The sequence below is a fragment of the Peromyscus leucopus genome, chromosome 7 (genome assembly GCF_004664715.2).
Source record: "Peromyscus leucopus breed LL Stock chromosome 7, UCI_PerLeu_2.1, whole genome shotgun sequence".
Taxonomy (NCBI): Eukaryota; Metazoa; Chordata; class Mammalia; order Rodentia; family Cricetidae; genus Peromyscus; species Peromyscus leucopus.
The window spans coordinates 47,329,348-47,473,526 of NC_051069.1; the positions used below are offsets into that span (position 1 = coordinate 47,329,348).

At 42.4% G+C, this 144,179-nt stretch overlaps 1 protein-coding gene across 2 annotated transcripts; it reads left to right on the plus strand.

Moving 5' to 3' along the window:
• Positions 1-3,208: 3,208 nt before the first annotated feature.
• Dpy19l1 (dpy-19 like C-mannosyltransferase 1) lies at positions 3,209-100,177 on the plus strand. Of its 2 annotated transcripts, XM_028872565.2 has the most exons (23): positions 3,209-3,500; positions 20,166-20,190; positions 20,797-20,884; positions 23,952-24,089; positions 27,369-27,489; positions 28,127-28,220; positions 43,844-43,901; positions 56,275-56,366; positions 59,933-60,032; positions 62,842-62,919; positions 72,639-72,725; positions 74,464-74,523; positions 75,031-75,111; positions 81,575-81,676; positions 83,648-83,719; positions 85,607-85,656; positions 89,442-89,466; positions 90,776-90,895; positions 92,106-92,280; positions 92,943-93,042; positions 94,073-94,198; positions 97,465-97,654; positions 98,941-100,177. In XM_028872565.2, exons 1-22 carry the CDS (start codon positions 3,209-3,211, stop codon positions 97,619-97,621), a joined length of 2,241 nt encoding a protein of 746 aa, XP_028728398.1. In that variant the 3' UTR covers positions 97,622-97,654; positions 98,941-100,177. The 2 variants fall into 2 exon arrangements, with proteins under 2 accessions (XP_028728398.1, XP_028728397.1); XM_028872564.2 differs by having other exon boundaries at positions 97,465-100,177.
• The last annotated feature ends 44,002 nt before the right edge of the window (positions 100,178-144,179 follow it).

Consider the following 144,179-nt stretch of genomic DNA (forward strand, 5'->3'; position numbering starts at 1 on the left):
CAGTAGGAATTGTCTTTCTGGTATGTCATTAAAGCATAGAAGGGAAGCATAGTAAAGAACTGCAATATGAATGCTTAATTTAAATTCATTATAACCTTGTATTGATTCATAGGATCATGCACATATTATTTTATATTAATAGAATGTAGCTTTCAGTTTGAGTTTTTTTTTTTGGGGGGGGGTTGCTGTTCTTTAAATAGCCACCACCTTGCAGCAGGCACTGGTTTAAGGATACTGAGATGAATGAACTGTATTCTGGCTTTTCTGGATTTTATGAAGATTAAATAGAGGCTGGCATATCTCTGAAGACGCCATGTTCAGTGTATTACCTTCCCTGTGTGAAACATCCTCCCTTGGGGGGGGCAGGGCAGCAGGAGTGGTCTGATATTTTGTCTAGGCTTAATGATTCATGAAATGGACACTATCTTGTACAGTAAGGGAGCCACAGTTCAGATCTGAGAAGCTTGACAGCCAAAGAATTGAGGACCATTGAAGTCTAGGGCAGCCCTTAATCCCTTGCCTCAGCATATCCTGGACTGTCAGCTGAAGTCTCTGGTCAGGCAAAGCATTCTCCTCTTCCTTATCATTATCCAGGGCTCTGGACACTTAACAACTGCTTTGCCCAAGTCCCTTTGAACCTTCAGAGAGCAACATATAATTGCTAGAAACTCTACCCCTTCTTCCTTTTCCTTCCTTCCTTCCTTCCTTTCCTTCCTTCCTTCCTTCCTTTCTTTCATTCAAGTTTTGAAAACCTGACAAACTTGTCAGATAGGTATTTTTATTCTCCTTATCACAGGAAGGGACAACTGAGTTCAAAAAGTGAAGGGCATGAATAGGAGAGTCATGCCAGGCACAGAAGCAGGAACTTTGACCCAGTTCTAGAACGATCACTTTGCAATTTTTTTTTTTTTTTTTTTTTTGACAGAGCATTGCTATGCAGCACAGGGTGGCTCCAAACCTGAGATTCATTTGCTTCACCTCACCCCAAAGTATGTACCACATTGCAAGTATGTACCACAGTGCCTGTTAAAATGTTTAAACCAAAACCAAAACCAAAGCCAAGCAAAACCCCCAATTGCTCACATACTGCCTTTGTTCAGGGTTGCTCATCACAGAAGAGGAACTAAGATCTGCCCCAGACCTACATAGTCCCCCCTTCAAATCAGTGGAGCAAATTTTCAGCCAAGTTCTGAGTTCGGGTCCTTGATGCAGTTCAAGAGGAGTAGGAAAAAGATTTGGTTTCTTCCAGAAACTCAAACCATGTGGAGAAGGTACAAGAGCTAGGGCCATCTTGTTATGGATGATTGTTCGATTATGCTGTATCCTGCACTCATTCACTCATTTACTCAACAAGAAAGTCATCTGATAGACTGGTACCAGCTAAAGGGAAGTTGGTTTTTGTTTGTTTTTTTCTTCCCTGCAAGTTCCCTTACAGAGCCCAGTATTCTTAGGAAGCAAGAACACAGACACTTTTTTCTTTTTGTATACATTTTATTTGGTTTTCTTACAATATATTTTGATCACCCCTTCCAGAACCTACCTACCCACCTAATTTTCTTCCCCTACTCCCTTAAAACAAAAGCACAAAAATGGAAATTAGAACAAAAGACCAGTATGACAAAAAAAAAAAAAAGCCAAAACATTTTGAAACAAAAATTTCATAAAAACATAACCATAGAGTTTGTTTTCTGTTGACCAACTACTCCTGGGTATGAGGCCTGCCCTGGAGTAGCTGATAAACCCAGTGACACTCCATTGGAGAAACTGGTTGAGAGGCAGTCCTTAACCGAGAGACAAGCAATCCAATACCATATCTCCATGTGTTTCCTAATTAACAAATTATGCTAATGATGACTTTATTGTTGTCTTTGGCGGACACTGGGTAAAGTTTCTTTTAATGTGGTGGTGATAAACTCATTTTCAACCCCAGAAATTACACCAGATTGACCGGATATCTTGTTTCACAACACAAGCCTTCTGTACGGCACTGTCAATCATGTTTTACAGAAGTGTCTTAAACAGTTGTTCCTTGTTTCAATACATATTTTAATATTCAAACTCAGGAAACTTACGAAGTGTAATACAGCGCTAAGTCCTTGCACAAAATCCATTCTTTTTGCCTGAGTTAATGAATTCTGATATTAATAAAGTCGTGAGCAAGAGAAGTCACAGCCACCTGAAACTCCTGTAATTACAATGGAGAAAACCGGAACCATGTGACTTGATTTCCAAAATCCAGACTTCTTGGAACAAGCTCACTTGGGTAGGAGCCAAAAAATCAGTCTCTCCTCTGCATTTCTCCAAGGCTTTGTGCAAAGAGCGCTGGGGTGGAGGCAAGGAAGATTAACTTGGGGGTATATTCGGTCTTTTCTTTCCTTTTTTCCTTTAAACTTTCCCTGGGTTTCTTCATTTACCCCTACACTTGGCTATGAGGAGATTCGTTTTCAAGTCTTGCATCTTAGCAGTTTCCATACTTTCTAGTAAGGAAGATAGGATGCAGCAGGGAAAAGTAACATGTTGATAACCCTTGCTGACAGCTCCTTTTCATTTATGCCTTTAGTTGGGGTTCCTATCTAGGCTTTTCAGTTCACACTCCGCTCCAACCCATCGGACACTATTTCAATACTCAGTCCGGCCCGGTCCTCCGTGAACCAGAAAGCTTGCTGCTTGGAACAGCGAGGCCACACTTTACCCCGTTAGTTTCACGCACAAGCCTAACGCACAGAACTCCGGAGCTCACGCCCAGAGACCTTGCGTGGCCACCCGGTTCCCTCCACGCGCGACCCAGAGCCACGCAGTCTCAGAGCCCGACCGCTTGCCCCCGAGGGCGCACGGCCGCTTCCGGGAGGTCGTCCACGCCGCTCCCCCGGCCGCTGGTCCCGCCCCGCTTGCAGCCCGCGCGTGCGCGCTTGCCGGCCCGCACGCGCCTGGGCGCGCGCGCTGGAGGGGCGGGGCCGCGCCGCTCGCAGGTTGTCCCCGCCCCCGGCCCGCGGCGTTCCGCTGTCGCCGTGGCAACCCGAGAGCGGCAACGGCGGAGGCGCGCGAGTCCGGCGCCGCCTCCCGGCCGCCCAGCAGTAGGCAGCGGCCGCCCGGCCCGCGCTGTCCCCGCCTCCCGGCCCGCCCTCGCCGGCCGGAGTGAGCGACCGCCAGTCCGCGGATCCCGGCTCCTGTCCGGGCGCGCGCAGCTAGCGGGCGCGACTATGCTAAGATGGTCCTGCAGGCGCGGAGCAAACACCGGGACGCGGCTTCCAGGCCGCCCCGGCCGGCCCGCGCATCACCGCCGCCAGTGAGCGGGGCATCCGAGGTGGGCGCCGGGGAGCCGGGGCCGGAGCGCGCGCCGCCGTCGCCGGGGCGCAGAGGCGCGGCGGGCAGGAAGGGGCCCCGCGCGGAGACCGCTGCGCCCGCCCCGGACGGCCTCGCGGGCCGCCTGGCGGCCGGGCTGCGCTGGGCGCTGGGCCTGCGGCGCGGGCGCGGCCGGACCTGGAGCACGCTGCTGCTAGGTGAGCCAGTTAGCAGCCCTCTCCGACTTTTCCCGGGACGCTCCTGCCTCCTCCCTGCTCCTCCCGCTCCTTCCGGGGGCCCAGCTCCGCTCACCCTCCGCCCCGCTGTCCGCCCGGGCTTTTAAAAACATGGCCCGGAGATCATGAGCTGCTGGGCTGGCGGCGGGCGGGCTGGTCCGCGCGGAGGAGACCGGGCTAAAGCCTGCAGCGACAGTCCATGCACTCTTTGCCTCTGGCGTGGCCGCTATCTCGGAGGATGACTTGTTTAGGGATGGGAGCGATTCCTGTAGCTCGAAACACTCAGGTTCTTGTCTTAGAAAGTTGCCAAACTTATAATTAAATTTTAGCGTGCTTTTTTCCTTCTTGGCCACAAACACTGAGGATGGCACTTCGTGGTTCTGTCACTTTCCAGGTTGTGTTGTGTTTTGGATGCTCCCTGCTGGCGTCTCTCTTCCTTCTGTCCATGCACCAAATGGATGGGTTGTAACTGTCTAAAAGAAATAAAGTTGAAGCCTTCACGTGTGGACCGCATTCTGGGTTCGTTTTCTGATTGACTTCGTCCGATAGGGCAAGTTTATAGAAGTTTGGATTAGCAGGCCTAATTTTTTCCAAGTCTCTCATTAAGATCCTATAATGCTTTTGCCACAGTAGGCTTTGCCTATTGAATTATTTAGTTCCTGGTGATATTTTGTTACTATCTTTTCACTGTTCCTTAGTTGATCTTTAAGTGTTTGGGGGTGCTTCGAGCCTTGGAATTTGGAGTTAGATGGACCATACAGCAAAATCAGTCATCCTGTGGGGATAACCTCTTAGTCACTGAAAGCGAGGCATGATTTTGTGTTTGTGGGTGCAAGAAGGCTGGCACTGTTACAAAGATATTTTCTCTTTTTATAGTTGGGCCAGGATTAGGCAAATTCATTATTTTCGTCATGCCTCCCTTCAGTAGCTAGCTTGAGAACCTGGCTGGTGTACAGGTTAAATTCACCTTGGGGAGGCAGCGTGGTACAGTGGATGAGGTTGAAGGCATTCAGAGCTAGTGCACAGAGCTTGAGTTTGGTTTATGTCTCACTTTGAGGGCCTTCTCTGTTACGTGGATAGCCCATGCCCTACTTACTCAGGGATGTCCTGAGGAGCAAAACTAAAAATTCGGTGGGCGATGCAGGTTTGTGTCTAAATCACTTAGCAGCATCAGTTCCTATTATAAAAGCAAGTGCATAATCCTGATTTCCAATCCCATGACAGAATAGATCTCCAGCTTTCATGAATGGCTAGGATAAACAACAATTGAAGTGAAGTAGTGGATGGATTGTTTTTATTTCAAGGAGAGACAATAATAGATTTTAAGTGAGACAATAATAGATTTTAAATGATACTGCTTTTTTTCATATTTTACAGTGAGTTTCCTTTGGGTTTTCTTACATTGAATGGCTTTCATTTGGATTTAGTAATGCCCTTGCAGAAATAGTTTGTGCAGTATAGCATTTCTCTTGATTTGCTCTTTTGACATTGTAAGTGGAAGCATGATGAACCACAGTCTTAGGTTTTCCCTGGACAGAGGTCACCAGGCATGTGGAGTTTGGAGGGATACCACAGTCTTTGTCCTCTTGGTTGAACATCTGCAGTGAGGCCACACAGCACCTGGAGAGAACGACCTGGTGTGCTTGGTTCAGTTCTGGCCCTGTACCCTCAAGACTACTGCTCAAGTAGTAGTGATTCCTTTCTTGAACCATGTTGCCAAAGCATCAGGAAGGCTGTCATCGGGCAGAGGGATTCCAGCCATTTCTGTGTCTTCACAAGCTGCTTCATTTGACTTTACCTTCCCAGAGTGGGTGGACTTTGTATTTCAGTGTGGAACTTTAAAATGGCTCCTTTGTCTTCCGTGTTGAGAGGCATTGCATATCACTTGTTGCTTGAATTAACTGCAGTTGCTCGGCTTTATCAGCTACATATTGGGCTATGACAAAGTAGCTTTATTCCTGTTTAAGAATAAATATCATATTGGGCTATGACGAAGTAGCTTTATTACTCTTTAAGAATAAATAGGCCGGGCGGTGGTGGCACACGCCTTTAATCCCAGCACTTGGGAGGCAGAGCCAGGCGGATCTCTGTGAGTTCGAGGCCAGCCTGGGCTACCAAGTGAGTTCCAGGAAAGGCACAAAGCTACACAGAGAAACCCTGTCTCGAAAAAACCAAAAAAAAAAAAAAAAAAAAAAAAAAAAGAATAAATATTCTTCACTTGAAGCTCCATGATAGTGGCACACGTTAGAACTGGTTAGTTTTTCTTCATGTGTGCTGGGCACTGATAAACCACTTAACAAGGTTGTCCTCTCCACTGTTGAGCAGTGGTGACCTTTTAGTATGAATGTATGCTTTTCTTTTATATATTGATGTTACTACTTATTCACTGGTGACAAAGAGGTCTTGAAATGTTTATTTCTGGGAGTTTCAATCTGGTTGCTCCCAGCTACGGGAGGCAGTGGGGGAGGGAGAACTTGAAACTATTTTTCAAACTTTCCTGACCACAGTAAATAATATACATTGCTTCTAAAGTGCTCCCACCTTGGAGAGTGCACCCTAGTACATAGATGTGTCTGCATAGATTTCCATGTTCAGGCAGGAAGCATTAGTAATTGAGTTGTTTTCAGAGCCATTAATAGGTTTGAGAAACCTACAAAGTCTGTTAAGCCATTGAGGTACACTGAACAGTGGGAATGTATTCATCGGTGTGAGGTGAGGCTTGGAGAACCAAGGCTTTGTCAGGAGGTGTGTGTGCTCAGCGGTGCCGAGAGAGCCAAGGGCACCGGAGAGGAGCTACACAGTCTTTCCACACTCCAGCTTGTAGTGCCTTCCACTGTCAGATCTGCTGAAGCAACTGTAGCCTGGGGTCAAGGCAGAGAGGTGGAGAGTGGACACTAATTAGCAAAGACCAGTCAGTACTGCCTTTCAGTAAGCCCCCACCCCTTTCCCTTTGTGCTGGTTGATCCCAGCTGTCAATTTGACACTGCTTTAGAATTACCTGGGAAGAGAGTGTTAGGAATTATCTAGATCTGGTTGGCCAGTAGAGGATTATCTTGGCTGTTGACTGAGGTAAGAAGACCCAGCCAGTTGTGGGCTGTACCATTCCATGCCTAGGCAGGTATCCTGAACAGTCTAAGAGCGGAGACAGCTGGTGAGAACAAGCAAGCAAAGATGAATCTGTGTGTTTGTTCTCTCTCTTCTCCCGACTATGAGCGTGGCACTTTCCCTTCTTGAGTTGACTGCTCTGTAGTAATGGGCTGTAGCCTGGGATCTGAAGTCACGTGGACCTCTCCCTCCCCTGTGCTGCTGTTTGTCAGGATATTTTATGATAGCAAGAGAACTGAACAAGGACTTCCTTACTGTCTCCTGCCTTTCTTTCCATGCCTGCTTCAAACTCCTTCGGTTTCTGAGCCACATATTTAGCTTTTTGACATTGGTTTGGGCCTGTGTAAGATGAGAGAGCTGGATTAGAACAGTGACTCTTTTGTGGTTTTTTTTTTTTTGTTGTTGTTGTTGTTTTTGTTTTTGGTTGTTTGTTTTTGGAGACAGGGTCTCTGTGTAGCTTTGGTGCCTGTCCTGGATCTCGCTCTGTAGACCAGGCTGGCCTCCGACTCACAGAGACCTGCCTGGTTCTGCCTCCCGAGTGCTGGGATTAAAGGTGTGCACCACTACCGCCCAGCTTAGAACAGAGGTTCTTAACCTGAGCTACACACTGGCAGTATCAGAAAACTTGAAACATCCCATGAACCACACATTAGACCACTTAATTGTGTGTCTAGGCCTGGGAATATGGCAGTGGGGAAGCACACTGGAGGAAGTGGATTTTAAATGCTGGGGATTGAGTCCAGGGCTTCATGCATGCCAGCTAAGGCCTGCACAACCACTGAGCTTTCTAGAAGCAGATTGGCAACTTTGGGAAATGGAATTCCTTCATGGCTGCAGCCTACAGAAACTGTAAATGTATATCCCTACTTTTATTTGATTTTTTTTTCATTTATTTACTCTGTGTGTGTGTGTGTGTGTGTGTGTGTGTGTGTGTGTGTAGGCACATACATATGCATGTGCTTGTGCATGTACATGTGCCACAGTGTTTGTATGTTAGAGGAAAACTTTCAGTAATTATTTCTTTCCTACTGAGTGGGTACCTGGGCCAGAGCTCAGGTTGGCAGGCCCGGCGGTAGGCACCTTAACCCACTCAGCCTTCTACTCTGCTCCACCCACTTCCTTGACATGGTCACATGAACTATCCAATTGCTACAGTTTCTCTTAATCTCTATAGTGTCTTCAGAACTGGATCTGTCAGTTGCCACTGCTGATACAGCTACAGCCTCAGAGTCACCTGTATCTTGACCTTTATCAAAAGAAGGAAGAAAGCTGTGGTCATGGGAGAGGGCTCTGGTTCAGGGGTGGAAGTGAGAAATATTCCTATTGAACATGCATACCCAACATGGCTTATGAGAGCCTGGGACTAGCCAGGACATGGAGGAAGCCCGTGAAGGCAGAGTTGAGTCTGGGTACTGGGAACTGGGGTGGACAAGCAGGGGGTGAGGTGGTGGAAGCTGACCTGCATTGGAAGCCTGTTCCTACTCTCCTCCAACGCCTCCCATTATTTCCTTATCTTTAAGATGGGGATGGTAGATGCTTTGGTTAGAGTACACAACTAAGTGAGATAATACATGCAAAATAGTACATCTGGTTCCTTTGTATTCCCCGATTTGAATGCCTGCTGTGCCAGGTGCATCCTGGGAAGAAGATGGACAAGAAACCTTTACTGCCTACCGCTGTGGAGTTGGCATTCTGGAAGTAAGAATAAGTGACTAGTTAGTTACACCTTGTAGTAAGTGCATTGGAGGAAAGGAAAGGGTTTCTGTGTTGGGGAACATGAAGCAAAATGAAGAAAGGAGATCCCAAAGCGGGGGAATATCCACTTTAGTAAAGCCAAGAAGGCTTTGGGAGGCGGCCTTGTAGTTGACCTTCGCCAGAGGGTGGAGAAGCGGTGGCATCTGTCTCAGCTGAGCCTGTGAGAGTTGTGTGGAGGAAGAGAGGATGGGTTCTTGATGCAGCCAAGGGCACGGGGAGGAAGGAGCAGGTCTCACCCTATGAGGGGGGAACGGTTTGGCCTGCGGACCAGATGTGGAATAGGAGTGAGTTTATTTCTGTTGCAGTGGGAAGCCCCTGAGGAGTGTTGAGCAAGACAGGCCCATGCTTACATTTTAATTCTGAGAAATCTGTGCTTGGAAAACAAAGCAGGCCCTACCCCCAAGGTGGGTCTTGTCCAGGGCCCACAAGAGTCATTGGCTGCGGAGATGGCAGGAGGGAGTAGATTTCAGCTGGATTTTTTTTTTTTTTTTTTTTTTTTTTTTTTGTGGTAAAAACTGGGGTGAATTGGCCTTGGTGTGAGGGGAAGCAGGGAGGTCTTCCTGGAGAAGACAAGGAGACTATACAGATGAGGACCAGGGCAGGTTTGATGGAGAAGGTCAAGGATTGTATCTGAACACACGACTTGTGAGGTGTTTGTGGGTATCCAGTTTGAAATGTCAGGTTGATGGTAGGACAAAAGAACAGTTGTGAGTGGAATAGAAAATGGTAAGTTTTCAGCAAACAGGTGGTTTTCAGCATCAGGGTAAGTGACTTCCTATTCCACAAATAGCATCTTACGCTGGGGGAGGGGTCTCTTGCCCTGCCCTGTTTTGTACGCAATGCTGCAGATGCACTCATTTAACAGTAGACTGGGGTCTGACCATGGCATCATAACTATTGTATTTACGAAGGGGGATCTGAGGTACATCAGAGCTTAGTAACTTAACTTATGCAAGGTCACCCCTGGAATTTTTAAGGTTAGGATTTGAACCCAAGGCCCATGTCTTCTGACTTCATGTTCTTAGTTGCTATGCAGTGTTTCATCCAGTGAGCCTGTAGCAAGAGGACAGTTGGAGCCTCGCAGCAGCAGCTAGTTCTGAGAAACTGCAGCAGTTTCCTAGTAACATGTGTTTCTCCTGTTGTTTGAATCTTAGATGGTCTTTTGATAAAAAACCCAGAGCCAGATATCAGGGTGAAAGCTGAAAGATCAGAGAAGCAGAACAGCCAGCTACTAGTTCTTACCTCTACAAAATCCTCAGCCTAAAGAGAGTGAGTTCCTGTTTCCTCATGCCTTATATACCTTTCTCTACCCTGACGTATTACCTCCTGGGATTAAAGGCATGTGCTTCCCAAGCAAAGGCATGAGATCTCAAGTGGTGGGGTTAAAGGTGTGTGCTACCACTGCCCGACCTCTATGTCTAATCTAGTGGCTGGCTAGCTGCTGATCCTCAGGCAAGTTTATTAGGGTACACAATACATCACCACCTCCCTTGTTTCTTTCTTCAGAAGGAGGGAAAAGGGATCTGATTGACAGATACCGGGATGAAGACTGGGAAGCAGGCAGGGTAGAGGGTGGTCTGTGACCGTAGAGAAGCTGAAGGGCCAAGTCCAGGGAGCGTTGTCCCCGTGCTGATCTCAGGCAAGAGCTTGGACCCAGCCAAGCAAGCAGCTGTGACTGTGTGCTATGTTAATTACCAGAATCCCATCAAAGCCAGAGAAAAAGTCAGAAATTTGGGGTTTTGAAACCATTTTCCTACTTTCTAAACTAGGCTTCTGGTTAATTCTTAAGAATATTTATAATCACCTAAATATGCGTTATTATTAAAAAGGTGCTCTAAATAGGAAAGTCTCTGGGAATAAAGCGCTCGTGAGCACAGAAACTGCATACAGTCAGCTTATTCCAGTTCTTGTCAGTATAAGGCTGTGTTATTTATTTGTGATTTATTTTTTTGCCAATAGTAGGACATCAATACTGGAAGTAGATGGAATTTTAATTACACACACACACACACACACACACTCTTAGCTCTTGCTAAAGTCTAGTCATTTAAAGCCTTATCCTGCTAGATTGTATTAATCCTTAATGCATGTAAAGGTGTATTAATGTCTCTTGTAAGTTTAATTAATGACATTTGCATTTCATAGACTACAAAGCTTACTATTTACATATTTGGTTATAAATCTATGTTGGGGGCTCATCTTTTGCCACTAGCTATAATTTACCATTAGGACATTTCTAAGAAAGAATTTGTTAGTTTTCTTTAGTCCTTCATTCCATCTCTTACTAGTAATCAAAACTAGTAACAATTACATCCATTTCAAGATCCCCACCTTTAATCCCATGAAGAAATCACTCCTCTGTGGGTGATCTTTTATAATGCAATCAAGAGTCATTTAGTAAGAGTATATTTTTAAAGTAGAATTAATTTTGAGCTACATCAGTATACAACAGTTGTGGAACGTGCTTTAAAAATACTTTTTATTTTCTCAGCATTATCATGACTGAATGAAAAAAGACATAGAAGGAGGACGTGGCTGCTCCTAAGAGGTTGAGGTTTTTTATTATAGTTGTGAGGGAGAATACAGGCAGAGGCAGAGGCGTCTGGGAGAGTCCACGGTGGACCTGACCAACACACTAGACCTGGCTATTTGAGAAGAGGGAGGAAAGAGAGAGAGAGAAGGGGACCAGGAGCAGTGGCCAAGAGGGCAAGAGGCCAAAAGGTAAATAAAATAGGGGCTCATAATAAAATGGCTGGGTTATATAAGGAGAGCAGCTGGGGAAGTGTAGCCCAGCCCCTGGGCTGGAGAGTTCACGGTAGGAGATGGGATATACCAGCCAGGATTTTATAACAATTCACATCTGCCCAGTTATGTGACTGCCCCGCCCTCATTCCCACTCTTCATAGTAATCGTGGCTCTGGCTTTGTTAACATGCTTACACAAGCCTCGTTGGGCTCCGTTGTTTTACGAGTTAAATGCTGTTTTTGGAAGACCTTGCTTTTCCATTCCTCACCCATCTTTAATATCTACAGAAATGTCCTAAGTATGTATAACTTAAATGTTACTGTTGAGGATTTTACCCATAGGGACATCATTCTTGAGTTCCCTGCATGTGCTTTGGGCTTGAAACTAATTATTTGTTAGTCATGTTGAACAAATTGTAAGGGTTCAGATCTGAAGGCTTATACAACAGTCAAATGCACATCCGTGGGAAGAGAACCTCACATGTCCTGAGTCCTGTCAATTCTTTAGAGAGGACAGAAGTTTCTCTTTCCGCTCATTCTGAGAATCATTCTGGTTCTGTACCCTCAGGTCTCTTCATGTGCCCCCATTTTCATTTTGACTTCATAATTAATTTTTTAAAAATGAATAAATTCTGAATTTAAAAAATCATAGTTGGTTGTTTGGCAGTGCTATTAAGTAAGATAGTTAATAAGTGTCATGATTTCTGAATCATTTAAGTTAAAAGATAAGCTAGATCTTGTGATACCCGGGGCAGTTTGCAATTGGAAGGGGTTTCATTATCGTAACATTAGAGTGGCTTATCAGAAAATAAGCTTGTTAAAAACTACTAAAGACTCACAGTCTTTCTGCTTCCTCCTCCCCTGTGATCCGTGAGCCTTAGGTGAAGGACTTGTGTTGTAGATGTATGTTTCACTTGGCTCTGGGCACCAGCCACATGGTCACTTGATAATCTGCATTTGATTAGTTGTGATTTTCTGTAATGGTTTCCATCTGTTGCAAGGAAACATTTCTTTGATGAGGGGTGAGGACTACTTTTACCTTTGGGTGTAAGAATAACTAGTTAGAATATAGTTAGGGATTATGCTGATATAGTAAACGATGGTTGTAGGTTCTCCTTCCAGATCCACGACTTTGCTAGCCTTGGGAAGTTGGCTGGGTTTCTAGTTCCAGATGGCTTCTTCCTCTTGTTGAGAGGGGCTGACGTCCAGTTAGCTGTTGTTTACCACTGAGACATCTGTGCCACTATTGCCCTCTAGGTATCGCTGTTGTGCCACGCTGGTCATTGTTTTCGTTCAGAGGCATCATAGCTGAATATGACTATTGGTTGCTTTCCTCTCTTGGAAGCTTGCATGGTGCCTTTGATACCATGAAAGCTAGTCTTGAGGGAGGAAGCTTTCAGCTCAGAAGCATTTGGATTCTCCAGGTCTTGTGTCAGTGCTTACCATCATATCATACAAGTAACTTTCTGTGGACCTAGAAGGTTGTATTTATATATTTAGGTGTGTGTGTGTGTGTGTGTGTGTGTATTTCTCACACCATGCTTGTCTTTGTGTCTCTTCCTGTATTGAAGAGACCTGGGTTCCACACTTTCCCTACTGATTCATCCAGGTTTTATGATTCCCCTCTGTGTGCTCAGAAGCACATTATTTGGTTGTATACTTTATTTATTTATTCTTAAAACAGTAAAATGCGTTGTGTTTTGCAATGAGAAGGAAGTAACTTTATGGAAATTATCAATGCCGGTCCTGTTTGATTTGGAAATATTTGTGTTCACTTAAGGCTAAGACTTTTAAAGGAAGATGGAATTCACTACCTATAAACACGTCTTGTGTAATTATGAATTGCCTACTCTAGTATTTGTACATCAATTCATATTTGAAGTATATGCAAGCCGACTTTGTACGCTTTCTGTTTAGAATCCTGGTCATGCTGTCTGGGGTGGTGGCGTATACTTTCTGTGCTCTGTTGTTTCATATATTCACTTTCAAACACAACCTTTTGTCTTTGACACTGTTGAGATTTCTAAGGCATTTCTCTGTATGTCACTTATGTGTTCAGTGTTTTCATGTCTGAACCTGGAGTCAGGGAAACCTGAGCTCTCTTGCGGGGTTTGCTGGATCCTTGCTACATGAGACCTTGGGTCTTTTGGGGAAATAAAAGCCACAAATTCTTTAGATGGACTCCTAGATCACTTTTTGCTGATGAGCAGACATTAGATACTATCATTATAATTAAGAGTGTCTAAGTTTTTTTCTCAGCTTTTGTCAATTTTCCCTCAATGCTAAATGGATTAGAAGACTGGAATTAACCAAAGTCACTCCTCAGCTGCACCACTGTGACTTCCGGATCTTCCTAGAAGTGGCTTCTTTAAATCAGATTATGAATTTTAAAAGCAGTTTTGCTTCTCATTTTGAGACTTAATGTCTTTATTAGTAAATTGAGCTTGTGCCTTCTTTTCCTATTTAAGATAGAACATTCCCCCCAGCCCCAAAGAGGGAACAAATGAAATGGATCAAACCTATCAAGGCTTTGAAGTTGTGGAACAGGAAGATAAAAATGAAAATAGAAAATAGGCAGAAAATCACTGTTGCATTTCATTTCAGAGAGTGTGAAGTCCTGTGCTAGTGGGAACCGCTGTGGGTCATACATTAAGCGCTGCGAGCTGAGATAACCCAACACCTCCCCACCCCATTCCATACTCTCTGCAAATGGGACTCAGCGGCTAAATCAGTGATGTCTTAGAAAACGTCGGTGTTCCTTCTTAGCAAGGTGTAGCTAGAGTTTTCCTGCCTTGCCCACAGTCAGGACAAATCTTTGTCACCCGCCAGTCCCACAGCCGCTCAGACCCAACCAAGTAAACACAGAGACTTCTATTGCTTACAAACTGTATGGCCATGGCAGGCTTCTTGCTAATTGTTCTTATATCTTAAATTAACCCATTTCCACAAATCTATACCTTGCCACGTGGCTCGTGGCTTACCGGTATCTTTTCATGTTGCTTGTCAGGGTGGCGGGTCTAGCTACAGCAAGGGCTTTCTTAGAAGAAGGGAGTTTGAATTTTAACTCTTTTCCTTTCTTATTTCTTATTTGTGGCCACCAAGTTTTAACCGTTTCTCACTCAGAGTTACCTTTTGAATTTGTATTTCCATGTTCCCAATCCCTCTTTGTCACCACTCTCCAGGCCTCCGAATCTTACCTGAATGCATTGTCACCCTGGTCTTGTCCCTGGATTTGCTATCATAACTACCACTTCTCAAAGTGTGGACTCTGTGAATCACTTGAGGGTTTGTTAATAATGTATGCCTTGGAGTCCCTGTACCTGTTGAATGAAGATCTTTGCAGAGAGAGCTGGGCCCAAGAATGCTGCAGTGTGGTGATGCGCTCCTCCCGTGGCTGTGCTCCAAGGCCACCTAGTAATGTGGAAGGCTGCCAGGGAATGATAGTGAGCTGTCTGTGTCTACCTCTGGCTTCTTAAATGTTGATTGTTGGCTGGGAGGCATGGTTATGGCCTGAGATTGAGCATATCCACCTAGCTGCCAGGTAATAATAAATCAGTGCTGGCCTCTAGCACATGTGGGGTGCTAAGGGACCCGAGTACTCACAGTCAACCTTATAAAGAGCACTTAGTTTTTGCCCCAGGCATTCTGTGACAATCAGCCTTGATCAGACTGTCATAGTTCCTTGTTTGAATGGGAAGTGTCTCCCCTAAGCTTATTGTGGAACACTTCTTCCCTATTGGCGGCTGTGGGAGATTGCATTTTCCTCAGGAGGTGGGTCTAGCGAGAGGAAAATGGGTCATTGTGGGATGGGCCTTGAGGTTTCATAGCTCCCACAGCAGCCAGGTTCCAGTGGGCTCTCTCTACCTCTAGATGCGTCATGTAATTAGCTGTCACTGTCCCAGCTTCCCACTGTGGAGAGCATCACCTCAGACCATAAACCAACATAAATGCTTCCTTCCTCAGCTTGTTCCTCCATACATTTAATCACAGTGGTGAGAAAGGAACTAAATGTGTACAGTAGAAATTCCTAGAAATTCAGACGGATGACTCTTGGGCTAGTAATGTATATAGGACTAGTTAATAAAACTAACTAGTTTTATTTAGTGATTTAGCTGTTTTATTTATTTATATTATTTAATGTAGCTATTTTATTTTAATAAAGATGTCTAATTTTATTTAGTTCTATTGGGGATTTGAGTACAATGCCAGGGTTTGGAGCACTGTGAGTCTATGCTGCTGTGTTCTGCTTTCTCAAACACTCGTTTGTTCTCTGTGTTAGCTATCTCAGTCCTTCTTACATCATGACGCATACAGAGGGTGAGAGCATCGTACTCTACAGTGAACTGAATGTACATTCTCTTCAAAGCCCTGATAGTTTATCAGGAGGTGATTGTCCTAAGGGATTCCAGCTCCTTTCCTTTTGGCTCACTGGTGTGGAAGTTCTGGTTGTTCTACACTCCTGATGTTCTTAGGGTACAGGGAGAGTGACCCACTGCACATGTAACAAGCAAGAACTCAGTAGATGTTAATGCATTGCCATTATTTATTCCCATGCCATTGGCACTGGTGATGAGGATTCTTTTGTCATGTTGGATCCAAGTCCACATCTAGCTTGATTGTATTTGTCTTCTGGCTGTCTACTGTAAGACCACACTGTTAAGACTCAAATCCAGGACAAATGGCTAACTGAGGTGCCTGTTAACACATCCAAGTGATGCTGGTCCTCAGGCTGCAGCATCACAGGTACCCATTACAGAGTTACCCTGGCTGCCATACCCTGGCCCCTACCCCAAACCTCTCCAGCCTTTGAGCTTCACCCAGTTTCCTTTATAACCTAGACATTTTGGCTACCTGTCCTCTTGGCTCCTGGTTCCTCATTTGGTCTCTTGGTTACCATATACTCTTTGGTCTTGCCCCACCCCACTGCCCAGTCTTTTCTCCTGGTCTGGTTCAGTGTAGACTCTTCCAGATGCCTCTGGCTGTTTTCTCTCTCATATCTACAATAAAACCTTCTCCTCAATCATGCCTAGGAGACTCATGTCCTCATTTTTCATTCACACACCAAGCAATATGCATGTCTTGACCTTCTTTCCAGGGTCCTCCTTTAATAAGCTGTTTTAAGAAGTCACTGATGCACCTTCTTAGATTTCTATCATTCTTAGTCTTCATTAGTAGGTCCGCTTGAGTGCTTAATGTGTTCACTCCTTCTGGGAACCTAAATCTTATCCCTTGAAAATTTTATCCCCGAGGACCAGGTACTTGCTAATTATTTCTCAAGTGTTGTTCTTGGTTTCTTGGATGTGTTTTGCACATCTACAAGGCTTTTAGACATTTGTTGTCTCTGAAGCATTCGTAGCCTAAAAGACCTGCTTTCCTTAAATTTGGGTCCTAAGGAGTATGTTTTTATTAGCTTAGGACCCAGAAACTAGGTTTTGTTTTCTAAGTGCTATAGCTACAACAGTGGGAGCACACTGCACACACACACACACACACACACACACACACACACACACACACACGTACGTACGTACGTACGTACATGTACACTCACAGGCAGAGGGAGTGGTTTGACTTTGAAGGATAGATACAAAAGCCCAGTCATTTAAGCTCCTAGTGTTTTAGGAGGTGGTTGTTCAGTACAATCAGAGTGAAGGGTGTGTGGTGGGGATTGACTGGGAATAGTCAGGAGTATGTGTTATGGAATATTACTTTGACTATGTAAAGATGTGTTATATTTGTTTATGTTGTGGAATATTACTTTAACTAAGCCAAGATGTGTTAATTTATTTATGCTGTATTTATCAGTGTAAAGATGTGTTGCATTTGTTTATGCCTCATTTGTTTAATTATATAAAGATTAAGGCACCTAATTGGTCTAATAAAAAGCTGAATAGCCAATAGCTGGACAGAAAAGGGATAGGTGGGGCTGGCAGGCAGAGAGAATAAGTAGGAGAAGAAGAGACAGGGGATCAGAGAGAAGAGGAGAGAATGAGAAAAAATAAGAGGGAGATAGATGTCTGGGGCCAGCCAGGTGGCCACCAGCCAGTTAGATAAGGAGTAGGACATACAGAATGAAAGAAAGGTAAAGATCTCCGAGGGAAAACATAGATGAAGAGAAACAGGTTAATAGAAGTTACAAGAGCTAGCCAGAAATGAGCATAAGCTAAGGCTGAGCATTTGTAACCAATATCAAGTCTCCATGTCATGATTGGAGAGTGGTTGGTGGTCCAAAAGGAAGCCTGCTACCTCTATTCTGTATGTTTAGTGGTTTAATTATTATGTGGCGAGGGGACTTTTTTTTGGGGGGGTGTCTAGGCCTTGCCAGCTTGTCGGGGAGGCTGGAGGTGTGGGAGGAGGGAGGAGAGGAATAGTTGATTGGTGTGTAAAATGAATGTAAAAATTTTCTTAATAAAAAAAAAAAAAGAAAAGAAAGCCTGGTACAAGTATGGGCCCCGTCATGGGAGCCATGTGTGGAAGTCATGGGTTTTCAAGGAGTGGGTGAGGTGCTTAGATCTGTACATTCAGAACCTGGCTTCATGCTCCAGGATGCTTGTTGGTGTAGCATAGGGAGGCCATTTACAGAAGATTTCCATCTCTACAGAGAAGTGAAGGCGCGAGAGTGGACCCTTAAACTATAAGAAGTGGCTGGTATTAGAAATGGTCAATAAATAACTTGTCACAGTTCATTCAGAAACCTTGTCTAGATGGTTGTAGGAATGCCTTTAACCTTGTAATGCCAGTTTGTCATTTGAGGAGTAATGAGACCAGCATGCTTTCATTAACTTCAGGAATAGGCTGTGTTGAAGTGGATTTAGTATACATTTTTTCATGTGTGTATTGTTACAAGATATGCTCATCAAATGGGAAGGGAGCTCTGCTGTGTGGAAGGAGATCCAGGGGCCTCTGGGGAAAGACCTTTAGGGCCCAGCTTTTAATCTGTAGATTTGGGGGAAGGGGATGTAGTAGAGCCATCCCATTTAGAGCTGACCCCGCCATAGTCTGTTATTTTCTGCATGTTGGCCAGTGTGGGTCCAGACATTAATCACTATCTGCTGTAAAAAGGAGCTTCCCTGATGAGGGTTGAGAGATGTACTAATTTATGAGTATAAAGATAACTTGAGAGGCATTTTATTACTCTGTTCATTTAGCAGAATAATAGTAGTATGTTTTTCCCCAGGGCCTATTACCTGGCTAACTGCAGGTTCTTGGCCCAGTTATTTTCTTGTGGATCAGTCTTTAAATCCGATCAGAAAGTGATTGATTACCCCCATAACATTTGTGCCGCTCCTTCACCAGTGGCATGTCTTGCCAGGGCAGTAATTACTGTAGCTTGCTTACAGGGTTCACAGCTGGGTAAGACTGTTGATTATGTAGCATGCACAGCACCGTCCAGCACTATGAAAGCTAGCCAGTAGGCTGAAGCTTTCCGGTCAGTCCCAGCTTGGTCTATCCACGCCCTGTGTGTGACTCAGTATATCTTTAGTGCTTAGGCCTTTCCATCACCAGTATAACCAAGAGCAATGCAGTGAACTGTAATGTCTTGGGAGCATCAGCTTGAAAAGAAGTAACTCATACCTGGCACATGCTGCCAGACCCCTTCCCACCAGTCCTTGGCCTCTTGAGCTGTGGTTGGAATGAGGAGTCAGCATCGGGCAGAAGAGATGTCACTTTGGTAGGAGCTCCTTGGTTGCTGAGAGGATAAAATGTCCAGTGGCTTGTTTCTCACACCTGTGGCTGGCCCAGGAAGCTGAGGCAAGCTCAGGGCAGCGGGATCCTGGGTACCTTGCTCACTGATGTGGCAGAAAATCCCGAGGTTTGGCCCTTAGCTGCCTCCACTGAGCTGTCTAATTTTCAGAGAGTACATGGAGAAAAGATTGCGTATAGGTGTGTGTCTAACGAAAGGTTCAATTTAGCTTCTTTGTTTCAAGGACAGGATTTGGGATAGTTCATACCCTCCCCTCACACTTAGTTATACAGAGTAATTTCTGACTCATTGGAGTCCCAGCTGTGTACTCAGGATAACAAGTATCTTCAGGAACTTTGTTCTAACCTCTCATCTGCAGGAGAGTTACATCCTATGGTTCTTAGCTGGAGTCTAGCGGCAAGGAGAGACTTGGTTTTGTTTGTATTGTTTCCCCTCTGATCCCTAAGACTGAAGATACAGTGTAACATGGAATCTGGTGCAGATTCCTTAGTCATCAGGAGTTAATGTAAGATGCCAGTGTCTGAGCTTGGATGTGGGCAGTATGGATGCTTCCCGCCAGATAAGGAGGGCTTTCAAAACCATCATGGTAGGGAAGGGGGGGGGGGGGGGGGGGGGGGGGGGGGGGGGGGGGGGCCCTCTGCAATTGCCTTTCCTTGACCTTCTTTGAATTTCTTTTTTATTTGAAAATTTTTTAGTTTTTTTTTTTTTTTAAATAAAAACTCAGTTACTGAAAACACAAAAAAGGTTCTGCTTGTTTAAGTAGAAAGAAGTAGAATATCTTTTTGTTAGACCCCCCCTACACACACACACACACACACACACACACACACACACACACACACAAGCGGGCCTTACTGTGAACATTCATCACCAAGGTAGTAAAAAGGCTGTGATGATACTTTGTGTATTTCACTTGTAACAGTGGCCCACCAGTCAGCCTGGCTCTTTGTCCTAAGGCACCCTTACCTACTGATCCGTTCCCCTGCAGTCTTTTGTAATAGTTTCCATCCATGGGTTCCTGTACAGTATCTGGCAATAGTAGGGCCTCCCACACTGCTGAGTGAGTGAAGGAATGAAGGAAAACTGTAGCTACAGCCTGAGCTGTCCACTGGTGTTGTGGTTAGCTGCAGTGCTTCTTGGGAAGGCTCAGTAATCTCTCCGGACTCTAAGCCTGCTTGAGTCTTCTCACAGCTCAGGCACTGTAAGTTTATCCTGGGAGTATTTGTGTGGGTTCACAGCCGTCTGGCCCTGACTCTGCTGGGTCTCACTTGAAGTGCTTATCTGTAAGGAGAAGGTGTTTATGCTAAAATAGTAATGTAACTTTCTTTCTTCTTTCAGCTTCCTTTGCAGCCCTGTTGCACTGGTAAGATTGTTTTTCTTCAATGATATGTATTATGTAAATGTTTATAACTTACCAAAGCTATCCTCCATGTATTTAAAAGAATAATTTCTATATCATAAAGATGAATGTATCTTATTTATACCACAATACTCTGAAAGATTAATTTAATTGATAAGTCAGGATCAGAATAATAAAACTTTTATATAAAAATATTCATTATTAAAGAGGCTATATTTGATACTGTAATTTGCTTAACATTAATATCGTGTGCATGTTGAGTGTTAGATTGATGTTTTTAATCTTCTGGATGGAGCGTTGTATGAATTTTGTGAACTAGGCAGTTTCTGAATGGTACCCAATGGCACATTCAGTGTGATCTATATTTTTATAGTATATCACTTAAAATATCGTTATAGTTCATTTTAATGTTAAAATCTAATTGGAATGTGTTTTCTTATGGAGAGGAATTTTAGTAGAATTGTAAAAACCTGGTAGAAAACAAATATAAATACAATCGTTTTTGAGTCTTACTGCAAACTGTCTATATAATCTGTAGGCCTTCCCTCTTTGCTTTTGGAGTAATTTTACAGCTGCACACTGTTGACTTTGTTCTTTTAATGTTTCCAGGAGCCACATAACGCACCTTTTTGAAAATGATCGGCATTTTTCTCACCTCTCAACCCTGGAAAGGGAGATGGCTTTCCGCACCGAAATGGTTCGTTTTGTGTGTGTGTGTGTGTGTGTGTGTGTGTGTGTGTGTGTGTGTGTGTGTATAGTATTTCATTGTAGTATTTTGGGACTCTAAATATTTTAAAGTTTTTTAGCATGAAAAGTTTCAACAAGACATTCCCAAGTAAAAGGAGTAGACAGTTCTCCCTACTCATCTTATAGCATCCATGACAGAGAACCCATAGTCATCCATACTTTCTTGCCCATCTCTGTTTAAAGGGAATTACAGTTGCTCTGTGCTAGCACATTCAGAGTTCCTCAGAGGACTTTCTGTCGTTAGCAGTTTCTTAGCATCATCAAATATAGATTGGTGTTTGAATGAACTGATTGGCACTTACCAGCAGCTGTTGTTCTGAACTGTCTGCATTTGTATTGACCTGCTGTATTGCTGAATCCTAGAATCTCTAAATCCCTTTCTGTTTCATTTTTCTGCCATTTATCTATTGAGAAACCAGAACACACACAGACACAGACATACAGACACAGACACAGACACACACAGACACACACAGACACACACACACACACACACACACACGTACGCATGTATGTACGCACGTGTGCACACACGCACATCGTATACATATATGTGTGTGTGTGTGTGTGTGTGTATGTGTGTGTGTGTGTGTGTTTAAGTAGAAATTGTCCACTGTAACTCATGTTCTCACTGTGTTCCTGCTTCCTGGGTTTTTGAAGGCTGATGGAAGATGTGACTCTCTTTCTGTGAGGTACTTCCAGGTGGTGCTGGGCCCTTTTTATTGTAGTGTCCTCACTGAGTCCTTCTCAGAGCCCAGCCATCCTTGTAGTTAACTCATTTTGTTAGAATAGACAAGCTCATTATTTTCCTCCACAGTTAACTTGTAACTCTGTAAAGAATTTTCCTACTTCGTGGCTCCAATTTCTTTCTGAGGTTTACTTCGTGGTGGAAATACAGGAAAAATGATCAATTCTTTTATTTACCATATTTTTTCATAAAAACAAATTGATTGTCACATCTTCTAGTTAGAGTCCGTAGACTGATTGGAACGTATTTTGTAACCTTTGGTGCCTGGAGCTGGCCAGTCTGTTGCAGTTGGCTGTCCTGTCTCTCAGTGTGACCTCACTAGTGTTTCCTTGGTGTCCAGGACTTGTTTACTTTGGGGTGCTGCATGACTGTTTCTACCCAGGGCTGGCAGCAGCCAGTTTTCCAGGGAGCCCCAGTCCTTTTCAGTTGCAGACAGTTAGATACCAGGAGGTCTGTGCTGCTGGTGTTCATTGCTACTTTTTGGTGAGCAGCGTTAGCAAACATTGTTTGTTTACAAAACAGTAAGTCCTGAGTTTATATTAAGATTCTAAAATTAAAGTTTAGGTTTGATCTGTTTTCCTTGATATGTAATTTGTTTTAATATGAGACTTAATTTCAAATTACTTATTTAATAGGATAAAAATGTCAAACTCTTACTAGAAATATAATTATTAAAAAAAAAATCCAGAGTTTTCTGGTAGCTTGTCTGTGCTCCACTTAGAATGCCCAGTAGGGTTACTTGGTGTTCTCTTCCAATTTGTTAAATAATTAAAGCCTTTTCTTTATTTTTGTTACTTAAATATTTAAACTTGTATGTTTTATAATTAAATAAAATGCTATATGTTTCTAAAATGAAACTCACAGAGCAGGGTGGATGAAGTAGTTCTGGGACCTGCCAGAGCAGGGTGGATGCAGCAGTCCCTGGCCCTGCCCGAGCAGGGTGGATGCCGCAGTCCCGGCCCCTACCTGACAATGTCCATCCGGTTGGCTGGAAACAGTGGGGATCTGTCTTTGTCAGTTCTGGAGTCTGGAAAGGAGTTCAGCAAGGCGGGCTTCTCCCTGAGGCCGGCTGGGGTTTCTAGGCGTGTGCTGCATCACTCCTCCATGGCCTTCATCCTTCATGTCTGCCTTTCCATGCCTTAAGGCTCTGCTCAGTTTAGAGTCACCTGATCTGCTTTGTCTTTGCTGCAACTTGATTACACCATTAAGGACCCTATTTCCAAAGGAGGTCATGGTCACCTGTTCTGTCCTACAAGAAAGTTTTAGAGACCTTGATAACTTATATAGTAGGAAATGTAAGTTTAGAAAGGATTATGTGTGAACTAGTGCAAGGCAGAATCAACTTCCCCCTCTCGAGACACTGGGTAGTGGGGACGTCACCTTCTGTGTTCAGAGCTTGGCAGTTGCCGCTTCTCTGCTGAAACTGCAGAGAAGGTGGCGTTTGTACTCTGCCCATCCACATCCCTTACGATGCCCCTCAGACTCTTGCCTAAGCCTCATGGACTGTTAGGGGGTTCATTTTAGTTTAATTTATTTATGTTGAGGAGGAGTCTCATGTATCCCTGGCTGGCTCAAACTTCGTAGCTGAGGATGTCCCTCCTGCCCTCATTTATGGGATTGCAGTGTTAGGTGTATGGAGTGGTGGGCATCAAACCCAGAGCCTCCTGCATGATGGGCAGGCACTCGACCAAGTGAACATCTTCCGCCCCACCTCTTCATTTTTGTCTCGTGTGTTAGTTCACCCTTGTTAGAAATCTTTTCAAAGTAGCATGTTATACAAAATGTCCCCATTTCCCTCAAAATACAACCCCCCAAACCCCCACTCTGCCCCCCACCCCAGTGCCAGCTCATTTGTTGAGTTGCTGTGGGGGAAATGATCTGTAAAAATACTGTTTAATAGGAATATGTATAATGTGCTGTCTTTTTAAAAAATCATTTGGATGTTTGAATGTAAATCTGGAGGAAGTAAGATTGATATCATTTTGTGTATTCAATAGACTTTTTATACATGTCATGTGCTGAATTACATATATATATATTAAATTATGAAACTATTTTTTCCACATAATTATTTTAATTAAGATGAAATTCTTCTAAAATATTTTTTACAACCTAAGAATTTATAAGTGACTAGAAGCCTGTGAAATTAATTGTGACTATTACCTGCTTGAGTGCTCAGTTTTCAAAAGCAGTGTATTTTAAATATTTGTAATCTAAGGAGATGAATAACTGCACTTTTTGTTGTAACTGGAGCGAATCCTTCTTTCAGGGGCTGTATTATTCTTACTTCAAGACTATTGTAGAAGCACCCTCATTTTTGAATGGAGTGTGGATGATAATGAATGACAAGCTAACTGAGTACCCACTTGTCATTAACACGTTAAAAAGGTTCAATCTTTACCCGGAGGTAAGTTGTTACTTTTTCAGTTGTGATTTTTCATTAAAAAATGCCTTTAAAAATTAAATGTGATTCTAATGCTTAAGTTCTGATTCACCATACTAAGTTTTATTTCACTTTTTAATAAAAAATATGCACCGTGGGGAAGGAGTTTATTGGGGGGTTTTGAATCTTTGGGAGCTATAATTGTGATTGCATTATTGGAAAGTGAGGGACTGTCTACATTTGGTGAGTTCTTGTCATGTGCCATTTACCAGATAACATCCTTCCTCTGTAGGGTCACATCCTTCCTTCCCTGTGTAGGGTCACATCCTTCCTGTGTAGGGTCACATCCTTCCCTGTGTAGGGTCACATCCTTCCTTCCCTGTGTAGGGTCACATCCTTCCTTCCCTGTGTAGGGTCACATCCCTTCCTTTCCCTGTGTAGGGTCACATCCCTTCCTTTCCCTCTGTAGGGTCACATCCTTCCCTGTGTAGGGTCACATCCCTTCCTTTCCCTCTGTAGGGTCACATCCTTCCCTCTGTAGGGTCACATCCCTTCCTCTGTAGGGTCACATCCCTTCCTCTGTAGGGTCACATCCCTTTCTGTGTAGGGTCACATCCTTCCCTCTGTAGGGTCACATCCTTCCTTCCCTCTGTAGGGTCACATCCCTTTCTCTGTAGGGTTCTTCTTTTAATTGAGAGCATTTTCTTGGGCAGGGCTAGGAGGAAGGTGGGCTCACCCAGCAGCAAGGAAGGAGGACTGTGATATTGGTAACATTTTTGGACTTTCATTGCCCGTTCTGCCTTCATTGGACATACTTCTTAAGCACCTTGTGGACCCTGGGCTAAGAAGCCACTTCCCTTGTGACTTGAAATCAGGATGTCTTGTAAAGACCATGTCTTCCTTTTACCTGCTTAGCACGTGGTACACAATGCTGGCCTGATGGCTGGGCTGTCTGCCTAGGTCTCTGCTCCGCAGCTGTTCTTAGTGGGTCTGCAGTCTTTTTTTCTACTGAGAGGACTTCACTTCTGGATCAATGACTTGGTTGATTATTGAGTAATCATCATGCCTGCCCTCCACAGTTCAGTGTTTTCCCACAAAGTACTACTTTGAGTATTTTCTGTGACTGTATGCAAGTAGACTTTATAAAAATGGGATTACAAGGTGTGTGCAATCTTTTTATGTGTGCATTTTGTCTTTGGGGATATTTATAGTCACCTCTCTGCCACCCCTCTTCCATTGTATCATTTTTAATGGCTGTTTGAGTGATCTACTATTGTCTCCTTTAGCCCATTTTTATGGACATTTTAACTTTTCAAACTTCTGAATATTATAGGTAAAGCTGCAGCAAATGTCCATGAATCTAAATCTTAATCACACACAGCTGCCTTTTTAGGTTCTACTGCTTTGGTTTAACACTACAAGCAAAGGGAACCTGGGGAGGAAAGGGTTTGTGTGGCTTATCTAATGGCCATAGTCCATTGAGAAAAGCCAAAGTAGGAATTCGAGGCAGGAACAGAAGAAGAGACCATGAGAGAATGTGCTTACTGGCTTGCTCCCCATGACCTGCCCAGGAGTGGCACCACCTATGTGGCTGGGCCCTCCCATATCAATCATTGATCAAGAAAATGCCCCCCAGACTTGCTGACAGGCCAGTCTTTTGGAGGCATTTCCTCAATTAAGAATCGTTCTTCCAAGATATGTCTAGATTTGTGTCAAATTGACAGAAAGCACCAGCAAAACATTTATTCATGGTTTTTAAAACTATAATTTGTGGATATAGCCCTCCAGTTCAGGAGAATATGTCTTGTAATGATTTGGAGGCCGTATTGCCTAAAGGCCTTCCACATAGGTTGTAGGGATTGAATTCCTGCCAACAGCAGTTTTGGAAATGTTGATTTGCATCCATGCTGATTTTGATAGACAAGGAAATTATAACTACTTGATGTATTTTATTCATTCATGTATATGTATGCATTTTGGTGCTATGTAACTATCCATTTCTATTTCAAAAAAGAATTAATGTTCATGCCTTCTTGTCTGTTTCTTTTGGGTTTCTTAAAGACTTTTTTAATACATAAGATGTTATTATGACATAATAATAAAATATTTTTCTTTTTAAGCTATGGATACATATTTTTCTATGCAACATCTTATGACCTTGAATCTTTTAACTTACTACTTTTAAAAATGCATGTAAAATATTTATTATTTATATTTCTATTTTTAACTTATGTGGGATTTGTGTTGGTAGGTTTGTAGAATAAGATTGTTTTTCATACTGGTCTTCTATATAACTTAACACTGATGAGAGGCCCATTTTCTCCCCACTGATTTCAAGTAGTGTACATATAGATGACCTGTCCCCTGTGTCTGAATTTGGTGCTCAGTATTGCCTCATTTGAGGTCCTGAAAGTGGACTCTGAACTGGAGATTTGCTTGCCGCAAGTGTGTTAGGGAGTGAGTGCCCTTGGGTTCACCCCTGAACCAGGCTGATGGAGCAGAAGGAGTTATAAACAGGATTGAGCTGTGATAGAGCCTCATCAGAAGCCCCAGGAAACCTTGTGGGCTCGCTGGCGGGGATACCTTTGCAGTTGGGCTCCCTTTGACAAAGGTCCCTGGACCAGCATCAGCTCGGTGGAGTCTGTTGTAGGATGCAGTCTTCCTTGTGTGACCTTGGGCACGGTACTTTCTTCAGCCCAGAGCAGTTCCTTAGAGTTGACAGCTGTCAGCAGCCAACCATCTGGGCAGCTGCTGGGGCTGGGAGTGCCTCTGCCTGGAAGGCAGATCAGCTTGTGTCCACCGCCTCCACTATTCCATGGCTCCATCTGGGGACGCCTCTGCCGGTGCCATGCTGCTTCAGTTATTTTCAGTGGTAGACTTTATGCTCATTAGGATTTTCCCCTTTGATTCTTCCTTTTACTTTTCTAGAATAATTTGAGGTACTGAGGTTTGGAGTAGGATTGTTTTATCTTTATGAATTACTTTGAGATGTGAATTTACATCTTGAAAAATCAGACATAGTATATATATATTTGTTTAGGCCTTTTATGTTCCTTGGTAGAATTTTATATGTTTTAAAAAGGTAAATCTTGCAAGTTTCTTATTTTATTTTTTCTTCCCTGTGTGTCAGCAGTCAAAGACTTGTGAAGAGTCTGTGTGGGAGAGGCTGGGCCTCCTGTGACTAGACAGAGAAGGAGCCAAACAGCTGAAGCATAAAAAGAAAGTTTGACAATTATAAAAATCTCTAAAACACATTTAGTCATGAAAACTAGTTCTTATGATATCTTTATTTTCTTTGAAAAGGTGATCTTAGCCAGCTGGTACCGCATTTATACCAAAATAATGGATTTGATTGGTATACAGACCAAGATATGCTGGACAGTTACCCGAGGAGAAGGACTCAGTCCAATTGAAAGCTGCGAGGGTGAGTTCCAGTCATGTTGTCTAGTTGTCTGTTGAAACGTAATACCCTTTGATCTTAGTGGGGAAATAACAACCATTTCATTGTAGCTCTTGGATTCTTCAAGTCACACATTTGGGCAGGCTGGTTCGCTTCCATGGTAACAGGGTAATCACATGGCTGGAAGAAGTGGGCTGAACCGGAAGCTGTTTTAGTCACATTCGGCCCTTGGGCTGGGGTGGTTCAGGGATCACCTGGGATGTTACATGCCACCTTTCTGTGGACTTCGAGCTTTTTCATAGCAAGGTACTTGCCACAGCGTAGCAATGCTCTTCCCGAGGTAACATCACTGTGGCTGCTGATGCCCTCTTCCAGAGGCTATGGTGCTGCCTCTGCCTTATTCTCCTGCCACCTAACCCAACCCAGCTCACCCACCCGCCACCTCCTTAGCCAGTGCATCAACAGGTTTGCAGCCCTGTTTCAGAGCAGCGTATCTGTAATAGTCTCCTCCTCATTATTCTGCACTCCTGTCCTGTTTTCGTATGGGAACCAAGGAAACCATTTATCTGGCAACCGTTTCACAGTGAGCACAGTTTAATGTAAATCGCTAGACTCATAACATAATTTGTGGCTAGAACATATGTTTTGTTTATTTTTAAAGGATTGGGAGATCCTGCTTGCTTTTATGTTGCTGTAATTTTTATGTTAAATGGACTAATGATGGCATTATTCTTCATCTATGGCACATATTTGAGGTAAGGATATTTCAATATGTGTTTATAAAATATTTCATAATAAAAAGCTTTTAGTTAATAATTATTGATAACTTATTGCTCAGTTTTAATAGTGTTCCTAAAATGTCTATTTGTGATTATAATAGGATTTCTTATTTATCTGATTTCACTGTTAGTATGACAATCACATTTCAGATAGTTTTAGAGGCTTCAATAGAGTGTGGTGGGCATATATGTTAAATGCTAAGATTCATAGGCATGTGATCATATGTAATAGGCATCATTTTCATAAAGCATTAGAAAGCACCACCTATATCAAATGATAATAGCGGCCTCTGCTTTGCTGGTGTTAAAGCAGAAGTGTGCTCTGCACAATTCTGTTTCCTGTCTATCTGTCCTCGCAGTCAGACAGTGTTCCTGCAGCTTAAATAACGATAGTGCTTAAAGGTTTTGTGTTTGCATTTCCCTTTTCAGTTTGATAATATATTGCAATGTGTGTCTCTGTTTGTCTGAACTATTGTATTTCATTTGTGTGTGTGCATATCTGTGGGTGCACATGTATGTAGGGGTGCACATGCATGTGTGTGGATGTCAGAGGAAGATGTTGGATGCCATTTCTTAGGCACTGCCAAACTTTGGAGACTAAGTTCCTTGCCGGAACTTACCAGGTAGGTGAGGCTAGCTGACTGTGAAGCCCCGGGAATCCACCTGTCTCCTCCTCCAGAGAGCCAGGATTACATGCTACGATTATCCATCTTCTTTCATGGGTTCTGGTGATTGAACTCAGGTCCTCATGTTCGCAAGGCGAGCACTTTATGACGAGCCGTCTCCTCAGCCACTTGATCTTGTATGACCTTGAAAAAATCTTAGATGTTTCTTCCTACTGCTTGCTGACTGTCTGTAGTGCAGAACTGCGTGCATACAAATACGATTTTCACTTGGGTTGGTGGAAAAGGCTTGGGGTCCCTTACTGTCCTGTTACCTTCTTTGCATTTTCAGTTACAACTGCTTGAAGACCTGTTTTTAGCTCAGTGTTTGAGTATATAGAAGTTACTTGCCGGGCGGTGGTGGCGCATGCCTTTAATCCCAGCACTCGGGAGGCAGAGGCTGGCGGATCTCTGTGAGTTCGAGGCCAGCCCGGTCTACCAAGTGAGTTCCAGGAAAGGCGCAAAGCTACACAGAGAAACCCTGTCTCGATAAACAAAACAAAACAAAACAAAACAAAAAGTTACTTGATAAATACTTATCAAATGAAGAAGCAACAAGATCAGTTTAAAGGTATTTACATATCCCTTTAAAACACAGACACCGTGACCGTCCTTAGGAGACTAGATCTGAGTAAGCTAAGCGCACTTGGTGTTCCTGCTAGGCCGCACAGTCAGTTCTATGGCTTTTGTCGTCAGGAGCCTTTCTCCCTTTGTAAGAGTCAACGTTCACACTGATTTCTTCCCATGCTTGCTGGAACTGCTGTACGCCAGGTTCTGGCACTAGTGCCACTTGCCCTGGACAACTTCCTTAATCTTTAGCCCTAACCTTTTGTGATAAACAAACACTCTTCTCCATATATGGGCAATCGTGTGCACTTGTTCAGTCAACACCTAAGGTACATGCTGGGTAGCTTTTTTCTTAAGACTGTGGGCTGTGACAAAATGGGAACAGGCAGGGAGGGAGATGAGGATTGGGGCATAATGTGTATCAGTGGAGCAAAGTCTAGAATGCCGAGGTAGAAGAAGTTTGTTCTGATTAAAGGGGCACTTTAGCCCAACCCTGAAGAATAAGAGGATTCGAACAGGTGGAAGTAACAGGAAAACACCCCCAGGTTAGGCAGAAATAGGGCATGTAAGATGTGGAAGCAGACAGCGAGGTGACAGTTCTACCTGAGGGTTCATGTTCTCGAGGGGCTAGGGGGCACCACAAGTTACAGCCGTGGGTGGGCTGGATGATGAAGGTCTTAGTGGGAGGCTGGTTTCAAACTTATTCCAAAGTGAATGGAGTAACTTTGAAGTGTCACAAGCAGTGGGCCATGATTCAAGCTGAGCTGTGTGATCTTAGATGATCCCTACCTGCCATCTTCCCCAGAGGCACACAGTGAACCCCAGCACAGCATCACACTACAGAGCATAACCTATAGGAAGCTTTGAAATCAGTTTTGTAGGTTGGTACTTCATTTTTTTTTTCCCCCAGAGAAGAATATTTTAGGGACTGGGAAAACAGCTCAGTTGGCACAGTGCTTGCTTTTCAAACATGGAGACCTGGGTTTTCACCAGAACCCACACGTATTAGTCATTTTTCTGTTGCTGGTACAAAACACCATGATAAGGCAAGCTATGGAAGAAAGAGTTGACTTTGGCTTATGATTCTAGAGGGCTAAGGGTCTATCCTGGCATGGAGGCATGGTAGCAAATGGTGGGCAGGGCATGAGCAGGAAGCTGAGAGGACAAACTGGAAGTGGGGTGTGAGGCAAAGGTATAAATTCTCAAAGCCCACCTCTAATTCCTCCAGCAAGGCTTTATGATCCCCACACAGTGCCACCACCTGGGGTCCAAGTTCTCAAAGGCCCAAGCCTCTGGGGACATTCTTATCCAAACCACTCTGCCTTTAGGAAACAAAAAGACATGCAGGCAGCTACATCCTAGCACTGGAATGTGGGGAGGCTGAGACAAGTGGATCCTGATGGCCCTTGGCCAGCCAGCTTAGCATCCTCAGCAGTTTCCAGGCTGGTGAGAGACAGGTAAAGAGAAGCAGAAATACCACGACCCCCAGAGGCATGGTAAGCCACCTTCTCCAAAGGCAAGGTTAACTTTGAAATGGAGGAGGGTCTCTGTCACTGTGCTCTAAAGCCTGCTGTTAGGTGAGATGGAGTGGAGTTTCTAGGATGTTTCGTGTCTGCCTTCTCAGGTCTGTGCAGCTTAAAGGTTAATTCCCAGCTTGGCGTATGGGCATCTGGGGTGACAGGCAACGTGAGGTCTACGTTGTGGTTCCACAAACCACAAAGACAGCTGGAAGATGAACATGTACTGGTAATGCAGGCTGTGGTGGAGAATCAAGCTTGGGCGGTACAGAAGAAGTCAAAAGCAGCAAAGCAGGCCGAGCTGAAGCAAGCTGCAGGCCTTGACCCTGGGAGAAGAACAGACCACTGTTCAGACAGATTCAGACAGATTTGGACCCTCTGAATCTAAATTGCTCCCTCACTACCACCTAAAACTGTAATGTAGACATTTGGAGGACTGCAGCTACAGATAGAGAAAGCATTACAGCATAACCCAGCACACCCAGACACAAATATAATATGCTTAGGTTTACTGACACCATTAAAGATGGGATAGTCTAGCATCTACTTTAAACCTGTGTGTGTGTGTGTCTGTGTGTGTGTGTGTGTGTGTGTGTGTGTGTGTGTAAGTGTAAATTCCTTTCTGCAATTTGAAATCCAATGTGCCTTAGAACATAGACTAGAAAGTTCCTCTGTGCATCCCTCCCGTCCCCCATCATTTTTAGTCCTGCCCAAAGGTATCTCTGAATACCTTTGGGTATTGATAGATGGGAAAACCAGCCCAGTTTCTCTGCTCACAGTCTCTATTTAACGCCACCCACACAAAAACTTCTTTGACAAGTCTCCTGTTCACGTGTGCTTTGGCTGGATGGCTGTAAAAGTTCGATGTCCTCGTTCTTGACTCGGTCAGTTTGTCAGAGCTTCTGGTTAAACTCAGGAAACACGTGCCTGTGCTGCTGGGCTGCTATAAAGCCAATTACAAAGGACGGGATGGAGAGACGTGGGGGAGGCATGTGGAAAGCACAGGGCCTCCTTGCTCTCTGATTGTACCACTTTTCATGAACCTTCTTCCTCTGCTTGGCCATTTGGAAGTTTTCTAAACTTCATCTTTTTGTCATTTTGTGGAAGCATTGTCGTGTAGGGAAGATTGAGTGACAGCCGTCAACTTGACCTCAACTTGACCTTTAACCACTTTCCCATGCCTGGGTTTTGGTGGTTGTTAATGAAAACTCCTAAACCCTCAACTCGGCCTTCACTTCCTGTAGCCAGTCCCCGTCCCCAAGCTGTCAGTGAAAAAGGAACCTGTCACTTTGGAGAGTGCAAAGATTTCAGTGTCACGGCATCCTCAACTCCAAGGTCTTCTGCACTTGCCATCCCCACAGAGTTTGGAGCTCTTAGCTTAGTGGCCCAGAGGATGACCCTGGAGTGTGAGACAGGGTCTCACTGGCCTAGGACGTGCTAGTGAGGCGAGGCTGGCTGGTCTAGGGGTCAGCCTGTCTTTGCTTGCCCAGCACTGGCATTACAAGTATAAAGCACCATGCTCAGTTGCGGGCTCTGAGGACAGAGCTCGCTCCTCCTGCTCCAAGTGCTTTTCCAATTAAACCACTCAAGCTGTCTCTGGCTGCTGATTGTACTTCTAAGTGTTGGTGTTAACCGCCACGAAGTACTTTCAGAGTTAACTATGTTTACAGTTTGCTAATGTTTTCTTATTTGAAGGTTAGTTTAATTACTTTTCTAATATTTTGACTGGGATAAAGGTACAGAGTTTTTAAAATCTGAGTTAAGAATAAAGAGGATGCTATAAAAAGTTGTCATAGGAATTTGTCAATATGAATTGTGTTAGGTAGAGAGAAGTAAAATTTAGATTTTTGTCTAACCAACGAAAAATTTGCAGGACAGACTAAGTATATGATACTTTTTCAAATGTACGTTTGTTTTTAAAATAACATGACAATGCAGATATATATTTTCAGAAGCCAGATGACTATTGCTTTTCCTCAGAAGTGGAAGTAGAAGGGAAATAGAAAACAGTGATTGGGGCTGGCTCCCAAATTTGACTTAAGGAGACAAATGAGATATATTTTCCACCATAGCCTATTCACAGTGTAGTCCTTTTCCTGGAAGTCTCAGTATTGCAGTATTTCTCCTAAACACCCCCTTCTAATTACTCTTCAGGCTGTATTGTTAGTTCATGTTCAGTAGGGATCTTGGTATTTCCCCGCTCTAGATTCACAGTACCAGGAGACCATATCTAAGGATAGAGTTTCCTCCATAGTATCGTTTTGGGGAAAATTCATACATGCCCAAGGCATGAACTTCTTTGATTGGTAACTACCAAAAGTATTTGTTGTTGGATTCCAGAGCAGATATCAAGCAGGCAAACAGTTCTTGACAGTGTAGCATGGCTTCACAGTCCTGTGGTTTGGAGTTAACGCTGGTCATTGTGCACTGAAAAGCAGTTGGCCAGTTTATTGTGGAATTACTATCTCCTCTGCAGTGATGCGCTGGTAGATGTTTTACAACTGGCAGTCTGGAAAAATACACAGACACACATAAAATTCATTAAAACTCACCAATGGAAGACATGTACCAATTACAGCATTATTCAGGCAAAGATTTGTTTTCTTTTTGGAATTACTGTGTCAGAAATGCTCTGACTGGTACAAACAAAAGATGGGGTGCAGTGCTGAGACAGAGGCTTAGGAGGTGAAAGGCAGGACTCAAGGGTATTTGGGCCTGACAGCTGAAGATGAGACTTTGAAAGCCCTGTAAACAGGAGGGCATTGATGATCGCTTTCCATTGCTCTCAAGCCAAAGGTTCAGCTTGCAAAGACATTTGTTCTGCTCACAGCTATGGAGGTTCCACCCATGGCAGAGTGGCCACATATAAAAGGCATGGTGGAAGTGGATTATTCTTTATCATATAAGCCTTACTAGAACTTACCACCTTAGGAAGTATTTGTCCAGTGGCATCCATTCTGCATTGGTTCCCATTCTCTCCACATAGTCTGATCATTACTGAGGACTACTTTCAATTGAAGAAACCCATCTTATACTGTGTACCGACTCTTTGTGGTGGTAAGCTATGGTGCCTATGAGACAGTTTAGGCCTATGGTGCCTCTATGAGACAGGTGAGCAGGTTCTTCAGATGAAGCTGGGGTTTCGATAATAGGAAGTAATTTTTCTAAGATCTCCTGAGAGCTATTCTGTTGCAGTGTTGGGATTTGAGTGCAGACAGGGCTTCAGAATGTGTGTTCCACAGTCTTTGTGTAAGCACATTTTAAACATTCTTTCTGCAGAAGTTAAATTGTCTATAGCTTAATTTATTATTTACACATTCTGAGTAATGAAAGAAAAATAACTATCTATTTGATTTTCAAGGAGAGTGGTATTTTATTTTTAAAAAGCTTCACTTAAAGTACTTCAAAGATGAACGGCACACAGAAGGATCTAGACTTTCTGTTTGTTCCCCTACCACCCTTCATAGTTCATTTCCTAAGGTCTCCACAGTCCCAGGACTTTGTGTTCTTACGTCAAGACTTGTACATACCTTTCTGTTTCCATCTGACACCTGTAAGTTGACTGTTTTCAATATTGCCATTTATTGGCATCTATGTTTGCTGTTTCTACACTGTCATGCAGGGGATTTTTATAATCACTTGAGTGGTTTTCTCATTGATTTCTTCTTCTTGGAATCACTATATTGGCTTTTTAACTACAGCAAAAATTGGGGAAAAAAAGGTGACATGCTGTACGCCAGCATCTCTTGACCTGTGGGTCATGACTATTGGAAAACACTTATGTCTCATGGTCTTAGGAACTGAGACACTGCTCAGTAGCAAAATTACAGTTGTGAGGTAGTAATGACAATAAAGCTGTGGTTGAGGGTTCCTAAGGCCATCGGAAATACACATTCTCTAGTGGTTATGGCCAACAGGTTGAGACCTGCTGCTGTATGCAGTGCTTCTGTGGTTCTACAGGTCCCTTGTGACTGTACCTGCCCTGGGTTCATTCTCCCTTTATCACCCAGCTTATGACTCCATAATTTTCCATGATATGGCAATTTGTGTTTGCCTCAATCTATTTTAGGGATAGTTTCTCTCCTAATGGTTTTAAGCCAAAATTAGTCAACATTACTATTTGGGGATATTGGTAGATAGGAATATCTATTTTGATACCATCTGGGGGTATTTTCATGGTTTTGTTCCTCATAGTCATTTGCATGACAAATACCAATTGGCATCCAAATCAGTGTGTCTGTGAAGAACTGACCCGGGTGGATGAATAGCCGGCAATGTAGTCATTACACATTGAGATTCACTGACCTGACCAGAAAGATTTCGGATTTGGCACTTTTTAATTTGGAACATTTGCATAAATGTATAATGTCGTACCTTGGAATGACATCAAAATCTAAAAGTGGATTTCATTGTATTAATAATTGCATATTAATTTGGTTTCCCTGGTTTTCTGTATTCTGGTTACTCCTCTTCAATTTTACAACTGAACTATAAGTTCATATTTTTCACTCTTTATTTCAACCCCTCCGCCCCCACCCAGCCCCCTTTGTTTCTCTTCTGGAACTCCTCCTCCTCTTCTGCTGCTGCTGCTGCTGCCATCTAGACGGACCTTTTCTAGGCTGCCCACAGGGCCGATCCCCAGGCCTCTGTCCCTACCATTCTGAGAATTCTTCCCTCTGGGTTTGTCTTCACCTGGAATTCTGTAGTGGTCTCTTTCTTATGTGTTCCTTTATTTTTGAGAATCACTTTTTCAGGTAGTTCTGAAACATCGAGAAAACTTAGAGATCATTTTAAAATACATATATCTTGCAGATTTGAACACTTCTTGATTTACTTTATTTTTCTCTTGCTGTTTGCCTTGTTACAGAATCCTATTCTTCCTTAGGCATTGAAGTTTGTTTTGCTGTCTTTCTAGCCTCATTGTGTAATACTGTTTCTGGGAAGGTATGAACAATCATCTGTCTGCTCTGCTGGTAGGGACCTGACAGGCTAACCCAGAGGTATCAACAAATCCAATTTGGTAAATCAGGGCGTTTTATTGGGATTTCTTACAGGAGTATGGGTGAGGGGTCACTTAAAGGAGTAGAAATGACTCAAAGACAGATGCATTGCCACAGCCCACCCCAGCACAGGTGACAGCACACAAAGCTGGGAACTTGGAGCTCACTGCACAGTCTGCAGGCACAGTCACAGTCTGCAGGCAGCTCTTTATGTTGGAGAGTGACCTTCCCAGGTCACTCAGCTGATCTGTGCTCCTTCCAGGCAGCTTATCTGAACTGCCTTTTTGGGGAGCTAAGTTTGTGTCTCAGCAGTCCTTACATTTATATATGTTTGGGGAGGTGGGGACCTGATGAATCTGGTCAGTTTCAGGGACTTCCTGAGGTCTTTCAGTTGTTTACTTTCTGGGCTCAATGAGCTTCCCTGCAGGATGAAGCTTCCTTCCAAGATGGAGGTTTTATCTCTCAGGGAATTGCCTCACAGCAGGGATGCCTGCCATCAGTCCCTCTGACTGGTTCCCCCCCCCCAATATGTTCCCATGCATCCATCTTTTTACCTTTATTGTCCAGAAAGTCTTAATGTAGCAGATGAGAGTTCATTCTGTCTGTGGGAACTCTGGACTCTGCATCTTGGACAAATACTGTTTTCATTTGGATGAATATTTTGTCTAGTGGTGTTTCTAAGATGACTTTCTTACCCACTGTTTTCTCCATTTTTCTCAAAGTCCAGTTGTTTGGATATTAGAATTTTTTAAATTAAAAATTTAGGGTTTTCCTCCCTCATTTTCTCTGTTAGGCTTTCTGTCCCTCAGTAAAATTTCAACTTTTTAAAGAATCTGAGTTCGAATTTTCTTCTGGCTCTGTGAGTGTGTGCGCGCCTGTTGTTTCTTAGGTCTAGTCTCCCCCTTTAATTGTAGTTTGCTTTCACACTGAGAGTGACCCCAGTGTGGTGACCCTTAGTGCAGACAGTTCCATTTTAGAATTAGAGTTTTTAGAACCTGAGGTGACAGTGTTTAAGGGAGTCAGACTTTGAGACTAGCAGCCTCGTGAGGCTGGGAAGCTTTCTGTGGAGGAGACCCAGACTCCTTTTATCTGTACATCTTCCCTTATCGGCCCCAGCAGCCTCTACATATGGAGAGAAAGGGGAAAGGAGGAACTTCATTTTTAACCATTTCCTCCTGAGTGTTGTTCTATTAACTTGGCCTATGGAAGTGATACCTGCGTAGTGCTACCCACCCCAGGGAACAGTGATGGAGGAGGGCTGAGTGGATACATGCTCACCCAGGAACTCTCCTATTCCTCTTTTGCCTTCATGTCTTGTACTAAGCTAGCTTTGTGAGAACTGACAGTCTTTTTTTCATGCATTTCTGTCCATTTCTTATCTGCTGAACAAGGTCTCTGGCCACTCTGATCTGTCCCTATTGCTTTCCTCCTCTTAAGGAATATTCATTTTCTTGTGTCTCAGCTCTCCATTGCTTCTTCGTTTTGTAGATGTAATTAGCAGAAAATGCTCTTTCTTGGACTCTGACCCCCGAGTCAGAGCACAGTGTATTCATCTCCAGTCCTTCTGTTAACTTCTCTGGTCACTGCAGGTCAGAGCAGCCCACTTGGTGGCAGAGAAACTTTTAAAATGTGATTTTATTTCGAGATGTGTTACTGAAGGCCCGAGGCCCCAGATCATTCATCTATATATTGCCAATTTGATTTTATGTCCCTCTTTACCTCTGAAATGAATATTCATTACAATCTCCCCACAATCCAATCCCAGGTACTGATCAAAAAATCTATTCTTTTGAAGCTCTTGGTAGAATAAAATATTTCTTTTATTATCTATTTCTTATTTTTCCACTGGTTCCTGTCTATTTTAAGGAAAAGTTAAATTTCTCATGAGAATATATTTACCCAGTTTTATGTGACAATTTCTAATTCTTACCTTAAAACAGGCATTTATTGCTTATCCAGGCAGGATTTGGTAAAATGTGTCTTAAATAGGTTGCGTATTGTACCATCTGAAACCCGGCCAGTTGCAGACTTTTCTGAATGTTCTAGTAACTTGGCCTACTGTCATCTTTAATCCACCCCATTTGGCTTAACAGTTGTATATGAATATTTAAAGTATTTCCCTTTGGTATGCATAAAATGATGAATGTTGTTGTTAGAAAATACTAGCATCTTTTTTTCCCAAATCCTTTCCCTTGTATGTCTGCACTGTCTGAGCAAATGAAAGAAAGACTGTGCCTGACTTTGAGGTGCCTGTGGCCTTCCTCTGTCTGCCCTTGGCTCTGTAGTCTGGTGGACCCTGTCACTTTCCTGAATCCCTGACACTTTCCTCGGCATCCCAAGGCTCTGAGACCTTGCTGGCTTGGCTCCGAGGTGAGACCCTTCTCCCTACAGTTATGGGACGCAGTGGTGCAATCAAGAAAGAGAAGGAAGCCGGGCAGCGAGAGGGCTCAGTGGGCAGAGGCTTGAACTCGGTTTACCACTCTTCTCTGCATCTCCGTCACCTCAGACCCCAAAGCCGCGGTTCACTGATTCCCAGCTGCTCCATCAGCCCTGCCCCTCAACACACTGTCCCGTATACTGCATCCGTGTGCTCATTTCACTTGAGAGTCTGATAGAGACATGGTAGCTGGACCACAGATCTCAGGTGGGGAAGAAGAGGGACGGGGTCTGGCGGTCAAGCAGAGGCCAAGTCTGGTAGCACATTTGAACATGCTGTCATGTTTGGATCTGAAGTTAAGAGAGAAATAGAATGGCAGTGACGTGTTGTTGAGGACAGTGGTGGCCTGTTGCAGTTCATGTATGATGTGCTGTGTGGACGGTGGTGACCTGAGGCACTTCATTAAGTTTAGAGAAAGGAAACAGGCATGGGAGAAGGAGGCCTTGAGGAGGAGAGGGTGGCATCCTGGGCTCGTGCGTGGGTGTGCTATGAGGAAAGAGTGTGCTGCGGAGCTGGGGAGAGTCTTCAGAGAAGCAAACACACAGAGACAAGAGGAAGTCCCTGGGAAGAGGCTGCTGAGGCAGAGCAAGTGGGAGTTCCCTGGTTGGAGGGCACAGTGGAACGGCCTGAATGGGTCCTGAGACTCCACTGACCACATGTTGTTGACAATGAATTGCCTTCTAGGTCTGGGCAAGTGACTAAGGACATTAGTGACATGTCCCACAGCAAGTTTCCAAAACCAGTGACCACCAGCAGCCTTTTGTTTGTGTGCCTTTTATGTGTTTATCCTCAGGTGCCATCTGTGAGTCTCTGCCATGGGCAAGGCTTGGTCTGGTACTAAGTATATGGTTCCTACCATGGTGAGAGGGAGGTTTGCTTAAATGCTGGCGGATAGCTAAATTAAAGGCTTTAACTAGTTGTTATGTAAGCTGGAGACCTGCACAGGGCCAAGCCTTTTTCTTTTTCCTACTTGGTTGTCATTCCATTCCCTAGCTTTTACTTTCTTCTTTTAAATCATTATTATTGTGTCCATGTGTGTGCATGACGTGTGTGTGGGAAGGGGGGGCGGGGGCATGCGCCTTGGTGCATGGATGGAGGAAAACCATGGCGTTATTTCTCTACTTCCACCTTTGTGCAAGCTCAAGGGCTTGAACTCGGATTACCAGCCTTGAGTGGCCAGAGCCTCTGCCCACTGAGCCCTCTCGCTGCCCGGCTTCCTTCTTTTCCTTGATTGCACCATTGCGTCCCATAACTGCAGGGAGAAGGGTCTCACCTCTGAGCCAGGCCAGCAAGGCCTCAGAGCCTTAGTTCCCAAACTAGGAACTGAAAACTCCATTCAGTTTCCATGTTTTTCTCTTTCTCATTTGGTTAAGTATTTACACGTCATTCCAAATGTTATTTACTATAGCTTTAAAAACTCTGAAAGTGCTTTTCTTCTCTTCAAATGATCTGTTTTGTGTTTCATCATCTTCCCTATGTGTTGCTATAGTCTGATTAACAAAAAAGATTATAGAATTATTAAATTTCAAAACTATGAAGTATTTTTAATGGGTTTTTTAAATTTTAAGCTTTAATGGCCCTCCTTACTTTTCTGTCTAAAATCATTGAGGCACAAAGGGTAAATAAAGAGGCTAGGTAGATGTCAGCTGGTAAAGCTTGCACAGAATGCTGATCTGAGTTCAGATCACTGGTGGTCATGTAAAGGCCAGTACTGCAGAAGCACACATCTGTGATCCCCAGTGCTGGGGAGGCAGGGGTGATGGAGGGTGCCTGGAGCTTACTGACCAGCAGGTTTGACAAGCTTCAGGTTCACGGAGAGACCCTCTGTCTCAAAAAAAAAAAAAAAAAAAAAAAAGTTGGAGAGTCACAGAAGAAAATACCCAGTGTTGACCTCTGGTTGCCACACACATATGTACACATGTGGACACACACTGTGTACATAGACAGAGACACATACATACACGTAGACCACATACACAAAAAGATGAGTGAAATCTATGAGTGTTCATGACTGATGTTCAGGAGCTTAGCATGTTTTATAAATTTGCACAGCAGTGGCCTTCATGCTTTCTGACAGTTGGTGATATTACAGAAGAGTTTTTTTATTACTCAGGAATGCTGGAATATCAACTATAATGGAGAAAAATTTAAACAATTTTAAATATTCTGATTACCACACCTTTTCTTTTTATCAAAGTAAAATCTTCGTGGCAGTCTCCAGACTCAGAATGGTAGTTTAGTGTTAGGGATACTAATTTGGACTATTTGCAAGTCTCATCATTAAATAGTGTTCCCAACTCAGACTATTCCTTACAGACCAGCCGGCTGTACTCCGCCTCACAGCTTCGTAAATTGTGAAAGTGGGTCAGGAAACCTGTCTCCCTGCATAGTTAGGCACAGAAGACAGGCGGTGCCAGACTGGAACCTGTGCTGTGTGGTTTGATGCTGGGGGTGTTCTTTGGAGATTGTCCAGTCATGGAGCCTCACAGGCTGGTGGCAGCTGAGTGAGGATGGACAGCTAAGGCAGCTCAAGCCTGAAATTTGTTCAGGCTTTGCACCTCTTACATGTTCCATCTACCTCTACTCTTTCATTGAGAAAAACTAAAGTTAGAAAAGTTTAGTTTGAGCCGGGCGGTGGTGGCGCACGCCTTTAATCCCAGCACTCGGGAGGCAGAGCCAGGCGGATCTCTGTGAGTTCGAGGCTAGTCTGGGCTACCAAGTGAGTTCCAGGAAAGGCGCAAAGCTACGCAGAGAAACCCTGTCTCGAAAAACCAAAAAAAAAAAAAGTTTAGTTTGGGTTCTGTTTTGCTCAAGGGAAGTCTTAAAAAAGGAATTTTATATTAAGCTTTTAAAATGTTTTCTTTGTCTTATGTTTTTGACAATTCAGAGAATGAGTTGTCTCCAGAGCTCAGTGCTATAGGGGTGTAAGAAGTACCACATTCTTTGTTGGGTCAGAATGCTGTATTTTTTATTAAATTGAGCATTTTGGCTATCTACTTCATATCTCTGGCATGTTTTCCTTGGCTTATGTGACCTGCCACATTCTGAAAGTGTGAAAACAACCACCCTGGTCAGAGTTCACCACATGCTCTGTACTTATAGAAGGATTAAGTTTAGTACCTGACTGCTGTATTATTGGCTTACAATTTTTTTGAAGTAATATAATTAGAATTGAATAAATGGGGAGTGGCATATTTAGTGATTGAGCAGGCAGAATCACATGTATGTGTGTGCAATATATATGTATTTATATATATGTATATTTACATACACTCGAATTACTGAATTTATATGCTGAATTGTGATGACATTGAATTTACTGAATTACTGGCACTGAATTTATGTACAACTTATGATGGACTGTTTATATATATGTATGTATACTATGGCCGGTTATATGTATATATATATATATATCACAAGTTGTATATAAATTCAGTGCCATTTTGATGGAAAACAACATTTGTGTGAAAAGGGGCCTGTTAGACTGTATTCTGTGCAGAGTAAGTTGCTGGGAATCACCTAAGACAGTCTCTCTGTGTGACTGGGGTTGGGGAGCTTTCCTTAGATGTATTAAAATAACCAGAATCTTATAGGATAAAAATGGTGCCGTGTGACAGAAAAGGATTACAGAATTAAATCAGTTAATTAGACTAGAAAAGACTCTAGCATTGCAGGAAATTACTGTATGAGAAAGGCTAGATTGCATTTCTCTGAGGCAGGGAGATGCACTTGCTTGGTATTTTAGCATGAGTGGAGATTTCAAAGAAAATAGATTAGAGCTCTCCAGATGAAAGATCTAAATGGAAATCCATGGTACTAGAAGAAATTGTAGGTGTCTATCTATAAAATTTTGAAATAGGAAAAAAACTTTCCCAGACCAGGCATGCAGTAGAGAAGAAATAGAATCATTGGCATACTTAGATACATCACATTCTTAAAGTTCTAGCTGAATACTCTCTAAATTATGTCTAAGTAATTTGTGACATGTTACAGCCAAACATTTGATCCCCCACAGTGTTTGAGTGGAGAAGCATGCATAGTGGAGGGATCTACAAGGACAGTCACAGGCAGTTCATCCTGCAGTCATAGAGGATGGATCTGCAAGGACCTTTACACAGTGTTTGAGTGGAGAAGCATGCAGTCAGATTGGAGGGATCTGCAAGGACAGTCCCAGGCAGTTCATCATGCAGTCATAGTGGATGGATCTGCAAGGTACTTCAGGCAGTTCATGGGAGAGAAGTGTGTATTTCACACTGAACCAGTACAGTGGTCTCCCATACAGACAGGGAGAGAAGTAAACATCAAAATAACAGTGTGGGAGCGGCTCACCTGTCTGCAGGTGGACTGGGGAGGAACGGATGTAGTGTTTACCGGCATGCTTCACACCTCAGTCTGTCTAGGGGAAGAGAAGCACAGGTATGTGCAGTCCCAAAATATGGGCATGGTACATAGCATGAGACTGAGAAACAGTTGCACGTCCATTCAAAAATAGATGGAGAAATTGCAGTACTTTGGGACTGTAATATTTCACATTGATTTAAAAAGATGCCTTTGGTAACAAGTATTGATTATGAATAATCTTCGTAATAAATTAGAAAAAGAACAAATGTCAGACAAATGAGGATGATACCCTCACACTAGAAATTGTTCACTTCCAGAGAATGGTTGGTTTGGAAGGAGAGAAGGGTACAGTGCTGTCGTTTAACTTCCTCCCTCCCTCCCTCCTTCCCTCCCTCCCTCCCTCCCTTCCTTTCTTTCTTTTCTTTTTTCTTTCTTTTTTTTTTTTTTCAAGACAGTTTCTTGTATAGTTTTGGAGCCTGTCCTGGATCTCGCTCTGTAGACCAGGCTGTCCTTGAACTCACAGAGATCTGCCTGCCTCTCCCTCCCCAGTGCTGGGATGAAAGGCGTGCGCCACTGCCTGGTAACTTTCTTAAGTGATTTCTTTTTCTTTTTTCTTTTCTTTTCTTTTCTTTTCTTTTCTTTTCTTTTCTTTTCTTTTCTTTTCTTTTCTTTTCTTTCCTTTCCTTTTCTTTTTCCTGAGTGTGCACATTTTGCGGGTGGCAAATGAGGTGGTTGTTTTTGTTTTTTGGAGACAGGACCTCATACTCTGGCCTTAAACTAAGCAGCCAAAGCTGCCATTGGACTCCGCTCCTCCTGCCTGCCCCTCAGGTGCTGGAATCATAGATGTGTGTCACCTCACCCAGCTGACAAATGTGTTTAAAAGAATGTGTTTTGCATTTTGACTAGCTAGAGTTTGGAAGCAGTCAGCTGTTTTATGAATAAGCAAAGAAGAGGTCTTTAGTGGCCAAAGCGGTCTGGTGGTGGAAGGTTATCGTGGAACCGTATTGTGAGGTGTTTCAGGATTGACCTACATTTCTGACATCGAGTTGCATTTTCTTATCCTCTTCTGCAGTGGCAGCCGATTGGGAGGCCTGGTCACAGTGTTATGCTTCTTCTTCAATCACGGAGAGGTAGGTCTTCAGAAGGTACTTTCAGAATCACTCCTGAAATGCAAGCTTCTTCAAATTAATGTCTTTATGTTGAATCTGTAATAGTGTTCCTTAAGCATTTGATCTTTTTATTTTGACCCAAAATTTAAATGTTGGTGGTCTCTTAAGTGACAGGAGTCTCACTGATTTGAGCAAATAGTGAGCCTGGTTTTAAAGTTGGTGTCTCTTATGTTCAAGAACTTACGTGCTTTTAAGTAACCTATTCAGACTCTTTGCTAAACCTATACATTTGCAAGTCTTCAAGGCAGTCCAAAGGTAGCAACATTGTCAGGTATATGGTCAATGGATCCATGCTGCCTGGGTTCAAAGCCCAGCTCTTCCATATAGCATCTGTGCCACCTGAGCAAGTCAGTTAACCTGTCTGCATTCCCTTGCCGTGTAAATGGGATCATGGTGGTAGGCATCTCATGCAGTTGTTACATAAATCCGATGAGCTCCTCCTATGAGCAAAGTGCCTAGTACAGGCTTTAAAACATAAAGTGCCGTATGCTTGTTAGCTCAGATTAGTAGTTTTATTCAGTACTAATAGTTTTCAGATCAAATTCTAATAAATTCATATTTTCAATAAATTCCTTCCTCTAAGTTAATCATACTTGTAAATGAATTTTCTAGTAATATGTCCATCCAGACTTCTCATGGAAATGTTTGTATGGGGGAGGAAAAGGATGTGTGAAATGTCTGCATCTTTTATGTTCATGCTGCAAGTGTCTGCAGGCTTTGGACATATACTGGTTTTAAGAGCAAGGAATGGTACACAAACTGCAGTCCGAAATGGGCTGTTAGCCAGTTGCTAACGGAGTCTCACCTGGTACGCACTCACTATTTAGAATTACAGAAACGCGAAGTGGAGTGAGTGGCCTTTGGTTAGAGCATGTGACACGTGAGTGCAGAGCAGCAATGCATTTGGTATAATGTGAGTTTGTGCCAAGGAAAGAGAAGGATTTGCCTCTTTCCTGACTAGATACTGCACATTGTAATAGCCTGGATTGTAGGATGTTTTGAAGCTGATTGTATGAGAATGATGTCCAAAATGGGAAATAACTGCTTAATAATGCAAGAAAGGAGCATTGTGTGTTAAGAGTAGGATGCTGGGGCACGGAGTTATTGAATATGTAGCTCCAGATGCGTCGAGAAAGGCACTGTTGTTGAGCACAGAGGGCCCTTGTGCCCCTCACGGTCCCTGAGCTATTAGTTCCTCTCCTTACGTTTTTCTTACAATCTTGATGCTCAAGTAGCAGGAACATTGTTTCTTACAATTTTCAATTTTAAAAGTAGAATTCAGATTAGTTGATTTTTTTTTTTTAAGGTTGATGGATTTTTACTCTTGACATTTTTCAGCTGTTTAGTTTATTTAAAACATGCTTAGTTAGATATCATTTTCTTAGGAAAAGGTACATGAAACAATTAAAATTACTTTTGTTTTATGGGAATGACCAATTAATTGTTATATTTTCTTTAGCTATCTTAGGACAAAAATATAACATTTTTATATGACATTAAAATTTAGAGCATACAGTACAGTTTTGGTAAATATTGGTAAGAATGCAGGTAACTAAAAGCTTACTATAATTTTGTGTGTCATATGCCTTCAGGTTATGACAGCTTTAGTTCCTGTTTTTTCTAAACTGTTTCTAGCTGGGTATCCACCATTCATCTCAGCAGTCAAGGGGCAAGAAAGTGGATCTCTGGCGTTTGAGGCCAGCCTGGTCTATATAGAGAATTTTAGGCCAGCCAGGGCTATACAGTGAGATCGTGTCAAATAAATAAGTAAATTGTATGTTTCTAAAGTATCTAATTTTTATATTTCAGAAATCATCTACTCTGCTTATACCTATTCATGTATCTAGTCATTTTTGTAGAACCTTGCTTGGTGAAATTGCTATGGGCTTATTAATCAGTACCTTTCTTTTAAAAATCAATTGTACTTGTTTATTCAGTGAGTGTGGCAGGGTGCATATGGCATGGCATTCATATGAAGGTCATTGGAGAGCTCTCTGGCATCTGTTCCTCTCACCCTGTGTGTGCTCTGGGGATCAAATGTTGGCTGTCAGGGTTGGCAGCAGGAGCCTTTACCTGCAGGGCCACCTTGCTGTCCTAGTACTTTACTGTCTTAGAAGAGATATTTACTCTTCTAAGAGTAATAGAGGGAGTTATTCACATACTGAAACATAGTCGTGGCTTGTTAGTTACTTTTAGGTTCTACTTTCAAGTTAGTTGTCTTAGGAGTGGATCCAAGATAGTATTTGGTATATTATAATTTTTCCCCACCCGCAGATGACATGACAAAGAAAAATTTCGCCTTAACAGAAGAACTGTAAGATGCATAGGTGAGGGGACGGTGCTCAAGGATAGAGTGCTTGCCTAGCATTCTCAAGGTCCTGAGTTTGTTCCTAGCTTACCTAAAATAATGTGTAGCACGAATGGATTAGGACAGTTGTTAAACAATAAATGGAAAATCCTGTGATCTGAAAGGTGAAAACGAGCATGGAGTTTTCAGCATCAGGAGTGGCAGCACCGAGGGTCTGCATTCCAGGATAAGACAAGTAGATGAGTTTCTTCATGTTGATTTTGTCATCGTGGGAAGCTACAACGAAAGCCAACCACGTGCTGCTTTTTTTAAAAAAAAAATTATTTTATAATTTAATTTAATTTTACATATCAGCCACGGATTCCCCTGTCCTCCTTCCTCCTGCCCCCCCTTCCCCCAGCCCACCCTCCATTCCCATCTCCTCCAGGGCAAGGACTCCCCTGGGGATTCGGCTCAGCCTGGTGGATTCTGAAGGGAGGAGGGGACTAGACCTGCCACATGCTGTTTTTTTAAATGTTTCCTTGTCATAAGACCAGACATGTGTGCCGTAGGCTGATCTGCAGCACACTACTGAAAAGAATGCCTGGGGACTGCTCAGCCTTAGAGGGGACACACAGTGCCTACCTCATCCCCACAGCTCAGAAATCACGGAAGAGCGGGGAGAAGAACTGTAAGAGCCAGAGCTGCTGGATAACATCAAGGAAACCATGTTTGCAGCCGCTCCAGGGCAGGTGAACATGTGAACTCACACTGATTGTGACAGCATGTGCAAGCCTGTGTAAGCTTCAGCCACACAAATCCCAGCACAGAAGAGAGAAATAGGCAAGAAATCCAAGCCCTAGCGGAGGAGCTACCAATGTTCCATAGCTTCTGGGAGAGGGAGAGGCAGGTTTTTGATGTGATGCCCCGTGGGCAGACCACATTCTTTGGAACAGGCCCCACTCCCAAACAGCCTGTGTGGCACAAACTGGACTTGATAGGGTGTGTGGGGAGGAGGGAAAGTGTGATTATGGGAGGGACTGGGGAAGTAGGTGAAGATGTTAAAAATACATTGTGTGAAATTCTCAAAGAAGTAATAATAAAAATGTTCTTTGAAACAAGAGATGAGCTGGGTGGTGGTGGTGCACACCTTTAGTCCCAGCACTCGGAAGCAGAACCAGGCGGATCTCTGTGAGTTTGAGGCCAGGCTGGTCTACAGAGCGAGATCCAGGACAGGCACCAAAACTACACAGAGAAACACTGTTTTGAAGAACAAACAACAAAAAGAAAGAAAGAAAGAAAGGAAGGAAGGAAGGAAGGAAGGAAGGAAGGAAGGGAAGAGAAAGAAAGGGCAAAACAAAAAAGAAAGAAAGAAAGAAAGGAAGAAAGGAAGAAAGGAAGAAAGAAAAAGCAAAAGCAAAACAAAAGATGCCGCAGCCTAAGTCAGCAGAGGGGCAGAGTAGGTCAGGCTTACAGGGAGAACGGCACCCATGTTGAACAGATAAAGTGGGAAAAGGAAAGTTACAACTGCCCATGTTGGCATTCAGCTGGCAAGGTGGTTGAATCTGGATTAATACCACAGAAAGATCCGGCAGTAGGAAACCAAATCTCAGCAGTTAGGAAGGAAAATGACAGACAGAAAGAAGAACATATGAGGGTGAAGAGTAAAGGGAGCTCATCAGTGTTCATCACAAGCCCGCTAAAGGGAAAAAAGAAGTTTTTAAACTTATTTTGTCAGAAACCTTTATACATGAAAGGAGTTGGGGAGGAAAAAATATGGGGAGAGTATAAAAGAGTCCCTGTTCAGGGCTGGAGGAACAGCTAATGAGAGGGTGTTGGGCTAGCACCTGCAAGGCTGTGGGTTCAATTCCCAGCACCACAGAGAGCCAAACAGAAACAACTGAGTACTGTATGTTCTTCATCCTGTGTGCCTGTGTCTGTGTGCCTGTCTGTGTGTGTATCTGTGTCTGTGTATCTCTCTGTGTGTATCTTTTTTGTATCTCTGTGTCTGTGTCTGTGTGCACACCTGTGTCTGTGTGAGTATCTGTGTCTGTGTACCTGTGTCTGTGTGAGTATCTGTGTCTGTGTGTGTGTACCTGTGTCTGTGTGAGTATCTGTGTCTGTGTGTGTGTACCTGTGTCTGTGAGTAGCTGTGTCTATGTGTGTGTACCTGTGTCTGTGTGTCTGTGTCTGTGTGCATACCTGTGTCTGTGTGTAAGAATGTATGGATGCCTGCAGAGGCCAAAAGAGAGCATTGGATCCCCTGGAGGTGGAGTTACATAGAGGCAGTTGTGAGAAGTCCACCATGGGTGCTGGGAACCGAATTGTCCCATGTAAGAGAAGCAACTGCTTTAAACTGCTGAGCCATCCTACAGCTCTGCTTTAGGTTTTATCTGTTAGAAATTTTGTGTGTGTGTGTGTGTGTGTGTGTGTGTGTGTGTGTGTGAAATAAGATTTTTTTAGCCTTTTCCATGAAATAAAAATTACTGTGCATGATTGATGTTTTAGATAAAACATACTGTCATGTATGGATAGATATAAATACATATAAATTAAAAAAGCCTTTAGAAAATTTCAAAATTTCACTTTAGAAAAGCAAGTGAAGGCAGATGAAAATATTGTCTTGTAGGCCATATCTGATTCACCCGTTAAACTACCCATAGCATATTTCTTATTCATGTCAGTTTCTGAAATTTATTTATTTATTTATCTTTGAGAACTTGAGTAATCTACATTATTCCCTCTCCTCTCACCCATCCACATCCTCCTGTGTCCCCTCCCAAGTTCATGAATGATCTTTAAGTACATTGTGTGTGTGTGTGTGTGTGTGTGTGTGTGTGTGTGTGTGTGTGGAGTCCATTTAGCATTGTTTACATGTCTATGTGTCCAGGGATGACCATTGTAATTATACAACCTATTTGGGTGCTCATCCCTGGCGGAAACTGACTGTTCTATCGCAGCAGCTACTGGCCAGGTGCACTGCACTTTCGTCTCGGGTGGCCCATGTGCAGTTTCCCTGTCCAGATGCACTTCGTCTCTGGTGGCCCACGTGCAGTTTCCCTGTCCACAGTGACGTGTCAGTTAACTTGCCACCATGCTTGTCTCATCTCGGGCAGCCACACTGTTGAGATTTTGTGGGCACATTTCTCCTCTTGTGTCTAGAGGAATTTTTGTCCACCGTTTGATGATTTTCCTTGAGTCTTAGGTGTAGGGATTGCATTGTGACGTGTCCTTTGGGGTTGGGTACCTGCAATCATTTAGTTCTGTGGGTCTCTGTGATAGTTCCCATCTGTTGTATAAAGAAGCTCTGTGAGGGGTGAAAGCTCCACTTGCCTGTTGGTATAAGGATAAGGCTTTAGAATAGTTAGAAATTTTAGGAAAATGGCAGTCGTAGGTTCTCTCCTCAGGTCTGTGACCTTTCTAAGTATGGGTAGTTAGCTGGGTTTATATTGCCAGGCATGAGTTCCCACTTGTTGAGCAGGTCAAGTTTAATTAGGTAGCTGCTGTTTATACCCAAGGTGAAAGTGCCACTAATGCACCATTGTGGATGTCTTTGCTTGTGGTTCACAGACTGTCACTGGGTAGGACTTCCCATGGCTTCTCTTCCTTGGCAGCTTACATAGACCTTCTGACACCATGAGAGCCAATGCTCAGTGAGGAAGCTTGGAGTCTTCTTGCATCACAGTCCTCCAGATCTTAGGCCCAAAGTGTATGGTGTCTTCAGCAATAGGGTCTTAATGTTCAAGATCTGGAAGGTGACCGAAGGCCATGGAAATAATAGTCCATATTGATTTTGGAGGCTCTTATATTCCTCCGACCAACAACTTGAAGGGACATTTCCTGTGCCTGGGACTGGGTTTTTTTTTTTTTTTTTTAGGTATTGGAGGTAGTACCCCATGTATTGTAATTCCATTAAACACACCTATACACATGTATATACACATATATTAAGTTAGCTTATAAAATGTTTCCCGATGGCTTTTCCAGATACCTTTAGTGTCCTCTCTCCTTCTCTCTGTCCAATATTACTACTCCCTTCCTCCAGTGTTCCCATCACTTCCTTTGTAGCACCTACCTCCTGCGATCTCTGTCTCTAGAGCTTGTTCCTTGCTTCTTTGCATCCTTGAGTTTCTAAAATTTGGAGCTAGGACCCACAAATATGAGAGAACACTCATCTCTCTGGTCTGGGTGACCTCACTCAGTGCAGTATTTCTAGTTCTATCCATTTGCCTGCAAATTTCATGATTTCATTTTCTTTGAAACCGAATAGAATTCCATTGTGCATATGTACCGTACTTTTATTATTCATTCATCAGCTGAAGGACATTTAGGTTGTTTCCATTTCCTGGCTAATTTGACTAGGGCAGCAAAGGACATGGGTGAGCAAGTATCCCTGGAGTGGGAGATAGAGTCTCTTAGATGTTGTTAACTGGACTGTGTTTAAATTATAAATCCTCATGATACTAATTACTTGTTGGCATAATTATTTTGCTTACATAAAATTTGGAAAACAATTCTTAGGACACTGGAAACAATTTTGATAATCTTCATAATATTCTTTCATAGTGGGAAGTTATAATAACCCAGTATGTATTAAATGGAATCACTAAAGATTTAGTAGCTCATGATTTACTAAACAGGGAGATTTATTTACTTTCAATGTATATTTTTTAACTGGAAACAGTAATTATATGGTCTATGTATACATTGTACATTTAGTCAAAATAATTACCAACTCTTGTGATTAAAGGTATTAAAGTAGTCTTGGAGCCATTTTGAGATACATAGTGTATTATTTGCCGTGGTTACAGCAGTACAGCAGACCACCAACCTCTTCTAAGTATGGCTTTGTGCCTTTGATTTGTATTTTCCCTTTCCCACACACCTGTCTCCTTCCTACCCCAGCCCTAGGAGGCACCGGTTCTTTCTTCATTTCTCTGAGAATATTTTGATTTCTTATATAAGTAAGATCAGGTTTACCTTCACTTTTATTACCATTTTTTTTTTACATTTCTTTTAAAGTTTTCATTAGTGTGTGTGTTCATGTTCATAACGCATATACTACATATGAAAGTCCAGACAACTTGCAGGAGTTGGCTTTTCCCTTCTCCATGTGGGTCTTGGGCATTGATGTCAGGCCATGAGCTCAGGATTGAGGCATCCTTTACCTGATGAGCCAGCTCACTAGCTCTTCATTTACCAGTTTTCATGCTTTCTCTTACTGTTATGTACACACCTTACCCTGACAGGCATTTTCCTGCTCCATTTGAATATGAGATGTAGGCCTGATGGCGTCTTGCCATAAATACCTTGATATATGTTGCTTAAAAGCTGCTACATTATCATGACTGACTTATGTTGCCTAAAAGCTACATTATCATGACTCATACTTAAGAAATTCAGTGATAATATATTATAATCCACAGTCAACTTCCCACAGTTATCCCAGTCAGTTCCTTTATGCTTTTGGTTTGGATGCAGAGTGTAAGGACCACACATGGCTTTTAGTTGCCATTTGATGTAGAGTGCTTCTTCTAGTACAGTTCTTCTGTCTGTTCAAATGAATGGGCATTCTTTCAAGAATTCACACCTACTGTTTTGTGAAGGCTCCATGATTTGGATTTGTCTGTTTCCTCGCTATTGGGTCCCGATTAGACAGTTTTTGAAGACTATAGCAGATACATCATTTTTATTGCAATACACTGAGAGGCTTGTGAGACCAGTTTGCTACATTATTGGATTTCTTCAAGCAGTCCCATGATTCAGGTGGTGGAAGCCAGTTTATCTGTTGGAAAAAATGCTCTTGTTCCTTTTTGCAACAGTAAGCTGTGTGGGTCTTGATGCTTTGAGATATAGAATGTCTCGTTTTCTTCAAGTATCTTACCAAATGCTCACATCTATTATCACCACCTGAGTCATTTACGCGTTGACCATTGACAGTGGCAGTTTCCTAATTCTCTTATCTGTGATTAATAATTGGTGCTCTATAAAGACATCTTTTCTTTTTTTACTATTACTATATATGTGGGTTCATTTTATATGTAGTGTTCTATAACCTGTCATCATAATTCTTGATGTTCTAATCATTACAGATTCAATGATAACCTTGACTTTAGATGTTATATGATTTACATATATTAATATCCCATGCGGTAACTGTAAAGCAGAACAGATTTTACACATGTACCCAATTATGTAGCCACTCTCTAGACCAGTGGTTCTTAACCTTCCCAATACTGCAGCCCTTTAATACAGTTCCCCATGTTGTGGTGACTGCAACCATAAAATTATTTTTGCTGTTACCTCATAACTGTAATTTTGCTACTGTTATGAATCAGATATGTAAATATCTGACATGTTACCCCAAGTGGTAATGACCCACAGGTTGCGAATAGCTTCTCTAGCAATATACAGATGGTTTTAGCCCTCAGCAGGCATTCCCCTGACTCTGTCAAATCTATCCTCCTAACTTCCTCCTAGGGGAACCCCTGTCTCTGTCAGTATTGATGGTTTGGTACTTTAGAGACTTTATAGAAATGGGTTCCTACTTTCGTTTTGAAATAGTGCTCTTTAAAAATTTCTTACATGTATATGGTATATCTTAGTCATGTCTACCTGACCTCCAGCTCCCTCTAGAACCTTCCAGCACATCTTCCTTCCTATTTCATGCTCTCTTTTGAATTATTATTGTTCTGTTTTAGTCCACTGAATCCACTCAGAGCTTCCCACAAGTGCATGGGGGCGGGACAACCCACTGGGACATTGGCAACCTAGCGCCCTCCAGAAGAGCGACGACTCTCCTTCCCGCAGCAGCCGTCAGCTGGCAGTGGCTCCTCAGCCAGGCGCGGGGCCTCGGGAGCCCCCCCCACACCCCTGCTGGGTCTGTAACTGGAGTGTGCAGGTAGCGTAGCTGCTGTGGCTCCATGTGTGCAGTAGCTAAGTCCCGCCCAGAAAACTGTTGCTTAGCTCTCTCCAGTCCTCTAGCTCTTGCATGCTATGCTCCTCTGCATGATGATCCCTGGGCCTCGGGGGTCAGGATGAGTTGATTTAGATGCCCCATAAGCAACTGAGTGCTCATAGTCTCTTACTCTGAGCAGTGTGAACATTTATGAGTCTGAACTAACCATTACCCCCCCCACACACACATACACACAATACGAAGCTTCTTCTGCCAGACTTGAGCATAGCACAGATCTGTGGATGTGCACATACATATTTATAAGGCAATTTGATAGGATGAGCATTTAGTTTCTATCTTAGGCCCGTGAATTGTGTAGCCATCACGTCTGGTTTTGTTTACAGCACCTAATGGTTGGTTAATCCCATGGTAGTCATGCCACTGTTGCAGCAGTGGGCACACTTGATCCTTGCTGGCATGGAGGTGCTGGTATTGCAGCGTACAGGTTCAGCACTGGGTAAAGCCCTTGGTGTGCTTTCTTCTCCAGCAGCCTGCATGGCTAGTCATCCAGGAGAGGGGTTCACGGTCAGGTCAAGCTTGATCTCTGTCTGTCCTCTAAGTGAGAAGGAGAAATACTAGGGGCACAAAAGTTGAAGCAGGTAGTAGAGCGATGAGGATGGGGAACCAAGGCGGTGGAGAAAGGTGTATGAGAAAACTATATGGAAATCTATGTTCTTGTATGTCAAGGAAAAAATACAAAATGGTAGAACACATGTAACATGAAGGAATGGGAGGATATTTGGGGCGGGGGAATGGGGAAAGGTGGGTTATGGGATGGGTTAACTGAAACTAAGGGATGTATAAAGAAGCCTTAGGAAAACCTAGTACTCTGTAAGTTTATTAGTACTCTATAATATTAATGTTATAATTATTATTTTTAAAGGAACTTTAAAAGGTGTTGAGGAATATTACTTTAACTATGTAAAGATATGTTACATTTGTTTATATTCTGGAATATTACTTCAACTTTGTAAAGGTGTATTACAATTTTTATGCTGAATTTGTTTAATGATGTAAAGGTGTGTTGCTTTGCCTGCCCAAGGCATCCAATTAGTCAAATAAAAAGCTGAATGGCCAATAGCCAGGTAGTAGAGGGATAGGTGGGGCTGGCAGGCAGAGAGAAAGAGGAGGAGGGATCTAGGTTTGGAAGAATGAGAGAGAAGAGAGAATGAGGGAGAAAGAGAAAGATACCCAGGGCCAGCCAGACACAGAGCAGGACACACAGAATGAGAGGTAAAAAGCCCTGATGCAAAACGTAGATGAAGAGACACAGGTTAATTTAAGTTACAAGAGCTAGTGGAATAAGCCTAAGTTAAGGCCGAGCATTCAGTAACTAATAATAAGTCTCCATGTCATGATTTGGGAACTGGTTGGTGGCCCAAAAGAAAGCCAGCTACACAGGGGTGCCCACATGTGTGAACAGTGCGGCTCCCAGAAGACAGACGAGTGTTCGTAAAGGCAAATCTCAGCGTTAGGCACAGGTCCCCTTCCCACTGGTTGACCATGGAGACCCCACAGGCACCCAAAACACTATAGACTCTTGCATTGCTCTAGCTTGTTCGCCAGCTGGATAGAAAGACCCTGTTGCTAGATTCATACTTTCCTGTGTGTGACTTCTTCCTCTCGACACGTGTCTAGGCATTTACCCATATTGTCTTCGGAAAGCACCAGCTCTGGCTTCCATCAGCATAGTACAGGATCCAGTTATCTTCCCACCTGGGTCAGTGTTCAGGATTCAGTCCTCTTCGTTTCAGTCCTGAGTGAGTGCAGGAATAGCTTGTGCGCTCTCCCGGTTGGTTCTGATGTGGGGCACTTCCACGTCGCTTTTGTCTCTCGAGTGTCTATTAAGTCATTGCCCATACGGTCTGAGTTCTTTCTTTGGGTCTGTGGGAGCCACAGGAATGCTGCAGTCCCTGTGAGCGTGTTCTCCGGGACCATCTCATAGCTATAGCATTTTGCTTTCTTCATCCAATGTCTTTGTGTTTTGTTCTGTGAGCCACTTTGAATTTAGCCAGTAACTTCTGGCTTACCATGCATCTGGAACTTTCCATTTGAACCTGGTGGGCTCACCAGGGTTACACAGCTAAAGACTATGACTGACCTTTTCCCAGGACTCTCAATAGCCACCAGTGCAGCAGAGAGAAGGCCCCCCTGAGCCCCTCCCGGATTCATGATTGGCTGGTGACAGGCTTAGTTTTGTTCGGGCAGGGCAGGCAGCCATAGTTGCCGTGGCTATGCCATGCACAGAGAAAACTTTTCAGTCTTTATCCTTGTCTTGTGGCTCTTCAGTTTTTTCCACACTGTCTTCCAAGATGTTCTCTGAGCCTTAGCAGAGGTGAGATCAATGTCCTTTTTAGGGCCGAGCAGTCAATTGCAACTTTATGGCCGCCATGCATCTACGTTCATTGCTGTTCATCACATAGAGAAGCTTCTCTGGAAAGGGCTGGGGGGCATTTCACTTCTTTTGATATGTTCCTTCAGTCTTTGAACACTTTGTGGTACAGATGCTGCCTCAGGATAACCTTGTCCCAAGCTACAAAACCAACTATTTTCATAGACTCTCGTATCCTATTGGGGAAATGGTATTTAGAGATCACAGTTTGTACCGTAAGCGCTTGCATCCCTCCCAGCACTGAGCATGCCTCTCAGAACAGTCTTACTCCTCTAGCTGTTTGGAAACATAGCTTGGATTGTTGTAACAAATACTGACCCATTGAGGCCATTCTACTCTAAGGTATATCTCTAAAGGAAATAAAACCTTTATCAAAAGTTACCTGTACTCCCGTGTTCACCACAGCACTAGTCACAACACCCAAGATACAGGATCAACAACAAATGTTTATTGATGGACAGAAGAATAAGGACGGTAGATACTCATGTACTCTATACGTCTGGAGCCTTGTGTGCCTTTTCCCCAGCATTATCTCTCATGACCCAGGGTTTCTGTTCAGAGAAAACCCAGCAGCCTGTTTGCTGTGCGTCATTTGAAGTTCATGTGGGAAAGCCTTGGTGTGTGTTGATAGCACCCTTCGCCTTGTTCTCACTCGGTGCCTAGAGCAGGTGCATTCTCTGACCGGTTTGTTTTTCAGTGCACCCGAGTGATGTGGACGCCTCCTCTCCGGGAAAGCTTCTCATACCCGTTCCTAGTGCTTCAGATGTTGCTGGTGACTCACATTCTCAGGTAACTTTCACTGATTCTTCTGCTGGGGGTTCATTTCCCCTTAATTAACTTAAATTAGCGGCTTGTAAATTTTGTTTTAAAAGAATGTCTTGTTTCCCTAATAAAAATTAACATAGTAAACTAAGGTGATCTTGTTATATTGAATTAATAAAGATAATTTTAACGTAATTTTGAAAACTTTAACTTTAAAAACTGCTAATACTGCCGGGCGGTGGTGTCGCACGCCTTTAATCCCAGCACTCGGGAGGCAGAGCCAGGCGGATCTCTGTGAGTTCGAGGCCAGCCTGGGCTACCAAGTGAGCTCCAGGAAAGGCGCAAAGCTACACAGAGAAACCCTGTCTCGGAAAACCAAAAAAAAAAAAAAAAAAAAAACTGCTAATACCAAAGAGCTTTCCTTACCTACCCTCTGGTCCTCTTTTTCTTTGGTATCCATGGCAACTGCTCAAGATGAGTAAGTCCACTTTCACTTCTACCTCTCCGTTTTTCCTAGTCTTGCTCTTTTACCATGTCTACTGCCAACGGAAGGGAGAGGCTGGCCAGGCTGAGCCTCATCCTGTAGGACTCAGACCTTTGGAACAAGAGGATTCATAGAATCATCTTTGGGAGCATTAACACATGGAGTTTGTCCTGAAACTCGTTTAGAGTATGGGTCTCAGATAGTAGCGGTAGAAAGAAACAGCCCACATTGATGGAAGGTATGCTAGGAGAATTCCCGTTAGAAAGCCAGGATTGACTTAGACTTAGTTCAGAGACCAGACAGCTTTAAGCACCACTGAGAAAGAGTAAGCGCAACTTCTCTTTCAGTGGACACATCCTAAGTGTAGACATGCATCACCTTGATCCAGAGTGTAAACAGGGAATAGGGTCTGTGAGAAACAGAGGTCCGAGCCTGTGAAAGTTCGAAGCTGTCTTGGTCTGAGAACTCCCTTCAGTGGTCTGCTGATTGGGAGAATGGCCGTGAAGGTTGCTGCAGGAAACCCTTTGGGCATTTGCCTCTGTCACCTATTTAGAAGACAGGGCCTGTGCACAGCCTCCTGTGTCACATGTAGTCTCATCAGCCAGACTTCCACAGGTCCAGTGGGTGGCGGCTTTGATATTGTGAGCTTTTAGAAGTCCACGCACCTCCAGCGTTCCTCTAAGTCCACGATTATTATCGGTTTCGGTGTTTCTTTAGGACCCCCAAATGAGGATGGCTCTGTCCACTTGCTTCTGGGACTGAGAGAGGACTGTGGGCACTCTGGAGGAAGTGCTACACTGCAAACCTACCCCCAGCTCACCTGGAGAAGCCATTTCCACATCCACATGGCTGCTCTTGACTTTCCCCCCCTGTGTGTAGAGACATTAGGCTGCTCAGGAGTGTCTGGTTACTTCCCCTTTCTCTGCTTCTGTTAAGTCGAATGAGGACAAGCCTCTGATTCTTCTCCCTCCCCTGAGCTGTGGATCGGTGGCAGCCGAGAGAATGAGTGTAGATTGGTGCTTGCAACCTTCTGTGTGGGGCAGAGGCCCCACGCTGCAGGTTCTGGCAGGGCTGTACCCTTCCTGGGGCCTTCCAGAGAGGATCAGTTTCCCTGCTCTCCTAGCTCTTCTTTGTATATTGGCTCCTTTTAAATCATGAAAGCCAGCAGTGGAGACTGGGCCCTTCCTTCCCCACATTCACTCTGCCCTCTACCTCCGAGAACCTTGGTGCTTACACTGGGCTCACCTGGATAACCAGCGTCCTTTCCCTGTCCTTAGGTTAGGAGATTAGAAGTATTAACTTCACCTGCATGTCTGCTTCCCCTTTGCCATGTCCTGTAACATCCTCTCAGGCTCAAGGATTCAGACACATTCTGCCCAGGGCCGCTCCTGTTGCAGTGGCCTGCTTTTTCTGTGGGTTCCTCTCTGAGTTTTCATCAAGGTTCTTCTGTGGCATTCGCTCCACACCACCTTTTCCTCCTGCCTCTTTAAGGGTAGGAATACTGTAGAAATGAGGTTAGCAATAGGTTTTATTTTAGCAAATTGGTTTATACAGTTCAGAATTTGAAGTCTTTTTGAGCATCCAGGTTTACAGAACTCACCCCCAGTGCCACAGTGTCTGTTTTTTCTCAGTTGTTCTTAGTAATGTTAATGTTTTCCTTTCTGCTGTCCAGAGTTAGTGGTGTATCGATCACTGCCAGCTGGAATTCCTTTGGTTTCTTTTGGTTCTTATCTTCTCTTGAGTGCATTCTGTAGCCAGCTGCCAGATTAGTGCTACATTCTATCTCTAAATCTATAATTTCCCTTGTTACCTATAGAATGAAAATCGAGCCTCGCATTCAAAAGCAGTAGAAAAATGCTTTATTTTACAGGGTGGTATTTATGTCCCTCGACTGTGATCTATTGTATTAGAAGTGAGTGTTCACTGTGGTCCAGTGCATGCATATGCACAGGAAGCACATGGGGAAGCAGAAGCTTCACAGACCAGAGCCCTGTTCTGCAGGGTGCTGCAGATATTGTCTGTCTTTTCTACTTGATCAAAAGTGCTGGCTTCCATCTAGTTACTTGATTGTAAAGGTTGTCTGGAGTTTAAGAATCTTTGGGTTACTTCCTCAGGAAGGCACCAGTGGTGCTGTCCCCACACTGCCTACTTCTCACCCCAGTGTGTTAGTCTTCACCCTCCACTGAAGATGATGGCAGACTTAGGGCTTGCATCGGCTCCTATGTGGGAGTAAAGGCTGTGCCTGAAAGTCTCCTGAAATTCTAGCTGGTAATGGCGGCCTCAGAGCAGCCCCTCCCCTGCTGCCGCTTCTCTTTGCCAAGCTGCAGAAGACTGGCTTTTTATGCTTTCCCCAGCATTCCCCGCTGGTCTAGCACACTGCAGCCTCCCAGCATCCCATCCCTGCAGTGTTGGTCTACACAGTGCTGTTCAGCGCATTTATGACCTTCTTCCCAGCATCATCCTGCACCAGTGCTCAGCTCCCCGTCACCCACCCTTCCCCAGCATCCCATCCCCGCAGTGTTGGTCTACACACTGCTCAGCTCCGCATCACCCACCCTTCCCCAGCATCCCATCCCTGCAGTGTTGGTCTACACAGTGCTCAGCTCCCCATCACCCACCCTTCCTCAGCATCCCATCCCTGCAGTGTTGGTCTACACACTGCTCAGCTCCCTGTCACCCACCCTTCCCCAGCATCCCATCCCTGCAGTGTTGGTCTACACACTGCTCAGCTCATAGAAGATGCCATTTTTGTCATTTCTCCTAGACACTCCCTTCCTTCTCCAACTAATGAATCTATTGACTTACATTTTATGAAGTCTTATTATAAATTCACTAAGATATAATGTGAAAAAGAAAGTAATGACTGTATTCACCTGGCTTCCCTCCCGTTATTTGGCAGGGCTTTGTGGTTTTGCAGTAATAATAGGTATTTACTTTTTATAGAAAATTATTATAATTGAGAATCAGAAGGTATAATTTCCAACCCATTGGTTCATCTTGTGTGCAGATTATGTGAACCCCAGATCATGTTCGCGATTCTAATTGGCAGCAGTTTGGAGCTATGCTGGACTGTGTTGTAGTTAAACCTCCTGATATTTATCTTTTCAAGGGCTACAAAACTTTACAGAGGGAGCTTGATTGCACTCTGCGTTTCCAATGTCTTCTTCATGCTTCCTTGGCAGTTTGCCCAGTTCGTGCTTCTTACTCAGGTAAGGTGGGCACATTTTCAACTGGAGTCTTGAACTTAGTGCTTCTGATTTTGTGAGCTCATCTGTATGAAATTGTAACCAAGATTAATTTTTTATTTTTATATTTTGAGAATTACATATGAGTACTGTACTAACTTCATTCCCCTACTCTTCCACCCAACTCCTCCATGTTTGCCTTTCAGATTCATGCTTTTTTGTTTTTTATTGATGATATGATTGTATATAAATTTATATATGTTTTTTGAATATATATTTATAAATTTATATATACATACATATATATTTATTAAATACAACCTGTGGTGTCTATGAAGTGTTACTGATGTATACATGTACATAGTGCTGACTGTCCATTTGTCTTCATCCCTGGAGCAGACCGATTCTTCCTGTTTCATGAGTCTTAAGTTGTAAGATTTTTCTCATTCATTCTTTTAAAGAAAATTCAGAGTATGAATCTTCATGAGATTAATTTATTATATTACTTACTAGTAGAATTCAAGTTTATTAGAATGCTTATCTTGTTATTCCATAATTGTTAGAGTGCTGAAAAGAAAACTAGTGGTGGGCCTGAAGTACTTCTTTTGAGTAAAATGTGTTTCTTCTACGATTAGTCTGAACTGTCTTACTAATATTCACACTTATATATCATTTATTCGGATCAAATCCACCCCCATTCCCTTCCCTTGAATTCCTCTCCTCTTCTCTCTACTACCACTGTTTCCTCCCAGCTTACGTGCTTGCACACTCACATGCCCCCCTCCTGCACTCTGCCCACCTCCCCAGCTGAATGCATTTGGTTCTGTCTGTATGTGCATGCGTGTGCGATCATCATCTCAGGGCCCTGAATCCCTGAAGACAGCTGACTGTCACTAGTCATCAATTGTCAGTAGATCTTCAAATAGGGGTGGAACCTCCAGAACCCTTCTCAGTCCATTGTGGGATTTTTGCTAGCTCTCTTAAATCCTGACATGTAGAATCAGTATACTGTGGGATAAGAGAATGAACAGGCAATAAGTTCATGTTTTATGTGGCTTCCTGTAACAGTCCAGAATTTATCATCTTCCCATGTATTCTCGCTTCTCTCTTTTGGGTTTATAAAGCAAAGTAGCCCTCTGAGAGAGGAGGGTTTTGTAGGCTTTGGTTTTTTCATACTCACAATTTATAAAATTATGCTTGCCTTACTTACATAACACTGTTGGAGGGATGCTTTTAAATATTCAGATGCCTTGCCTCAGAAATAGAGGCACATCTGGATTTGAGTTTTAACTATTTACTATTTTCTTAGACAAAACAAAAGAAATAATCCAATACCCCAGAAAGACAAAAACAGTAAAAACAAAAACTAACTTTTCTTTGTTCCAGATACATCATTTTGAAACATAGGAAATGAAAGTGCCCACTCTTCTAGGTTGGTTTAGCATCAGATAGTAGTGTGTTTAAGTGCTCAGCCAGATGTCAGTGAGGTCAGCTATTTTGATTGGTTTTATTTTTTGAGGCAGAATCTCGGTGACCACAAAGTGATGATACTCTAGCTTCAACCTCCTGGTTGCTGGGTTCCCAGCTGCTCCTTCCATTGGCCCTCTTAATTACTCTTTTTATTATTTAAAAAACAAAAAGTAGGTTGGGTTTTATGTACATCATCTTTGATCTGATATTTGAGACTTCTTTTTCTTCTTTGGTTTGATTCTATTTAATCATTTTATGGGCTGAGTTATCTTTGGAATCCCAAGATTGAACCTGTAAGTGATCTGTGTGTGGCTCTGTTCCAGCAGTGAGAAGGACCTTTTAATTGCTTACAGGTAGTGGGCTGGCCTTCATTAACTGCAGAGTTGAGGGGTATAGGAAAGGAGCCGAATTATTCTGCCTCTCATGGGGCTAATGCAGAACAACACACACCTGCCCACAGTCACGTCATGTCAGTCACCCTGAAGCAGTCTGCATGGGTTGCTGAGGAAGAGAAACCATGGTTTTCTCATTAGTAGGAACATTTGCTGTAGAGGACTTGGAAATTAAAAAAATCAAACAAAAAAGCTTAGTAGTTGGAACATAGGTTATATGTAAATATTTACCTGTTAGCCAGTTTTTCCTTGTTTGTATGTGGAGAGGTGCAGAATTTAATTTGAGTGGCTTTCCCTCTGAAAAAGGTGGAGAGACCCTGTCTGACATGATATCTCTCTACATGAGTTGGAGTATCATTTAATCAGTGAATCCATCTAAATCTAGTAATTTGTGATGAATCTGAGAACTTTAGAATTCTTCATAAATAACAGAATTTTCTTCAAATGGAAAAGAAAGTTTATGTATTATTCTTATAAATATAAAACTTGATAAATTTGTAACTAGCATGTGACATTTATCTGAATTATTCATAATGCTAATGGAGGTGACAAACAGGAAGACTTAATGTGTTTTTACATAAATATACATCACCTAATTACTTTTTAGTTTACTGTGGTTTCTGCAATTATGTCTTGGTGGTCATGTTATAATTACACTTTCAAGTGTTTGATTGGCTAGAGTACATTTTAATTGTATGTGTTGACAGTAGAGACAGCCTGATATTAAAATGAGTGCTGTTTTGGACAATTCACAGAGTAGATACTTCACATAGTTGCATATTAGGAGAGCTGTATGAGTGAAAGATCAATTAACAATCATATTTAATAATAAATTGGCAGCTGGAAAGAAAACTAAAATACTGTATAAAGATAATTTGAAATAATAGTCTTTTTTTATTCTTGTGACTACTTATTTTATGTATGTATATAAATGATTTTTATTTTTAACATAATTTCTTTTTTTATTTCAGATTTCATCATTATTTGCAGTGTATGTTGTGGGATACATTGATATTTGTAAATTACGGAAGATCATTTATATACACATGGTAATGCTTTTTGTTTGTTTTCTACTTAGTGTGGCCATTATAAACTCCTGACTGATGTCCAATTTGTTTATTTCTGAAACTAGTTGTAACATGATTCTTTAATGACCATAAGTATCATTCAAACACTGATACTAAATCAGAAGCTCATATTTTAGTAAAAGAGGGGACTTGTAGGGCCCTGGCCCCCGTTTTGGGTAACTGTTGCCTTGCTTGCTGACCTTGACCTTGATATCCTCCCTATGCTAATTCCCTGCAGGGTTCCACCCTCCTGAATGCTTAAGGGAAGTTCCTTGTTTGTGTATCCTGCATATTCGGCGTTAACAGCTTAGATGCAAGATTGTAAAATATTGGTAGCGAACTTCTGCCCTCTGGGGTTCTCCCATTGTGCTGTAAGCCTGTATTTAAGACCTCCTCCCTCCTTTAATAAATGGCATTCAGCATTAAAAAAGAAAGGAAGGAAGGAAGGAAGGAGGGAGGGAGGGAGGGAGGAGGGAGGGAGGGAGGGAGGGAGGGAGGAAAGAAAGAAAGAAAGAAAGAAAGAAAGAAAGAAAGAAAGAAAGAAAGAAAGAAAGAAAGAAAGAAAAAGAAAGAAAAAGTTTTAATTTGGATTTCGTTATCTTATTGCCCATGTGCCAGCATATGCACCTGTGCATGGGGGTATGAAGTGGTGCACTGTCTACAGGTGGAGCCTCTTCAAGTGCAGTGGATATCCACTCACTGGGCGTGTGAGACATGCACAGGACCAGAGCTGCAGAGCACTCAACATTCATGCTTCTGACTAGTAGAGAGGGAAAATTGGAAATATAATGCATGTTAGAAAGCAATTAAAAACTAAATAATGAAAACCTAACAGAGTAGGGCATAAAGGAGCACAAAGCCAGGGGAGTAGGTGGAGGCTGTGAAGGAGGAGCAAGACAGAGAGAAGAGAGCCGACAGGCAAGTGATATTACAGAGGACACTGATGTAGGTTGGTGATCAGCTAGAGGAAGCCTCAAGGCTGGTGGATGCGGCTGCATTTATCTTCTCTCTGCCGTCCTCCTCTTACACATCAGTGAGTGTGTTCTTCCTCCGATGACCTTGATGTTGTTTCACTGGACCACAATCGCCTTTCCTTTTCTTACACTTGATACTCCGGGATTTTGATATGTTCACCTATAGGAACCTTATGGATAAAGATACAATATTAATGAGCGTGAGGCTACCATCCTAACAAAGCTTAGAGTACTCTCACCTCTCAAGGAAGTGACCACTGCCCTCTCTGAGCTGTCATTGAGTGGCTTTCCTTCTGTTTTGCTGTATGGATATTTTGAAATAATCAATGTGCTTATGAACCTGAAACCTAGTTTTTTAGGCTGATGTAAATGGCTTTTTTTCTGAGACTGAAGTTTTCTCTCAGGTTTCTGGGATTTGCATGTTACTGAAGTTCAGAAATGCCCACTGCTGTCTATTTTCCATTGTGTTAATAAAACAGTTTATTTCTCTGTTTCCTTGTGAAAGGATGTAGAATTTTTGCTGCTACTTCTGTTCTTTCATTAACAAGTAATGGTGTGTAGTCTTACCGTGTCTCCTGGGCCGTGTGGCTAGGCATTTCTCAGGAGTCCTTTCCTAGTGCTGTATATTCTCCATGCTAAATTATTCATGTGTTCAACTTTACAACTGCTAAATCAGTTTTCAGTAAAATAGCAGTATATAAGGGCTCATGACACTATTTTATTTAAATATAATGTCTGGTTATATAAAATAGTATAATACAATTACAGTTTACATTTTTTTTCTGTGAACCTGCATCTTTGATGTGTTTAGTCACCCCCTGTTTTCATTTCTGAGGCTTTCCTGCTCAAATCTTTTTGCACATTTTCTCTTCTGTTAGAGAGAAATGGAATCTCCTTGATTCTGAGCAGTATAATCTATTTTGTTTGTGGTGTGAATTACTCCAGGTTTATTCCACTGTTCTGTGGCTTCTCTTTTAGCATGCTCTCATCATGCTTTGACTACTTTTCAAAAGAAATGAGTAACAAGTTTCATGAGAAGCTTTCTTCATGTGCCGGATAATCCTGTGTGCTATTCCCTCTTCAAGCTGTATTATGGTGAAGTCACATTAAAACAAACAAACAAAACAGCCTTCATTTGGGGGGGCTAGACATCATTTCTAACTATTACAACATTTTCACTTCTCTATGAGTTCTAAAGTTTAAAGTTTAATTTTTTACTTTTATTTTCTTAAATATACATATTTTTCTTCCCAAACTGATTAATACAGTTTCTTTTTTTAACTTTGAAGTCAATTCAGAATAAATTGCAAGCATTCCAGCCCATTGGGCTGTAACTCAGTTACATGGGCAGCTGGCTGAGAGCTTTGAAAGCTGAAAGTCCATAAGTATTGAAATGACAAGATTTTGTTTATTCTCTTTCTTGGGAATATGATACATGCTTTTAGTAATTTACTAATTATCCTGTTTTCCTCTGTTATCACTTTACCTATTTTTAGATTCTTAAAGTTATATTAAGAAAAATATATAGACTTATTTCCCCAAAGAACTTTCCCCATGTCTTCTTGATAGAAGTCATGTAACAGAATGTGCCCTCTGAACAATTGGAAGTGTGCGGCTAGGTGGTCAGAATGTTCACACTGGTTTGCTAACGGCTGGGTGGTTGTAACATTGACACTGGTTTGCTAGCTGCTGGGTGGTCATAGCATTCACACTGGTTTGCTAGCATCACGGTCCAGTTCAAGAACTGTCTTCATTGTGCAGAATTGAAACTCTGCATCTGCTGCACATAAGCTCTGTAGTCTCCATCTCTTTAGTCTAGGGAAACCACCATTGTATGCTCTGTGTTTGATAATGAGTATCCTGTATGTCATGTAAGTGACATGGTGCAGTGTATGTCTACCCCACTGGTTTCTTTAATTTAGCATAATGGTCTCATCTTGTATAATATTAAAGGACCAGCCTTAATATTATACTTCCTGAGGGCTCAGGAGAGAAACTACGAACAGCGAGAATTATTTTTGGGAAATGAATCTAAGTACACCGAGCTCTTAGTCCAGTCATTTATTCTTCCAAGTCCTCTTCTCCGTCCTCCCATGCCCTGGGAGTCCTGGTATATATACACTTACAGGCAGGATCAAACAGAAGGGTGATAAGAATCACAAAGAGGGGCAGTAATTGTTAAGTTATCATTTGCAACCCAAAAGGAAAGTGACTAATGGGGAAATGAATTTACTAAGGACTAAATTTGGGTAATATCTAAGAATGTGCTCAACTATAATCTTAAACATGATTGGTAGAAAATGTTAAGAATCTATAAGTTGCTAGGTCAATGGGAGAAAATAAACTGTCTTCTTTTTTTCTGTGGCTCCTATCTGTCCAAGCTATCTGCTGTTTTCCTGTAGGGTGGGGAAAGTGTGCTTGGTTGCTAGGCAACCTGTGTAAAACTAGATGCCTCTAGTGATAGTTAAAGGGAGATCTGGAACCAGAGGTAAGATTTGGGAAAGGAGAAAGTAAAGCTTAATTAGCACATCCACCAGGCCTGGGCAATTATTTACCAGTGTAAATCTTTTCCTTCTCTGACAGATGGTCTGTTCTTAGAAAGTCTGGGAAGTTTCTCAGATAAGATATTTTTGTCTAGGAGAATGGTTCTGGCAGGATGTAGCTAATGATGATAATTACAGGGAGGCTAGAAACTGGGATTCTGGCTACGTGCTGCCTTTAGTGCAGAACGTTATCTAAATATTCCTAGAAATGGTTAGGTACAGAATTAGAGGTCTATAAAGTTAATTAGAGGATTATAAAGTTAGTAAGACTGTAAGAAAAGGAGGGTCAGAGCCAAATTGTACGAAGCTATTTCTTAAAGTCCACCTGACCTAGGCGGTTTCTCCTTGTGGAATTTACCTTAATTCAGAAGATTTATTATGTGGTGGTTTGGACTGTTGTTCCTGTTAGTCCTTGAATGTGGATAAGGGAGATATCTGATTCCAGTGCTGAAAGGAGAAGAAATGGTTGGGCCTGAGAGAGGAAGTCTTTGCTGAGGTTGTTCTCCAAATACCTCGAACGTATATGTACAAAGAGAGATCAGTCCACATTATTAGCAATTCTTAGGAAAAAAATCAATTGAGAAAGTTATGAAGGCACACATGATTTTCATAACAGAAGACAGCTGATATAACAAGCCAAATAACACCAAATGCTCCTTGAAATTTGGCTTCCTCTGAAGGAATTCTTTGATCCCTTCAGGTAGTGGCTTTGCCATAAACAACTGAGTTCTTGTAATATATTCCTGTAGCCCACAGCAGTCTCAAGTTTATTCTGTGTTGTAGTTTTGTAGTTTGTAGTTTTATTTGTTTCTGTGGATGACCAACATCCTATTGTTCATGTGTGAGGTGTCTGCTGTGGATTGCTTCTGGACTTGACCTACAGTAAAATGCTTCTATGAACATGAGCATCCTCTTTGTTTTCTGGTTTTTAGAGTAGAATTGGTCAAATGGCAAACCTATTTTTTTTTTTTGAGTGACAGTGATACTGTTTTCTACCGTGATGGTACCATTTTATATTCTCTGCAATAAATAACATCTGTTTTCTGTCTCTCAAAAGTTACTGTAACCTATCTAGTGAGAATAGGATGTTTTAATTTTCCTTCCTTGTTTTAATTAAAAGGTTGTATGTTGTAGAGCAGATTTAGGTTTATGACACAGTAGAACAGGAAGTGTCCTCTGCATGACACCCCTAACTGCTGCTGTCCTGCACCAGCATGGCACTGTCCTCACAGCTGATGAGCCTGCATGGACATGCCCTAAGTACCCAGTCTGTGGTTTACATCAGGGCCCACTCTAGGCACCGTGTACTGCACAGGATCTGATGGATGATGACTCGTCCTGCAGAGCAGTTTCACAGTTCTAGAAGTCATCAATCCTCCCTCCCATGTGCCTGGTAACTGCTGTCTTTGCCTTGTTTGGCCTGGTGCAGAATGCCATGCATTTGGAGTCAGACAGCCCATAGCCACGTGCAGACCCACTTCTTTCACTTACTTAAACAGTTCAGTTTACTCTACTGTGCCTAGGTAGCTCATGTTTTCATAACTGAATAACATTTTGACTTTTTGGGGCTGCGTCATGGTTTACCTATTTAGTTACTGAGGGACATTTTGGGTAGTTCCAAGTTTTTGTAGCTATGAATAAGCTGCTGAAACATTTGCCTGCAGGCTTTAATGTATATTTAAATTTTAAATTCATTTGGAAAAATATCAAGGAAAATGATTGTTGAATCACAGGGCAACGGTTTATATAGTGTTTAGAAAATTGCCAAACTGTTTTCCATAGTGGCCGCACCATTTTGCATTCCCACCAGAAGAGAGAGGGAGAGAAGGAAGGAAGGAAGGAAGGAGGGAAGGAAGGAAGGAAGGAAGGAAGGAAGGAAGGAAGGAAGGAAGGAAGGAAGAGGGGTGTGAGAGAAAGAAAGGGGACCCTCCATCTCTCCACCCTCCTCTGAGCCCCTTGTCAGCCATTCTGATCAGTGTGTCATGCTTGTCCCATTGCAATGTGCTTGAACATGCTTCCGTATTGTTTATCTGTGTTTCTGCTGTGGTGTCCTGCTTGTCAGATCTTTTGCCATTTTTGTTGAATTTGGTTGTTCATTTTCTTATTACTGAGTTTTAATAATTCTTTATTAATTTTTTGTATTATTTTGGATAACAATCCTTTAATAGATGGTGCTTTTCTCTTCTTTCTAAAGCTGGGTATTGGGGATTGAACCAAGAGCCTTATACATGTTAGTCAAGCTCTCTGTCAAAAGTCCAGCTGCAGCCCAGCTCAGATGTACCTTTTAGAGATACTCTTCCCTTAGTCTATGGCTTGTCATGATCTTGGCATTGACTTTCTTGGAGTTGGAATTTTTAATTTTAAAGATTTACTTATTTACCTATTTGAATACTCTTAACCAGTGCTGCATCGTTTTCTCTATATAGATCTGTGTATGTTTTGCCTGTGTGTATGTCTGTGCATCCATGTGTGCCTGGTGCCTGCAGAAATCAGAAGAGGGCTTTGGATCACTTAGAACTAGAGGTACAGAAGGTTGTGAGCTGCCATGTGGGTGCTGGAAACCGAGCCTGAATCCTTAGCCAGAGCAGCTAGTACTTTTAACTATGGAGCTATTTTTCCAGCTCATATATATTCATTTATTTATTTAAGTTTAAGTATTTATTTGTATGTGTTTGTGTATGTAAACTTGTATCTAGAGATCTTGTGCACATTTTTTATATAGTTCGTCTTTTCAGGTGCTAGCTTAAATGGCAATGTGTTATTAATCTCAGACTCTTGCCACTACAGTTGCCTTGGGACAGTAACCCACGTCTCATCTTGCTGCAGTTCCTTGTTAACTCTAGTGTTGTTTGTTGGTTATATTGTTTACGATGATACTCTTTACAAATCGCCATGTTACCTGCAAAGATATCTGATTTCTTCCTTCTAGCCTTCACATCCTTCCTCACTGTAAGATGTGGGCTTTTTGAGAGGCAGTATGGAGGGAATGTACAGCCCAATCTTGGCCAGAAAGCTTCATCACCCCATACTAACACTGATATACGCACATGAACTTTTGTAAATCTTCTTTGTTGAGTGTAGGGATTTTCTTTGTTATTCCCAGTTTGCTGCAGATTTTTTCCTTTAAACCTTGAATGCATGTTGAACTTGGTCAGGTAATTTTTCTTTACCTGTTTTATTCTTCAGGCTGTGGGTGTTATAGATAAATTGGCTTTCAAATGCTGAATGCTACTGTCCAGCGTACATCTACTTGGTTGTAGTGTGTGATTCTTTTTATCCATTGTCCAATTTGATTTGCTGATATTTTGTACGTTTTTTGCATCTGGCAGTAGTTTTATTGTAATGTCATTGTCTGAGTTAGAATGAGAGTAATCTTGTGCCCTAGAAGGGGTTAAGAGTTTTCTCAGCTCCCATCTTCCAGAAGAGAGTGTAGAAAGCTGGTGTAATTTCTTCCTAAGAACAGGCTACTCTGGCATATTTCATAGCAGTACTAGTTTCTCCTCCTGCTGGGAGCATAGAAAGATTTTCCTCTGTGCTTTTTGCTCTGAGAGGAAAAAAAATGACTGAATTGTAAGCTCCCCCTTCCCACTGGGCCTACAGCAGCTGCCATCACTCGATACAGGTCTCCCCATCTGGGATTGCTTCCACAGGGGTTTGTGCTCCAGGGAGCTGAGTTGCACCCGCCCACCTGTCTCTTCCACTCTGAGGCAGCTTTCTCTGTGACCTCCATTCTCTGCACAGACAGTTGTCAGTTGGTTACTGGTCTCCCCGTTGCTAAGACTCAGCGACAACTTCTAAGCTCTCCATGTGTGCCTCTCCTTGTGGAGTCTCTTAATTTACATTTCTTTGATGGTTATAGTAAGCATTTTGTTATTTGGTTCTTAGTAATTTCTGTATCTTTGAAGAGGTGTCATTTCAAGTTATTCGTTCATTTTTGAAAGTTTTTTGTGTTGAGTTTTAGGAGTTTTGCATATATTATGATTATGACTACATCTGTAAGTTGACTTTTGACTCTACTGTCCTTTATCCTTTGATGACCATTAATTTTTAGATATTCCAGTTCAACCCTTTTTTTCCTGTTTTCTATGCTCTTAGTGTCACACCCAAGGAAATATTATGAAATCAAATCATTGGAAGCTTTGACAGCTTTACCGTTCCAGCTCTTACCTTTAGAAGTTCGATCTGTTTTGCGCTGATTACTCTGACTGGCACTAGATAACAGTCTATGTCCATGGGAGTATCTAGTTTCCTAAGCACTGTTTCTTGAAAAGGTTGTCTCATTTCCATTGTCTGATGTTGGAATTCTTGTCAGAGATCATTGGTTCATTCATTAGAGGGGTGTGTCTGGATGGAGTTCAAGGTCATTGGTCCAGTCTTTGACTTTATTCCTGCCTTACAGCATTCTTTGTACTTTGGTTTCATATCAACCCTTGAAACCGGAGTCTTAGTCTGTCCCCTGTTCTTATTCTCTGTTGTTTTATCTGCCCTGTGCCCCTTTAGATCCTACATCAATTTTTGTTTCTGCAAAAGATGTTGGGTTTTCCTAGATACTGCACTGAATCTGCAGATGCCGGCATGTTCATGGCATGTTAAGAGCATTCTAACAATAAACATGAGCTGCCTTGCCATTATTCATGTCTTTATTTCTTTCAGTGCCACTTTATAGTTTTCTAAGTGTTGTGCCTCCACAGTTAGCTAACCACCTGATGCTATTGGCAAAGGGGTTTGTTTTCTAAACTTCTCTCAGATTGTTTCTTTGTGTGGATTTTTTATGTGTAACTTTACGTTCGGTTACTTTAACAGTGGTTATTCCCACCATTAGGCTTTTCTTCCTATGAAATTGTATCTGTGAACAGACATTTTACTCTTTCATCTCCACTTTGCCTTTGATGTCTTCGTTCCCATCTAAGTGACACAACTTTGTAATGTCCCATGTTACTGCTCCTTGAGGGAGAGATTTCAGTTTCTCCCTGTTGGCTCCATACATGGCCTCTAACGTGTAAAGGCAGATTCAGCCGTCTGTCCCCAGTTTGTTCAGTGTGTTGTAAGTAGAAAATGTTGAAATTTGCCGAATACTTTCCTGTATCAGTTGAAACAATTGTACCTTTTATTCTCAAGTTGTAATGTATTACACTGATTGGTTTTTCAAAAATATAAATATATATTTTGAAATGAAATACACATGCAAATGGAAATATATCAAAGAAAAGGTGAAACTTCTAGAATAAAATATGGGATTTTCATTCTTAAAAGCTTTTTAAATGATAAAGATAAGTCCTGAGGACCTAAAGGAGGTGAATGGTAAATATGACTAACATAAACATTTGAGCAGTAACCATAATACAAAAATAGGACAAAGGAAAATTGAACTGGGGAAGCCTTGTCGTGTGTTTGTTTCATGAGGAGCTTTGTCCTTTGACACCAGTTAGAGCCGGAAAGAAAACTGCTAAGCTAACAGAAAAAACACAGTTGGAATAAGCAGTTCCCACTCACACTGCATATGTGACTGCATATGTGGCCTGTGGCAGGCGCTGTCTCCTGTGCCCTTACAGCAGCGAAGGGGAGGCAGTGATGGATGGAGCATTTGCCCAGGTATACTGGAATGTTTTGAAGAAGTATGTGCAATGTGAGTCAGAGTGTGTGCCAACAGAAACGCTCATCCAGTTTGTGGGGAGAAAACTGTCACATCTATTTGTACAGCAGTTTGTCAGTATTTTGTCTTTTGTTTTTGAAATGGCTCTATCAGCTTTTCTTGAGGTGGTTTATCTACAGGAATGTATCGACCGGTGCATAAGATGCATCCAGAGGGCCTTGTCATTTGGGCCGAGGAAGAGGAAAATGGGGTAGAACCAGAAGGCACTTAAGTGTTAGGCAGTACTCAGGACAGATTAATAAGCTGTGGCTCATCTGTAGAGTGTGTGGGACATACTTTTCAGTGGCTACTTGTGGCTTATGAATGGAATATAAACTAGAATTTCAAATGCTGGTATCTGGGAGGGTACACAGGAAATGGCTGGGGATGGCTGTCTTGTAGTGTGGGGCTTGGGATGTAGAGTGAGCTGAGTTTTGCCTGGTAGCCCTTTGGAGTACCATCCATCATGGGCATATGCAATTGGAAAATGAAAGTCCACATTCTTGCTATGCATCTGTGTGCACTGATTGCATTTCTTTTCGATTTTTACAGATTTCTCTTGTGCTTTGTTTTGTGTTGATGTTTGGGAATTCGATGTTACTAACATCTTACTATGCATCCTCTTTGGTAATTATTTGGGTAAGTATTCCTTTGGCTATTTTTTTAACTTTATTTTTGAGTAGTTTATGCATGTATACAATGAAGTATGATCTCAAATATTCCCCGTATTCCCTCAGGGTGTCTTCCGAGCTTCATGTCTCTGTTTTTGTTGTTTTATTGATGACTTACTATGTTCAGTTAATCTGCCTGGCTGTTTTTGAAACAAATAGAGTCAACTTCTTTATCACTGGCTTGGGATGCGTGGGTAGCTTCTGCAGGGTCATATAAAGTGGGTATCAACTCTGTCTCTACCCTTCGGAGCAGTGAAGTTCTCAGTACGATAGCAGAGAAAGTAAGGCTCAGTGACGTCACTATTGGAAAGGTAGAGCCTCACCCCCCCACCCCCCACTCCCCACCCCCCATCCCCCACCCCGGGTTGCTTCCCCCTCCGCTTCCCTTGCACCTTGGGTTCATTGCGGGAGGTTTCTGTGCTCCATACGTTTTCTTTTTGTCTTCAGTTTCAGTCTAAGTATAAAAGTTGTCTTCAGTGTAGACTTCCGTGCACACCTAGGAAATGACTTTGATTCATGGGCTTTAGAATTACAGTGTTTGCAAAGCAAAGTTCTTCCACCCATGGGCCATGCACTTCCGCTGAGCCTCTTTATGACGACACACACATCGCACTTCGCCATTGGAGTGCTCCCTGCCTTTTGAGTAGTCATCGTTTAAGTCTCTTGATTTCCAGAACCCATTATAAATTTGGAGAGCCTTAGATTCCTGCCTCACAGATAACTGGTTTAAAATACCCATTTCCAAGACGTGCTTTTTCCAGCCCGAGGCACAACCTGTAGCTGATGTATTATTTATTTTTCTGTAGCTGAAGTATATTTAGCCATTGCCATGGGCTTGTGGTGATGCTGTTTGCAGTCCTAACCTGAGAGTTGCTGTTGCTGTGCCTTGGGATTAAGATCGACAAATTCGCTAAGATATTTTTGACATGTTTGAAGTCTGTTTTTCTCACTGGAGGTAATAGGGTTTAGGATTCATGTACCTGGACAGACTTGATTTAACACAGAAATATCTTGTTAGGACAATAAAATCTCATGTATACTTCATCACATAAGTCAGGATTTTTAAGCTTAAAGGAAATCTTACGCTTTTATGAGCGATTTAAATTTCTGAAATTGTTGCACACCTCTTGGTTCATAGATAAACCAGATAGATAAAACAGAGAATGAATCTTTTATATATAGTGATTTTCTTTTCAATTTTACAAACTCACTGATAATAGATTTTTTTTTTTTTTTTGGTTTTTCGAGACAGGGTTTCTCTGTGTAGCTTTGCGCCATTCCTGGGACTCACTTGGTAGCCCAGGCTGGCCTCGAACTCACAGAGATCCACCTGGCTCTGCCTCCCGAGTGCTGGGATTAAATGCGTGCGCCACCACCGCCCGGCATGACAATAGATTTTTTTTAATGTGGATTTTTTTTAAGGTATGCTTTGAAATCACTCACTGCATAAATGGATGTGGGGTGATAATTGTGGAAAATCCACAAAACAAAGCAAAGGACATGAATGTGGGTAAGAAATTTGTAAGGAGAAGGGATGGGGACTGGGAGAGATAGGATGGCAGAGTAATTAGGATATAGTTTATACATGCATGAAAATGGCAAAAACAGATTTAATTAATCAATATGATTTCATATTCTTCAAAGTCCCAGTTATCCAGAATAATTGTTACCTGAACGTCTGAGCTTTCTTTTGTTTTCCTATGCAGGGTATGCTGGCAGTGAAACCACAGTTCCTAAAAATGAATGTATCTGAACTTAGTTTATGGGTAAGAATGAACCTACACGTTTTTTTTTTTTTCTCTTCTCTAAAATATAGCATTGGTTTTATGCTTTACTTTTAAAGGAATTATACACACAATGCAGGGGCCCAATAGTTTTGTAATAAACATGAGGGCTGTGTTTGAATGTGCAGATTGTCCTTTTCATTAGGCGAGTGAAGAGCCTTCTGGGTTGAGTAGTCGACTGAAGTTTTATTGATTCCCCCACGTTTCTTCTGAGGAGCAGCCATGTGTAACAACCCCACTGTAGGAGGCAGGCTGCAGTTCTTGTTTACATCTCTGATAAGACATAAATACATTTTGCTAGAGAGGTCATATGTTCTCCGTTTTATTTTTAGTTATAATAACCCTTGGTTTTGGAGCAACATGCTGTTAAAAGGCATTTTCTCTAGGAGATTAAGACATTGCTAACATGGGAATAAAGTATTTGTCCTGTTCACTTCACCAGGCTACAGAAGGTGGAAGCGACATTGTTTATTTATTTTCCTTTTGTAGGTTATCCAAGGGTGTTGTTGGTTATGTGGAACTGTTACACTCAAGTATTTGACTTCCAGAATCTTCGGCATTGCAGATGATGTAAGTGTATTCTTGCTTAAAATTGAAAGACTTGAAAAGGATCCAAAAGGCAGGGAATAAATTAATGGACTTATTAGAGTATCATTACTTAAGCCAGATTCCAAGGTGAAGTAAATATTATTTTCCCTCTTTAACAGAAGAAAGAAAATCACAAAAATTTAATTATGTATATAGTTTTAATCTCCAGAATTAACACAGCCCCCTTTTAGTATATTTCTATGTCACAGAGATGTAAAAGATATAAAACAGGAACTCTCGACACTAAGGCCTAACATTTAAAGTTTGCCTAGCCATTTTGACCGTTTCATGGTCTCCTTTTAAAACCAATGAGATAGTGTCTTCATCGTCTTGGATAGAGATCTGCCCTCCCCATCTTCTCTGTGGTCTGTGTGGGATGTTTAGATGTCATTATTCCGATAGAGCCATGTTAGACTTAAAAGAGACTTTTGTTTTGTTTGGCTAGGACAGAGAATAAAATGATAATGTTTCTGATTTATTAAGGATTCTTCTTATGGATAGTTGCTTTATTTATTTGTGTGTGTGTGTGTGTGTGTGTGTGTGTGTGTGTGTGTGTGTGTGTGTTTTCATGGTGTGTGGTGGTATTATGTTCCTCAAAATATTGTGCACCCTAATAAACTTATCTGGGGTCACAGAACAGAACAGCCACTAGATATAGAGGCCAGAAAATAGTGGCACATTTAATCCTAGTATTCCAGAGGCAGAGATCAGCCTGGATCTCTGAGTTCAAGGTCACACTGGAAACAGCCAGGCATGGTGACTATCACGCCTTTAATCCCAGGAACTGATGGCAGAAAGCAGAAAGGTTGATAAGGCATGAAAAACCAGGAACTAGAGCTGGTTAAGCTTTTAGGCTTTTGAGCAACAGTTCAGCTGAGATTCATTCTGGATGAGGACTGAGAGGCTTCCAGTCTGAGGAAACAGGATCAGCTGAGGAATTGGTGAGGTGAGGTGGCTGTGGCTTGTTCTGCTTCTCTGATCTTCCAGCACTCACCCCAGTACCTGGCATCAGGTTTGTTTTTATTAATAAGTACCTTTAAGATTCATGCTACAATGGTGCTTGTGTGGGTGCCTACAAGTGAGCAGAATCGGACACGAGGTATTCTGTTCTACCATCTCTACCCTACTGTCTTGAGGCAAGGTCTCCCACGCACCTGGAGCTCGTCTGGTGGCCAGCAAGCCCCAGTGATCCTCCTGTCTCACCCTTGACAACGCTAGGCTTATAGACAGTCTAGTCTTGTGCTTTGGCCGTGAGTGCTAAGATCCCCCTCAAGGCATCCCCTGACCTCACTTTGCTTACTTTATTTTGATGTTGTGATCAGCACATTCTAAGTTAGGGAGGGGCCTCCCAGCAGTTATAATAATAAAGATAATGAAGGCTATGGCAAGCAGGAGTAGTAAGTTCAGGATGCTACAGGAGCCTACAGGAGGAGAATCAGGAATGGACCAGAGAGGGAAAGGGTGATGGAGCTAGATGCAGAATGTAGGAAGGAGTTGGATGGAATAGCTCCAGTCCCAGGTGTGTGGACTCTCGTTTCCTTTCTGTTGGGAGACAAACCAATTAAGACAGTGATTCAGACTGAAGCCACTGGGGACATTTCAGGTGTAGCCTCTTGTCCTAGTGAAGTGAAACGGCCGAAAAGTACAGTCAGTGCAGGTTTTCACCCAGGAGATGACGTGAGCGTGGCGGCGAAGGTCTCTACGCTGTAACATGAGGAACGGCAGTGGCTCCTGCCTTCTGAACACGCTGTTGCTGAAGAAGCAAGTGCCAGCCACCCCGCCCTGGGAAGGGCTGTGCCTCCCCTTCTCCACTCATTGTCCTTCTGGAGGAGCCTGGGCCTGTCCCTGCACCCGTCACTTCTCTCGAGTCTGAGGAGCTCATGGTGTTAGGGTTCGGGGATTCCCACTTACAAGTTTTAGGTGGGTCTCATTTCATCAGTGATGAATTCAAAACGAAACCAGAAACAAACAACAACAAAACATTTGTACTTCACAGGAAAGGCTTTTTTAGCAGAGTTTTACAGTTAGCTTGGAAAGGCCACATCTCACCTGTGAGATCTTATAGTTTGCCTGAATTGAGGAACTTACCGAGGTAGCATGGGGTCATTAAGCATTAGGTGGTGTTATCATGGTTGTTATTGTTGTAATTGATTGTGTACACACACGCACCCACACCATTTTTGTCCTTGTGGATTCACTGATGGTACTTAGGTTGCTAGGCTGGCGGATAGTGTTGCCGTGAGCTGAGGTGTGAATAACTCATTAGTTAATTTTGAATGCTGATTCTAGAGATTGCAATACATATCTTAATTTAAAACAATCCACTTAGGCTCCTGCTGGCTTAATTCAGGTGGAATCTGTAGTGCCCCTCCTTAGAGTCTGCCCCTCTCCCTTTGGGCAGTTACTGTCATACGTTGGCCCTCGGTGTGTTAGTGCGCGCAGCATAGGTTCTCATTATTGCTTCATGCACCCTTCTATCTTAAACGAAGAGAAACAGAACAAGGGGATTTATATCGCCTTTTGTATTTATCAACATTTTCTGCCATTTTTATTGCCTTTTCTTCTTGTGCTGGAGGAGGCTTGTTTACCCATAGGACTTACCCATAGGACTCAATTTTCTAATTTTTCATAAGCCAGGTCTCTTAGCAATGGGTTCTGTCGGGTTTTGTTTCTGTTCCAGTGTTTGGTCTTGGTTGGTTGTTGTGGTTTTTTTTTTTTTTTTCTTTCTCATTTTGCTGTTTATAAAATTGTTTGTTGACTGTAGTTTCTTTAAAACTTCTGGTCTTTATTATTTCTAAGAAGCCAATCAATATTCTTTAATAAATATTGATAAAATCACACCTTTCCTGCCTTCCATGCCCCTTTGCTTGTTCCTTGAAGGTCCACACCACCTTCTGCCCCATCAGCTGTGGGTTTGTGGAATGCTTGGACTCTCTTGGATCCTCTTGTACATGTGTACACTTCCCAGTCCTCCAGGGTTGTAAAAATGCCCATCCCTTAGATGGTTGTCTCACTGTAGCTTCTCACCGTAGCCTTTACAGCTAGCCTGCCCGTCTTCTGTTGACATCACTGGGATTGAAGCGGTGGGTTCTGGCGGGAAGGCTTTTATCTTTCATTTCCTGCTGTTGCTGAAGACAGCACAGATGTTTGTTTCTAATCTGCTCTAAATCAAGTTTTCAAAATTGGGCCTGCCACGCTCACAGAGACCATGCCATTGACCTGGCAAACTAAAGAATCCATAGTGGTGTTGATGGTGGATAGGACAGCCACACTCCCACTTCTTCAACCAAAGTTCATTTTTATCAGAAAATACAACTTGGTAGTTGTTAGATTAGAAGACTGTGGCGTGGTTGTTTGTGACACTTCTGTCATGTTATAGTTGTCTTGGGGGAGGGAGTTTCTGACTGACTCTTCCAAATCTACAAGCTCCCACATTCACTGACATCTCACATGGACCCAGTGTTGTGCTCCTGAAGCAAATCTCATTTGCTCATTGTGTTCTTCTGTAGACGGAGTTTCTCTGTGTCCTGGCAGCTGCTCCCAAATAACCACTCAGACTTATTATTAACTATAAATGCTCGACTGTTAGCTTAGGCTTGTTGTTAGCTAGCTCTTATAACTTAAATAACCCATTTCTATTCATCTGTGTGCTGCCCCAGGCTCGTTACTTCATGTATGTACTTTCCATCCTGCTCACTCTGCATCTCCTCTCAACTCCCAGGACTCCACCCATCTTCCTCCCAGCATCCTGTCTGGCTGTCCTGCCTAGCTACCTGCCAGGCAGCTCTTTTATTAAACCAATCAGAAGGTGCTTTGGCAAAGACACATACATCTTTACAGTAGACAAAAAGATTATTCCATAGCACTGTTTTTTCTTAATAGTGCTGAGTGTGGCTGGCTAGTGTTTTAAGAATATTGCCTTTAATCGTGATAGGTATTAGTCATAGTTTTCTTCCTGTAATGATTTTGTCTTCAGGATAGTGATAGCTTCCCACATTTTTGAAGATGGGTTCAGTCTCCTACTTTTGGAGAGTATTTGAGTAGAACTGCGTTCCCCTCTTAGACGTAGGCAGACAGCAGCACTGAAGCCTACAGTCATAAGGATTGTCTGTGTGAGGAGGTTTGCAGTACCAACTCGACTTTCTTGGGAACTTAGCCATCTGGCTGGCGCTTTGACGGGTGTCCTCAGGGCCACTTTGCCTGTTCTCTGTGTGCTACCGAGTGGAACATGCTTTTAGAATTGCATGTGCAAGTTTGTGTGTGTGTGTGTGTGTGTGTGTGTGTGTGTGTGTGTGTATGTATGTATATGGGAAATGGTCTTTTCTTATTAAACAATTAAATTTTCAACTTCTCTAACTTGACATTCTCCATGTATACCATGTATAGCATTGTGTGGGGAAGTGTTGGTACACTGTGGAGGGCTGAAAAGCAGCCTTTCCTCAGATAAATTGGTTGTTTCATGGCTGAAGCTCTTCACATCCATTCTCTGCACTTTGCAGCGGCATGTAAAGAGTCACTAGTGACAGTCAGCTGATGTGCAGTCCCTGCTGAGTTCCTCCCACCTACCTGCAGCTGTGTGTCCTCCAGCCACCCCTCCCCCACTCTGTCCTCTCCCCCACCATTTTTAACCACCCTTCTTTTGAGAGTCATTTTTGTAGAATCGAGCATGTAGGAAAATGTGGGGCTCTCTTGCTTTTGCCATTCTTATTTTCTGGTAAATTTGTCTTAATTATTCCTGTAAGTAGTGTTTTTTGTATGCTTTATAAATTTGCTTTCTGAGACTTTCTACATGATCTAAAGGTTTATTCAATTTTGGCCTGTTTAGTTTCCAGTCAAAAAGACTCTTATAGCCATTCCTAGATATTTCTAGTTTTACTGCATTTATGATTAGAGAAAATTTATATGAAATTTCAACATACTGTTATGACAGGCTATATATAAACACTTAATTTTTTTTATTGTGCTTAAGGAAAATGTGTGTGTTCTTCCTATAAAGTTTATAGTCTTTATTTATGGACTAATTAATTATATTGTGCTGATTTATGTTAAATTTTATCTTCTCTTGCTCCTGGAATAATGCTTAACACTTCCAGTGAATACCATCAGCCTGCCCATTTCTCCTGCAGCTGTCAATTTCATAGACATACATTTGGTAGTCCACATACAGGCCTGTGTCCTTTTGCCTTGCTACTCATTTCTCAGCAAAGTATTGTCTTTTCACAAGTTTTCCTATATCCCTATGTGTTTTTTACTTTGAATTTTTAATTTTGTGTGTGTGTTTTGGGAGGGATGGGGGTCGAGTTCTCTCTTTCCACTATGGTTTTGGGACTACACTCCGTTCATCAGTTTGCATGGCAAGTCCCTTTGCCTGAGTCTCTATGGCCTTTGAATTTAATTCTGTGAAATGCCTTGGTTACCACCCTAGGTTTTTGTTTCAAACTTACGTTGTTGATTTTCTTTTATGCTTTGGTGTGAACCTATCTTTGGTAGACAACATAATATTGTATTTGTTCCCTTAAGTCAGTTTAAGCATCTGCCCTTTAATTAGATAATTTAAACTCTGTGAATATGGCAGTTGCCTTTTGCTAGGAAGTTTTGCTTCCTTTTCTCTTCTCTCTGGCAGCTCCTGTTTCATCATGTTCCCACATCCTTTCTCCTCCACTCTCACCAGCTCCTGTGCTGTGGGGCCTTCGGCAAAATTGCCTCTTTTCCTAGGCTTTGCAAGTTTGGTGAATGTCTGATGTCTTCGAGCCTTCCTTTTCTCTCTATAAAGTGAAGGAGGCGAATGTGACCGCACGCATGCCCTTGTTGGCCGTCCGTCAGAGGCGCCTGTTATGCCAAGTCCTCCCATGTCTGCTACCTTTAAACTGTCTGCTAAGTCCCTTCTCAGAATTGAGGATCAGCCTTCCCTATGTACTCCAGACTGGTTTCCTATGTGGTTGTCAGAAGCCTTAAGAGTTCCTGGGCTCATACCACCTGGTAGAGAGCAAGGTGGGCCTGGAGAGCTGTTTTCCCAGGGTTGGCACCAATTTTGTTACCTTGGCTTCAACCCTCTCCTTTTTCATAAAGGATGTCCTGTTTCAGGATCCTCGTGCACTGTTAGCTTAGAAGAAGTCTAGCAGAAGAAAGCAAGCTAGGGAGCTCTTTTACCAGGTTTAGCACGGTGAGCAGAAAGCCTCAAGGGTAAAAGCCTTGGGCATTGTTGAGTGGGCGGTAGTAGACACTGGTAGGAAGCTTTGGGAGCTGTCACTTGCTGGCAGAACAGGGGGCACAGCTGTGAGGTTGGAGGAACAGAAGAACAGAACTTTCTTTAACATAAAAGCCCAGATTTGGAACAATGGACTTTTTCATACAGTGAAAACTATTTTTAGATACTGTTAAGATTAAAATGCATAATTATAATGTTTGGCTTAGTATAATGATTCCTGACTTTATTTCTTTCTAGGCTCATATTGGCAACTTATTAACATCAAAATTCTTCAGTTACAAGGATTTTGATACTTTACTGTATACTTGTGCAGCAGAGTTTGACTTTATGGAAAAGGAGGTAAGCTCTGACTTGCAATTTTGTTCCCTGGGCTTCAGCCCTTCCCTTTTACATAAAGGATGCCACGCTGTTTCAGGGTCTGCATGCACTATTATCTCAGCTTAGAAGAAGAACTTAGCAGCTTAATGCAAGCTTTACCCATTTGTATATTTATTTATGAACTTTTCCATGTTGGTAATTTGGAAATACGCATTCAGAATGCCCACAGTGCTTGGATGGGTGAGCACAGACATTTCCCCAATTGCTTCTTTTCAGAGACAACATTACACAGTTCAGTCAGGTTCTCGAGCTTGTAGGCTCCCACTCACTGTGTCGATATTTGAACGATCTCATTGCATTTAAATATCATTGAGCACAGGTTTTTCATATTAACATTTCTCCTTTGAAAACTTGATTCAGATATTTGATATTTATAGGAAAACCTGAGAGTGGGTAGTGGATTGTGAGACAGAATCCTGCAATGTAAATTAATGGTCTTGAACAAACACGTCCTATTCTTTGTGTTATAGTCTACTAGTTTCTAGTAGTATATTTGCAAACAGATATTGTGAAGACAAAATGAGATTTCACACAATAAGGTGCTTTGAAATATTATTTTCAATACTTCATGGGGTAGTTTTTTCAACAAGCATATTTATATTAGCCTTGGAAGCACCATCCATGTTGAATTCCTTTATTGCTGTTTATACCTGATACATTTTCCTCTGAGGCTACATATGTGTAGGAATATACTAAACTGGCCATCACTTTATTGACATATTTATTTCTCCTATAATCCCACTCTGATAATTCTATGTCCTGAGTGCCAGGTCAGCAGCCTTCAGTGTAGACTTATCTGTTCTTAGTCAAGTGTGCCTTGATGGCTCCAGCTGCATGTTGGTCTTCATTCATCCTATTTATGTTGTTGATACACAATAGCTGATAAAAATATACAAATGATAGTGAGAAAAATCAAAGGAAGAATATCTTGTAGGGTCTTAAAATACCAGTTGATGGGAAATGAAGAATCCTTCAAGAAAGTGGTAAAGACAATAGAAGGTAAATATAAGCAGAGAACTGAGAGGTTGTAGGAGGGGCTGGAGATGACTGAGAACATCATGCATGCTGCTGTAACCCAAGAGTGGTCATTGCCAGGTCTAGTGAAATAAATTGTGTGTTGAGGCATGGCACGACGTCATTCAGCTTCAACAGAAAGCCAGGCTCTAGTGTGCTATTCCTGTCTCCGTGTGCATCTGAATTCAGGGACAGTGCTGCCGAGGCAGTTGAGGGCCTGTCACCTGAGGGAGTGCATATACATCAGTATAGTAGGGAAAGAGACAAACCTTGAATGCTAGTCCCGAACAGTTCCAAACTGACCGGGAAAGATGCTTAAACATGTAATGGAGTAAACAGAGGAGATCTTTCCTATAATTGACTCACCAAAGTGAAAGAGCCACATCCCTGTAGTGGCTCAACTGGGGGGGTAACTGAGAGGTACACAGGACTGTGTTACTAAATACATTTTTATAAATGTATCTGTCGATGAAATATAAAAATTAGATTTGTTACCTTCGTAAACACCGGTCATTGTCCAGTGTATATTTGTGTATAAGAAAAAGAAATACAATGGGAAAGAATGTACATAAAATGCACAAGGTAGCTTGTTCCATGTAAATAAGCACTGTTTGCTTGGATGGATAGTGAGGTATGCAGTTAGACAAATAGTGTGTGAAGAGAAGACTCTCTGGTTGCCTTTCACATGAGTTTTGGGGACTGTATTTTTAGTGTTTTCAACTCAGCACTGGTGAAATGTGTTTCTATGGAAACATGCTTTAATTTCAGTGATGGGAGTCAGTGGATAGATTCGATTCTTGGTTGATGAATGTTTGCATTTCTCTACTTATGCTTTTAGAAATTCACCCATTTCATCATTTGAAAAGAAGTTTTGTTTGGCTAAAACATTTCCTTCTAACAAATACCCCTCAATTTTAGACTCCACTGAGATACACGAAGACACTGCTGCTTCCTGTTGTCCTTGTCGTGTTCGCTGTGATTGTTCGAAAGGTGCGCTCGCGGCGGAATGCCCTGTACAATTGAACATCTTCTTGTTTTGTATAGTACTTAGGGATATTTGGCTACATGATCACAGGGTAGTTTTGTACTGATTTATTGAAACATTCTGTATTTTCTTACCTGACGGCCTTTGATGAATGCTTACAAATCTTAAAGATACTCTGCTCCCTGCTAGCCTAAAATAGACCCAGGAAAGAATGGCTTAGGTTCTGATTGTGTATTTCAGAAGTCATGTCTAGAGGTCATAATTGACCGAGATACAAGTTCATCTACCTATGTCTGTTATTGGCTGGATTTAATGCTAAGTAATATTTTCAAAAACATTTAATATTTAGCTGTTTTTATATGATAGATGAGCAGTTTGCAGTTACTCCTGAATGGGGTTTATTATTAATCAAATAGCAGACGTGGGAAATCGCAGTGTATTGATGAATCGGATCATTGCTTATGCTCCAGCTTTGCTTTGATAGTGAAATTCTAAGCCCTTGTGTAAACCAGGCGTGAGAAACATCAATCTTCTGTGAAGAAAAGCAGGTGTGGAACTGTTTCTTAAGTAACTTGTGAAGGCTCTAACTACATGAGATCTAAGAGATGAGATTAGCCTGCGATCGAAGACGAGATGACAAAGCCTAACAATTTATTGATCTCTAGTGATTTGGGTTAACACAGAGTATCTATCGGTGGGGTAGTGTGCACTGTGGCTACTGTTCACATCGTGTTTGTACTGTGCCTGGTACTCCCCAGACTATTCCCACAGCATATTTCGGTGTGTTACTCAGCCAGTGACTCATGGGGTAGACAGACACTGCCTTGGAAGATCACAGGTTGTTAGTAGCTCCTTTTGTGCCCATTGTCACCCCAGACTCGGTCTTAGCACCCTCCTCCTATACCAGACACCTGCTGGTCCTCAGCTTGGCACTCAGCATGTTTCAGCCTCTGCCGCTTTACTCGGTTCCATTGGTTCTATTGTGGGCCAGGTGCTGCACCTGCTTTGCACTTTTGCAGTGATTCAGACATAATAATCCTCAAAAATGATCAGATATTGACTGTCAAGAACCTATTCAGACTACAGTGGCCCGGCATGATAGCACAGGCCTTTACTTTTCGCACCTGAGAGACAGAGGCAGGTGGATGTCTGTGAGTTCTAGGCCAGCTAGAGCTGCACAGTGAGATGAGAAGACTCTGTTCAGTAAAACAAAACAAAAAACTACAGCTTTGATGGCCAGATGTGATGGAATATAGTAGGTCAGATGAACGAAGCGAAACTGTGACACTGTTTAGTTTAAAGAGCAAAAGATTCAAATAGAAGCTGAGTAATTAGTTTCAAATATTTAAGACCTACCATTTGGAAAATAAGACTTTGTTCCTTTTGGTGCCTTAGAAATATGGTCAATGATCAACTCCTGGAGATAGGACTTTTGACTGGGATGCATAAGACCAATCAATCAGGAGAGTATTAGAACCTCAGACAGCAGCCCAGTGGCTCCTCCGTGGGTTAAACTAAGGTGTGTGCAAGATGTTGTCTCTGAGACCCTGTGCCGTTTGTGTGTGTGATTAAGGGAGGTAGTGGCTGCAACTTCTGTGGGTGAGAAGGAGCAGGAGCGTCAGGGCCAGCAGAGCCACCTAATGTTTGTCCCCCTCAGGAAGACCATTTCATCCTTCTGAGCGCATTGCTCATGTCCTAAATGGGTATTGTAATTTTCCTAATAGGACTGCTAAATTAGACACATTTAAGGACTGTGCTAGTACAAGATAATGTTGAAATTATCATTTTCTGAGTGATCTCTTATCTCCATACTTCTCATATTTATATTAAGAGTTTTAATATTTATTTTCTTTATAACAGCTTTTCTAAAGTCTTTAAAAATCCATTTTCAGATTGTTAGTGATATGTGGGGTGTCATAGCTAAACAACAGACACATATAAGGTAAATATGCACTTAATTTTCTTACTTCCATTTATTGACTATTTGCTACAGTATGTACTTTTATGCTTACATGTTGTACACTTCATAAGTGATGATTTCTATTATCACTGTTGCTCTTCCTGTAGAGAATACTGTGCTCTGTGTATTCATTGTCAGTTCTCATCTGGAGAAGCCTGACCATGGCCCCCCACATCCCCTTTCTTGGAGGGGGACACAGCTTTGCCAGTTCAGCGGATAAAATAAATTACTCTGTTTGGGGGCCAGTAGGTTGCCATATTGAGAAATAGGGAAGTATGAAACTAGATCCATTCCTCATTTTTTACTCAACTTCCCTAAGAAGCAGTTTTAAAACATAGGTAAGCAAATATACCTAGAGAGAATGTACTGTAACTGAAGAAGTGAAAGGCCTTTCAGCAGGGTACAACACTTCTTCTATGCTGGCAAGGTTGACAACATCAACCAGAAGTACTTCAGTTTGATGAAAGTTGCCAGAAGCGTTATTGAAAGGAAAAGGACAGTTACAGTGAATGTTTGTGATGTGTGACTCAGGACTGATGACAGCCAGGGACACCTAAAGAACCTAGAAAAATTAATAGGAAAGTGTTGAGACACACTAGGAAATGAATGGAAGACACAGAAAAGGGAACCACAAGAAAAGTGAGTTTGCTTGTTTCCTCTCCACCACACTTGTGCTCCTTGGACCTTCTTATGCACTTCAACAATGGGAAGTTGCCCCTGTCTCTGGGGTTTGCAGGAGTCGAACCCTTTGCCCATTTGTTTCCTGCTCTCCCTTACAGCCTGGCTCTTTCCATAGCCAATAGGAAAGAGTAGTAGTTGAAAGGGTGAATATTTCCACATGACTCATAGAGGCTCAGAAAGGCCTACAGTCTGGGTGATGAAGACATTTTGAATACAATTGAAGTCTTTCTACTTGCCAGATTAGTAAGAATTGGTAATGTCTGGTGCTTGCATAGCCAGGAGAAATGGGTGTAGTTGGTTGTGGCAGGAAGCCATACAGTGGGCGTGCCCTTTAAGCCAGCAGTTCCCCGAGTGCACGTACATGCTCCGGAAGTGTTCACATGGATGGAGACAGTGGTCAAAGGTTGCTTAGCATGGTGTTGTGTATAATGAGGAAAGTTAACATGGTCAAAATATGTATTAGTACAGAATGGCATTATGGCCAGGTATAAAGTGAAATGTTTTGCCATCTTTATGGGAATAGTTCAGTCATACATCATTGGATTGTTTTTTAAAAAGTTAAATCATATACATATATGGCAACTATGCTTTTAACTTGTGTGCGCGCGCGCGCACACGCGCGCACACACATGAATTTTCTTTTATAACTTGAATTTCCTCACCTTTACACTATGCCCTGAGCTTCAAAGCTCTGATAACACATGGGGAAATCTTTTATGTCATCTAGAAACAGTTGGCTGTAACTGTGCCTTGCTCGTACCTGTGTGGATAAGCAGGAAAGGGGAAATGATTCTGGTATATAATGTCAACATTTCTCTTATCTGAGGTATTTTTTATTTTTATTTTTGGAAGAGTTTGGAAAAGCTTCAAAGTTAGAACCATAGTTCTAACTGTGTGCAACTCTGGAAAAGGAAAGTAAAACTTTTCATGGAAAAAGAGATCTGCCTCATCAAGAAGAGCTTTACTACAGAGGGAATTTCAGAAAACCTAAGCTTCGTGAGGTTTTCAGTTCAGTAGGGTTGAAGCTCTCTTGTGGAAAAGGGAATGACATGTTGACATTTCATTTTGCATAAGAACAAAAGTCATGCCATTATAAAATAGAGAGGGGAAGTGAAAAGGCTACATTTAATTTGGATGTGATCACCATTTAATGCTCTGTTCGTGGCCCTGGAGACAAAGGAGAGTAGCTGTGCCCTCATGTAGAAACTGCATCAGCTTGGAGGTCATCCTGAGTGCAGGCCTGTCTGTCTGGAGTGCTAGTCTTGGCTTCCTTGCCATCTGTGGGTATGACTGACGATTGTAGCCTGTTAACACATCAGATGCTCGGGAAACAGAGAGGGAGTCTTTGCTTGGAATGAGTGAAGAAGGGACATTCCACCACCTTCCGGTTTGGCCTGTGTATTTGCTGAAACCAACGCATACACATCTTTTGAGACTCGATTCCCAAATCAGATTGTGTTCTGCCTAGGTTGGGGAGGATGATCACTGATACAGATGTTCATCTGTGTTCAAGCCTTGGGAACAGCTCTGAGTTTCTCAGTGTTCTCTCTGTCAGAAAGCTTCCAGATCTGTCTCTCCTCTCTGACACCTCCACTCCCCCAACAGATGGTCTCAGAAGCTGTGAGCTTTGACTCTGCTCTTAGATCCATACCTACCTAACAGTATGCAGCTTTTGTCATTGTCCTGTTTAGAATCATATTCAGACTTTGGCTGTTCCTGCCCACCCTTACCTCCCTGTCACCACTGCCTTCCTGGATTACTGTCTCCTGACCCCTCACCTGCCGTCAACCACTCCTCTCTCAGTCTTTGCCTTCTCTCTTCTCCAAGCATGCCATCTTCATGGCTGGCCCAGCAGAACCTCCCTACACTGGACCTTTTGATCCTGTCTGCTTTTTGCCCCCTGGGTCTCTCAGTCTTCCCGCCTCAGACCCCACTCAGGTATCACTCAGTGTGGATGAGACTGAGGAGCATGTGCCTCTCTGGGTACTCATGTTCCTGCGTGGTACACCATTTCCTGTTCTTTACAGTTCTAGCCACTGGGAGACAAAGTCTTGTTTGCCCTTTTTTTCCCTCTTTGACTTATATCTAAACTGAGAGGATAAGGATTTGTTCTGTTTTGTTGTTCCTCTGTCTATCTCCTATGTGTTCAGTACTCAGTGAACTTGAAGAGATGGATGGATAGATCCATACCCTAGACTCTTGCAAGTCCCATTTTAATGGGGAAGGGGAAGTGAGGTGATATGCCAAAAACAAGTGTGAGCCCTGTCTCCTCTAAGATAGGCAGTGGGATAGGCATGGCCACGGAATGGGCACTGGTGTAGGACACAAGCTTCTCTGGTGGCTTTAGGGTCAGTTAGCGTATGAGCAGGTCGTTGCAATCAGGAGAGAACAAGGAGGAGGTAGCTGTCCAGGGAGAGAAGTGGGGCCATTGAAGGAGCTGCACTGCAGATGATGGAATGAGAGCATTGCAGAGGGACCTCATCTGCTTTAGACTGAAGCAAAGGAGTAGGCAGCTTGCTGGCCCTTTCTGTACTGCTCTTCTTGCTACTGTGGGAATTGATGGAGGACCAGGAAAGACGAGGGCAGGACTTGTCAGTCTCTAAGCACATAACCAGATTTTAAAAAAAAAAAAAAAGCATGTTCAAGCAAAGCCAAGGGCAGATGCTACCCCTGTTTTGATGTTAAACCCCTGGTGCTGAGAAGACTGCAGTGCGGCTTCTGTGGCCCTGTCGTCTCTATTGCAGCGTAGTACCTAGAGCTCAGGGCTCACTAGGGAACGAAGCAGGTACATGAGCTGTGAAGGCCTCACAGTTCTTCACTTGGTGCCTTGAGTGAGCTGGTGTGCACACCGTGATTATTGGCATAGTAAATGTGTACCTAGTCAGACACACATTACCATTTTAAAAACAGACTGTCCTAAATGGCTGTACACTAGTGTTGGGATAAAACTTGCAGTTATTTTGATTTACTGATATGCGTCTGGGGGGAATACTATAGAAGTTGTCAAAAGCTCATATTTGTAGATAAAAGAACAAATAAAGGAAGTGAGTGCCTCAGTAATGAATCATTTTTTTTTCCTGTTTCAGAAAACACCAATTTGATCATGGAGAGGTAAATATTTAACATTACTAAGACTTTACTTATTTTGATATATATTTGTGGATTTTGTTTTATACTCCTGATATCTAGGTTTATTGACATTTGTCATTAATTTATCTTTAAGAGTGTTTGGTGTGTGTGTATGTGTGTGTGTGTGTGTGTGTCGGAGGGAATGTTAGAAGCTAATTGGGTGATTCTTTTGCTGAAATGATAAACACTTTTGGTCTGTGAGTGAGTCCTTACAGTAATAGCGGTTTCTAGAGCCCAGTGTATGTGAGGCAGGTGTGTGAGGTGCCATTGCATGGTGGAATGCCATCGTTTTCTCCACGTACCTTGTCCTGAAGCTTCAGAGGTGTGACTGGCTTCTGTTCCCACCTTCCTGAGATCGGTCAGCTTCCACACAACTCAGGGTGGAGCACTGTGGTTGAGTGGCAGTGGCCTTCATTCCCTGACCACCTCCATGCCTTGGTCTGATGGCAGAAGAAAGGCAGATCCAGACCTCAGGCTGTGTGAACTGCAGGCTTGGCTATGAGCACAGTTGCACAAAGGCTTGACTCAGTAGCTCTCTAAATTGAGGCAGCCGGAAAGTACATTTTAACCATTTCTCTATGCCCATAGATTTTAACCATTTCTCTATGCCCATAGATTGAGGCAGGTGATATCTGTATGGCCCCTCCCCCTACCAAGCCAGGGCCCAGCTCAGAAAATGGGGGGGGGGCTATAAGAGTCAGGAGTCAGGGAGGACAGGATAGGACCCCTGCAATCCCGAACACACAGTGGATGTGGTCACCTGTACAGGCTGTCTGCATTCTAGCATGGATGGGGGTGGGGGGGTGAGGGGGGCGGGGGGCTTCTGAGCCTTCACCCCTAACTGAGAAGCTCTTGACAGTTGATGGCTTCTAAGGGAGGGAGGATCCGTTTTCTTTAAAGATGTGGCCCCTGGTAGGTCCACAATGCTCCAGCAGATGGTCTCAAAGCCATGAGAAGAAAGAAGGTGGGGGAGAGAAGGGAGAAGGGAGGGGTGGATGTGTGTATATACAGGCAGCACAAATTAGACTCTAGGTTTTTGTTGTTGTTTGTTTGTTTTCTAAAGGAGGACACAAAGTTAGGGTGTAAAGTGTTTGGGGATGTGGATCTGAGAGGTGCTAGAGGAAGAAGTGGGGAATGATTGTGTTCAAAAATGCCTCAGTTGAAATTCTTAAAGAATTAGTGAAACTATGACGTAGAGTCATCTGGGAAGTCATGTCTGCATGTCCAGATGAACAGTATATTCTTGATGTGACGGATGGTAGACACGGGCCCCTGTCTTCCCTCCCTGCAGTTGGTCTACCATGCTCTGCAGCTGTTAGCCTACACAGCGCTCGGTGTCCTGATCATGAGGCTGAAGCTCTTCCTGACACCGCACATGTGTGTGATGGCGTCCCTGATCTGCTCCAGACAGGTAACTTGGCAGGGACGGTGAGTGTTACCAAGTGGTCCTGAACTAGAGCTGGCTGGCAGCCTTCATTACCAGTGTAGCTCTTCTGGGTCTGTACACAGCTTCCTAAAGCCAGTGGCCCACGCTGATCATGGCTGCTCTTCTACTGTGTAGAACTGTCCTTGGCAAACAGCAAGTGCCAAATCATTGCAGACTGGGTCACCTGTAATCAGTACAGGTGCTGATAGAAAGTACTATAGTTCAACTATAGAATTTTTTTAATATTTATATCACATAATTTCTAAAAATGGATTTCAAGTTATCTTTCAAATTATATTGTCTTATTCAGAATCAAGTTTTAAAATGTTTTTTGTGGTATGTACATTTGTATGTGTGTCCCCAATTTTACTCTAAAGTTTAATTGTCCTTGACTGTTTACTCTTATCTGTCATGTAATTATATTCAGAGAGTTTCGTTCCTCTGTGGTATTGCTGTCTCATCAGTCAGCCCGCAGAGATGCAGAAGCATCGCCTCTGTTAACTGCAACGAGGTTTACGAAGCTTGAAATCCAGCTCCCAGTCAGGCAGGGATGCTCATGGAAGAGAACAGTGGACAGTGCTGTTACTTAGTGTGGACTGCTGTGTGGGCTCCAGGCTCCCATCACCATGCACACGCTGTGTTAGAGAGGCCCCAGCTCCCTCATTCAGTTGGGACAGGAAAGAAAGCTGGTAGCAAGTCCTCCATCTGGACTCCCATCCCACTAATGTGTACCGGGTTCTGAACTTAGGACTCTGCCCTGGGTTAAGCTTGCTCCTGCTGTGGTACTGGAGATCAAACCCAGGCTCACAGGCAAGTGCTCTACTTGTGAGCTGTGTCCCTAGCCTGTCCTGAACCCACTTATAAATGGGCTCTCATTTCTGTTTGGCTGGACCTTGTAAATCAAGCAGGTGATCTGGCTCTTCTTGCAATGCTTCTTGGGCTGCCCCTCTTGGGGCAGAATTGTTTTGATGCTAAAGATCATTGTTGAAGGACTCTTTGCTGGGCCAGCAAGGTGACTCAGTGACCTGAACTCAGTCCCTGGAATTCTCGTAAGGTGGAAGGAGAGATCAGGTTCCACAGAGGTTGTCTTCTAACCTCTCACCCTCCAACGGGTTGAGTTCTTCCTCAGGATGGTTTCTTCCTGGAACACACTGCTTTGCCCTAACAGTGACCGGTGTTTTTGCTGTGATTTCAGCTGTTTGGATGGCTCTTTGGCAAAGTGCATCCTGGTACTGTTGTCTTTGCTGTATTAGCAGCAATGTCCATTCAAGGTTCAGCAAACCTACAAACCCAGTGGAACATTGTAGGGGAGTTCAGCAATCTACCACAAGAAGAGCTCATAGAATGGATCAGATACAGCACAAAACCAGGTAAAAACAAGAACACCCTGTTACTTTTTATCTAGCCAGGATTCTTTTTCTCCATAATTATATGTTACCACAAAATCTTATCCTTGTTTAAAGGATCTGTTACTACTGGCTACATGGCTTAAAGGGGGATTCTGTACAACCTTAGTAATTTATTTTGCTATTTTTATAAATTTAAATTTATAAAAGTTTCCCAAAGTTGTAGGTGCTACATTTAGCATGATTTTGTTATGTTTGTTTCCTTAATAGAATTTCAGTATTAGCCTCCCCATTCCCTCTTACTGGTGACATGCTCTTTAATCCACATGTTCCTATGGAAACTTTTTGTCCCAGTGTGAAGTGGTTGACTCTTTCAGAGTTACTTGATACTGTGAAATGTTCTTAGTCAGTTGGATGCTGCTCCCCAAGATACTGAAAAAGGAAAGAGAAAGGAATGTGATAAGCACTCCTCAGCGCTGATGAGTGTTCCCCAAGCCCGGCTGCAGATCTGCACTCTGCCAGCTTCCTGGCTTCATTCTGCTGCTGCCCTTGAACCTGTAACTTGTGACACCCCCGCCCCCGGGCCCCAGGCGGCTCTGTTACTTGTGACTTAGCTGGGCTCTCCCAAAGGAAACCCCTGCTGATGCTTGCCCAGCGTGTTCCTGAGACCATGTTGTTGCTTCCAGATGCAGTGTTTGCAGGCGCCATGCCCACCATGGCGAGTGTGAAGCTCTCTGCTCTGCGGCCTGTGGTGAACCACCCTCATTATGAAGATGCAGGTCTGAGGTTAGTGTGCAGACTCATGCGGGAAAGGACAAGTGCTCATGCAGATGGACAGCGAGTGAGGAACCCACAAGAGTGGAGTGTTTCACAGAAGATAGGGTCAGCAGGGTTATTTCAGAGTCATTCATGGGGAAGGAGATTCTGAAATAAGATGCCTGGGCTAGAAACAGAACTGTCTGGGCTCAATGGTGCAGCAAAGCTGTTTTCTTTGTGTTGTTTCCTGTTCTGCAGAAAGAAAATCCAGTCAGTTGTCCAAGATAGCTAGGCCTCCCCATGCCGTCATCCACAGTTGTCCTACATTCCAGTTTAAGGATTTTAGTGACACCTCCTCCTTACAGGCTTTTTTCTTGAAATCTGAGGAGTCATTATTCTGCTCTGCTTTTATGAAATTGTTTGCTGTAATGAGCTTAGATATTTTTGATGGTGTAAGACTTGTTTTTCCCATAAACGATGCCTTGCATTCTCCTAGAAGAGGTGACGATTTAATATCAATGTACTTCCTAGAGGAGATAAAGCTATTCATTTCCCAAATGATCAGATGAATACTATTAGTATATTGTTTTGCATAACAACAGGGTATAGATTTTATAAATAAAAAGCTTTTTCATTTTAAAAAATCCATTTCAATGAATGAATTTCCAAAGCAATTTTATAGAGTGAATTTTTCTTAAATCTAAAAGTCAAGTGGGGAGCCTGTGGGCTGCTGTGCCCTTGGCCTTTTTTAGCATTGCTGGGGTGTTTGCTCTCAGCCCTGTCTGCAAACAGGGTTGCTGGACAGTTAGAAACAAAAGCAAGTGAACAAAGAGAAGACAGAGTTTGGAAATGTGGGCTTGTATTAGAGCCACGCCCCTTCTTCTAGGCCCCACAGGCGAATTCTGCCTTCCAGTTGTCTGCTCACCCCAACCCCCTTGCAAACTCCTCCAGGGTGTCTGCACCTCTTCCTCCTCTGGAGTGTGCTTGCTTCCAGATAGTGTTGAGTGTATCCTTTTTAGTCTTGAAAGATTGTTTGCCTACTTACTTTTTTTTCTTGAAGAGCCCGAACAAAAATTGTGTATTCGATGTATAGCCGCAAAGCAGCTGAAGAAGTGAAGAAGGAATTGATGAAATTGAAAGTGAATTACTACATTCTTGAAGAGTCATGGTGCATAAGAAGATCCAAGTGAGTATCCATACAATTAATAGTTTATAGTATGAGTCAACACCTGTACATAGTCAGATCTTTTTACTCATTATAGAAATATACTTTTAAATAGTGATATGCATGTATATATTGCCTAAAACTAAAATATACCCATTTTTAAATAGGTAATTGTAGATGAGTTTTTATAACCTTTTACATTTTCAAAGAAAACTTTCCTTAATTCTAGCAATGGAAGTTAAATAAAGTTAAAATAATTATATTGAAAAGGAAATCATGCAGGTTCTCACTGATGCTTTTTTTTTTTTAACCTTTTTTTCCTTTAATAACGAATGTTGCTCTATTGTCTAGCCTGGCTCTGAGCTGTCCTTAACTGATGCTTCTAATTCAGCCTTCTGAGGATCTAGGCTTATGGACATACACCACTGTGTCCACTGTCACAAATGCTAGTGAAAGATGGGGCTGGCCACTGAGGGGACTTGCAGAATGTCAGTAGCAGGTGTTACAAAGACAGATGGGGCTCCTAAGCCAGTTCTTTGCCCCTTCACTTTTCCCCAGCGTGTTGGGCTCTGGAAAACCAAGATTAGGTTTATGAATTCTCAGTTGTCATGTTCTCTACCACCCAAAGTGTGGTGACAGTTCAGCCTTGATGTGTGTGAGAACTTTAAGGGTGGAAGCCAAAAGCCCAGCCTTACTATTCTAGGTCCGAGGTCCTCAACCTTCCTAATGCTGTGACCCTTTAGTATAGTTCCTCATTTTGTGGTGACCCCCAACTATAACATTATTTTCGTTGCTACTTCATAACTGTAATTTTACTGCTGTTATGAATTGTAATGTAAATATCTATGTTTTCCGATGGTCTTACGTTACCCTATGAAACTGTCATTCAGTAACCCTCATAGGTCATGATCCATGAGTTGAGAACCACTGTTCTAGGTGTTCTGCTCTGTAGCATCCAATGTTAATAAGGCTATTCAAAAAGGTGCAGTGGGACCTCTAAGTGGGGGCTGTCACTGGTAGGCTCTCTGGCAGTTAATCAGATGGAAGCAAAGTGAAAAATTATGTCTGGTACACAATGAACATTTACTAAAGGGAGGCAGGCCAGTATGGCGTTGGCTTATGGCAGCAAAGTGGGAAGCGACCACAGTGTCCACCCAGGAGAGAGGCCTTCAGTAATCCGGAGCTCGAGCTGCCAGCTAGGAAAGGTGCAAATGGCTCTTTGTGCACCAAGACACAGAAAACAGCACATTGTATCCTCAGTTCTCTGGGAGCAACTCAGAACTGCCCCGTCCGTTTATGTTGTGTGTGAGTGGGAACACGGGTCAGAGCTCTAGCAGGATAGTTAGATGCTCATGTCCATAAATAGTGCTCTGAGAAATGATAGTCAGGGCTAATGGATGTACCTGCCAAGTGGTGAATGTTGAGCTGGCTAGTCACAAAGGATAAGAATAAATGGAACTTGGACTTCCTAGAAATATTTTCTTCTCATTAAAAAAAAAAGAAAGAAGAAAGGGAGGGAGGTAAAGAGAAGAAGGAAGGAAGGAAGGAAGAGAGAGAAAAAAAAGAAAAATTAGAAAGAAAAGTAACTATGACAAAACAGCCATGATCAACTTTCTATAATTTTTTTCTCTTTTTCTTCTTCTTTTTCTTGTTTATATTGGGAATTGAATGTAGGGCCTCATGCATGCTATTAAAGCAGCACTTTTTCCATTTTCTTGTTTTGAGATATCATCTCAGTAATTTGCTCAGGCTAGCCCTGAACTTGAGATTGACCTACTTCAGCCTCAGATGTAGGTGGGATTATAGGCCTGTGCCACCAGCACCAGCTTTTCTTTTTCTTCAGATCTTCCAAAGCAAGTAAAAATAGAAGACCAGACTAGCCTTGAACTCACAGAGATCTGCCTGCCTCTGCCTCCCAAGTACTGGGATTAAAGGTGTGCGCCACCATGCCCATCTACTTACATTATCATTTATAAAATATATCATTGGCTGTGCCTGGTAGCACACATGTAATCCTAATATTCCTGTACTTCAGACCTTGGGACTCTGAGACTGGAAGGTTACATGTTTAAGGCTATCCTAGGTCACATGATGATTTTTGGGGGGAAAAGTACATCATATTTGAGATTTCATTTAGCTAAGATGTAAGCTTACCACTGTAGGTCTCAGAAAGTCTATATATCCAGAAATGAGCTCAAACTGGGCTGTAGGAGTATTTCTGGTGGTTTAAAAAGCCAGCATCCCTCAGGAAGTTGTGAAACCAGTTCACATCTGCCAAAAGGAGTCATTTCCCTCACCTCTGTCAGAAGGGACATATGCCTCTGTTGGCAAGCACATGTGGTTGCATGCCAAAGCCCATGCTGTGCCGGCGGGCTCCCTCACTGTCTTCTCACAAGTGTGCGTCTCACCTGCTAGACATTTCCAAGTCCACACAAGCGTCCTGGCCCTTCTCTTCAGCTCCTGGTCTCTCTGCCCTGTGTCCCAGCTCTGTAACTCTTCCCTCACTATTCTCTCTTGCTGTTCGTGTTCCTCTCACAGGTAGCCCTGGCCATGTCCAGTCTGCTTTTTTCTCTCTCCGCTCTGGACTCTGGATATTTTTTTTCTCTTTTACCTACAATTAAAGCCTTAACCATGCCTTGGAGTGGGTGTATTGGCAGTTTATTTGATGTGCCCCTCTCGTAACAATCCCAATAAGACTTTCTTTAAATTGACTCATTTTAGAGTATAACGGATACACCTTCCCTGTGAACTAAGCAAATTTCATCATCTTTAAAACTAATAATTTTGTGCATTGTGCCTGGTGCTGTAGATACTTAACTGCCCTCAGTCTGCACATTCTGAGTGGCGAACCAGTGCATGGGCATCTTCCCCCTTCACACAAGTGGAAACCCACTGCAAACCAGTGCATGGGCATCTTCCCCCTTCACACAGGTGGGAACCCACTGCAAACCAGTGCATGGGCATCTTCCCCCTTCACACAGGTGGGAACCAACTGAGGGAAAGTAACCATGACAACACATTCTTGACAAGTAGCAGAGGCCGAGCTTCCGAGGGCCTCTGAGCTGAAGCCCTGTATTCTGTAGGTCTGTCCTTATATACCCTGTTGCTGTGTTTCCCATGTCCTAAAGGGGAGCTATGGCAGCTTACAAAAATAAAGGATTATGCGATTTTAAATGATATAATGTAAGTAGGAGAGCTGAACTGAAATGAGGTGCGTGGGCAGTGTTCTGTGCTGTGTGCAGTTGGATAACATGCATTGATTTTCACATGTGCATTTACTTGTCTAGGCCTGGGTGCAGCATGCCTGAAATCTGGGATGTGGAGGATCCAGCCAATGCTGGGAAGACACCCCTGTGTAACATCTTGGTGAAGGAGTCCAAGCCTCACTTTACCACAGTCTTCCAGAACAGCGTTTACAAAGTCCTAGAAGTCATCAAAGAATGACTGCCATGTGCACCGGCTCCAGAGACCGCATCAGTAATGAATGGCTTTACTGCTTTGCCACTAAGTCGTGTATCGTTTTCACTCAGATTGCAAAACCTTTAAAAGTCTTTCAAAGTAACTGTTTTCAAATGGAAAACATTTTATTTGGTCAATTTGTCATTCTGATTGTAAAAATGACTTACATCAGATCAATTAATTACTGTTTCAGTGCACCTGTTAAAATTTGCTATGCAAATGAGTATATGCTTGTACTTCATTTAAATATTTGTGTTAGAGTGAACAAAGCCATCTGTGTAGAAATACATCATGGGTCATGACAAAGATGATATGAAAACATAGTTCTTTCTGAACTGTTGAGGGCCTGTTAACTCACCTCGCTTCTTACTTACCTCCTGGTCTTACCTCTGGACACTCGGGTGACTCTGTCCCAATCTTGTCAGCCCATCTCACCATGCGTCCAGGTGCAGCTGGCCTCTGGGTCCCCTGCACATCCCACTTCCTGGTGCTCTTTTGTTCTGTATGGCGCTTGTGAATCAAGTGTTCCTGCCCATTGTTACCCAGACTCCTGGATGTGGTGGGAGGACAGCTCCTTAGTTCCCAGCCATGTGGCATCTGCCTCTTCCCACACAGACTTTTTGTCTCCCAAATAAATGCTATCTTGTCTTTAGGTTGATTAGCAAGTGCTTATTCTTGGTTTAAAAAAATTAGTAAATGTGTATTTTTCTCATTTTTAGTATTAATCAAATATTATATTTTAATATTTTTAATCCATTTAAAATTTTTTCATGATTAATTACAGTTTTAAGAAAAGCTATTTTGGACAACCTCAAATATAATGCATCTAGATCCTAATATATATAGAGACGTAGCTTATGGTAGACTGTAGTATATGGTAATTTTTCTTTACTATTAAGATAAAACATAACTAACTTTTCTGTCAAAATGTAAATGAATAATGATAATAGAGTTTTTCTATTTTGCTTTCAAAATTGCCTGTCTTTAATGAGACAAAGCCTTAAGCCTTATAATTTTACCTAAAATAAAAAATTCAGTATGAGGAATGAGTATGTTCAGTCTTCCCCATTTTTTCTTCCTTGTTTTTTTTTGTTTGTTTGTTTGTTTTTTGAAAAATTTCCAAACATGCTTTGAATTTCTTATACAAATTTTGTTTCTTAGAAGTTAATTTGTATGAAATGGGATTCTTCAAAACCATGGATCTTCATTGTTGTAAGAAATGGTTTTCAGGTTTTAAATTCTAAGCAAATTGTGACCATGGCTGACTACACATTTAATTACAGTCTTCTCTTTATTAACCACAGGCTGATTAACCTCAGTGTGGATTGCCCTTGAGACTGGAGTCCTCAGGGATGGCTTCCGGTGCCCACTCCTGGCAGCCACAGAAGAGCTGTTCTCTTTCTGCCTTCCTACCAGAGCCCAAGGACAAGCTTGTCTGGGGGAAGCGCGGGCTGCTCTTATTGGTCACCCTGCAAAAGACGGCATGTGAGATTGAGTGGCCTCACTGTCCCCAGAGCCAGCCTCACCTCCCAGGGTCTCCCTCCCTGGAGCTGCCCAGGGACTGTCCTTCCCAGTGTCAAACACTCGGACTGTGCTTCCTCACTGGGAGCTTAGTTTTGTTTATAAGCTTTTACCAATTCAGTAAACAGGGAAGCGGCTGGAGATAGGTGGTTAGGAGTTTCAGTGATGGGGCAGTGATGCAAGGAAGTGGAGGAGGGCTGCTGAGGTTGGAGAGGAAGAGTGGGCATGGGCGTGAGGGGGCGTGCACGCCCTGCTCGTCCGCACTCGTTCTGCAGCCTGAGATGGCTGGTGTGTGTATACAGCAGTTAGACTTTTTTTTAATCACCTTTTTAAAGTTCTTTTCTATGCTTACCCTCTAACGGTTCCCTTCATAATAAGTTCATGTGTAATGATTGGAAATTCTGTACAGAGAAACAAAACATTAAAATACTATTAGAGCCAGTTCACATGCTGGGAAACATTAAAAGTAGTCTAAATTAGTTCTTTGCAGAAGCCTTTTATAACAGTATTTCTTAATGTAACTCCACCAGCAAGCTCTGCTTATATTTTAGGCAAGTCAGCTTGGAACAGAGGCCTTGGGGGTCCACTGCATATTTAGCCTCCAGCACATCCAGTAGCAGCCGGTGCTCTGTGGCATAAACACTTTTATGGCGACATGGAGCAGTAATAGATTCTGTGTAGCTGACAATGCAGCATTAAAGCTCAGTATTTTGCATATTTTTAGCATTTACAAATATTTTTGCTTTAGTGTGAGCAAAGTAAGGCAAGACAGGAGGCGATTGAAATAGTTATTGTTGTGACATTTTAAAAAAAGCTGGGTAATACTTCCATAAAAAATAAGCCTCTAAAATGCCTGACAGAAAATGTGTGCTGTTAAAGTAGGCCAATAGCATTAAGGAGAAAATAAAAGGATGTGTCCCAAATAAAGTGATAACTGCATAGGAGTATTGTATTTTTATGAATTTTATGCCCCTTGTTTACATGTACTATATATGTTAAATAAAAAATACATGAACATTGTACAACGTGTTTTCTTTGCCCGCTATTTTCCTTTGCACCCTGACTATGACCGTGCACATTTTCATTTCTAGTCAGATGGCCATGAACTGGTCTGCACCAAAGTGCAGGCCTCTTTGAAAAAGGATAGTCACCACAGGGCCCATTGTTGATGATAGGTGCTAGAATCATCCAAAACTTTGTTATGTGTATGGTCAAAACTACACATGTTCTGTTGTCCTTTTCAGCAAGGGACATATGTGTTGGTATAATTACAGAGTTGCTGACAGCTTTCCCCATACATTATACCACGGACAATTTGCTATAAAAGATTCCTCAAATTACAGTCCATATATGTGTGCATTATTTTTTATCCTGCTCAGAAGGAAGGCAGTTTAGTTGTGTTCATCCATGTAGAACTGACTTTCTAACACAGTTGCACTTTGATTCTGACATCTCATGGAAAATAATGTTCTCAAGCTAGTAGTGGCCATCAGAGATACCTGCAAAGTCTGCAAGTGGCCCTTCCACCGAAGTTCCTCATTTGGCTGGTCTAAGATGGGGACCCCAGGAGTTACATTTTTGTTAGCATATAGTAGTTATACATGATGGGCTTCATTTTGATATTTGCATACATGAATATGTTTGGGTCACTTTCACCCATCCGTTGTCCTCCCTTGTCCCCTCCCACTCCCACTGTTCCTTTCCTCTTCCCAAAGTGTCCCCTTCTACTTTGATGTCTTTCATGTGTGTGTGATTCAGTGTATTTATATAGGTGTTTATAACTTCATAAGAGCATGGGTGAGGGATTGATTACAAGAGCAGGGGCAGTTCCCAGAGGCTAAAGACTGGAGAAACTGTCCCTTTGCCAGCCTAGTAACTGCCTGGAGATCTTCAGGGGTGAGTGGGACCTCTGGAGCCCTTCCCATAGCAGTTGTTAATTGCCTCTAAGTAATCAGGGAGAGGTGGACCCTATGAGTCCTCCCTCCCCACTTCATGACAAAATGATGGGTCCAGTCTTGTGTAGGTTTTGTCAGTGATCACAGCTGCCAAGAGTTGAAGAGTGTAGTGGCCTTGCTAGGTCCTGAAGATGGTGTTCCACGTTGTAAACACCCTCCCCCATCTCTTACATTGTTTGTTCCCCTTCCTGTTTCAAATGTTCCCAAACCTGGAAGGCAGGGATAAAATGCCCCATTTATAGATTAGCATTCAGGAGTCATGTATTCTCAACATCTACCAGTCCTGAGCTTCTGTAGTAACTGCAGCCCAGTGCAAAAGGAAGATCCGCTAACTGCAGCATTCGTCTATGGGCATAATCCTGTTCAGAAGCAAATTGACAGCTAGACTGTGTCCATTTAGCAAGAGCTTCCCCATGAGAGCCTTTCCCAGCCCTGGCTTTTGACTAGACTTGCAGCACCAGGCATGTGAAGCAGTTATCCTCAACAGCCTTGTCACTGTTGCACCACTAAGCCTGCCTTGGCCAGAAGCTCAGCCCTGTAGTATACAAGGGCCATGGGCATGGACAGCATTTTCCCTACCAACAGCTTGCATGGTATCTTCCAGCACCATAAAATCTTGCCAGCGGGAATGTGGGAGCCCAAGAAGGTTTCCTAATGAGATCTGAACTCGCTTTACCCAGCAGGACTGCAAAGGGGATGACTGGACCATGTGCATAGATACCAGTTGTTTGGAAGGGTCTGCACTTGGCTATGTGCTTTGATCTAGCAAGGTGTGTGTGTGTGTGGGGGCGTCTTTTGCTCCATCCCTTAACATTGTTATAAAAAGCACTTTTTTTTTTTTTTTTTTTTTTTTCAGAGACAGGGTTTCTCTGTGTAGCTTTGCGCCTTTCCTGGGACTCACTTGGTAGCCCAGGCTGGCCTCGAACTCACAGAGATCCGCCTGGCTCTGCCTCCCGAGTGCTGGGATTAAAGGCATGTGCCACCACCGCCCGGCTTAAAAAGCACTTTTGAAGAGACAGAAGGGGCCGGTGGATTTTGATCCAGGTCCTCTCGAAGTGTTTCTGTCTCTTTTCTTTCTATCTAAAATGTTTCTTATTCCTCTCTCCTCCTCATAGGAATCCTTTAAAAAGGTGGGAGCTGGCCTCCCACAGATGGTGCCTGAACAGAGACTTTCTTGGTTGTGGAGGAAGTTAAGCATGAGTAGGAAAGTAACCCTCGGAAAGCAGTTGGACATGTTTGGTTTTGTAGTAAAAGTGAGGGTGGTATTTTATTCTTTGGGAGTAAAAATTGTATATAGAAAGGATTAGGCTGCAGCGAGTGTCTCTCTCTAGGTTTCTTTTTTATTTCTATCTATTAAAATTAGATAAAAATATAGGGTTAAGTATAGGGATTTGGAGAAGAAACTTTGGGTAAGAGTAAAAATTTCCCTAGTGCCAACTGGGGCAGGGAAATAGTAAGCAGATCTTTGAAGATTCACTTGTAGAAAATTTAAAAACTAGAGGGGTTGAGGGGAACTACAACAAGTACAGAGGTTCTTGGAGTTCATAGAGTAGCTGTGTCCTTGGTTTTCCAACTATGGGACTCTGAACGCAGACTCCTCAGGGAGAATTGGAGTTGAAATGCAAAAATACTATGAGGAAAACTGGCCAGAAAAGATTCCTGTGGAAGCTTTCAGCCCGTGGGCATTAATTTGGAACAGCTTAGATCTAAGCCGTAAGACATGGGGGAATTTTCCTGAGGCATACGCGGGTGAGACAAAACCCTCTGCTCCACCAGAAGTGACTGAAAACACTTTACAGCACTGAATAATCAGGGTCAGTTCTCTCTTGGCCATGAAGCCAAGTTTAGAGAACAGAAGTCTTGGGATGAGACAAGGGAGGAACTGGAAAGCTTGGAAAACTTAGTAATTTCTTTTACTCAAAAACAGGAAGCTCTTCAGGTCTCATTTTCCTTCTGTAGGGGCAGAATTACACTCACCTGAGGGAACATCCATTAGAATGGAAAAGCTGCCCATAATTGCCCTAACACACACACACACACACACACACAAAAAAAAAAAAAAAAAAAAAAAAAAAAAAAAACCTGGAGCATTGCAAACCCTCACTGTTAGCACTGTGTCTCTTCTTTAAGCCAGCATTTGGGATGCAACTAGCAGAGGGCCAGAGAGCAGGCACCTCTGAGTCTGAGTGCATTCTGGGGACACTGGGGTCCCTGGGGTCACCAGGCAGCATCCTCAAGACCAGAGTCATGGCAGAGGTGATGTGGGACTTGGGAAAAAGCTGCTGGCTGACAAGACACTTGGTGGGATGAGCCCTGGCATGGAGAAAGCAGCAGAGGCTTTGAAATCCTCCTTGCAACTAAAAGAGCAGGGTCTAAGTCTCTAGCAGTAGCTGCAGTGGCAGCACAGGAAATGCTGAGGCTGTATTTGGCCTGACAAACAAGGCAGGAACTGGATTCAAGCCCCTACCCCCAGAACAGAAGGCAGCATCAGGGAATCTCTAGCAGGGAGGAAACAAGCAGGAACAAAGGAGATCTATTGGGGAGGAAATCTCTCTGAAATGCTCATTTCAAGTACTCTTGTTCTTTCACTGACTCAGTGAGGCAGCCGTGGCAGGGGATGGGGGGTTGGGCCTGGGGGGAGCCCTGAGGGGTCCTCTCTTCTGATGCCAAGTGCTGATCCATGAATGTGGGCAGGCACAACCCACTCTGGGGACAATGCCAGGTGGGGAGTTTGATAGAGGTGGTACACCTGTCAAAGGATAATGCAGGTGTCCCAAGACAAACTCAGGGAGAACAGAAACCTCCCATGGCAAAAGAACAAAAGCTTAATCTTGATTGTACAAATACAGACCATGAAAAAAGAGCCCCTTTAGATCAGGGTAAGTCTAGACAAGGCTTTCAAATGTTCCCCATAATAGAGCAGCAAGATGCCCAGGGAAATATGTTAATGAATGTTCCCATTCCTTTTAAACAACTTAAGGAGTTAAAAATGCCACTTTTCTCCGCCCCAAATGTCATTTTTTTTTTTTCTCAAGGTTTGTTAGCCTTACCTTCTGGGAACTGGAAATAGATGAACAAAGTTTGTCTATCAGGAGGCAATTAAAATGCTAAAGCCTCTTTGAGACCCTTTAGAAAGCAGGGGAGAGTGCTCCAAACACCAGGAAGTTGCTTTGGGTGTGGAAAAAAAACCTTAAGGGCAAATAAGGAGCCTGGGTTTTGCTAGAGATGCAGCAGAGGGACACATTGGGCTAATAGAAATCTATCATAGACAAGGCATCATTGAAAGAGCTGATAGCAGTCTTAAGATGCACCTTTAAGAATTAAGAAGGAGGATTGTACTCTCAGTCACCAAATGAAGCTCCATGGCTGCCTGAGCACTTGGTGCAATACATGGAACAGAGAAATGTCAGCTCTGATAACACCATAGCTGCTGACAGAAACAATGTTCCTGATATTGATGTCCCATCCTGCAGTTGGAGGAAAGCAGGAGACTAAGGAGGCCCCCAGACTGCTGAAGGGGCAAAGGTCTTGTCACCATTTGGGAATGAAACAGAGCCTGGAGTCACACCGCTTCTGTTTACTAGCAGCAAATTAATGTGTGGCCCCTTTAAGAGGCAGTTCCCAAGTCCTACTAGCTGAACAGAGAGGCAGCTCAGTTACTATGGCGACCATCCTCACCCAGAAGCAAGGTTCATCAGAAGGACTGTCATAAAGTGCTGTTGTAGCAGGGAGCAGCATTTGTTTAATTGTGGCACTCAGGGGAGCTGCAATGAGTAAAGGGACAACCTCCCAGTTGGTGATCATCCGCTACTGTGTGCACTTCTGTTGGTTCAGAATCAGATGGGAGGACCTGGTGAGGAAGATTGGGGAGTGGCATCATCCTGAACGTTAGAGCCCCTTAACAGCAGCACTCACCAAATTCTGAGATCAAGAGAGTTTGATATAAAGACTCCAGAGCCACTGACGAATTAGACTCTAATTTCAAGCTGTTAGTGGAACTGTAAGGATGTTATCAAAACTGACTCTGAACTTCAAACATCAGAAATGAAATAGTTTTAAGTTCACATGTAATTTTTACTGTGATGACTCATGATTCATGTACTCTCTGTCTTGTTGGAAGAAAATGTATATAGTACTGTAAAGAGATCTCTTTTAGATGTTTGCTAAAGTTTACAAAGTAGTCTATAGAGCGTTTGCTTTTGAATGTAAGTTTGTAAGAATTGTTAATATGTATAGTAATATTCATGCTAGTTGTAAATATGTATAATAATATTCATACTAGAATTAGGTTGCTATTAATAAACCATGGTTTGGTAAAGCTAAGGAAATCTTAAAGTTTGATGCAGTTTGTTTGATGTGTTTGCATCAAAGGTTTATTGATTTTAAAAAGGGCTTGGCACAGCTAAGGCTGTTATAGACATCTTAGACCCATTCTAAAAGGACATTCCATCTTTATTATCGCTCTTCTCCGTTACTGGGGGTGTCACAGCCCTAGAGATTGCTGGGTTGTTCCAGATACTTGCAAGCTCTTAGTAGGGACCTGAGTCAGATCTGAGTTAAACTCATTACCCTCTCCTGCCAGAGGCTGGTAGTCAGAGACAGGCAATGTTCTTGCTAGCTTCTGACCTAAGACAGAATATGCTTGGCAGAAAGTGTATCTCTCTCTAGCTGAAGAAGATGACCTAGGGCAGGCACAGTCTATCTGGGGAGGCTGAGGGGCCCTTTATTATATTAAGAAGGGGGACATGTGGGAGCCCACAGAGGTTTTGATTTATACAACATGGCTGCAAAAAGGGATGACTTGACCATGCACATAGTTACCAGGTATTTGGAAGGGTCTGCATTTGGCTGCATGGTGTGTTTTGATCTGGAAAGGGGGAGGTTTTTTTGCTCCACCCCTGTACATTATTATAAAAAGCCCTTTGGAAGAGACAGAAGGGGCTGATGGATTTTGATCCAGGTCATCTTGAAGCTATCCTGTGTTTCTGTCTTATCTCTGCTATCTATCTAAAGCATTTCTTAGTCCTCTCTTCTCCTCATAAGAACCCTTTAAAAAGGTGGGAGCTGGTCTCCCACATGGGAGGACACTTCTAGCTCAGTTACAAATTGATTTCTGCATGTCCTTCAACCGAAGTATATATTGAATAATCATGGGGTCTTACCACCTAGCTATGGTATACAGCCAGTATCAGGGGCAATTGGTCTATATTGTTTTAGGTACATCAGAAGCATTTGAGGTCAACAACCTATGGGGAGATATTTCACCTCTGCTACTGGGTTTTTTATTTTTAACATTTTCATACATGTGTACTATGTATTTTGATCATATCCACCCTACATAGCTCTTATCCCTTTCCCTCCTCTTGCTCTCCCTGTCAGTTGCCCTTTTGTCATGTGTTTGTCTTTGTGACTCAGACTTCCATTGCAGTTGCATTCAGGAGCATGGATCATTTAACCTGAGGCTAGATCACTCAAGAAATTTGTCTCTTGATGCCAGCAACCATTCACTGCATTTATAATCTCATGGGAAGGTGGGCCTTGTGATTTCCTCTCCTCTGTGACAGTGTTGGTGGGACTCACACATTCACAGCTGATGAGAGTCCAAGAATGCAGAGAAGAGAGTATTCCATCACACTGCACACCTTCCTCCAGCTCTTGCATTCTTTCTGGACCATCTATGATGGTCCCCACACCTTTGATGGGGTATAAGTGGTGTCCTGTTTGGAGAACAACTTTTTATAAACACCTATTCTTAGCTTGGCTTGTTTCTTGCCAGCTTTCCTTAACTTTAAATTATCCCATCTACCTTTTGCCTTTGGGCTTTTCCTGTTCTCTTCTGTAAATCTCACTCTTACTCCTTGTCTTGCTGTATAGCTGGGTGACTGGCACCTGGAATCCTCCTCCTTCTCTGGCTACTTATCTTTTTTTCTCTCACATTCCTCCTTCTATATATCCTCTCCACCTGTCAGCCCTGCCTATTCTTTATCCTGCCTTGCTATTATTAGCTGTTCAGTTTTTTACTAGACCATCAGATGTTTTAGACAGGCAAAGTAACAACCGCTTCACAAAATTAAACAAATGCAACATAAACAAAAGTAACACTCCTTAAAATAATATTCCCCAACACACAACTTCCACCATTCAGTTATTCTTAGCACTTTGACCAGTCATAAATCTCCAGAGCAACGATCACCTATTATAAATCTATACTTTTCTAGCCAAAGCTTACAGCAACACTGACCATTTCTGTTGCTATGATCATAATACTTGACAATTTAAGGCAGTTTAAGGAAGAGGTTTATTCTGGCTCATAGGTCATGGCAGGAAAATCACAGCAGTGGGAGCCAGAGCTAGCTGGTTACATTGTATCCACTATTGAAAAGCAGAAAGGAACCAGTGCATGCTTAGCTCCCTCTTTCCACTTTGTATGGCCCATGATGATTCTCTTCCCAGGGAACGGTTCAGCCCACAATTGAAATGGGTCTTCTCACATTATTTGGCATAAAATCATGATAATCCCATAGGCATGCCCAGAATCTCATCTTCTGAGAGATTCTAGGTTGCATCAAATTGACAGTTAACACTAATCATCACAATGGTCATAATCCAAAAATATTTAGGCAATTTAATAACTTATAGCATCTTGGAGCAACTTTACCCACCCATTTTGCTGAATCCTAATGGCTCCCTAGGCGGAAGGGGTGAGAAGGCATGGTGTCAATGACACACACACCAGGAATCAGTTGAAAGCAAACAGCAAACTCATTTATCCAATAACAGGGAAGGCTTTATATACTCTCCTCTCAGCACCCAAGCTGTGTCCCATTCTGGTGGCATTACATGGTTGTCCCTCATTGGCTGGGCATGATCAGGAAATTTGACAGTGATCAGGAACTCTGACAGCATCTGTTGCTAGGCCCTCAGGCAGAATCCAGGTTGGCTCATAAGGAAGTCTGTTATGTCCATGCCTTGGCAACTGCTTTGAGCCAAATTCCTCCACCCTATGTGCCTATCCCACTACACACCCATACAAAGAACCTCTGCTCAAATATTTTTAATTTCATTTTTTAATTAGCTTAAAAAGTAGCAGGTTTCTCATGGATTTTTATACATAGTTTGCTTGATCTGTTATTTGCATTTCCTACCAGTTAGGTTATGATGATTTTGTCCAGGATCCCATCCTTAAGAATGTCTTCACTAACGGATGGGAATAAACTAGCTCAATGGCTGACCTATAGAGGCATTCCACTCCTGTCCACTGACACCAAGACCAGCCCCTTAGAACCAGAGCTAACTTTCTTTTTCCCTCTGATACTTACGAACTGCTGTGGAATATCTTTCTGTATGCTGTGAATATGTGTTGCTCTGTTTGGTTAATAAGTAAAGCTGCATTGGCCTATGGCAGGACAGGATGGAGCCAGTTAGGAAAATCCATGAGAGATAGTGAGAAGAGGGAGATGCCAAACCACTGTCCAAGGAACATCATGTAACGGGATGCAGGTAAAGACACAGAATACATGGCATTACACAGATTAATAGTTATGGGTTGAGTTAAGTTATAAGAGCTAGCTAGTAGGAAGCCTGAGGTATAGGCTATATAATTTGCAATTAATACTAAGCCTCTGAGTGATTATTTTATAAGCAGCTGCATGACCATGGGGCAGGGCAGGACTGGAGAAATTTCCCTTTTGGTGCTCAATGTGGCAGCAAGAATTTCTACCCCAAACCTGAGAGAACTTAATAAGAGATTCTAAAATTGAGCTCAAAACACCTTTCTCCTTCAGGTCTCATGTAGGACTTCAGTACAGAGACACCATGGTACAGAGACACTGCAGCATTTAGGCTTGAGTGCAGCATGGTGGATTTCTGCCTCAGTACACAGAGGCATCTCGAAGCTGTGCAGTATGCTTCATGGTGGATTTAACCTTTACTCATACAGGCCAAAAGGGTTTATAGGCCAGCTGCATGCTACCTGGTGTTAGCATGGACCTCAGAGTTGTCAGGGTTAAGTGTAAATCTTCTGGGTACCTCCACCATGTTGGGGAAGTGAGGTGGGTGGAGTCAGCAGCCAAAGTTGCCTCTTTTTTGTCCTGGACAAGCAATTTAACAATTCAACATCTCTCCTGGTCAGAGAAAGATTATAGATGCACAAAAGACAGATTCAGATGGAATAAACCTCTAAGTGGTTTACAGTGTATATAAAAATGTACATAGGCTTGGGAGAGGAAAAGGAAGATAGACAGTTATATAAAGAAATAGATAGTTTTAAAAATTAAAGTCTTGCCAGGCAGTGGTGGCGCATGCCTTTAATCCCATCACTCAGGAGGCAGAGCCAGGTGGATCTCTGTGAGGTCAAGGACAGCCTGGGCTACAGAGTGAGTTCCAGGAAAGGCACAAAGCTACACAGAGAAATCCTATCTCAAAAAACCCAAAAAAAGTTTTTTTTTTTTGAGAAAAAAAAGTCTTTAAAGAGACAGTAAAAGTAATATAAAAAGTAAACCTTGTAAAGATGGAAATTACAGAGAGTCTGGATTATATTGTCTTTGGGATTTTTAACTGCAGAAAGACATTTGATTGTAAAAGGCTACCAAGTTAAACTGATATGTATATTTTAAGGTATCTTGACTTCAAAATTTATGTCTAAGGATACATTGCTTTGGAAAAGAGGTTCTGCTGTTGTTTCTACAGAAGAAAAAAAAACTGTGGATTGCTTCCAGGCTAATATGATTTGATCAATCAAGACCACCTGAAAGGTCTCTGATGACAGCCCTTGTCCAAATGATCTAACATCCAAAATCAGCTTCAAAGCAACTGGCTGAGATGATCCATCCTCACAGACTACTGTAGTCAATATTTAGTTATAATTCTTAATTTTTTCAGGATCCCCATATGATTACCAGCACCCCCAATCAGAAGGAAGTAGTAGGAAAAGCTATGCCCAAATTCCAAAAATATTGTTTATAAATGTTTATTTTCATATAAAGGGGATTGATTATAAATGCAATTACTTTCCAAAGGAAAAAAAGGCTATAGATATGATAGGATAAAAGAATAGATTATTGAATCTACTTTTAAAGAGCAACAACTTATTTAAAATGTTTTACATTGCTATGGATTTTAGTTTATTGATTCAAATTTAAAGTTAATTATGTTATACTATATGTATATTTCTACTCTTTTTTAAGATATTATGCTTATGCAACTCATTTAAAATGGTAGTATATAAGTAAAAAATACAGATGAATAGTCATCTAGGATAATCAAACTTAAAGTCATGTTGGTTAAGTTTTTATGTATATAAAGGTATATTTCAATTGCTAGGTAATCTTCAAACACTTCAAAGACTTATAGAATATGGCATTTAAAATTAAATTAAAAATGACCACTAAATTTTGCCAAAACATGGTGGGATGGTCCTTCAGGTTCGTGCTTCACAGAGGAGACTGCCAGACATTCTGCAGGACACAGGGAGAAGCAACTGAAAAACTCTAGGCCTGTGGGCTGAAGATGGATGCCCCAATGTTGTAGAGGAACTTTGGGTGACTGTCCAGGCAGTCAGCTGTCTCTGTCATTTCCAGAATTTTGGAATTTGCTTACAATGCATTTCCTGTTTACTTAGGTAATATTATATCCTTCTGGGGTCTTTGATGGAGTTGAAGACTAGATAGTTAAAGTTTTCCTTAACTTTTATCATGATAAAAGATAAATTAGATATAAAAATTTAGATTCACAAAACAGGACAGATGGTAGAATGTTTTCTAATTTTGCCAAATATAAATAGACTAGATATTATAACTAGAATTCCTGCTTAATAACTGTTTTCCTATATATAATTTTACTATGTTAAAATTAAAACCTTCCTTTTTGATTAGACAGAAAAGGGGAAGTGCTGTGGGATATCTTTCTGTGTACTGTGAATATGTGTTGCTCTGATTGATTAATAAATAAAGCTGCATTGGCCTATGGCAGGACAGGATGGAGCCAGGTGGGAAAACCCAAAAGAGATAGTGAGAAGAGAAAGGAGAGTAGAGGGAGAAGCTAAACTTCTGTCCAAGGAGCAACATGTAATGGGATGCAGGTGAAGCCACAGAACATGTGGCAATACATAGATTAATAGTTTTGGGTTGAATTAAGTTATAAGAGCTAGCCAGCAAGAAGCCTGAACTATAGGCCATATAATTTGCAATTAATATTAAGCCTCTGAATGATTATTTTATAAGCGGACCATGGGGCTGGGTGGGACTGGAGAAAGTTCCAGTTACAAGGGACTTTGATCTAATTGGAACAAATGAGATACATTTGTAGCAGAGCACTGATAAGATTTATGCATCATTTAAGTATTTCAATGCTGTAAACGAGACTTTCTTTTTACTTCAGAGATGGAAAATGAGCAATAATACCTTGAAATGGAACTAGCCTTTGAAACATTACTTTGTCTAGGAGAAAACATAAATTCAGTGATGTGTCAGAATTTCAACATTTTGGGTTTTTTTTTTCACTTTATTACATATTTTTGCCTCAGAAATCTTCAATCTTTTCTCTTTAGTTGGAGGCCACTGTGAATCAGTACTGCATGATCAACCACCTGTTCCTCCTGCCTTCTGTAGTCCTCTGCCCAACTAGATGTTCCTCATGTAAAACTGTAAAATAATTCTCAGCAAAGGTAGCATGGAGCTACCTTTAAGCTTCATTGTGTTTGCAAATTATTTCACAGTACTGCATTGGGGAAAGGTGGAAGAGGTACCAGAAGGTTCTAGAAACTTAACTTCCATATTTCCTCCCATGAATTCCAAATAAGGCAACTGAGAACTTCCTTACTTCCTTTCTTCCTTCCTTTCTCTTTCCTTCCCTCCTTTCTTCTGTCTATTATAATAAACTTTAGAAAGCAATACTGACACTGACTTAACTTTCAAAGCAATTTTTTCTATGCTCAATTATCTCTAACCACAAACTAATTACACACAATGTTGCTAAATGACTTTCAAATAAATGGCAATGGTGCCTGGTATTCTCTCTTAGGGAAGGCATGCTGTTTTAAATACAACATAATGCCATTTAATCAATGTACCTAGGTGTGGTTTTCTTTTGTGGTATGCAAATTTAATACTTGGGGAAAAGTTTAATTTAGCAAAATTAACCTCATTTAGTTGTTAGGCTGATTGTTTCAACAGCTTTAATCTTTGTCAAGTTATTTTTAAAAAGACATGAACATTTTGAGAAGATGCATGGGAACACTTTCTGGTAATGCTTTAATTATGTCTTATGTGGCCTGACCCTTGATGGTCTTCACTCTTGCTCTCCTGATATGTGCTTATAGACAGCATTCTTCTGGCCCAGGAAAGCCATCTTCCTGGGTGCAGCTTGGATTAGGCTCCACCCTTTCTCCTTGTTGATGATTCAAGCTTTTCCTAGCAGATACTTCCAAAACAAATTCTCAAACTTGAAATACTACAGCATCCCAGAAAGCTACAGACTGAGATTTGTAATTGTTTTAAATCCCCCAGGAGATCCTAACATCTTTGTGTTAACTTTTTGTTTTGTTTTGTTTTGTTTTTGAGACAGCCTTACTATGCAGCCCTGGCTGCCTTGGAACTTGCTATGTAGACCAAGCTGAACTTGAACACAAAGATCTGTTTGCCTCTGCTTTCTGGGTACTGGAGTTTAAAACATGGGATATGTGTTATTTAGGATTCTCTAGAGTAGCAAAACTTATAGAATTAATTTCTATATATAAAAAGGGGATTTATTAGCATGACTTAGAGGCTGTGGTCCAAAAAAATCTAACAATTGCTGACTATGAATGGAAAGTCCAAGAATCCAGTAGTTGCTCAGTCTGTGAGGCTGGATATCTTGTCTGGTCTTCAGGACACACTGGAATCTCAAAGAAGTAAGCTCTAATGCCTGTGAAGGAATAGCATTGCAAGCATGGCCAGAGCAAACAGGCAAAGAGCAAAAGCTTCTGTCTTGTTCCATGCCTTTACATAGGCTTCCAGCACAAGGCATAACCCAGATTAGATCTGGATTAAAAGTGTGTCCTGTTACCTCAAAGATCTGGATTAGAAGTAGATCTCCCACTTCAAATTAAGCAGAAATCTCTCACAGGTGTGTCCTCCATTTTTGGACTTTAGTTAATTTCAGATGTAGTCAAGTTGACAACCAAGAATAGCCATCATAGGCCACCATGCCTAGTGTGTGCTAACATTTTAGAAACTGCTTTCCCTGCTTCATTTTTGGATTTCTATCCATTTGGGTCTGTGCTGAGTCAAAATAGCAAAGACATTTTTCAAGTACATCTTTTATTAATAGTAATTGATGGCCTTGCATATTTTGCTCTGTCAGTAAAATACTTGGTAAGCAAACATGTAGACCAGAATTGGATCCACAGCACCCAGGTTAAGAAAAAAACAAAAACCTGGGCACTATGGGAAGGTAGAGACAGGAGGAATCCTTGGGTTGGCTAGTCAGTCTAGACAAATCAAAAGTTCTCAATTAAATAGCATGTCTCCAAAATAAGGTAAAGAACAAATATAGGAAAACACCTGACATTGACCCCTGACTTCTGCATGTATCTGCAAACACATGAATACAAACGTGAACATGTGTGTGCATGCACAAAGTGGTTATTAATTCTTCTAGTATTTCTACTAATCATGAAACCCACAAATAAAAATTGTGGTGCATTATTGAAGAATCCATGTTCAATTACAGCTTTTGCACATGACAAGGGCTGAAGAAGGGGGGAGTTAAATTTTCAATCATTTGTAATCCCTGACTAGTGTGTTGGGTAGAAATCCAAAGGAAAAAATACTTTAAAAGTTAGTTTGACCATTCAATATGTAGGAAAAATCAACTTCTCTTTGCATATTTTTTCTTAGAATATGCTTTTCTTTACCAGTGTCTACTTGAAGATGTAGCTCAAGTGTCGCTTCCTTTAAAGCCTTTCCTGACTGCCTGTCCAAGTGAACTGATCAGTCCCCATGGTCTCATCACCCATGAGCTGTGTACACTTACCAGCATGACTTTCCCTGTACTACACTGCATCCTCACAGAAGGAACATGTGTCTTATCTCACTGTGATTTCACATGCCTCCCAGCAATGATCCTGGCAAGTCATGAAGCTTAATATATTTTAAATAAAGTATATTTTATATACACAATGTGGTAAATTCTAGGGGATATAAATTTTATTTTTCAAACTAAGAGAAATGGAGATTTATGTCGGCTAGTTATGGAGAATACTGGAAAGCAAGGTGGCCAAGGCAAGTGTGTCTGTCATGAGTCCATGACCTGGGTGGACTGTATGTCTCAGAACCGCAGTGGCTAGCTGAGGGTACAATGTGCTTCTGACTCAAGTACGGGAAATCTGGTTATGTGGCTAGAGTCAGGGAAGGGGCATTTCTCAGAAGATGAGAAGAGATTAGCAGTTATTACTTAAGACTGTTAGGTAAAAAGACAGCAACCATACAACAGTTCACATTTTTATAACAGCAACTAAATTGGGATCCTGGATTCATCCTGTACAGACTGTGAGATAAAGCATATGTCTCAATTTGAGCATAGTTTCTTGTCTGTCAGATGATTTGCCTACTAGATGGTAATTAGAAACAGAAGAGGCAGACAAATTCACAACCACAGCAGGAACTTCTAACATAACTCTTTAGAAGTTGATACAATATGATTGAAAGATGACTAAAGAAAGAAATATACAATGTGAATCATAAGCAATCTTGACTTAGTAGCTAGGTGTAGATAGAACAGGAGCACTGAACAGATAAAGAACAGGCATTCTATGATGTGATTTTCCAAGAACTGACAACGAACATGCTACCAAGAAAACATGAATTTTGGGCCCATTTGTTCACAAGTTCAACTCAAGCACCTGCTATAAGCTGCAGAAATACGAAGTAGGAATTCAGCTGACGATGACAAAGCTATCCCAGGAAGAAGCCAAGGGCCTTTCCAGAGGACAAAGCCAAGGAGTCATGGTGATGTTGGCTTTTGAATATTAGCCCTTTCTTGCTATGAATTTCTCATGTGCTCCTGTAGCTTTCCAACTCCTAGAACAGTGTGTTGGATCATTCATTGCTCACAATTTCCCCTATATTTGGGATATTTAGATAACTTCCCCTAACTGTGTTGATGGCAATCCCACAGTTAAGACCCCTATTCTCAGGCTCCTGTTCCTTTATTTTTTTAGCATTAGACTCAGAAATCTGCCTTTCTATAATTACCATCATTAGCAAGTATCTGTCTAGGACCACGTCCAGACAAAAGTATTTTATCTGAGATACCTCCAAGATTTTCTAAGGGCAGACTGCAGATAAGATAAGCATCCAGACCACCTACTAGTCTCCAGGTAAATATCCATACAGAGACAACCACCAAGGCCAGGTGGATACAAACCTTTGCTTTATGTGCAAATTAAGCTTAACACTCCTTTCTCTCATAGCCCAGATGGTATCTCTAGACTTCCCCTTTAACCACTAACTCAACAAATGGGCTTTCACATCATACCAGGTGCATCAAGCTTTGACGCAGGCTTTCTAGCTACCTAGCAGACTTGCCCTGCCCAAGCAGAAAGCAGTGGAGACAGAGAGTTTCAGATTGTATGTGTATTTAAACTGGATGGGGGAGAGAGGAGGGAGATGAAGATGGAAGGAACTTAGATAGAACAAGGAGAGGACAGGAGAGGAAGGGAGAGAGAGGAGCTAAGGATGAGAACAGAATTGAAGCTGTGTAGAGAGATTTTGACTCAGAAGAATAAAGTAAATGGACTGAAGAGCTTGGTGTACTTCGATTCATTTGACATTCCTCTGATTAATTCTCACCACTGGTAGCATCTCTTTTGGAACTCTTGGAAAAGATTATAGAGGAGCTGGACCCGCATAGTCTTTGATAAGCACCTAGAACAATCTCTGGCCACGCAGGTGCCCAATACTTGTTGAATAAAGGAATTGGTCACACAAAAGGCCAAACAGCAATTCTCAGGAGCAAAATTGAGGACTGAAATTCCTTAAGTTGGAAGTCAATACAAAATGAAGAAACACAATTTTAAGTAAAGCAAAGAAGAATCTATGATAAAAAATAGAAAGAACAAAAAGAACTAGGAAGCCACAAAAAACTTGAGGAATATAAAGTGTGTACAAAAATAGCTATCTTTCTCTTATTCTAAAATACATGCACAAAGCCAAAAACTGATGAATTCAAATGTCTATGTCAGGAATATAGATAAATAATTACAAAACCGTCTACCCTAGTCAAATCTGAAAAAAAAAAAAATGAGCACAGATTGGTGAAATAGAAAAAAAATAGAAGAGACCTGCAAACTCAAAGTTGTTCTTTGAAACTATGATCATGAGAAAGGCAGGAAGTTAAAAAGCCAGGAATGGCAAATTTTGGAATTTGCAGAGAGCTAATAGATGAAAAGAAATCAGAAGCAACTTGCACAATAAACTTGGATCAGGTTGCATTCTTTGAAAAATACATGTTTTCAGAACTGAACCAAGAGGAAATAGAAACTGCAAGTAAGTCAGCTGCAGCAAAGAACTGAGTCAGTTTTTCTTTAAAGGAAAAAAAAAGTCTTCCCCCAAAGAAAATATCCAGTCTTATTATGCCTTCAGAACAATGACATACTGGCTAGTCTTATGTCAACTTGGCAAAGGCTTAAGTTATTTGGGATTAGGAACTCTCAATTGAGAAAACACCATTAACAGATCCTCCATTGGCAAGCCTGTGTTTTTTGATTGATGACTGATGTGGGAGGGCCCAGCTCGTTGTGGGCAGTGCCAATGCCTGGGCAGGTGTTCCTGGACGCTTTAAGAAGGCAGGCTGAGCAAACCATCAGAAGCAAGCCAGTAAGCAGCAGTCATCCACGGCCTCTGCATCAACTCTTGCCTCTAGGCACCTGATTGTTTGAGTTCCTGCCCTGACTTTCCTCAGCGATAGACTATGATTGAAACTGTAAGCTGAAATAAGCCATTTCCTCCCTCAAGTTGCTTGGTCATGCTGTTTCATCACAGCAATAAAAACCCTGACTAACACAAATGATATTGCCATCCTAATATAGTGACAAGGAAATAAGGAAACTTAATTTTCAAAACTTTTTATTTGTTTAGTGTGCATGTATGTGTGGTAATGTGTGTGCATATACCACGTTCTATATGTGGAGGGTAGAAGACAACTTTTGGGGAGTTTGTGTCCTCCTACAAATGGATCCCAATGATTAAACTCAGACCATTATTTTTTTTGGCAAGGAACTTTACCAACTGAGCCATCTCATCAGGCCCAGGATTTAGTCTTTCATGTAATCACAGCACTAATTGCAGGTACAGGTCTGGAGAGATGGTTCAGAGGATAGGACGGGTTACTCTCCCAGAAGACCAAGATTCTATTCCCAGTATCCACATGGTGGCTCACAACTGTCTGTAACCCAGTTCCAGATGATCCAAAGCCCTCTTCTATCCTTTGTGGGCCCTGCACACATACGCATGATGCAGGCAAAATACCCATGATCATAAAATTAAAATAAATACTTTTAAAAAAGCCGACTAAGGTCAGCGCCATGAAGCAAAACTGTGGGACTATGATATTTAAGAGTAAAGATGCAAATGAGAAGCCAGGGATAAACTTAAAATGTAAAAAAAAAAAAAACCTCAGCCTTTTTCAAATTTGTCTATATATTTAATCAAATCCAAATAAGACTCCTTTATGGTAGTTGGCAAATGGCAAAATGTATATAGGTGAAATGCAATCAAAGTAAGTCCGATGAACCTGAAATAAAAGCATTTTTTTTTTTTTTAACCAGACAGCAAGTTTCACTGTATCAGCTATGGAAGTGGCATTCCTGCACAGGAGCAGAGACAGTTGACTAACAACAGGAAACAGTGTGGGAACAAATGTGCAACGAACCAAGAGTTCCCAAGTCCCTGCCCCAACACTGTGTAAAGAAGGATCAGTAGCTCACTGTTACTGGTATCAAAAGGAGCACAGCCACCAGGATGCACAGGAGAGACTCACCACTGTAGACCTGAAGAAGGACGAGAATAGAGAATGAGGAAGAGTTTAGGTAGCATGCAGGACCTATTAGAAAACCAAAGGCCTTGGGCAAATTCAAGAGGCTCATAAACATAACAATATCCAAACTTTATTAATGATATACAAAATACAACTATATTGTTGCATTTTGTTGTTCATTTTAATTTTTTTCATACAATAATACATTTTAACCATATTCTCTCCCTTCCTCCAACTCACCCCAGCTCCTCTTCATCTTCCTACCGACCTAATTTGTAGTCCTTTTTCTACCTCTCTCAAAAATGAAAGAAGGAAAGATCAGCAAAAAACAAACCAAAAAAAGGGCAAAAATCAATAACACAATACCAAAAGAAACAAAAAATTGCACACACACACAAAAAGCCAAGGAGTATGTTTTGTGTTGGTCAGCTACTCCCAAGCATGCGGCCCTACCCTGGAGTCTAGGAAACAGCCACTGTTGAAGGTTCCTAAAATTATACATGTATGAAAACTGCTTAAATAGAGTCCCCATAGAGTGGGGAGACAGTGCCCTAACTAGATATCTTAATGACACCAAGTAAAACCTCCAGTGCCACAAATGGTTGACACCTTGTTGAGTCGTTGGCCAATGGGGTGCCATAGACAACCCCTATCCAGAACATCACAGGTTATTGTCAAAGCTATTAGTTGCTCTCCATAACCCGATGGTAGGGCCTTATTACTAAAGACACAACTTACTTATGTCATCAAACATGGAGAAATCTAGCTGGTGCCCAAATGGAAGCTTCACCCCTACTGACTAGCTTCATGGTGTTAGAAGGTACTCTCATGATCCTGGAGGAGAAAAGTAACCATCAATTTCACCCAGCTACAAACACCGCAACTTACAGTAGTGACCTGCCCAAAATAGTGGTTCTAATATTATGAGACTAACTGCTGTGGTTTGAGTAAGAATGGCCCCCGCAGGCCCATATATTTGAATGCTTAGTCACCAGTGAGTGGAACTGTTTGGGAAGGATTAGAAGGTGTGGCCTTGCTGGAGTAGGTGTGACCTTATTGGAGGAGGACGTATCATTGGGCATAGGTGTTGAGATACCAAAGCTGATGTCGGGTCCAGTGTCTCTCTCTTTGTTGCCTGCTGCACTCTGGTCAGTATGTAAACTCTCAGCTACTGCTCCAGTACAATGCCTGCCTGGTGCCATGCTCCCCATCATCATGGTCATGGACTTACCCTCTGAAACTATAAACAAAGCCCTGATGAAACGATTTTCTCTTATAAGTTGCTTTGGTTATGGTGTTCTATTTATAGTAATAGAACAGTAACTAAGATGGTTACCAACTGCGTTTTAATTGGATTTAAGGCACACTCCATGAGATGGAACCCATACTTGACACTGCTAAAGTGGTCAAAAACCTGAGACTAGCATAGGGGAAACTTGCTACTATTATTCCGCCAAACTTCAAGTTTTCCTTTAAAGGGGAAATAGCAATAAAATGGCATATTGCTATACCCACAGTGCATCATTCAACCCTCATCAGAGAAGTTTCTTCTTGCAGTAGATGGTAACTAACTAAGAGACCCACAACTGGACAATGTGCAGAGAGTGAGAGACTTGGGAATACTCAATCCTGAATGGAATGTCTTTATCAAATCCCCCTCCCCCAACACTCAGGGATCTATGAGGAAGAGGATGTAGAAATATTGTAAGAGCCAGAGGTGGCGAATGATTCCAAGAAAACAATGTCTTCCATACGCAACAGGATTGCTACACACATGAACCCACAGACTGTGACGGTGTGCACAAGATCTTCACAGGCTCAAACTGAACTGAATCCCAGCACTAAGAAAGGGAAGTGGACAAAGTTCACCCCTAATCAAGAAGCTACTGTTCACTGATTCTTTCTGGGAAAGGAAAAATCAGTTTTCTCTAATGTTATCATTTTAACTTATAAAACTGGTTAAATGTTTAGTGCTGAGAAGCAAGCGGAATAATGCACGTAGTACTGACTTCTGCTGGAAAAGGAACCACTTTGAAATAACAACCACCCAATACATTTGAGAATTTTCATTCTGTGACCCACTATTATCTCCTCCCTTGCTTATCTAATTCCAGAAACATTTCTAGGCCAGGGGACACCTGTAAGATATTTTCTGTATCAGGGTTCACAGAAACAGAAAGTGAGAAATTTCCTTCCATGCTTTGCAGGAGCAAAGATTGGAATGGACAAGGACACCAGGTATAAGCACCCAGAAGAACCATGCACAACATTGTGCAGCTTCAATAATTCTCAAAATAAATTAGTTAAAAGGCAAAAGTGTAATTTATAGAAGAATATATATGCCATGAATTCACTTATAGAAACTTCAACAACATGCAAAGTTAATTTGTATATGTAGTACTGAGAATTATGGCCAAACATGTTAGGCACACTTTCTACAACTGATCTGCACACCCAACCTTAGTGTTTTAATGGGTAAAATAAGGTAAATAGTGCAGAAAAGCAATTGAATGATATATATGAAGTTACATTAGCAGCCATCTCTCAGAAGATGGGCTGGAGAGGGACATGAAAGATTTTCAGGATTAAAAATTATATTCTTTAAGATTGAGCAAGTGAGTATGTGGAGTAATTTTGCTTGTGAGATGCTCCCTGACTTATAATGAGGTTGTGTACTGGTAAATCTATCATTGCTTTGAAAATATCTTTACTTGAAAAATGCATTGAATTCACCTAATCTACTGAGAGTCATAGCAGCACATTAGAGTGGCAGGTGTCATTTGTGTCCCTTGTGATATGTGGCTGACTTGGAGCTGTGGTTTGCTGTGGCTGTGCAGTAACACACGGAGGAAATTCTACTTATTATTAACGTGGGAGAAGATTAAAATTCAAAATTCTTGCTTGGTAGTACTCTTGCTAACATGCATGAGGCTCTAGCTCAGTCTCCAACTTCAGAAAAAAAAGAAATCAGCATTTACAGCACAGTTTCTACCAAGAGCATATCATTTTGCACTTTTGCAAAGTTGAAAAGTCCCAAATTAAACCACTGTAAGTCAAAAGTGCATGTAATTATGCCTCATCCATATTTTATAATTATCCATTCAATACTGAGAGAGGTGAGAGACTCTAAGATGCTAATCCAGATGAAAAGAACTATCCAAAACAGGCTTGTCAGGAATTGAGAGTCAATCTTCAGTTTCTCCAGCAAACACGGAAGGTAAGTCACATGTCCCTTGGTGTCTTGGTGGCCCCTTAGTTCTGTGAAAAGTGGAAAGCCAAATGAAGAGCACAGATGTCTTATTCATAAAAGCATCAGTGACCATGTAATATAATTAATCCAGATATTATGGCAAAACCACATTTTTCAATAAGTGAAACCAACACTGCATTTTCTAGAAGAAGCGAGGCTCTGAGCGACCTACTTATTCACCTCAGCTTACACAAGGAATGAGTGATGAAGCTGAAATGAGAAAGATGGGCCCTTGGTCCTAGCCCATGCCACTCCGTGTGCCATGGAGTGGAAAAAGAAACATTCACTTGAGAATTGATTGCTGAAAGTCCAGGCTCTAATCCTTGATGTGAGATTCTGCACAAGACAGTTCCAGTCCCCACAGAGTAAGGGTGGGCAGTTTCTAAGACTCAAACTCCAAGACTGGGCTTTTGTCTTTTCTGAAATAGTGAAATCTTGACCCATCTTACCTGGAAAAAGAAGTTATCTCTTCCTTCCATGTCTCCCTGCTTTAATCTTGGCCATTGCTGGACATGTCTTGGCTGTCTCTCATTCACTGGTCAGGTATGAAAAAGTAGCATTTATCCCCTTCCTCCTCCAAGTTAAGTGGATGTTGTGGTGCTACTCCCTATAGCACTTGGGTGTGTCCATTGTCCAATGTTGACTGGGTTTTTGTTTTGTTTTGTTTTTTGACTACCTCTACCAGGATGAAATAGAGCTTGGGCTTACTTAGGGCTGATGGGGCTGCATTACAGTGTATCACATCCTGATTGTATGACTGCAAACCAAGTAACTTACCTTTCAGCTAGCCGTGGAATATTCTCCACGTCATAACTTATAGGATTTCATTTCTGTGATCCTATTTAGCATAACCATATTAAGTACCTGCTGCATGTTGGGGATTGGGCAATCAATTGTAGAATAAATGTAGAATGTAGAATAAAAAACTCCCTATCAGTAAAGATGCCCACAGTTATGTTGGGGACATAGGAGCTTCATCAAAACCAAGTTAGTTAAGGCCAAAAGCACTAGGCTGGAGTGGCCCAGAACAGGGACCACATTATGCCTTGGTCATTTTCTAGGAAAGCCTAAGTGGACCTCAGCAATATGATAATATTCCTAAATAATGATTCTACAGTACCTGTGTATGAGGTACATCTTAATGGGACATTATTTTGGTATTACTAGCTGTCAATGTTTAGTCTTTCACTTAGCATTAAAAGGGCTCTAAAGACGGAGACAAACAGGTCAGCCAACATCTCTTCTGTGACTTTTCCCTCTTCCTCTCCAGGAACTAATCAGGTAGCCTGTTTGTCTGTAAGTCAATTGGAGGTGCAGCAAGGTGAAGACCTCTGCTGGGGTCCAGACAAGAGAAGGGCTATGCCATATGACCGCTATTATGTTGCCTCTTCCAACATGGATATTTCTCACTGACTAAGATTCCTTCTTCTGCACTTGCTCTCTGTCCTGCTGTTGGGGGTCTCTATCTCATTGCCCTTCTTGTCAACAAGTCATCGCAGAGCTACTTTTGGGTAAAGCCTAAATTCCCATTCATTAAGCTGAACATTTTATGTCCTGTTTGTCTGATCTTCTGATTGGGGTCCCCTCTTCCTAGGGGATTTCGTGCTCACAGCCGAACACCTCCTCTTGGTTGTTTTGTTCAATGGATGCCTCATCTAAACGATAAATTCTCTGACCATTAAGCTTAAATAGGAGGCATTTTATATACAAAGAACATACAAATAATCATATCTTAATATACAAATAATATCTTGCTACTTTCTCTTTCTTTAATCACAATGCCCAGCACAAACAAGTAAACTGGGGCTGGGCGGGCCTCATCCCTAATCATTTTAATACCAAAAATCCCCAGAGATTTCCTTTTGATCATTTCCCTTTAGGTGCCTTGCCGACCCACCCAGAATAATTTCTTGCCCTTTCCCTTTGCTTTTCATCTAGAATAGAAATAATTCATCCGAACATATGGAAATTTAGAGTGGGGCATGCAGGAGTAAGTAGATGGCTCTTCTGTCTAAATAGTCTGGGTTCAACACCTGCCCCTTTCACTCAGCCTTTTCCCCACTCGGGACTGGCAGGTGGAGTGGGCTGGAGGCTCCACACAGCATGGCATCTGTCACTCCCATCCGAGCCAGACTGCCTTTTGAGCCGTGCAGGGAAATGACTGAGTGATGACAGAGAAATGGCTGCCAGCTCCAAGAAGACTTGCCACCTCTGAGAAGCCACAGCACCATCTACGCAGACGGTGTTTTCAGAATGAGCCTGCTCTCCCTCCCTGCAAGGCCTGCACACGGGAAACTTTGATTCCTGTCCACACGCACAAGATTGCCTGGATCCACAGAGCTGTGGAGTGGAGCAGGATCCCACCAAGCAAACCGGAAGACATCAGAGCAAAGAGCAGAGTTGTAGGCTGTCAGGTTGATTGGAAGGGTGCTGTAGTTTGGATTTGGAGTGTTCCTCAAAGGTCAAACAGTAAGGGGGTTGACTTACAGCATGGTACTTACTGGAAGATAGCAGAGCCCTTAAGAGGTGGGGCCAAGTGTCCTTGAAGGGGATACTGGGACCTTATATGCCACCCCTAGCAATTTCCCTGCCTCCATGAGTGAACACTGTAGCTGTGATCTGCTCCTTCTGTGAAGGACCCAAGGTCCTAATCAACAGGGCCAATGAGAACTCCAGGCTCTGAAACTGTGTGCCAATATAGACATTTTCTCTTTTTAAATTGATTTATCTCAAATATCTCTTTTGGTAGTAGAAAGCTGAAGATCACAAAGAGATGAGGAATTCATAAGGAAAATTTCAGAATTCCAAGATTTCTGAGATGCGTGTGAGTAAAGAACACTGGATTTCCTACTCCAGAAGCTTAAATATTGGTGTCTTCTCAAACACATGACCTCCCATGGCTCTTGGACAAATTACTTCTTTGGACTAAGTTTTCTCACAAAGTGAGGATATTAATGAAGTAAATTATTTTCAAACTGTGTCCCAAAGAGTGGAAGAAGAGCTGGGACAAACAACTTGGAAGTAATGACTTCTCAGAAAATTTAATATGTTAGTATATGATATGGACTTGAAGAACAATGATATGAAAATTACCATCAGCACCAAAAGCCTTCTGATGGATCAGGCTTCTCATGCTGGCTTAGTGCCATCTAGCACTCCTCCTGAACATGTGACCACACGCTTCATGAAGGCATGGGTGGTGTGAAGAGCAACAAGGCTCTAAATATATGAGTCAATGTGGAGATGCTAAGTCAGAAGGATAGATGGGCAACAGTCAATATGGTTGTTCTCTGCTTATATAACGTGGTTTACTGAGGAATCAGAGGTCATGGACAACAAGTTAGGATAGAAATCTGAAATTTAAATAAGAGAAAAGATAGCAAATATTTCCCATGCTGTTCCCTTCTGGGTTCCTTGTTTCCTCGTGTACACATTTCCCATTCTCTCAGAAGGACCTCATGGAGCAACTCCTTTCCTGCTGTGTGTTTGCTGGTGATCATCTGTCAGCTATTGTCTTATGAAAACGTCTCATTTTGCCAGTTTTTGGATATATTTTTATGGGCCTAGAATCTAGGCTTATGTTTTTTTCTACCAGCACTTCCATGATTTGGCTAATTGTCTGTTTTCACTCCATCTAAGGAAAAATCTGTAGTTCTCATTTTGGCCCCTCCATCTGTAAAGTCCCACTGCTCTCTAGATGTTTCCCGATTTGCCTTTTATTAGTGGTTTTAAGTAACTTGATTGTAATGTGTCATGCTACAGTTTGCTTTACTTTTTTTTCCTTGTTCCAGAGTTGTTCTGTTTTTGAACTTCCTCGATCAGACATTAATTCTTCAAACATGTTTTTCCCTTGTTGTTTCTGGGAGATGCCAGCTATGAACATTAGTGTCTTGTGGCTTGCCAAAGCTCTTCTTATTTGGGAGGGGAGCTGAAGAGAGGAGTTCTTTTAGTCTCTTTTTCATTTTGAAGAGTTATATTACTATAGTCTTTGCTAATCTTTTTCATTGAAATGTCTTTGTGCATGCCACAATGTATTTTTTATATTAAAAGCTGCAGTTTTTATTCTCTAAAACTACATTTGACTGGCATGTCTTTGTGTATGGTGTGTGTGTGTGTGTGTGTGTGTGTGTGTGTGTGTGTGTGTATCTGTGTATGTATGTGCAGTATTTATACTCAAGTGTGTAGGTGCATGTGCCCATGTGAACACATACAGAGGCCAGGGCATCAGGTATCTTCTGTCACACTTAACTTTGTTCATTTAATATAGTGTCTATCACTGAACCTGGAGATCACTGGTTCTAAACTGTCTAGCCCTCAAGTCCTCAGGATCTACCTGTCTTGGCACCCCCAATCCTGAGGTCACAGGAACAGGCCTTCATGCTTGGCTTTCTATATGGATGCTGGGGATTTGAACTCAGGTTTGCATGCTTGCAGAGCAAGCATTCTTACCCCTGAGCCATTTCCTCAGGCCTGTATTTGTGTCTTTAAAAAGTATCTGCCATGTCTTACTTACCTTGTGAACATATTGGCATGTAGCTGTAATAAAATCTTTCCTGTCTCCTTGTTATACCATCTGTGCCCATTTTGGTTGATAGATTATTCTTTTAATTATGAATTATGTTTCCCTGCTTTTTTTGCTCATCTAATAATCTTTGATTGGGTGCCAGACATTGTGAATTTTATCTTGTTGGATCTGGATTATTTTTTTTATTCCCATAAGTAGCTTTAAACTTGGTTCTTGGATGCAGCTAAGCTACACTGGAATATTTGATCCTTTGGGTCTTGCTTTTCTGATTTTTGTTTTGTTTTGTTTTTTAGAGACAGGGTTTCCCTATGTAGTTTTGCGCCTTTCCTGTAACTCACTTGGTAGCCCAGGCTGGCCTCAAACTCACAGAGATCTGTCTGCCTCTGCCTCCCAAGTGCTGGCATTAAAGGCGTGCGCGCCGCCGCCGCCGCCGCCGCCGCCACTGCCGCCGCCGCCGCCACCACTGCCCGGCGCTTTTCTGATTTTTTTAAGAAGGTCTAGAATGGTACTCCTGAGCACTCTCCATTTGCAGTCTGGCTAGTAGAGATAAGCAGCAGCCACAGCTCTATGGACACTGCTCTCCAAGACCACCAGAAGCCCTCTTACTTTCTCTAAATGTGTATCTAGTTGTGTTCTCTTGAATATCTGAGACAAAGTCTCCAGATCACTGCCTGTGTACCTCTCTCCCTTAAGGTAGTCTGTCTTGCAAGCTTGGTTTCTCTTTATTTCCCAGACTCTCAGCTGTATTTCCTTGCTTCAAAGATTTTATCAGGCTCTGTCTCGGATCTCTTTTCATGCTGTAGCCTGTAAACTCTCTGAAGATAATAACCTGGGGCAAGTAAAGGGCCCACCTTATTAATTTGATATCTCAGGGATGCTGCCCTTTGTTGCTAGTGACTACTAATAGCTAATGAGTTGAAAATTTTTGTTTCATACATTTTGACTGTTCTTCTCACTCATTTCTTTGGGAATGTACATCCAATTTCTATTATTATTTCTTGGGTGGAAACAGAAATCTTGAACCTAAGGATATTGGAGAAAACGTATGTCAAACATAAAGAATTGCTCTTTTTGTGTCACCATTTAAAAAAACAATCACTGAAATGGTAGACTCAGGGATACGGAGAAGGCCTCCTGCTTTAAGTGGACAGGTGGCATTAGTTATGGGTGGCTATTTATTAAAACTTCTTTCTGAAGCATGGTACAGAAAATAAATTACAGCCTTCAGCAAAAAGGATAATTTATTGGCTTAATGCTCTTTTGAGAAGTCCAAGGAATTGGGCCAGCTCAATTTGTCACTCATGTTTGACTGATACATTGTCTTGTGGCTTAAGTCTAAGATAAAGAGACTAACCCCTGTCCAACAGCAGTGACCTGATGGATGTAGCATGAGCAATGCCAACACTTCTGGCTTAATTACTCCTTCCAGAAAAATAAAATATGTATATTATTCTGGGTACTCAGTGCTTTTTAGGTTTAAATTTTCTTCCTCTTCTCCTTTGTATCCTCCTCAGACCCTGCCCATCCTTGTGACTGACAGTGATATTAGAATCCTGTGCCATGGCGGCAGGGGCAGACACAAGGTCATGAAAAGCATACCTGTGTAACAAGTGATGCTCTTGCAAAATGTCTACTTTCTTTAGACATTCAAGATCCTCAGGACCAAAATGGTATTGACACGGTTTAAATACATTAACTATGAGATTTTATACAACACATACTAAATTTAATTTTGAAAATCATTTTTGATATTTTATTGGTTGTCTGGTCTTTAAAAATAAAAATCTACATAATTGGAAATGTCCCAGTACTCATAGTAGGTTCCACTAGTACTTTGCTGCTTTACCAAACTATTAATGAACCTGATTGATTTTAATTGAAGTGAGGCATACCTGAGTAAAAATGGCTTATTCTCTTTGTCTTTCATGCTTGCAGACAGAACTGAACCCAAAACTTGTTATTTGTGCTCTCAGGAATATTGCAAACATTTTTTCAATTAGTTGTGGTGTGGGTGCACGTTGGAAGGTATTATTCCTCTAATTACTTGCTTGGTGCTGTCCTGTATCATGCTTTATTAAATATTGTGCACAAAAGGTCTAGTCACTGCTGCTGTCTGCCAGTGCTTCCGTAAGTCACCACAATGCACATTCTTTTATTTCAGAGGCATGTGACATACAAAGAGGATGAGATATGCATTATGTGGAACTAGTGGTTAATTAGGTGTTGATTACACTTGTCCATTCTCATCATCATTCATTAACTCATTCATCCAACAACCTTTTATTAAGTATGTTATGTTCCAAATACTCACAGGGTAGTAGACATAGTTGTGAATAAAACAGAAATGGTTCTTTCCTTCTTATAGGTTAATATTTGGCATTAGGCACGGGGGACAATGCAAATAACTATAAACCACAAAGGATGTTTTGAAGGAAACAGAATGTCAAAATTCATAAAATTTAGACCAGATGAAGTTCTTTCCTGCTTCAAATCTTCCGTAGCTCTCCATTGACTGGACAGTGTGGCCCTGATCATTAGCATGACATTTGAATCCTCTACAGGATGGCTTCTGGTTGATGCTCTCAGCCACTGATGGCCCCCAGTATACCAAGCACAGCTAACTACTCACTGCTCCATGGGCATCTATGATGTCCCATAGGGCGTCTTTGAGTGGCCTTACATATTGTTTGACACATTCTCACTGGCTCTAAAATTTGGAAGGTGTATTAGGATTCTCTAGAGCAGTGAGTGGTGCTCAACCTTCCTAATGCTGTGATCCTTTAATACAGTTCTTCATGTTGTGGTGACCCTAACCATAAATTATTTTCATTGCTGCTTCATAACTATAATTTTGCTACTCTTAAGAACTGTAATGTAAATATTTGGTATGCAGATGGTCTTAGATGATGCAGGTGAAAGGTACATTTGATACCAAAGAGGTCATGACCCATAGGTTGAGAACTACTGCTCTACAGGAACAGACCCTATAGAATGAATAAATATCACAAAGGATGTTTATTAGATTGACTTACACTGTACAGGTTGGATAGTCCAACAATTTAGTCTGTGCACTGGAGAGACACTGAGAACCTTGTAACTGATCAGTCCCTAAGAGTAGGTGCATCACCAGTCCTAATCTGGTGCTAAAGCCAGGGGTGTCACTCCTGGGGACCTGCTGATCTTTTCAGTATTTGCTGCAATGCTGAAGAAGCTAGATTTTGAGGTTCGTGAAGTGTTGAGGAATATTTGTTTACACTGGGTGAAGATGTGTCATTACGATTGGTTTAAATAAAAAAACTGAATGGCCAATAGCTAAGCAGGAGAAGTTAGACAGGACTTTTGGGCAGAGAAAGAACTCGGAGGATTAGAATCTAAACAGGTGAGAGATGCTAGAGAGACGCAGAACAAGTCGGACATACAGAATAAAAGAGAGGTAAAAAATGCCACATAGCAAAACATAGATTAATAAAAACAGGTTAATTTAAGTTATAAGAGCTAGTGGGACAAGCCTAAGCTAAAGACCAAGCTTTCATAATTAATAATAAGTCTCTGTGTCATAATTTGCAGGCTTGTGGTCCAAGGAAAGTCTACTACAGTGAAGGATAGTAGCAGCTGAACAGACGCACTTACTAGCAGGAAGCAAAGGTGGCAGGCTAGAGCAGCCTTGTTTCTCCAGGGCCGTGGTTCTCAACCTTCCTAATGCTAGGACCCTTTAATATAGTTCCTAATGGAACGACCCCCAGTCATAAAATTATTTCGTTACTACTTCATAACTGTAATTTTGCTACTGTTGTGAATTGTAACGTAAATATCTGATATGCAGGATATCTGATATATGATCCCCATGAAAGGGTCGAAGGGTCACGACCCACTGGTTAAGAACCACTATCCTAGGGCCTCTTTTTATGTGAGCTGCCGGAAGGTGCTGCCCTCTCTGGGGAAGACTCGTAAGTCTTCTAAGTTAGTCCTTCCTGGAAATTCCCTCACAAGTCAAACTAGAGAAAAGTTCTTTAGTTGATTCTAGATCCAGTAAAGTTGGCAACCAGATGGCAAACACGGAGTGGACTGAACATGAGGCCATGGGCAGGGAGCGGCGCGAGGACCAGTGAGGAGGCACGGATGAGGGAAGAGGATGTCTCAGGCCAAATGGCAGGGCAGCAATATACCTGAGACTGGAGGAGACATCCTAGGACTTGGGCACAGATGGCTGCGATGGGCAAGTGAAGGGGATAGCAACCGACTCCCAGCGTCGTGACCTTGAAGAAACTGCTGAGCAGCCCACTGAGCCAGCCAAAGTGGAAGAGGAATGATGTTAAAAGTAGCAACACCTCTTTAATCGATATATAGATTTTCTTTTCAGAGAAGTCAGGAGGAATTTCTTCCTCTGGGACTCATTAGAGACTTACAAGGAAAGTATTCAGACTTCCTGCCTGTGGGCTCTCACTTCAAAGGGGTTCGTGAGAGGATTATTTTATAAGGCTCTAACCCAGGGTCACACAACTGTGACAGGCAAGCTGCAACTGGCTCATTTACCTGGCTGCATTTTCAAACTGGGAAGTTCCCAATAACGTCCTGCCTGCCTTCCTCCTTTTCTCGAAAATGAAAAGGTCTGTTAATATTCTGATACAACAGTCAAAGACATTTGCATGTCTGGTTCCTCACGAGCCTGGCTGTTTCCTTGTGGCCATCCCAGCTGTAGCTGGAGAAGTCTTGATGAGTATTCTTTAAAGGGGATCCTTGTGTCTTTAGTCCACGGACATTGCAATCTGAGACCCCATGTACGCAGGTGGCTGTGGGTATAGGCACCCCTCCTGGATTGCCAAAGACTCTTGAACTTCCTCGCTGGTACTCCACCATGTTTATAAACCACACGGGAGTGTTCTTGAGCATGGCTTCTTTGCTTCCTACCATATCTCCTCCCCAAACTCTGTGCTGGTGACTTTGCATTACTGAACCCTGTGTGGAAGAATCCTGTAGGCGAACTCGATCTGTCCATTAGCTAGACACCGTTCACACTATTTTAAACACCACAAATGGGAACTTGCAACCCACCAAGAATAGGAACTTAAAAACCATTCCCGTGTTCTAGACACACTGTCAAGAGCTTTTTGTAACTCTTTTAGTGGAGTTGGGCCTTGACATCGCTGTTCTCATTTTATAGATACAGAAACACAAGGAGACGAAGTACCTCCCATAAGGTTTCATGGAGACTGACTGGGGAGAGAGGATTCTATGCTAAATTCTTAGGAGCATTTGAATGCCCTCTTAGCCAGCATTTTCTTTTTTCTAAATAGGAACGATTCTCCTTTTTAAAATCTATTGCTAAACTTAGGCATACCTTCAAATAGTCACAGCTGTCCGGGACTGCTGGTTGAGTCTTCACAGTGTGCCACGTGGAACTTCCTTTCTTGGGCACATGGTCCTTCTGCAGTTGGAGGATTGTGGTCTCTCCTCCGCCTCTTTACTTCTGCACATTCTGGGTCTCAGTTCCTTCATGGGACAATCTGAGTACACCCTTTTCAGGAAACACGGCTACATTTCTTATGCAACCTTGGTTTCAAACATTTGGCCCCGATGTTTTATTTTCACTTGTGGACAGATTGAGGGTTCTTGACTCTGGATATATCACTGTGGTTTGTTTTTAAGCTTTCCAGTCTCTAGGGAGGATTTTCTCAAATTATGCACAACTCTCTCCTATGAGAGAATGATGTCCCTCAGTCCAGAAATCATGGTTCACTCAGTCATACGTGCAGAGCCCAGCCGGGGACTGCGCCCAAGGCAAATGGTGTAAAGAGCAATGCGTGAAGCCAGTAAAGTCCACCCTGTGTCCTCCAGCTCCCAGAACTGTGTCCTGCTGTTGACTGGTACATTAGAACTAGGTTTTCTTTCTCCTAACCAACCTGCTTGGTTGGAATTTTGGGTACTGTCTCTGAGCATCAAAGATGGAAGAGAGCTTTGCATCCTTGGGAATTTAATCTTAGCCAAGATCAAAAGCCTCAGTGTCAGTAGCAAGAGTTTCAAGGGGTTGGGGGATGCTACCTGTACAAGGGTTGGTTCATATTAAGATGAGGGACCCTGGTGGTTATCCTACCCCGTCTCCCATAGTGTCTGGAAACATCTTTTGTTGTTACCGTGTAAACAGAGGCAGAGCTTTCCGTTTAGACAACCTGCTCCCAAATAAACACACAAAAGCTTATATTAATTTCAGAATGCTTGGCCAATAACTAAGGCTTATTATTAACTAGTTCTTACATTTAAATTAACCCATCTCTATTAATCAATGTTTTGCCACGTGGCCGTGACTTTACTGGTCCTTTGGCATCTTGCTTCTTGGGCATCTGGATCGAGTCTTTCTCGACTCAGCCCTTGTTCATCTCAGTCCTTAGTTTGGTTGTCCTGCCTAACTTCCTGCCAACCAGCATTTATTAAACCAATTTGAGTGACAAATCTTTGCAGTGCACAAGAGGATTATCCCACAGCATTACTACTTCAAGAGAAGTCTTTGCTGGCATGTAGTGGGTGGGAGCCCACTAAATACTGTACAGTTCACGGCAGAATCCACAACATGGACTCTCTAGACCAAAACACAAACACTGCTGACCCTGAGAAAACTAGACTAAGAGGGGACTTCCACTTCCTGTTGCTGCCATAACACATGTCCATAGACATAGGGGCTTAACACAGCACACACTTATCATCATACAGTTCTCCAGGAGGCCTCATTGGGTAACACTGAGGAGTCATCATCGAGTGCCTTCCCTTTGGAGGTTCTGTGGGGAATCAACATCCTTAGATTTCTTGGCATCTAAAGGATACACCCTCTCCTTGTATGAGGCCCCTCTTTTTCTCTTTAAAGACAACAATATTAAGCTAAGGGCATCCCCAGGCTACATCACTTCTAGCGCCCCCTCTTTCATTTTCAAGGCCCCATGTGCTAACAAGGATTCTCCCCTGATCACAGGATAATCTCCTTGAGGTCAGGCTACCTGGGTAGCAGATTACATCCCACCTGCAGCCTGAATTCCTTTTTTCCATGTCACTTAGCATGCTCAGAGGGGCGGAAGTCAGACTGGGAACATCTTTTTTTTTTTTTTATTTTTTTTTATTTTTATTTATTTATTTTTTTAGGTGGTCTTTTTTTTGTGATATATATTTTTTATTTTACAATACCATTCAGTTCTACATATCAGCCATGGGTTCCCCTATTCTCCCCCCTCCCACGCCCTCCCCATACCCCCAGCCCACCCTCCATTCCCACCTCCTCCAGGACAAGTCCTCCCCCGAGGACTGTGATCAACTTGGTAGACTCAGTCCAGGGAGGTCCAGTCCCTTCCTCCCAGACTAAGCCAAGTGTCCCTGCATAAGTTCCTGGTTTCAAACAGCCAATTCATGCAATGAGCACAGGACTTGGTCCCACTGCTTAGATGCCTCCCAAACTGATCAAGCCAATCAACTGTCTCACCTATTCAGAGGGCCTGATCCAGCTGGGAGCCCCTCAGCCTTTGGTTCATAGTTCATGTGTTTCCTTTCATTTGGCTATTTTTTTCAATATATATAGCCTTTATGGATCTATGGGTTGTGGTCTGATTGTTCATTTTATATCTAGAATCCACCAATGAGTGAGTACATACCATAACTGTCTTTCTGGGTTTGGGTTACCTCACTCAGGATGATTTTTTCTAGTTCCATCCATTTGCCTGCAAATTTCATGCTTTCATTGTTTTTCTCTGCTGAGTAGTACTCCATTGTGTATATGTACCACATTTTTTTCATCCATTCTTCCGTTGATGGGCATCTAGGTTGTTTCCAGGTTCTGGCTATTACAAATAGTGCTGCTATGAACATAGCTGAGCATGTATCTTTATGGTATGTATCAGCATTCTTTGGGTATATGCCCAAGAGTGGTATGGCTGGGTCTTGAGGTAGTTCGATTCCTAATTTTCTGAGAAACCGCCATACTGATTTCCACAGTGGTTGTACAAGTTTACATTCCCACCAACAGTGGAGGAGTGTTCCCTTTGCTCCACATCCTCTCCAACATTGGTTGTCATTGGTGTTTTTGATCTTAGCCATTCTAACAGGTGTAAGGTGGTATCTCAGAGTCGTTTTGATTTGCATTTCTCTGATGATTTAGGATGTTGAGCATTTCTTTAAATGTCTTTCAGCCATTTGTAGTTCTTGTTTTGTGAGTTCTCTGTTTAGCTCTTTAGCCCATTTTTTAATTGGACTGTTCAGTGCTTTGATGTCTAGTTTCTTGAGTTCTTTATATATTGTGGAGATCAATCCTCTGTCAGATGTGGGGTTGGTGAAGATCTTTTCCCAATCTGTTGGCTGTCTTTTTGTCTTATTGACTGTGTCTTTTGCCCTGCAAAAGCTTCTCAGTTTTGAGAGGTCCCATTTATTAATGGTTGTGCTCAGGGTCTGTGCTGTCGGTGTTTTATTTAGGAAATGGTCTCCAGTGCCAATGCATTCAAGAGTGCTTCCTATTTTCTTTTCTATTAAGTTTAGTGTAACTGGATTTATGTTTAGGTCTTTGATCCACTTGGACTTGAGTTTTGTGCATGGTGACAGATATGGATCTATTTGTAATCTTTTACATATTGACATCCAGTTATGCCAGCACCATTTGTTGAAGATACTTTCTTTGTTCCATTGTATAGTTTTGGCTCCTTTGTCAAAAACCAGGTGTTCATATGTGCATGGATTAATGTCAGGGTCTTCAATTCGATTCCATTGGTCCGTATGTCGGTTTTTATACCAGTACCAAGCTGTTTTTATTACTATAGCTCTATAGTAGAGTTTGAGGTCCGGGATGGTGATGCCTCAAGGGTTGCTTTATCGTATAGGATTCTTTTAGCTATCCTGGGTCTTTTGTTTTTCCATATAAAGTTGAGTATTTTTCTTTCCAAGTCTGTGAAGAATTGTGTTGGGATTTTGATGGGGATTGCATTGAATCTGTAGATTGCTTTTGGTAAGATTGCCATTTTTACTATGTTAATCCTACCTACCCATGAGCATGGGAGATCCTTCCATTTTCTGATATCTTCTTCAATTTCTTTCTTTAGGGATTTAAAGTTCTTATCAAAAAGGTCTTTCACTTGTTTAGTTAGTGTTATCCCAAGGTATTTTATATTATTTGTGGCTATTGTAAAGGGTGATATTTCTCTGACTTCTTTCTCAGCCCTTTTATCATTTGTGTATAGGAGGGCTACTGATTTTTTTGAGTTGATCTTGTTATCCTGCCACTTTACTGAAGGAGTTTATCAGCTGTAGAAGTTCGACTGGGAACATCTTTACTGATCATTATTTTGCCTATTACAAAAGTCTTCTCCTTGTCACAAAAATATTGGCTATACTCTAATCCTAAATCAAACAGTTTACTGCTTTTATCAAGCCTGATTTTCAGGAAATTCTTGTACTCTTGGGATACCATGATATGATCTTAGTAAAATTAAGCATGGGCTGTTCAAAATACAGAACTCATTTCATCCCTTGTTGATGATAATTACTGACCAAGGCCAAAGCCCGTTACGTGACCCTTGATGATTTATTTTCTGGAAGATAGGAACCATTAAATATTCTGGGATCTGTGACTTTGCTTCTCCATGTGGACACCCAGTGAGGGGACCACCAAGAAGCTAAATGGAAATTGTCAGGCCTCTTCCATATGCGTGCCTGCCTCAGTAACAATTTATATACACACCTAATGCAGAAACGGAACCCATGAGAGCCTGGGCCTCTTTGAAGGCATCTGGGCCCACCAGGAATGCACAGCTGCCTGAGTGCCCGGGACTTACCTTGGAGGCCAGTAATCCCATCTTCTAAGGAAACATGCCAGGTGGATGCCCTGGGTTCTGACCAACCCGTCACCAGTAGCTTTTCCCTTAGTCCAGCTCAGTTAGGCAAAAGAAGGCTGTAGCCAACATGAATTTAAGTGGCTCAGATGAATTCCAGGTGTAGAGTGATACACTTAGAAGGAATACTGGAATTTGGGGGCCTTAGGAAAAATGATTGTCCACACAATCTGTGCCTAGGACATCACTTCCTATAGCCTTCCAGGCCCTAGCCAGAATGTCTGTCCTTGATGTTTTGCCATTCCAGGCTCCTTTAAGAAGGGCATATGCATGTAAACTACCATTCTCTGGAACAAGCACCTACAAATCAGAATTCTTATTTTAAGAGTACAGCGGGATCTCAGATTTTGAAACTCTAGTGACTGGCATGCAACATGAGAATGGGATACTGCTGGCATTTCTTGGGTTGTTGTTTGAGCCCAGAGCAATACTCTCCTTTGGAGACCACAATATGATTTATTTGAGAGGGAGTCTATGATGAGCATGTGTTTCAGATAAAAGAATCACGATGGCACTGCTAGGTTACAGTCTGTTATGCTGATGCCCTGCAGGGAGGGAGGGAGGAGGAGATTGCTTACGGTGGGAGTGGAACACACAGAGTGGGAAATGAAGCCTGCTGGCAGCCAGCAGTCTCCTGTCTCCTCACCTCCAACTGGCAGTGCCTGGGATGCCCAGATGCCCGTTGCCTTTGGCAGGGCTGCCGCTGGGTGTTATTGTTGGATGCTGGCTTTGCAGGCTGTCAGGGAGGGCGAGTTGCCCTGCTTTCATCTGCGGCCTGCCCGCACTGGCTGTCCTGATGCTCTGCATCTTCTGGTGTGAATTAGGGAGGAAGAGCAGACACCCCAGTGCCCCATCATTGGAATGGGAGGCAGGTCATGAGGTACGGTGACTGACTAGGCAGTTGGTTTTCTGGTTCTGGTCCTGGGATGATAGAGACAAAGGAATAGTGGCTGATTTCTGGGCTGAATAGGACAGAGAGAGGAGATGTGACCCTGGGCTGGGTGTCCTTGGCCAGGCTATATCTCTCAAGCAATTGGCTGGCCTAGGGTGGGCATCTATCCTTACCAGAAAGGATTGCTTTTGTATTTTATTGCTAATTTCTGTGTCTGTCTCCCCCACAACCCTGTTAAAATACAATATACAGGAAAAAAAATATATATATGTAATTGAAGAGCATGCTGCTATATGGTGGACAAAGCCAGAGAAGGAACAGAGGACAACGTAAAGCTGGGATAAAGAGGACCATCCAGCAGTGCTTTGTGTCCCGTGGAGTCTTGTTAGAGTCCAAAGCTCCCTCCCACCCACTCCCTCTCAGTAGACTTCCCTTGGTGGTTGGGGCCCACATGGCTAATGGAGCAGGTTTTAAGGTTAGGATATGGACAGTTTGGAGGGGGATACTATTGGACCTGCCCTGAGGGCTCTAGCTGGTGGGGTGGGATTAGGAAAACACTAGCAAGCAAACCTCATACAGACCCATGCAACATGTACTTAGTCTGCTCCACAGTGTACACTATGTCCAAATAAGGTGCCTCACCCCTCCTGCTAGGCCAGGCCTCCAGTAGCCACCCTGAGCTTCCCCTGTCCATATTTACTATCCTATGACCTTCCAACTGTTTATTCTTCCTTTTTAAACTGCTAGGCTAGTTTCCCTTATTTGTAATCTGCATCTCTAACCTGTGATCCCATCTCAGTGAAACATTTCCCTTTGGAAGCACACAAGGGCCTTAAACATGTGGGGGAAGTTTGGCCACGTGCTGTAACAACCAGGAAGGATCTAGGTTGCTCCAGAAGGCAAAGGTAAAAGTAGGGGTAGCTGCCTAACAGGGACGAGGCCATGGTGCTTCCTGCCACCTTGGAAACGAAGAAGCATCAAGACTCACAAACAGAGGCAGAAGGAAGTTAGTCACCTGGACAGCATGGAGGCAGGGAAATTTGTAATTGGTTCGGCTGCCTCAGAGGAAGACCTGCTTAGAAAAGCCTGGAAAATGGATGAGGCACTCTGGGATGTGGGGAGGGGGTGTGCTAAAAGATTCATCTCAGAGTGGCAGTTTCTGGGACAGAATTTTTTTCAGGCATTTGGGGGCTAGTCCTTGAAGGGACACTAGCCCACTGGAGCATGTGGCTCTGGCAGGCCTTGCCCTCCCCCATTCCCTCTGCCTTGCCCAAAACCTTTAGATTACATCCCTAAAGCTAGCCAACAAGGTCTATTCTCTTATTTGTGCACTTCCTCCTCCTGAGGACTGACTACCAAAGTCCAGCAATCAAAGCCCCCTTTGACTCATGTAATTAACATGGCCAATTAAAATTAAAGGCCTCGTCCTAACATGGGGTTTCCCCCTTTACCTTGTAAACTGCCATTTCCCTATGAGCTATGTCTGTCTCCTCTCTATCCAGAGGCAGTCCTCTGTCCCTCTGGGACAAATACCCCTGTCCCTTTCCTTCTCCCACCACCCCCGCATCCCTATTTCCTTTACCTCCCATCCTATCCCCTTCTAACACAGACCTCCCTTTTCACCTCTTAAAAATTCCGCTGCAGCATCACTTGCTGCTGTTTTCTGCCTGAGTCAGAAGCAGCCGCTGTAACTTTTCTTTCCCACTGAATAAAGGTTCTTTCTGTGAAAACAGGTGTTTGAGTGTGGTTTGTGCCTAATCCGGGGTCTGGAAGGGAGCCCCTGCTGTGTGGGTGTCACCTTCAGTCCTAAGAGGGCAGGTTGTGATCTAAAGCCAGAGGACAAACCAAGAAGAAGACCAGGAAACTGGAAGAGTGACCTTAAACATCTCCTTCCTTAGCACCTACCACCCTACCCGTTCTCCAGCATGAGCTGTGCTTCAGTTAAAAACACGCTCCAAAATCAGTTTAAAAATATAAGCTTCCTATGCAAATGTCTGCCTCCTGGCCAGCCCGGTCTCTCCTGCAGTGCTGTGGTCAGATCAGTGGTGCCAGGCCCGTTTGTCGCCAAGGAGCCCGAGTCCCTCCTCTTCTTCCCTTATCTTAACGCAATGTCCTTTCACTCAGTCTCCTAAGAGTCTCTCTTGCCTCTATCACCACTGCCATTTCCCAGCCCAGGACTGTTCATGCTGGACCTTCCCAGTCTGGCCTGTTAGAGCCCGCTCGATCTCCACATCGGCCTCTGTGACTCTACTCCACAGCATGCAGCACCCCTCTCTCATGATGCTCCTTTTCAGCTTCATCATTCACTTTCCATCTTCCACTGGGCTCCTTTGCCCATCACTTACATGCTACTGTGGTTCAGGAGTCTCTTTGGAACTTACTCTCCATGATTTCAATGGACATTTGTACTGCTGTCTCCCAGACACTTATCTCTCTGTTTTGCATCTCCCCCGAGCTTTATATTCATTATATTCAACTGCTTTCTCAACACATTTGTACGTCTAAAAGCATCTCAAAAAATCAGTCCGTTGAAAACTGAATCCATCATCTCCCCTTTTGCTCCTGACTAGCTTTCATTTTTTACTTTTGTTGCGAGACGGCTATCAACCTGAGGTTTCAGTGATGTCTTTGTCTTTCCCACATCAAGTCACCCAGTCTTATCTCTTTTGTACCCTCGGTGGTATCTGACTCCTCTGTCCCGTCTTATCTCTATGATCCTAATCAGGCTCCATCAAAGCTCACTGGAGCCGCTGGCACAGCCTCTGACTTGGCGTTTAGTTGGAGTGGCTCCTTCTGTTCTCATCTGCTGTAGCTCCTCCTTTGCCTTCTATGCTCAGGGAGACGCGAGGGCAACCACTGCCACACATGGTTTTGGTGCCTCCTCACTGGTCAGTTCTCCTTATTGATCTATCAGTTTACTAAGGCTGCTGTAAACAAAATATCACTAGTTGAGCGGCTAAAGCAATGAATCTATCCTCCTATTCTGGAAGAGAGAAGTCTGAAATTACCGATAAGCAGAACCATGTTCCTGCTCCTAGTCTTGTGGAGGCAAGCGTCTTTAATGTACTAGGGACTTTTGTGTCTTGGAGACCAAAACACCCAGCACAGATCCCTTACTGTAGATAAAGAGAAGGGATTTACGTTAGCTTGTGGATTCAGGGGTTTTAGTCCATCATTGCAGGGAAGGCTTGGGGGAAGAGCTCAGCTCATAGAGGCAGGAGTGTGGGCTGGAGGCTATTCACATCACACAAAACCAGAAAAGAAAGAGCGTGGCAGGAGCTGGGAGCTGGTGCAGCCTTCAAAGCCTTGTTCTTATTGGCCCTGACCGATTTACAAGCCAGGCCTCACCTCCGAAAGGGTCCACAGTGGCTCCCAAAATAGCACTCATAGGTTGGAAAGATGACTCAGTGGATAAAAAAGTATCTGTTGTACAGAGTTTGGGTCCCCAGACCACATAAAACAGCCAGGTGTGGCTGTGTGCACCTGTAATCCTAGAGCTGAAACAGGGAGGAGATGGAAAGATCGCTGGGGCTTGCGGCCATCTAGCCATGCAGAAAACAGTGAGCACCAGGCCAAGTAATCGACCCTGTCTCAAGGGAATAAGAAGAATGGTAGAGAAAAACATCTGATGACCTCCTCTGCCTCCATATCCAAGTGGGTGTGTGAGCATAACACACACACACACACACACACACACACACACATACACACAGCGCCACACACCACGCACATGGAGAATGAATGAATAAATATCCTTTTAAAAAAGTTTTGTGTTAGAAGATTTTTCCCAATAGTAGGCAGATATAAAGTATTCTGAGAGTGTTTTCATTAGCGTAAGGTAAGCTGTGGTGAGTTGAGGCTTGTTGAATGCACTTTTTGATGTATCACATTTTCAACTTAGAATGACATTATCAGAATGCAGTCCCATCAGAAAATCAAAGAGCATTGGTTTGTAGTATGTGTACCGAATTTAGATTAGTACTTTAATTAGCACACGTGGTGGTTTGAATGAAAATGGCTCCCACAGACTCATGAGGAGTGGCGTTATTGGAGGTGTGGCCTGTTGGAGTACGTGTGGCCTTGGAGGGAGTGTGCCACAGTGGGGAAACTCTGAGGTTTCAGAGCTCAAGCCTGCCCAGTGTCACTCTCTCTTCCTGCTGCCTCTGGATCCAGGTGTAGAACTCTCAGATACTTCTCCAGCACCAAGTCTGCCTACGTGTCACCATGCTTCCCACCGTGATGATAATGGACTGAGCCAGCCCCAGTTAAATGTTTTCCTTTATAAGAGTTGCCATAGTCATGGTGTCTCTTCACAGCAATAGAAACTAAGACAGCACACATTACTAAATATGCACAAATACTGACAAATGCTAAATATTTAGATGTATGTCTTTGATTTTTAAAAGCTATTTATTTTTGAGATATAGTCTCATTTTGCTTTTCAGCCTGATGTCAAACTCATCACCCAAGTAGCTAATCACTGATTTAAAGTGCCTGTACCTGTTGTGTATGTGACTGTGTGTGTGTGGGGGGGGGGCAGGGTTACAATTTTGAAAACATGCAGCAGATAATCTGATTTACACTTCAAATTACACCAAATAACCTAGACTCGTTTCTAGTCCTTGAGAACCTCAACACCTGTTTTATTGACCATTTTGCTTAAAATTTACCATGTAAGCTTCGATAAGATTTTTGTTTTACTAGCCATATATACATATGAAATTTTTCTTGTGAAACTGCCAAACACTTGCAAAAGCAGATGAATCACCAATCAGCTGGAGTAGGTGAGAAGCAGGTGAGGCTTCTAGTGTCTTCTAGTGTCAGAATCCTGCTTCTTGAGTGCTAAAAGCTTAGGCACTGGGCTGAGAGATGCAGGCGCTTATAGCTCTGGTTCCCAATAACTGGAGACTTGTGGTTCCAGGCGCTAAAGAATTGAGAGTTATGACTCCACATGTTCAGGCTAGAAGCTTTTTGTTCTGGGCTGTGATCCCCAGTAGCTTGGCAGTTCACACCCATGTGTAACCTCTCAGCTCTGAGTAGGAGCTGGTAGGAGCTACTGTAGCTCCTAAGCCTTGGGAGTGGGGACCCAGGACTCATCAAAAATATACCTTTCAGCCTTGAATGTCTTGGCCCTCAGGGATTGGCTGGTCCCCAGTACTTATCCAGCCACCAGACTGGCAGTTCTTGTCTTTAGATCTTTATAGAATTCCACCTTTTCTAATCTTCTTCTCTCCTTCATCACCTCTGCCATCTCTACTCCCTGACATGGCTACCAGTGGTTACTCTCTGGAATCTTCAGCTGCCTGCCTGTTGCTAGCATTATTGCCAGTGTTTCTACCACTGCCATGACTCACTGCCATCGCCACTGCTGCTGTGGGGCTGTTGCCTCCTTTTCATGTCACCAGCATAGCTTGTGGCAACTCAAGACAAAAATTACAAGGACACAAGAAAAGACCATTCAGAAGAAGCCCGGGCTGACATTGTACATCCATGGGAAGCACAAGCGACTGGTTGATTTCAAAGTAAGCCAAATGAAGAGCCTGTTTCTACTGCTAGGAAGGAGGAGGGACATGAAATGAAGAATTGCTATCTACACCAATTCCAGCACAACTTCCAGTTCTACCAATCACTGGTCTATGAAAGGACTAGCCATAGTCTTTTGCACTATATCTGTCACAATCTTCCAGTGAGCCATCCAAGCCTGAGTGAGAAAGGTTAGAGGGAGCAGGGTCACCTGGAGTTCATGGAGGTATGTCTTATAGGGATGCCTTCCAAGTCTGGGATGGGTTTCATGACCAAAGCCAGAGCTGCGTGCCTGTGGCAATAGTGATGGTTGAAACAATCCCCTACAGCTGCTGTCGTGTTCTCAAAGTGATCACAAAGTGTCCAAAACAGCTCATGCCATGAGGGTAGTCTGGATTTTGTTTGGCGGGCAGCTCCTACTTTTCATGCCCAGGTTTCAGACACCTGGTGCTCAAGCAGTTGAGTGGCTTGTTCCCAACAGTCCAAATTGTCCAAAGGGAAACAATCCAGGGACATATATGCATCAAAGAAGTACCGTGGGAATGGCATGTTGAGTAGTGCTTTACAGAGCTTAACTGTGTTTAACTTCCTGCCAAATGCCCCTAGAAAGAGTTGGGACCCTCGAATCTGTGGCAGGAGAGCAGTTTAATGAATCCCTTTATGCCTACACTCAAATTCAGCCAAGTATTCAGTCTATAGGGTGTCAGCCAATCCCTTCCCTCTAACTTCTTGTGTCTATTACTCCTCTTTCTCTATTATAATTTTTCTAGAAACTCTTTGAAGTATGATATATGTGCACATTGTTTATAGATATATTCATAGAAAAGTACAAGTATTGTAAAGAGAATGCAATGTAATTTTCATAAGCTGAAGCACAGCACCCTCATTGCCCACCAACAGTTCCATGCCCCTGACTTGAGCAGACTGAAAGCAACATTTTCTGCTTAATATAAACAGAATCCTATACATTCTGTATTATTGGAAACTAATTATTTTATCCATAATATTTTAGCATGGATGTAATAAGTAAGGATATATGGCCACAGTTCTGCTATATAACCTAGTTTTTAAGAGAAAGGTTGTTAGGCCAACACACTAATACCTCCTTATCTTTTGACATGAGGAGACAGCTGGGGGGACTCTGCTGGTACCAGCTGTGCCCATGGTCTTTCACTCCTGGCTGCCCCCTTTGTGAGGATTCCACATATTCGTTTCAACAGTGGTAAGATCCAGGAACAAATGTCTCTGCTCCCAATTGTACTGGTGACTTACACTTCTAACACAGTGAGGGGACCCCTGGGGTAATTATTGAATGTTCTCTCCGGGAAATCAGAGGGGCTGGAATCAAAGGAAGCTTGACTACCACAGCTACTTCCAGTGAGGATGAATCTGCCTGTTCTGCCGTCCTGGTGACTACATCGTAGATGGAGGAAGAACATATCCTTTGTGAGAGTTAATGATTCCAAGATGATACCTTCATTGTCAAACCCAGATAAAATTAGAGCTGAAATGTTGCAAGGGGGTGAAAGCTCAGGCCTGCCTCTCTGAGGCAAGTGCTGTCTCGGGACTTTCTAAAAGTCCCAGATTCCTTCTTGTGTTACATACTACTTATGGTTTGCTGAGCTATCATGAATGCACAAATTCCTCTAAAGAGCTTATGTTAAGTATTCTTTCTTGCTAAACAAATCAGCCATTACGCTCTGTACCTGACACTTACCTAGCAAGGACAGAGCTACCTGATGTCAACTCCTAGACCAGAGAACTTTGTAAGCAGAAAAATAGCTTCCTTTGCCTTAAAAATATTTCCTCAAACATGTAGAATATACTCTTACTTATAGTCACATGTGTATCTACATTACAGTGCATTGCATATATTTTTAAAGCTCTCATCTATTGGAGACACATATAGAAATATTTATATATAAAATGATTCATCAAGGGTTAGCTTAAAATAATATAGAGTATTCAGGATTCTATTTATTTATTATTGAATAAGTATAATTTGAGGAA

What these genes read in the sequence shown, in the direction of transcription:
- Dpy19l1 (XM_028872564.2), top strand. Translation starts at nt 3,209, where the DNA reads ATGGTCCTGCAGGCGCGGAGCAAACACCGGGACGCGGCTTCCAGGCCG. An exon ending in AGTTCGTGCTTCTTACTCAG is followed by an intron (nt 60,033 to 62,841) that starts GTAAGGTGGGCA and finishes TTTTTATTTCAG; the next exon opens with ATTTCATCATTATTTGCAGT. An exon ending in TTGACTTTATGGAAAAGGAG is followed by an intron (nt 81,677 to 83,647) that starts GTAAGCTCTGAC and finishes CCTCAATTTTAG; the next exon opens with ACTCCACTGAGATACACGAA.